We start from the raw sequence: 144179 nt of genomic DNA, 5'->3' as shown, positions 1-144179 counted from the left end.
TTGGGAATTTTTTATCAGAAAAAAACAGGATACCTGCTCATAACACAGAGCAACAGACACCTTGAGATGGTCATTGGTGGTATTGGCATACCCTGTTAGCTGGAATTACATTTTTTGGAATATGTGGCTTCTCTGCCCAAAGGTGCTTCTGTGCACAGATTTTGATACAGCAAAGGAACATACAATATCAGGCTCCGGTATACCTTTCTTTTTCATTCCTCCTCTTTCTCCTCTTCTTCTTGGTCTCAGGGTCAAGAAGAAAGGTGTCTTTGCACACTATTTTTTGTAGGTACACACAACCACACATCATGGCTCCACACAAGGGTCTTTTCCATATGAAGAGGTACCTTCAAGGTATGCTTACACAACCACCCAACACCCACCTCACATATGCCATCAATGTCATTTTCACTTAAAATTGCACCAATGACATTACAGCTGTGCTGTCTTCAGGTGTCTGTTGCTATTTGTCATCATACACTTCAGTCTCTTAAGAATGCCATTTCTAATTAGACAGAAGAATAGTTTTGATGGAGAAAGGATTTAATGTATTGTACTTTACAGTAAGTTTACAAGAATTTTTCTAAGGCATTTTTCTTCTCAGGTATTATTTTCAAAAGGACTTTGATTTTGATCAGTTTGCTTTATATACATAAATATTCAATGAATCCTTTATGTGCACACATTCACAAAACAATTTACACTGGGAGAATCTACACAAGCATTTACTACACATTAAATTTACTACTCAGTAATTTACTGCTCAGTAAGTGGGAATAGGGCCGGCATCTACAAGTGCAGGCAACCTGTAACTAAATTTAATGCCACATCAGAGCAGCCTTCCATGTGCCCCTGTGACCACTGGAGTGGAGCTCCTACCTCCAGTCACATGGCTGCCACCACTTGTCAGGTATGCTGAGGCTAGAAGAAGCTGCCAGCACTTGACGGCCATCTTAAATGGACATACCCAACCTCTGATCTTTGCCCAGCCCCTCCCTTGCACAGGAGCTGCATGCCTAGAAGAGGTGCAGCACATAACAGCTTCCTCTCTGCCCACCCTGCCTCCCCAAAACACCCCTGCCAGTGGCTCCTAGTGCTGCACTGCTCCAGCCAAATCCCTGCCAGCAATGACCAGCACACTGCACTGCTACTGGCCATGGTGCTGGCCCTGCTGGCCCCACCAGGGTGCCCTGCCCAGGCCCCAGGACAGCTACGCACCAGCCAGCCAGGCCCAGGGTGCCAGCTATGGGAGGCTCATTGCTGACCTCCTCCTCCTGCACTCCCTGCTCCAGCCCACCTGCCCCACTGCTCAGCCCCCTCGCAACCCCCTTCCCACCACCAGCACCACTCCAAGACACACACATAGGAGAAACTGTACAAATTTTATTAATACAACAACCCCTCCTACCCTCCTCCCTCTGCAGTCAACAAAACACAGCACCTTCTCTCCTTCACACCCTTACACACAGTGTCACTCCACCACCCTCCCCACCACCAACAATAAAAACTCCATTCTCTGAATTTCACACATATTTTCTGTGTCTGATCCTGTGCTGCAAGGGGCTGAGGGTAAGGGGCACCCAGGGTGGAGAGCCTGGTGGCAGGTGGCCAGCACCCCAGTCACAGACAGTTCCTCCATGGGTCCAGGGGCTGCAGCAAAGGCCGTGGATGCTTGTGACTGGCAAGCACTGCAGGACCTTCTCCAGGGTGCTGCTGGGGGCCTGCTGTGGGGTGGTAAGTGGAACCCAGGGGCCTTGAGAGGCTGGGGCAAGGGGCCAAGGGTGGGGAAGCATAGGCATAGACTCTGCTGGGCAGCCCTGGGAAGCCAGTTGCTGCTTCAGAAGCTCCCTGTGCCGCGGCTCCAGGGTTCCCAGTGTGGTCCAGTGGGCATGGCATGCCTGGAGCTCCTCCTCCCAGGCAGCCACTTGAGTGAGGTTCTCCACCTGTCATGCCTGCTTGTCTGCCACCCAGCCCTCCACTGAGACCACCAGCTGCTGGAGCAGGCTGGTCCCATCCTGGTTTTGCCACTGGTATAGCTGGCACCTCTGGATGGCTCCAGCAGCAGGTGGCAGTGAGCCTGCAGCAGTGGTCCTGTGGGCCCCTGTGGTCTCTCCCCCATGTCGATGTTGGCCCTGAAGATGCAAGAGACAGAAGGCTTTTGTGAGTTTTCAACATTTAAGAGAGAAGGTGCTCTGCTCCAGGGGCCCTACACTTCCTGGCTTCAGATTGGAGGTCAGCTACATGTGGGTACACAGGGACCATGGTAAGCTGGCTTGGCAGGCCTGTGCCCAGGTGGGTGCCACCTGAGCCCCTGCCTCTGCTTGCTCCCCAGGGGCTGGCTGGAGGCCGCTTGCTTCCCCTGCCTCCTTCCCAGCACAGGGCAGACCAGGATAGGCTGTTGGCAACACCTGTTGCCATGGCTCAGCTTCCCTGATCCCCCCCTCTACCCCTGAAAGCCCACAATGCTGTTGCATTGATGCCTATCCCCCAGCACCTAGGCTCAGGATGCATGGGGCTCTCAAACCACTGGGGTGAGGGGCTGCTCATACCCCTGCCCTCCTCACTGGGGACCTCTCCAGGGAGGCATCCCAGTGCCAGCCCCCTGTCAGGTCTCCACTGCACCCTGAGCATGCCCCTGCTGCATGGGATCCTGAGCTACAATAGTGTGGGGGGCAAGCCCAACCTGTACTGTAGTGGCTACCACTGCCTGGAAGGCTGTCTGTCACAGAAATACATGCTCATGCCCCCAGCTGCTGTGGAGGAGATCACCACAGGAATCAATGTCTTCCTTGGGACACAAGAGGCCTGTACCCGCCCAGCTATGGGAACATGGGCTGCGCAATAAAGGTCTGACCTGTGTTCTGCCTCTCTGAATTTGGTGTGGGGGGCGGGGGGAACCTGGGACCAGGGGAGGGTGGGCAGGCTGGGCAAGGAGCAGGGGCCAGGGCTGGGACTGGGGCTGGAACCAGGGCTGGGGCCAGGGGCAGAGGTGGGGATGGGGACCGGGGCTAGGATGGTTTACCTCTCAGTGTGAGACTTACCATGGTTCCAGGGCCAGTAAGACTCATGGCTCAGAGCAGGGCTCCTTGTGCCAGGTAGCATCTGGCTCCACCCAGTGTCCATGGCCTCTGGTGAGCTTGGAGCCAGTGCCTAGTCAGCCCCTGCCCCCAACACCCCCCCCAAGGAGGAGCCGGTGCTGCTGGCAGCTGGCAGTGGCATGGCCAGCCACTACTAGTGGGTGGCTGCAGGGTGGTGCTGAAGCCAAGGCACTTCCTCCCAGCAGGATCTGTAGCCCTGGTGGGATCACAGGGCTGAGCAAGGGGTGAAACAAACTACAGCCCTTTGCACACTCATCTGTGGCCAAGCAGCAGCTTTGGAGCAAGATAGACACAGCAAACACATCCTGGGGGCTGTCCAGGAGGGCATATGGAGCCTGCTGGAGTGCTGCAGCCACAAGCAGTTCCTGCTGGCTCTCTGGAGTATGTGCTCCAAGGCCCAAAGTGGCTTCAGGCTTTTATGCCCTGCAGCTAGGGGCTTACAGAAAGAGGGCCAGGCAGGAGCCGTGGGTCTACATTCTGTCTGCCCCCCTAGTGGCTGGGCAGACCCAGCCAGGAAGCTCCTGCATTACTGTGCAGTAACACATCTACACATGCATTACTGTGCAGTAACTAATTAGGCATAACTACCACCATGTCTTGAGCTGAACTGAATTCAATCAGTAGGAGTCACAGCATGATTAGTGGACTGTGTTCTACCAGGAACTTGGGCATTTTTCCAGCACCAGTCTGGATCACAACAGAACTTAGGTGGTTGTCACTAACCGTGATCACTTCTGAGCCTGAGTGAAGACACCTAGAATGTTTTGCCATGTCTAAAATAAACATGGTAAACAATTGAGCCATGCAGCTGGTCCTATAAAAGATATTACCAGTAATATTTTTTTGGTATTTAACATGGTTATGACTGATGGAGCAGGGCCAATCTGGATCAGATTTTAAAATGTATGTGTTTGTGGAACCAATCTTGATCTGGCCCTATAATCAGCTACATATGCCAATATTTTCAATAATAGCCTTGGAATGACAAGGTGCTCAAATACTGTCAAAATTACTACAGAGTGTTTTGGTATTACTTGAGTTTCATACAGTATTGAAGCTAGTCTCCTGGACAGCCAGCTATGTGGAGTCAAGAGGAAAATGGAAAGCTAGAATGAGTATTGCTCAATGAGACAAATATGGGCTGGATGATAGAGGAGCTATTTTGGTGCGCTGACAAGAGAAACTATTCTGGTTCGTGAGTTTTTTTCTGTACTTCCTATTTTTCCACCAAAGTCAATCAGTTTTTCTGCATTTGTATTATGCAATAGTGTACTTATTTCTGATAATTTTAATGAGTACACATTTGGACTCCTTTGTATGTCACATAATGAAGTACATAATGTCTTAGTAACATTATTTTTTCACCTGTCACACTGAACTACAAAGTGTAAGGCACCAAAACAAAATGGCATAGACTGCTGGTAGAGAAAAATAGTCTTTTATTTTTTTAAATTTCAAGTGTATTACAATACTGGGGAATTCTTATTTGCTATATTTGAATTTTAACAACATCTCCTACTGTAATTTATACACAAGTAGAAAACATGAACTTCATAAATATCAGATGATATTATAGTATTTCTATTATTGCTGACATTGAGTGGTCTTACCATGAAGTCCCTTTTACATAAAATATATGGTTAATAAAATTAATAGGGCATTACTTTGAGATCAACACTTTCTAAATCTTTACCTTTTGATCATGACAATAGAAAAATTGAGGATCCCCCTTAGATCCTAGTCATGGTCAGTAGAAAATGTCATATGGGTTTTAGTTTAATTTTTCCCCAAAAAGTATAAATTAATTTTGTTCTGAATCCAGGGCTTTTTGTTTCATTAGGATAAACCCAACTTTTATCATCTCCATGTTTCTCAGATGGTGTTAAACTCTTATACGTAAACAGGTGTGGAGAAGAAGAAACATGGGAAGAACTTACCAAGATCCAGCAGGAGCCGGTGAAGGAGAGAAGAATTCCCTGGGAGCCACAGTTCTGGAGCAGCTGCTACTTGAGGCTAGAGTGGCCCTGGAAAAAAGAAAAGAAAAGCAGAAACCCAGAAGTGCAAGGAGCTGCAGAGGGAGTTGCTGGGTCCCAAGACCTGAGAAAGAGGATGGGACAGCTGCAATAGCGACAAGCCAGTGGTCAACTGGCTGAGGAGCTCTGAAGAGCTCAATTAAGCTGGGTATAATGTCCCAGCCCTGGCCAGGATATAACTGTCTCCTGGCCCACTGCTCCCTGCCAGCCACTGGACTAACATCCAGGGTTTGCCTAGAGCTCCCCCTGGTAGAAGTAGGAGTCTATTGCAGGGCCCCAGGAAGTGGGAAAAGTTTTTTGCCACTCGCAGCAAATCTACTCCCACTTCCCTGCATGTGTACATGCCTGTCTGGCAGCATTTACTTGTGAGTAGTTTACTCATGAGTACACTGATCCCATATCAAATGCATGTGTAGATATGCCCAGACATAATTATTCCAACAACTGGATGCTGAAGCTGCTGAGAAATGCATTCATGTAACTCTTAGGATAATCAAGTCCAAAATTTATTCTATTGCAGAGGACATGGCTATCATAAACCATGGCCTACTAAAAATGTGTTGTTTGAATATTTCTTAAACAATTTGTTAACCATATGGGGTTATTCACCACACTTTTAGGGCCAAAGGAAGGGGGGGGGGGGCATTCCCTTGATTTTCATTGGGAACTGGATATCTAATTCTTTCCACCTTTAAGAAAATATCAGTTGTTACTTTTGGTAGGAAATACTTTCATATCTTGAAGACAATTTATAACAATATGACTTCTTAGTACATATGGAATGTACTTGCTGAAAAAGTAAGTGGAAACTGCGATGATGTGAATTACAGTTTAAAGATGATACTTCATTTTTTCAACTTACATAACTGGTTGATTATCCACACTTTATTTTAGCCTTGTTAGTTCCATGTAGAACAAGTTGTTCAATATCTGCAAGAATGGATTCCTGAACAATTCCACAGAGTCACTGATGGAATGTGTTTCTTAGCTCACTGTGGTTATCTTGCCTCTAAACTTTTAAATATTTAAAGAGATATTAATTCCAGCCATTCATGTCCTCTAGAGCATAATTCTGAAACTCACTTAAAATGCTAGCACAACTCTTCTACTTTGTTTTCCTTTTTTAGCAGTAAGTCCCAAAACTAGCATCATTGTTCCATAGAGGGAAATGAGTATTCTCTAGATCTGTGTTTCCCAAATTTGGTGTCACAAGTACAAGAAAAATTGAGCTATTTGGACTCGCGCAACAAATGGCATTCTGAGCTAGCTAAAAGTGAAAACTCTGAAACATCTTTTTAATTTTTACTGAAGATCAAAAGATAAAATAATAGCTTTAGGCATCTTATTCAGTAAGCCTAAGTACAAACTGGGTGTGTGTACATGATACACTTACTACGCCTAATAACACTGTGCAGTAACATACCAGACAAAAACTGTGCTAATACTCTACTGTGCAGTGTTATTAGGCTACTGCACAGTAAGCATCACAAAAAAACCAACATTCACTAGTACTACTGTGCAGTAATTGTAGTTACTATGCATTTAGTTAGTACTTTAGTAAGTACTAAACTAAATGTGCAGCAACTACTGCATATTAATGAATGTGTCAATGTGCCCACTATAACACAAATAATATCACTAGCTCTAGCCCATTAAGCTGCAAAGATAACACACAACAACATGCTGCCTATTACACTCCTTACCATTCTGTTGTGTATTGGGAGCATGATTGAAATGGTTATCTTGATTTGGAGTGGAATGTATGATCTTCTTGTGATAGGTTATACCAGTTTTGTATTTCTGGAACAAGAGAAAGCAAACTTAATGCTTGTGAAGATAAGTGTCATGATCTAGGACCATTAGAATCACCACTACCTACAACTAGATTTGAGTGCTGAAATCTATGAAGGCTTGGAAATCCATTCATTCTCACCCTGGGAACTAATAGGCTAGATGTTTATAGGAACTATATATGTCTAATTACTGGCATAAGATGGAATGTCTCTTTTCCAAATTACATTACATATTTGTTTTCAATGATGTCCAAGATACTTCTTGACCCTTGGACATTTGGGTGAATTTCTTAAACATACGTAAAATTTCATGGTAGTGTAATTCACCCACATAAGAGATTTTAGCATTTTTAGCTTTGTGGGAACTAGACCTACAGATTTTTGGCCGTATTTAGTTTGAGACTGAGGGGAAAGAAAGATTTGGAGGTGGGCATCTTGTTAAAATCGGTTCTTATCCAAACCAATTTGGATCAAATCAGACACAAATACGAATATTAAACACCCACACAGAACCCTTTGGTACTAACTATCTTCTCAGCCTCCCCACCCCAGTGGTATTTCCAAGGTCAGAGGGTAAGACAATAAAATACAGCTCTGCATACACTTTTGACTACAGAACACCACTTTATAATTCTGAATAACAGATTATTTCCATTGCAGGATATAAATGCTAAGCCCTTCCCTTCCCCCCAACCCTCTGGCATTCCAGCTGAGATAATCAGGAGAAAGGGACTTGGCATCCAATGCAAATGTGAAACAGGATGGTGCAAAGCTGCTTACCAAGCTGTTAGAAACAGGGGGAAAACAAGGATCTTCACCAGAGAAAGATGTTAATCTTATCTGCACTGATATAAAGGAAGAAAAAGGCAGATGTTAAGAGGATAATTTGGGGGATCTGGAAATCTGGCAGCTAGTTCAGAAATGGTAAATTAAATTAAGTACAGGACAATAACGACATCCTTCAAAACAGAACAGGACAGAGCACTCAAATAGAGAAAGCATCATTAGAATGTGGATACATTCACTCTGCAGGTGACTTTTCCTTTATGCTGAGGACTCTCTTGGTTAAAATTATCCATTGTATCCATTTCTCACTTCTGTTAAAAATCACCTGCAGCTCTGTAAAATTTTCAGTCTTGTGGAGATAATAGCAGGGAAAAAGAGCAGTTAGGAAACGATGAAGGGAAAGAGAATGAGCTCCCAGAGAATAAGATAGAATTGTTCTGTTACACAATATATTAGTTAAAAATGAATTAAATGGAGAAAACTAGAAGGTACCTTATTGCTGCAGTGTAGTAGAGTACTGTCAGCTGAACATTTTTGAGTTTTTTCAGCTTTAGACTTCCTACAATACCTATCAATGAAGCACAACTGGTGGTCAGAAGCAGAAGTGTAGTAGTCAACTTACCTAAGAGAAGTGGATGCATGGGGGAATCTATAGAAAGAAGATATAGTATTCAGGAAAATTGGGAATGTAAAAATAAACTATAAAGGCAAAGACAGTGTTACAAATGGGGAGGGTTTATACACTGGCAGTAATAAGATTCTCTTTTTCTCTCTCTTTTTAGACTGCAGCTATTTATCTGCTTAGGATAAGAAGAGAGCGAAAGAAAAGAGTCCTATGAATGCATGCATTGCACATGTTAAATAATTTACATTTAACTTTCCAGAGGTAACTGGAGTTGGCTTAAATGTTGGTTTTGTTTTTTTAAGGACAATAGCACAGCATAACATTTGTGGGCCAGATTCAGATCTGAGTTATTCAGATATATATCTCAGTCTTTTTAGACTCAAGGCACCAGCTCTTGGAAAATGCCAGCTCTTAGTTTTCACTCATTTTTTGACTGCAGGAAAATAATAGAGCAATTCTTCTGTTGCAAAGAACTCATAAGGACTGCAACAGGACAGAATGTTTATAATGCTATGAATTCCTATTTGAAATCTCAGTGTTTATCACACCTAATTGTGCTAACTCTGTATGGTACCCCATGGCACCCCTGAAAGGATTTCGAGACACCCATCATTATTAGAACTGGGCTAAAGTTCTCAGATAATTAAGTATGATGATATTTTTAATTGAAAAAATAATTTTATATGGTTCAAATATTGTTTATATTTTGTGGTTTAAGCAGTTGTAAAACTGGATTTTAAAAATATTTTTAATTAAAACAAAATAAAAAATAAATAAATAAGAGAAACCCTCAAAAATATGTACCAGTATTTTGAACATTTTGTTTACTATGTTATATAGGCAAGAATCTTTCATTTAATGGAGTGTTTCCACAACAATTTCATTCACACATCTTTATCAGATACCTTATATGATTCTGCATATGAGGATGCAGACAACATGAGTTACTGTACTACCCACCCTAAATGCTTAAAAGAAAAGTCAAATAAGGTTTACAAAATCACGCGTTCAAAAATCATGGAATTTTTAAAATAGTAGAATTTCGGTCTTTTTGCTTACCCTGTTTGTGTTGACTGTAAAGCATCACATTTTCAAACATTCTTTGGTAAAATATATAAAGCAGCAGAGATCTCATGTAATAATATTATTCTGGAAGATTTAAAGAGAAAAAATATTCTAAGACACATGATTTAACCATAATAATGTATAACACCGGCCATATATGGAGGTAGAGTAAAGAAGAAAATATATTATTGTAGTTTTCAGGGTGTTTCTGAGTGTGGTATCTATATATAAAACTACAATTACTTTGAACAGTAGATAACAAATGAAGAAACATTACTGACCAGGTCCTGATAGGGCACATCTACAAATGCAAATAAGCATGACAAAATTTAATGTGTATTGAGCAGTGATTTTTTGCAAGGGTCTACACCCTCAGGGACTTCGCACTAAAGTTAGTCCCAAGTCTCTCCAGTCCCTGTGGCTACTGGGGGGAGCTCTGGCCTCTGACCACATAGCTGCCAGCACTTGGGAGTAACTTTAATCCCAAATTGAAGCCAGAAGAGGAGGCCAGCCAGGAGCCCTACTGCTGGGCAGACCTAGCACAAAAGTTACTGCTGGGTCATGTCTACATGTGCGTCAATGCGCTTTAACTAATCATGCCTAAATTAATTCACGTAAAGGGTGTGCACATGTAGACCCATGCCTTTAATTCACTTAGGCTCATGTGCATTAAAGCATCTCATGTAGACACGCCCATAGGTTATACTAAGTTATACCACAGGTCTACATACCCCAATATTCTGTATTTCACAGTGGCACAAAGTGGATGCTCAGCAGGAGAGTTTATGCAGGGGCTAGCCAGACTGACATGTCCCATTCCCCCTTTCCCTTATAGCTGGGAACATTTAGAGGCCCAGGAAGTTTTAATTTGGAGGTCAGAGACATAGCTATCATGTTCAATATCCACTGATGGACATGTTCTGCCAGGATTTGCCTAATTCTCCTCTGAACCTGGTTAATTCTAGCATAGACTTTTTTGGTTTCTGAAGTTTCAGAAGAATGATGGATACCTATGCAATGCAATATCTAGGGGAGCTGTGGAATATATTAAGAAGTTTTGAAATATAATGTGCTATAGTTGATCTAATGTGCTGAATGCTACCACAGTCAACTTAGGGGAAGAATCCAGAGCGTATTTTCATTGTTTTATATGTTCATTGACTTTTTGGAGCACCATTTTTTGGAAGTAAAAAAATATACCTGTATTAGCTTACTTCACAAAAAATGTTTGCTTCTGTTCTGAATCCCACTGAAGTCTCACAATCAGTTGGAATTAAACTCAAACAAAAGCAAAATGTCAACAGGAATCTCAAAATATACTGAAAATCAAGTCACAAAAGAGAAAAAAAAACGACCACAATAACTTGGATTCCTATTACCACAGGAAATGCAGGTTTCCTTGCATTGGGTGAAGCACAGTTATGGATCCTGTTGCTACTTCTGTTGCTTTGTTTCTTTAGGTTGCTGGACAGAAAGAAGTTTTCTGACAAACATCTATTCTCATATCTGTGGCCAGAAACACGAATATAGATATATCATGGTCTACAAAAAACTTTTTTATCCTTAAATTGTCAAGGCTCAGAACAGTAATTAAAAAAGGCTGAAGTGGAATTGAATTAAGTTATGCAGTTTTCTGTAAAGAACGGAGTTTAGATCGGTAGCAAACAGAACGCACCTTGGTGTGGAGGCGGAGGCATGCAGGCTGCCTATCTTAGACTGCCTTCCACCATTTCTGAACCAGTCTACATGTGCCTAACTTCTGTTACAGATATAGACTGGTTTCCAATCACTCTTACCAGTAAAAGTGTAATGTCTGTACCTGACCTAAGTGAACAGATTTAGGCCCTGATCCTATGTTTATTTGCATGTTTAATTTTACTGTTGTGACTAGTCTCATTCAAGTCAAAGGGTTTTACTGAAGAAACAAAGATAAGCATTAAAGAGAATATTTTCAGGATTACAGTCTTATATAGGCAGCTATATGTTCTAATCTTTTTGTTTTATTTTTATACAGCATAATAGATACTCTATGCACAATATAATACACAATACAAAATATTGCAAATTAAGTATAGAAAGAGTATAAAATAAGCATCCTTTATATTTATTCTTTTAGTAAACCACAATTTTGACAAACTGATCCAATTTCCACCTTTTATAAGCCATTTGACCTCACAGGAGTCACACTCTCAATCCACAAAGGTTCAGTTTGGCACCAAGATTTCAAGTCAATAAAAATATTATTAATAGAGGCATTAAATATTATGACGCTTGTGTCATTTAACACCAGAAAAAGCAACCTTTTGAAGTTGCAGAGAATAGCATATATTTACCCAAATATGATTTATGTTGAAAATAAGCTAGATGGTGCTAGAGCATATTAATATCTTGCTATAAACTTACTGTTTCTGGACTGTTTGGACTATATCCTCTTGTTGATCTGACAGTCTTAGGATACACGAGACTGTTAAAGTGTAATCTGCATTTGAACTTGAGAAAATGACCATAACTGACCAAAAAATTGACAGAGCACTTTTGTCTTGGAAAATGCAGTTTACATGAAGTTGAAATGTTTGCAGGAACATATTCAGTTCACTAACATTTTTGACAAGAGAAAATTAAAATATTTTGCTTTGATTGTCTCATTTTATTTTGATAACAGCAATACAATTTATCTAATGATAACATATTATTTTACTATGTTAATATGGTCAAAATAGTATATTGCATATTAGTTTCATTATTATTTAAGGAAAACAAGTTGATGTTTTAATGAGATTCTTCTTTCAGAATTTCCATTCTCTTCTTACATGTTTTGGAAACAAATTTCAAAATGTCAGGATTTCCAAGAGAATATCAATTCTGTCATCATCTTACACAGTAGGTTTGTTCTGTTCATGTAGACATGCTCATAGTGCTGCCCATAGTGTTTTATGTAGTTACTTTCTTCTATTACCAAATAAAGTTCTACTGCTTTCCCTCCCATCTACAAGTGAAAAACCAACACACCTTAAGATAAGAAACTGCATTACATTCTTTTGTGTGTGTGTGTTTGTAGCCCTGACGTATGTCATGTGGCTTAAACTTGTATGAGCCTATACATGAGGAGGGTTTCAGGAGTGTCACTGAAGGCATAATTTGTGTAGGCTGTAGGTACCCTTACATAAGCAGATAGTATGTGGCTAAATGTCATCCTCCATTTTGGAGCATAGGGTGAGGTCTCCAGGAGCTGAAAAGAATGTAATACACTACAGCTTACAGCATACTCTTATTGTACTGTAATGACTAAAAAATATATTTTAATGTTTGGATACAACCACTCCACATGGGACCAGGAGTGGATAGATTTGAGAGGACCCAAGAGTAACATTCACAGTTCTATGGGAACATATGACCTACACATACATATCCAATAAGGACTGACAATAGAAAAGCACCAGGAGAATTATAGTTTAAAGACATTGTGGAGTCATTTTATACAAGATTCTTGTATATGACTAAAGGGATGCAGACACAGTAAATGGTGTTAGGAAAGTGGCCTCATTATTAACTGTAGCTGGTAAAGAGGCCCATAATAGCTTCTAGCTTTCCACATGGCAACCTTGCTGACTTTTTAGAGAAACCTAGCACAGTTCAAGCCTTATTGTACCCAGAAAAAAGTGGGGGAGAAGAAAACTACAAAAGATGCCTCTTCTACACAAAAATAAAAACTATAAAGAGGTTTTGAAGATCATGTTGCTATCCCAAATTTTTAGTATTTTAGAATTTCCATCGTTAGAAAATTACTGACAGTGGACTACAGCAATGAAAAAGGACAAGAGGGGTTATACAGAGATTGTAAGTGATTCTACAAAAAAGTCACACAAATCAACAAAGTGACGCATTAGTTAAGGGAAGGCTGTACATTTGAAGAAGCTTCAAGAACCATGAGACTGTCCCACACAGGCATAAGTAAGATGGGTCTGAGAGGAAAGTTGTTTGAGAAAAAACAAGAAGAGAAAGAAAGCCTATGGAAACCTTACAAGAGACAAAGAGCTCAGATAGTATGGAAGTGAGTCTATATATAGACAGTGTCTTACATTTAGATAAATGTAAAGTTTTAACCATAAATGCAATTGCTTTGACAAAAAAAGCAAGCAAATGCCAATTGTACACATAGAAAATAATTCATCAATATCTCCAGTAATAAATTATAAGTAAGTGTTAAACACCATAGATAGATGAGGACGAGATCACTGGGGACATCTACACGTGCACCTGACTAAGCAGTTGTTACTGCACAGTCCTGGAGGCTCCTGGGTCATTTCTGACCCTACGGTGCAGCAATGAGCTCCAGTGCAGTAGCATCGGTGTCACAGTTCATGCCTGCTGATGCTATGTCACCATAGCGACAAGCTAAGTCTCTGTAACTTGTTGTTACGGGGACATAGCATCTGGCAGACATTTGGCAGCAGGGGATTGGTGGCAGTATTAACTGCTTCAGCTCAGAGAATAGTTAACACTGCTACCACTCTCCCATGGCCACATTTATGGACCTGTGGGAACCTGACAAGCCAGTTGACATGTTTCTGTGGGTCAAATCTGACCTGTGGGCTACAGGCTGAGCACTACTGAACTAGAGAATAGAGTAGAATCATAGAAACATATAATAATAGTAAATTAGGGTTGGAAGGGACCTCAGGAAGTCATCTAGTCCAACCTCCTGCTCAAAGTAGGACCATCCCCAACCAGATCATTCCAGCCAGGGCTTTGTCAAGCTGAGCCTTAAAAACCTCCAAGGATGGAGATTCCACCACCTGTCTAGGTAACCTGTTCCAGTGCTTTACCACCCTCCCAATGAGAAAGTTTTTCCTATATCCAACTTAAACCTCCCTTGCTGCAACTTGAGATGATTGCTCCTTGTTCTGCCATCTTCCACCACTGAAACAGCCATCCTCTTTGCAATCACTCTTGAGGTATTTAAAGGCTGCTATCAAATCCCCTCTCACTTTTCTCTTCTCCAAACCAAATAAACCTGGTTCACTCAGCTTTTCCTCATAAGTCATGGGCTTCAGCCCCCTCACCATTTTTGTTGCTCTCTCCAACTTGTCCACATCCTTTCTATAGGGGGGGGGGGGCAAAAACTGAACAGGGTACTCCAGATGTGGCTCACCAGTGAAGAATAGAGCAGTATAATTGCTTCCCTATATCTGCTGGCAATGCTTTTACTAATGCATCCTAGTGTGCTGTTATCCTTCTTGGTAACAAGGGCACACTGCTGATTCATATCCAGGTTACTGTCCACTGTAACCTCCAGGTCCTTTTCTGAAGACCTGCTGCTTAGTAGGCAGTGCCCAGGCTGTAGGATTCTTCTGTGCTAAGTGTAGGACTTTGCAATTGTTCTTGCTCAACCTCCTGAGATTTTTTTGGCCCAATCCTCCAATCTGACTAGGTCACTCTGACCCTTAGCCCTACCATCCAGTGTATCTACTAAATCCCTCAGTTTGGTGCCATATGTGAATTCAATGAAGGTGCAATCCATCCCATCTTACAGATCTTTAAAGAAGATATTGAACAAAACTGGTCCTAGGACCAACCCCTGGGGCACTCCACTTGCTATCAGTTGCCAGCTAGACATTGAGCCATTGATTAATACCCATTGAGCCCAACAATCCAGCCACCTTTCTCTACATATTACATTCCATTCATCCAACCCATACTTCCTCAGATTGCTTACAAGAATGCTGTTGGAGAAGGTATCAAAAGCCTGCTAAAGTCAAGGTATATAATGTCCACTGCTTTCCTCACATTCACAGAGCCAGTAATCTTATCATAGAAGGTAATTGGGTTGGTCAGACATAACTTGCCCTTGGTGAATGCATGCTGATTGTTCCTAATCACCTTCTTTTCCTCCAAGTGCTTAGAACTGGATTCTTTGAGGACCTGATCCATGATTTTTCTGAGGACTGAGGTAAGGCTGACTGGTCTGTAGTTCCCTAAATCCTTCTCCTTCTCTTTCATGAAGATGAGCAGTATATTTGCCTTTTTCTAATTGTCCAGAACCTCCCCCAACCATAATGAGTTTTCAAAGATTATGGTCAGTGGCTCTGCAATCACATCAGCCAACTCCCTCAGCACTCTTGGGTGCATTGCATCCAGTCCCATGGATTTGTGTTCCATTTGTTCAGTTCCATGGATCATCTGTCACTAGGTTACCTCCCCCATTCAGTAAGGGGCCCACACTTTCTCTGACATTCCTCTTGTTGCTAGCATACTTGTAAAAACCTTTCTTGATACTCTTCATGTTCCTTGCTAGCTGCAACTCCAATTCCACTTTGGTCTTCCTGACTCCATCCCTGTATGCTTGAGGAATATTCTTATACTCCTCCCAAGTTGTTTGTCCGAGCTTCTACTTCTTATAAGCTTCCTTTTTGTGTTTAACTCACTGAAGAGTTCTCTGCTCAGCCAAGCTGGTTGCTTGTCACTGCCACAACCCAAAGTTGTGATTTTTGTTTTGTGTGTGCTTTGGCACCACTGAATTATTTCCTGCCAAATTGCAGCTTCTTTGCACGGTGGAGTTTTCCGCTGCAAAGGAGAACCCCGGGTGCAAAAGAAGTTCCCGCCATTCTGTAGCTTTCTTTGCAGGGTGCATTTCTTTGTTGCAGCACAGAGATGCACGTTGCAAGGAGTTCCCGCCATTCGTATTCAAATTTGTGCCCCACCATTGGCTACTTCTAAATTATTCACATGTGGCGGCTAGTGATTGGCTTGCTAGCCATATAAAAAGCTTGTGTGGTTTCCGCCCAAGTTGGAGGACTCCACGAACACCAGGAGGAGGAGACTTCACGCTGTGTGAAGATCTCTAAGCGCTGCGGATCCTCACGGACCCAACGCATTTCAAGAAGGCAACAGGGGTCTGATCAGCCTCTAGCCTCTCCCCGTCGCCGATAAATTCCTAGACGTATCCCATCCTGTATACTAAAGCCGGATCCCCAGAGCCTAGCAAACTTCATGTGAGTGAGTGTATTCAGAGCTCTTTACCGTATGTACTTTCTCCAGTTGGTCCGACGGGCTCGTGGTTTAGAGCCTCCAACCGGATGGGCTAGAAGAGTGTTCACGGGGAGGAACTCTAGTCCGTCTCTCTTCTTTTCTATCCGCAACTGTAACTCAAGCAAGTTTTCTGCCTGCACCGCGACCATCTTTTGGTGTAAGTAAACAATCTATCAATCAACCATTACGCCTCCGTAACTAATTCTAACTCGCATGCGCTAAACCGCCCCGCAGTTCTCTCCAGCCCCGTGTGGCCGGGCTGCTGGCCACAGCCCGTGTGCAATGAAGATGGGCCCAGCTCGCCCCCAGCTCGCATATGGCGATGGGAATGAGATCGGAATCGCCGCCGCACATGGCGACAAAGGTGGGATCGGGGCGCGGCCTGCACAGTCACATTTGCTATTCTTCCAAAACATTGGAATGGTTTGTTCCTGTGCCCCAGTAAAGTTTCGTTAAAATACAACCAGCTCTCCTGGACTCCTTTCCCCCTCAGACTGGCCTCCCAGCAGATCCTGCCCATCAGTTCCCTGAGGGAGTCAAAGTCTGATTTTATGAAGTCCAGGGTCCTTACTCTGCTGCTCTACCTTGCTTCCTTTTGTCAGGATCCTAAACTTAATCATTCCATGGCCACTGCTGCCCAACTTTCCATCCACTTCTACATCCCCCACTAATTCTTCCCTGTTTGTAAACAGTAGGTCAAAAAGATCACAGCCCTTAGTTGGTCTCAACACTTGCACCATGAAGTTGTCTCCAATGCTCTCCAAAGCGTCCTGGATTTTCTGTGCATTGCTGTAGCCCTCCCAGTAAATGTCAGGGTAATTGAAGTCCCTGACTACACTGAATCAACACCAGAGACTGAAAGGCTACCTCTGAACTACAATCTAAAAAAAATGATAAGCAGTTTGACATTAAACTCATGTCAGTACATGCTTGCTTCTCAAGCGGTAAGTGCTATGAGAAAAAGGAGGATCAAGATCATGAATATTTGCCCAGCTACTCTTTAAGTAAATACACACTTAAGGGCACATCTGCACATGTGATGTAATTAACTCTGGTGTTTATTACACTAGAGATTATTGCTCCCAGGTACATGTTTACACATGTATCCAGGTCCACAGCACATTGAGCTAGGCTGGAGCTGCCCCAGCTGGCAGAGGGTTCAGCAGGGTCAGCCTACCAGCCCTGGGCTGCTCCCCTCAGTGCTTTGGAGAGGCTGGCTGGAACATGAGAGAGCTTCAACACAGAGCTAGCCAGCAGGCAGCTCCTCCACTGAAGCACCCTCATGCCCCAGCCAGTTGGAGCAGTGTCTACACATGCGCTACTGTGGAATTTTTTACTCAGCAGCAAGATAGTATTTAAAAGTACTGTCCTTGTATAGAGTAAATTAGTTTATTCCAGGCTAATAGGGATGCACATGTAGGTGTGTAATGTTTACTGCTACATCATAGATGTCTCATGTAGACGCACCCAAGCATGCATGATTGGTGCCTCCTGACTCTGGCGGGGGGTACCAGTGGCCAATCACCAATGGGGGGAGTCCCCCAGTGGCTGATCGATGACTGGGGGGAGTACCCCAGTGGCCAAGCACTGGCACTTCTCAGGGGGGCACTAGCTGGCACTCTTCACTCCCTGGCCAGCAAGGGCCAATCTCGGGGGGGGGGCACGTGCCCCCTCATTCCCCACCCCACACACATTGCCTATGCACCCAAGGACCAGACAGTTGAAATCAGCAACCAAGACTTTCAGGAAAAGAGCTTTAAGAGGAGTTACAAATTCCTCAGACCAGCCAGAACTAGAACAAGACTTCCAGCATCCATATCTGACCAACTAGGGGTCACTCCTGAACAGAAACACAAATTAAAGGAAGTGCAGACTTCAAAGGAAATATTGTGATCAGAGGCTTTGTGAACACAAATTTATAAAAAATATAAAACAGGAAAGTTCCTTGGAACAGCTGCTAACACTCTCTAAGGCTGTAGGAGATAGCTGCAGATAGCAAGGGTCAAATATCATTTTGGAAAGCAGGATTCTTTTCTGCAGGGGGCAAAAGAGAGCTGCACTTGCAACAGGATCTTCTTGCTGTGATATAAAATATTTAAATAATGATAATAATTGTTAAATGCAACCTGGTCATGCTTTAATGAGAAGAAAAATTCAATTTGTTCTGCAAAACCTTTATTATTCATGATATTGTGCAAGATGGAAAGCAATCTGGTTTGACTCCCAAATCCCATCTTGAATTTTTCAGTCTATAAGTTGGTAAAGAACAGGGTTTTTTTTCTTATGAACTGAGCACATTTCATTTAAAATCACTGATTAACAATAGGAATAAAACCTGAGGATTACTTTGTATAAGTCTTCAAAGTAGAGCTGGACTTCACACTGCTGGAATGATCCTATTCCTTCTTCCAAATAATACTGCAATTGTCCTAAGAGAGTAATTCAAATACTATTCAGCATATATCAGCATGCTCAGAAGGCTTCATTATAAGCATATATAATTTAGGGAAGAATAGAAATTCCTAGATATACATGTAACGCATGTAAGTTTCAAAGAAAAATTGCAACTAGCAACTATTTTTTTCTCCTTCTACTTTTAATCCCTTTTAAAGTCCGCTGGTTAGGTCACTTGCCCAAGGAGCAGGAGACTGAGGATCTTAGCACCCAAAGTGGGTCTGCCCTCAACTACCACTTCCTATCAAGGAGTTTAAGACATCAAATCATGGACTAGACATTACCTAAAGCATCCTCACCCCTCCTCTTAAAGCTGCACCACTGAACAGTCACAAAGAAAGATAGGGGAAGGAGACACTAAGCTAGAGGGTGAGTGAATTAGTGTGGGTTAAGATTACCTTTGAAGGGAGAAGCGGTATGGTTTCTGACCTCCATTCCCCAGGTTTTATTGTCATTACTACCATTGTTTATATCCTATGGCTAATCCATGTTATATAATTCTATTTGCTGACCATATTAAGAAAGGATAATTTTTTAGAAAAAGTGGATTCATTATCAGATCTGCATTCCCCTGGCATTCTGGGAAAACAACACAGGTGCAAACACAGGCAGACAGACAGTTTTAAGGAGGTCTTGGTCTTGGTATAAGTGCCTCCACCTCATACACTTCCTTCATTATATAAAGGTTGGAACAAATGTTGGGTAAACTTGTAGAGAGACAGGCTTGCAAGGCTAGATTCCATATTTTTGCTCTTGTACACAAGGAATCACTGACCTAATTGTTTGAGTCTAGTCATACAATGTGACTGAAGTCATTACCATAAGAAATAGCACCCACTGTCAAGAGTAGAAAACTAACTAATAACATCTGAGCCATCCTAGTTAAACTGTTATTAAGAATTTATCATAAATTCCTCACTTAGCTGAGGACGGGGTTTTCATGATCAACTCCTCTCATTAACATATACCCAATCAGGTTGTAGACAAATGCATGCCGTTAATAACTGTGTATATTTTATTGTAACTTGGGGAAGTGGGAAATAATTAACCTGAGCTGTTGGAAGAACTGAACAAGAGTTTAGCGTTCCTAGAACTGGCCTATACCCATCCTTCCAAGTCTAAGGTTTTTTTCCTTTGGTTTTATTTTATTTTATTGGGGGGGGGGGGGGAGGAGGGGGCAGATTGCATTTCCATTTCCTGATCTGAATGCTAGCGAAACTTGTGTTTAGTTTTCCAGTAAAGTCATTCTCTTGAGATTAGATAAGTGAGCTCTTTTTTTATTCCAGGGTTCTGCCTGACAAAGTACTGTCCCCTTTTCCCAATTTGGAGATAGAGGGCTTTCCTTCAACGGTAAGTACTAAAATAGTATATAGGAATTGACTATTTAACATCACCCCAGAAGTTAGAAAGTTAAGGGCTGAGACACCAGAAAAAAGAACCCAGGTCCTATAGATCTTGAGATGGGCGACATAAGAGAGTAATTTTTGTTATTTTTGTGAGGATCAAGGAAGTTTCAGGAGAGGGCTATAAATTGATAGGGATTAACCTAATTTACAGTGCAAGTGCACTGCACAGTGACTCCTTTAATCTTGCTCTTTTCAGCACATGCCCCCTGACTCCACTGTTTGGCTGAGAAGTCCTGGTGGCCCTGCTGCTCACTCCTAATCTTCTGGGAGGCAAAAACTGTGGTATAAATTTGCTGTGGTTTTTACCTCCAGGCTGATTAGCAGCCAATAGTAGGGCTACCAGGATGGGGCAGCATGCAGGAAAAAGAGCAAGTTTAAAGCAGCTGCTGCACAATGGACTTCCACCGTGATTTAAGTAGGTCCCTACACATTGATTTAGCTATAGAGCCACAGTGATCATTGTAACTGAGGTTGGTTGCAGATGTGAAAAAAGAAAACAAAATGATGCTTTACTTTAAACTCTGAGTGGTCCTGTGCCAAGCCCAGAGCATGCCCAGAAGAGGCATTGCATTAGTTGGACCTGACTCACCCAACATCTGAATAGACTGAATTAGGTTTAGATAAAAGCACCAAAAAGCCCTACTGAAGCACCTGATCTATACAGATGCTGTGGAATTGGGTCCAATTAACTCACTGCTTCTTCTGGCATAGCATGTTTTTCATGTCTATCAGCACATGAATATCTGTTAACATCTTCACAATAGCCCTCCAAGAAAGGGAAAGAAACAATGTTTCTCTTACTATTGCCTTTTAAGGTGATTGGGGACCCTGGTTTTCTCAGCAAAAAAAAAAAAAAAAATCCCAAATTTTCGGATAAAAAAAGCAACCCAAAATCCACATTTTTCTGTGATCAAAGTGAAACACCACTATTTGGGTGGGGGGTTTTGAGGGGGGGAGGGGGGATTCAGCTATATATTTCATTTTGATCACAGAAAAATGTGGATTTGGGGTTACTTTTTAATCCAAAAATTGGGGATTTTTTTTAAGCAGAGAAAACCAGGATCCCTGGTGATGATGCAATAGTATCTTACTAGTTTTGAAGTGTGAGAACTCAGCAAATGCATGTAATAAGACTTGCCTGGCAGACCAGACAAGTGCTAGAGATGCAGACACAATTGCAAGTAGAAGAAGTGGGATTGCCAATGGTCACTGCAGGTTGTTGCATTCCTATTTTCTACATGAGGCATCAATGTGCTCTATTTCAAAATGGTGTTTGGCAACATTACAAATGAGCCATTACCTGGCAGTAACGGGAGAGCTGTTGTTTCCCAAATGTTAGGGTCTGCCTAATATTCTATTGTTGACTTGAAGATCTCTTTGTGTAGTTGACAGCTATGGGAATTGGTTCCTTCCTTTAGCTGAACTTAAGATACAAATTTGGATATTTACATGGACATTGGCCATGTGAAAGAGCTGTCCACACCATCACAGCTGAGCTTTTATAACTGAGCTCTCAACACTGAACATTTCACACTATTTAAGAATTGTGGTGCTGGGAGTCTTGTTCTGTCATTCAATTTTACAGACAGAGAGAAGACAGAACAAATTAAACTGACCAAGCCTTCCGGTGTCAGTTATATGTTTTCCATGTTCACAACCATACACAAGATTATGAGCATCATTGCCTAATAAGCATCAAACTCAGTGCTTATTTTTGCACCTTTATTGTTCCACAGGCAGTGTGATAGCATTCCAAATGCACAGCTGGCCTTGGCTACGGAGTGGGTTTTAATGTATTACAGCAGTGTAAATGCTGGATGACAATGGAGGTACTTGGCCCAACTCAAGCAATCTCTGTTCAAGTAATTTATGTGAGTAGCAAACACGAGGAGTTTTGTGTACAACCAGCAGCTAACATCAGTTGGGGTGATAAGTAAGTTGCAAAGGATATTTTGATTTTCACTTATCATGGAAAGAAAAGCAGCTCTGGTCTCTATTGGCTTTTTTAATTTAAGGTGATATATTTACTGATCTTTATTAAGGGTAGGTAATACAGCCAAACTAAAAACTAAATCTAGATTGATCAACTAGTTATTTCAATTTCAGGAGTTCAACTTCATTCAACTTTAGTCTCTCTCAGCCTCCAGAGGCTGGGCTTCACAGGCACTTTCTCTAGCATCTTTCCCAGAACTGTAAATGAATGTGCAGATGGACTGACAGCCCTTCTGATTGGGTTTGAAAAGGTAACCAAGTTTTTTTCTCCTTCCACACATAGTAATGTGAGAGGAAAAACAACCAAATTCTAAAGCTCTAGACATTTAGAATAGATGGCTCAGCTCTGCTATTAGTACAGTGACATGTTCATTGACTCAGAGTCTGCCCTGTTGTTTTTCTATTCAAAGCATGTTTGACAGAGCCCCCCAGAAGTCTAAATAATTTAAAATCAAAATCAGAGATTAAGCTGTGCAAAATTTCAACATTTAAAAGAAAAATTTAACTTTAAACATTTTAAAGATAAAGTGATGGAATGATTTATTTCTACCTTGAGCACTGAGATATGTCATCAGATCCTCAGGTAGTATAAGTGGAGCTTTGCCACACCAGCTAAAGATTTGACCTATATAACCCTGAGATACTTTAAAATTCATGTGTTCCTGTCCCTGTGAGGAGAGCTGTCATCACAACAAGACCCAGACAACACACTTTCTCTGAAAATAGAAAAGGTATCATTAACGGCTAATGACCAGGGATCCTGGTTTTCTCTGATTAAAAAAAAAATCCCCAATTTTTGGATTAAAAAAAAGTAACCCAAAATCCACATTTTCCCATGATTAACATGAAACACCACAATATGTTCGTGTTTCATGTTAATCACGGAAAAATGTGGATTTTGGGTTACTTTTTTAAAACTGAAAATTGGCGATTTTTTTTTAATCAGAGAAAACCAGGATTCCTGCTAATGCCATAAAACAGTTCCCATTTTCAGGGATTGCAAAATATCCACCAGGAAAGGAGTGATTAAAAGAACAATTCCCTTTAACAACAACATGAGTTTATTTAAGAACAGTGGCTCTTAAACATTTTTGGGTTGCAAACATTTAAGGTTCAGGTCCTACACCACTTATTTAGGTGTCTAAGGCCTCTGGCAGATACTTAATTGAAAGCATGATGGCAAAATTGGACAATTGGGGATCAGATCTCAATTGTGCCATACTACCAGTGCAAGAGGAGGCAAGATCCTGCGCTTCCCCTACACCAGGAAGTAACAAGCCAGGTGCCTGGTGTACCTGGCTTGGAGTGCCATTCAGTTGACTGGGTTTCCCAGCCTCAGGAGTGCATCAGAGTCCTTGGATCCATTACACATCAAAGCCTGGGAATGCTGGTCAGCTGACTGGCGTATCCAGCCTCTAGTGCATACTGCAGCTAAGGGCTCCATGAACTGCCAAGGCTAGGAACAATAATCAGCTGATTATTGTTCAATATAGTGTTCAATATAAGGTACAGTTAGAACCAGTCACAAAGTCTTTATTCATCTGTGTGTAATAACCCTGTGGCTGTTTTATCACACTATTCATTTCATTAACGTGTGGCCAGGTTACTTCTTAAGACTTGATTAACCGGTTAATCACATCTGCAATGTAATGTCTGCAAGTGGCCTAATTGAGGTTTACTCCCACCTTTTCCAAGTCCCTGAAAAACCACTGATTTCTCTACTTCTGTAACCAGTGTCATCTTAAACTTAACACTAATTAAAAATAAATAAATTTTGGAGAAGGCAGAACCACCCATCTTTGTCAATTTACATTTATTTGAGCAGAGTGAAATAGAATTGCACTTAGGTTCCAAAACCTAGCAAGATGATGGCTATGGGTGACCATGTACTGAACTGACCTAACACAAGTCACAAGAGTAGGTGTGGTTCCATCTGGAAGAGTGGAATGTGCTATGCTGCTTGGGGTTGTGAATGAGAACAAGATCGTGTTGTGAGGCCCAGATTGTAAGTTGTTCACCAATGGCATCTATGTCTGTGTAGCTCCAGTCTGTGTGGTGGCTGTTAAAGCCTCCAGTGTAGATGGCTGGATGAGGCAGAGTTGGTAGAACTTGTTGGGCCCAGTTAGGATGTGGAGCATGAGACAGCAAGTCAAATCCTCCAATTCTGTAGCTTCAGCAGATGAAAAGTCCATCTCTTGTAGACATACAATGTCAACAACATGTCAGTGAGCAAGAACACTGATTAGGTTTCACTTGGCAGCTGACAGACCCTCAACATTAAGTTGTAAGATTCTGAGTTCAGACATGAAAGCCATAGGATTGCATGACATCTGGGTGGTCAGTGGCTGTAACACTAGGATTCCTCAAAAAGTTCTCAGAATTTGGTTCACTAAAAGGATCACTAGTTTTCCTGGTATGGACCAGGGTCTGATGATTGGCATGACATAAACACTGATCCATTGCTAACTGCAGCAGTGTATGATACTAGTTGGCAAACCAGTCTGCTCATAAAAATAGCAAGAGCCCTACCTGCATGGATGTCTGACATTGTCAAACTGCTCCTTCACAATAGACAGTTTAGGGTGTGCATGGGTGAGAACACCAGTACACGGAGAAGACAGACCAATGGACTGCCTCAGGGATCTGTTCTTGCTAGGACCTTGTACAACCTTTAAAACAATGACCTGCCACAAACCCAGTCACAGAAATTCATCTATGCTGGTGACATCTGCTGTGGATTCCAGGCCCATATTTTCTCTGAGCTTGAACATACTCTGAACAGTGACGTCGCAAAGCTGGCTGAGTACTGAAAGATTGGTGTCTCCAGTGAAGCATCAGTAAGATCATTTCCAGAATTTTGTAACAACACAATGCCAATGCTGCCTGGGAGCTGAACATACCTGAATGGTCAGAGGCTGAGGCATGAAGTAGAACCCATCTACCTGGGTGTGACACTAGATGGAACACTGAGGTACCATGAACACTTGAGAAAGACAGCAATGAAAGTTGAGACATGCATGAACCTCCTTAACAAGCTGTCTGGGTCATCGTGGGGCTCAAGAGCCTCAACCATAAGGATGTAAGACACACCAAGCTCATTGATGTGCAGCTATATTCGATGATGTGCATTATCTCAGGAACTCTTCGACTGACCCCTCTACTATGGCTCCCAGGCCTGAACAACATTGTTTCCCCTCATATCCAAAGGAGAAGTTGCAACTAGCAAGCTACTGGAGATGACCTATGACAATCCAAGCCTGCTGCTGTATGACAATCTCTTAAACCCACCTGCTGCACATTTACCATCACGACACCCACTGTGATCCAAACTGCTGCACTAAGACTGCACACAAGAGACGCTCTGGTATGAGGAATGGAAGTCAATATTACCACCAAACAAGCTATTTATTGCAGATCCTACAGTCTGCCCATCTGGCTTTAACCTGTCGTGCCATTAGAGGGCCTTGTTGAATAGGTTCTAGACAGGACAAGGTCTGTGTGCATCCAACCTCCATCACTGAAGTCTTCATGACAATCCAGACTGTAGCTGTGGCAAAACACATACCCTGTCAGTGTCTGCCTGCTAACTAAGTTCAGTGGCAGACTACAAAAACTACACATGGCCACTGAGGACACTATCGCATGGCTCAGCCATTACACATACACTGACTGATTGACTTTGGTTCCTAATAGTAGAATAGGACCTGGCCCTTTAAGCTTTTAAGTTGTTATATTTAAATTCTTAAGTTTAACTTTGTTATACCACTGTATACCCATTGGATTCTGTGTTATGGATAATGAAGAAGTAACAGTTTAGCTCAAAACTTCACACCTTAACTTCTCCAATGAATTTAAAGATACTATAGAAATGTTCATTTTTTTCTTTGTATTCATTTTTCTCCCTTTACATTTCCTCCTTTTCTCCTGCTTTCCTGTTTCTTCCTTTTGATTACCTTTTTAAATTTTGTGCTATACACCCAAGGGTATCCAACCTCCAGACTATAACACATTGTCAGACACATAGGTGGCTATTGTCTAATTTTCTCCCCAGTATATAGATGCATAAGCTTTATAGGCAGAATGAACCATTATGATCACATAGTCTGACCTCCTGCACAACACCAGCTATCGGATTTCAGCCAGTGATTTCTCCATTTATCTCAATAACATCTCATTAAAAAAAAATATAGTTTTACTGTAATGGGTCCAAGTGATGAAAAATCAACCATATCCCTTACTAGTCTTTGCCATGGGTTATTTTACACACTTTAAAGCCACAGGATCTTATTCTTTCATTGTCTACTAGAGTAAAAGACCCTCTCCTATCATATCTTCTCCCTGTGTAGGTCCTAGATATCTTTCTTATCCAGCTCTCTTCTTCGGAAAGAATAATCTCTTCATGGACTCTCATTTATTCTGTATTATGTCTCCAAGGGGATGGCCAGATACTTGGAGATTTCTCCTTCCTTGTGGAAAAGGATTAGAGCAGTGGTGGGCAAAATACAGCCCACAGGCTGTATCTGGCCTGCCAATTGATGCTATCCAGCTTGCAGATAAGTTTTGGGAAGACCTGTATCACATTTGTGAGCATGTTCTTAAATGCTGGAAGCTTAATTAAGCAAACGAGGGCATTACTTCTCTCAGAAACCAGGCCAGGGAAAGGATTTTTATGGTTGCAGGTGACTCTAAGCAGGGTGAGAGTGTTGGACCACTGGCACCAGTCCTGGTCTATGGTTGTGCTTCCAGAGGGATCACCAGGGAGTCTTGCTCTACCTGGGATACACACTCACCTGCAATTACTCCACAGACACTAGACACTCATCAAACACCATTAATCTTATCCAGTCTCAGACTCACCAGACCTGAGCACCATCTGAGGCCATCCTAGTCAAATAGTTGTTAAGAATTTATCATAAATTCCTCACTTAGTTGAGGAGGGGCTCTTCATGATCAACCCCTCTCATTAACATATACTCAATCAGGTTGTAGACAGATGCATGCCATTAATACTGTAATTGTGTATATTTGATTGTAACTTGGGGAAATGGGAAATCATGAACCTGAGCTGGTGGAAGAACTGAACAAGAGCTCAGAGGTCCTGGGTCCAACCTGAGCAATTTCTACAGATGCAGGCCTTAAGCTCACAAGTCTCTCTCCTTAGAGACACAGCAAACTCTCATGAGGTATGCACCATTCCTCACACACACAGAGCAGAGTTCAAGCCCATTCTTAACCCTAAAAATTGCCCCATATTAACAATCCAATCACATGTCTAAGGCACCTGTCACTCAAGTGCTCATCCAATTGGCAAAACAAACTTATCACTTGTTACACTTCAGCCCAACTCTGCCTCAGGGAATAGTGGTCACTGCTTTTGGCACCAAATCTCTGTTGCTGGGTTTCTACTGCACATGCTAATGTAAGTATTTAGGGCAACCCCTCTTCAGAGGTGAAGAATTCACTGCAGAACCTTGACCTGCTGCGCATGGGCAGGACTCGAGCTTTTATCATTATATCATCACCTTCAGATTAGCTAGGCCAGGGAATGTGGCAGCACCGTGTGCTCTACAATGTTACTAAGTTTTATTATTTGATTAAGTACGGATCAACATGAAGGATGGAGAACACTTGCATTCTTGTGGACTTGAGGACTTGAGGGCAGCAGGGCCCAGTTCTTTGTCCTTGCCCACAAAAGGGCAGCAGTGCTCTGGGTGCAGTCTGCAGCAACTGTGTGCAGTGTCAGGGAGAGCAGGGCATGTACCCAGGGGCCTTTTGTGTGCAAACAAAGCCAGCAAAGCAACTTGGAAATGTCCCACAGGGAAATGAGCAACAACCCCTCCCTGAGCTCCTCCTAACACCAGGGGTTGTGTCCAAGCAGCAGGTGGGCATGAGCCACTCCTCCATGGAGTTGGTGCCAGCAGGATACTGTTGTGCATCACCTGCCTCTGGTTGTGCTGCTTGCCTTGTGCCCTTGAAAATTCACTGCTCTTGGGGAGCCCGCAGTGGACATGGTACACCCGGCACAGGCTGGCATCATCCAGCCTTGCTCTGCAGTGAAGTGCACAGTGCAGCCTGCACCAAATCAGTGACAGCATGACTGTAGTGGGGTCTATGGAGGCCATGTGCAGACCCAGTGCCAGATGCTACCTTGCACAAAGGCGGGAGTTATGTAGAAACTGTAGCAACATAATTGTCTGTAGTGGTTTGGCAACTATTTTTTTGGAAGTGTTTATGAAAATATGATATTTGGAAAATTGTGTGATACTTTGAGAATTTTTTTTCTGGAATTGAGTGTGGAAATATGGTGATGTTGTGCAGAAAACTTGATATGGCATTTATAGTATAAAGTTTATACTATAAATGTCATAACACATTTTAAGTATACTTGGTGTTAAACACCGTTACTTTTGTGTGTGTAGCCCACAATAGCTCACCAAAAGTCATTAAGCCTGAATAATTGCCCACCCATGGATTAGAGCCTGATAGTACACAACTGACCTCAGTGAGAGTTTTGTTATTTAATAGAGGAAGAATCAAACAGCGCATGCATTCCCTTCCCATAATGGGGCAGCCCTCATAGGACCATACAGAGGCAAGATTTAACAATATACCATATGCTCTTAAATACAACATGCCCTGGAACATACTATGTACCTTGTTTTTAAACGAAGGCAGAATGAAGGAAGAAAAAAGATTTTTCCAGAGCTATGTCTGCATAGAGGAGCAACAGTCTCTAATCTTTAGTTGATTTGCCCTCTCTTTCCTGCCTAACTAAACCTGAAACCCTAGCCATTGCTGAAGCCTGGCCTCCATAGGTGGATCTATGATTTTGAAAGGAGCTAGACTTTCCAAAGCTATGAAATAGGAGAGAGAAATGAGAGCAGCTATCAGAGAACAAAAATTGCCCTAAAAAAAAGATAGTTTGATTAGTTAAGCCTCAAGACCATTAAAAGGAAAGACAATTGTTAATACCTCTGGAGAAAGAACAATGAGCCATTAAGTCAATTGTCTCCTGCAGCTACCTGAATACTAAAGCAACAACTGCTGCACTGTGATGCAGGAATCAAAGCAGGGTGATTCTATCCCTGTCAAAAAATCATCTTCCCTGATTAATATACATACCCCAATTAGGGAGGCTGATTTTTTAAGACAAGGTGAGTGATGTGTATCAGAAAATAAGGTATCAAGTTAAAGCATTGGATTTGAGCATCATTATTAAGATTATGGCAATGATTCATTTATAAAAATTCCACTCACATGTAACTGAAGCAATTGGGATCGGAATCTGTTCCACCTACGAAGTGCCCAGGTGATCTCAGGTAGGATTCAATTCAGCCTTCTCAAGTCCCTGAAAAACATTAACCCACATATTTGTTTATTCTCATGAGGTTCAGATACTATCATTTTAGCCAAAGATTAGTAGGAGCATTCAGCTACCATCATCTTTGACTACCATCATTTTAGCCAAAGACTACGACACAAAAATGCATTGAGGAGGAAGAGGGGGATTTGAACATGTTTGGAGCACCTACATAAGATGCTTAACTGTGCATTAGCATAGTTTACTGCAAAGTAAGTATGTGCATTAACATGTGCATATGCTTACTAAGCCCTAATCCCTGGTAAATTTGCTGCCTGCAAGTGAAAGTAGCACATTTATTTGAGATTAGTAATGACGTAGTAATACCCCTGACTGAGTACAAAATCTGCTCCTGGTCAGCCATCCACCAGTGGGTGGGAGATCATTTCCTACCCCTGGGAGCTGCCTGCTGCTGGAGCAGGTACTGCCACAGAAGTCCAGGAAGGGACTATGCCCTCCTGCTCCAGCAGCAGAGAGCTTTAAGCCCCCTGGTCTGAGATTATGATTGGTGAGTGGGGGCTGAGAGATCCTTATCTCCTAGCCCCTGCTCCGCCATTGCGTTCAGGAAGTGGGGGACTGGGAGACTCTTATTTCACAACGCCAACTCCACAACCATAGGACCAGTTCTGGGATTCCCTTATCTCCCAGTGCTGGCTCCAGAACCATGGAGCCAGTGCTGGGAGATAAAGATCTCCCACCACCAGCCCCATGGTCACAGATCTGGTACTGGGAGCTCCCTGCTAGTGGGGGCAGGGGAGCCTCTTCCCTGCCCAGCTTCATGAGTGCAGAGCTGGTGGGGAACAGACTGGGGAGCTTGTTCACTTCCCTTATCCAGCTCCACACTCATGGAGATGGATGGGGAACAAGCCCCCTAGCCTTTTCTCACCCCCAGTTTTGGGGTTGTAGAGCTGAGCAGGGAACAAGCTGCACAGCCTCTGGTTGGTGTGCAGGATAGGGGCTGGGAACTGTCCTGGTCAGAGACAGGTCCCAGCCCCAAGCCCCACTCCAGATGTGGTGTCATCAGAGCCTAATAAAGGGCAAGAATAACTTCCCTCACTTTGCTGGCAATACTCCTATTAATGCAGCTGAGTATGCCATTAGCCTTTTTGGCAACAAGGGCACCCTGTTGGCTCATGTTTAGCTTATTGTCTTCTGTAACCCCCAGGTCCTTTTCTGAAGAACTGCTACTTAGCCAGTCAATCCTCAGCCTGTACCCATGTATGGGATCGTTCCTTCTTAAGTTCAGGACTTTGCACTTGTCCTTATTGAGCCTCATGAGATTTTTGTTTGTTTGGTCTAATCCTCCAATTTGTCGAGGTCTCTCTGACTCTTAGCCCTCCAACATATTTACTGTTTCCACAAGCTTGGTGTCATCTGCAAATGTGATGAGGGTGCACTCCATCCAATCTTCCAGGTCAGGTCATTGAAAAAGATATTGAACAAAACTGGTCCCGGGACTGATCTCTGGGGTACTCACCTTGGTTCTGGCTACCAACTAGACCAAAAGCCATTGATTATGACCTTCTGATCTTGATGACAGTTTTCTATTCACCTTACAGTTCATTTATCCAACATACACTTTAATAGTTTGCTTGTGTGGCTGTGTGGGGCTGAATAACAATATCTCTCTCCCTGGGGCTCGTCTGCCATGCCATGGAATGATGGAAAAATAAGAAGTTAATTCCCCAGTGAGAGAGGGTGTAGTAAATCACCCCAGAAGCGGGATAAAATAAAATTGGTTTATTAGCTAATTCCACACAGGTTGTGGAGGACCCTGGGTGTTCTCACAGCTCACAGTCTTCCTTTTGCCCTCCACCACCATGCGACCCACTCCCCTGAATGAGACAGTTCAACTCCAGGCTCACTCTCTTTCCTCTCTCTCACAGGTACCAGCAGATTCTTTCTCTGTGGGACCTTCTCTCAGCTGGAAGATTGGTCCAGTAAGTCTCTCCTATCTGTCTTTGCCTTGCCAGTCACTGTGGTTACCTTCACCTGGTCAGCCAGTTTTATCACCAATCTGTTCCAGCACTGGTCTTGCCACTCCTGGTTTTTCCCACTGAATCTCCTCATGCCATGCCCCAGGGGGCAAAGAAATACCCCCTGCTGTGGACTTCAATAGCTGCTGGCTCCTAATCAAGCAACATTCACCCCAGGTGCAATCCCTCTTCCTAACTGTGTCTACTAAGTATTTACCCTTGCCCTGTCCCAGACCCAACTCTCCCCTGCACTCACAATTTTGTAACACCAAAGGAACAGGGCTATCCTTGCCCTGTTACAGCTTGCAAGAATGTTGTGGAAGACAGTATCACAAGCCTTGCTAAAGTCAAGGTATTTGGCTGAGTCAGCTGGGTTGTTACATTGCTTCCCTAGAGGTGCACCTAAAATCTGAAGACTGGAATAACACTGTAGGTTTCTATGCCGTGTACATAAGGATAAATATGGATACTGTAGTCCCTTCCCAAGTCTATCCTCATTACAGCTTTGGCACCAGCCTTCCAGTATTTCACACTAGTTCAGAGACCCTTTTAGTGGGGAAAACAAATAGAAAAATTGCTCTGGCTATGCTTCTCCACAATATAGCCTCTGAGCTGGTCTCAAACTGTTCCATTGTGCTATGGGTAATTTTCATATTTATATAAAATTCAGACAATACTTGCAGAGAGGTGATCACAAGCAATCCATAGTATGAAACCTGCACAGAGGAACTATTTATTGACTAAAACTGTTATAATTTAGCGTTACTAAAACACAATATCTATATAGATATAATTTACAAACAGAAACATTTTTACAGAATTATTATTCACCATGCAGAATTTGACTAAGTCTATTATCTTACATAATGCAAATAATTTGGGGGGGTTGGGAGTGTGGGGGATCACTACATCTTCTTCTATAACTTTTTAATAAGAATAAGAACATACGATGGATCAATGACCATGTAGTCCAGAACCCTGCCTCTGATAGTAAACAGTAACAGATGTTTCAGAAAAAATGTGTAATGACTTTTAATGGACATTGTATATTAATATGTCCTAATCCTGTCAGTTAAGAGTTGAATCTTCAAACCTGGGTCCTGATGTTCTTTTTAACAAATGTATCCTTGCTAGAGTGACTTTGGATACCATACTTCATACATGCAAATGTCTAGTTCTTTTTTGAATCTGGCTTCAGTCTGTTTCTAAACAATTTTGACAATTGTATCCACAATACCATAGGTTGATTAGATACTTTGCTGGAAAAAAATAACCCAAAACACTTCCTTTGCCAGTGTGCCACAATTTATTTTGTTGGGTTATCTTTGTTTTTGAATTATGAGATGGATTTCTTTTTAAATTATGAATGTATAAAATGTTAAAAAATGTAAATCATGTTATATTAGGCTAGAGGATTGATATACATCACCCACAATTCCTTTTACATTAAAATAATTATAGCTCCATTATAACATGTTTTCTCTAAACATCTCAAAGTAAAGGAAAAAAGTATCACTAATTCCACTATACAGATGGAAACAAAGGCACAATGGTTTATTCAAGGACACATGGCAAACTAATGAAAAAAGTATGTGAAATCACTTGATGTCTAACTACATGAACACACCTGCAGCTGAGGGGTTAGATATCTAAATTATGCTCACACAATTGATTTGGGTCATACGGCTGCTAGTGCAAAATTTTGCTTTCAAAACTAGGACTAAAGGGTTTTTTGTTTGCTTGCTTTTGGGGCAGGGATGGGTTGGTTTTTAAATCCCTGGAAGAATATGTTTCCATTGGTTAATAGTAGTATTATGACAACATATAAATGTATTCTCATTGAAGCTTACATCCATAAGTATTTTATAAGTGATAAAAACTGAAAAAAGTCTGGAATAAGAAGACATACTTGAAGTCATTCTTGTTTGATGCAAGTCATGCTATATTTATTTATGCATTCCCTAGGGGGGTTTAAAAATGAAAATTTATCTGGGGATTTTTAACTTTCTGGTAAAAGTTCCCATAGGTTTAATTGTGGCAGATACAGCAGGTTGTCAGCCTAGGAAATGCAAAATCAAGTGAAACTTGACAGGTTTGACTCAAAGAGAAACCCAGGGGGTGAGAATCAACATGGAAGAAATGGCTCATGTGAACCCCTGAAAAATAATTCTGCTGAAATTGTCACAGATCTTAAATGTTTGGAGGCCCCTACAAGTCTCTGGGATAATCCTAGGTATCCCACTAACAGGAAAAGGTCCTCTATAGATGAGAAATTATAGTATTTTTCACCATCCCTAATTGTTCTAATGCAATGCTCACTTGGGAAAAGAGTTCAAATTAATCTTTTTTTTTTTTTTTTTTTTTTTTTTGCATTTTATAAAAAAAACCCCACTTCATCAAGTACATAACATGACATGCTCATCCTACCACTACTGTTTTGATGTTTTATTTAAGTTGTGTATTTTTAGGTATTTATGTAGCACAGTCTTTCAGTCTCTGTAGAATCCAGGCAATAAAGTATATAATCTACAAAAGCATATGATTTATAATGCACTTTTCCAAATATTTCATTTTGTATTATTTGTTCTGTGCTATAATATTTTCATTATTTTCACTTATGAAAACCACATATAATATTATAACATTTATGTAATTCATGTTATTGCCAAGGTTATTATTAATGTGGGATTACTTCCAGGGTAAGCATGTTATAGTCAGCTGTTGCCCAGAAGACTGGCCTAAGTAGACATGATGTATAAGCAAGTAAATGTGTCAAATTTCCTGCCTGCTGGACAAGGACAACAGAAGGGTGGTCAAAATAACATGAGATACAACAGCAGTGAGCTGCAATTTAGAGTGAATGGCAGCTACAAGAGTTAAAATGAGAGTGAGGACAGTAAAACAGCTGGCTTTTTGAAAGGGGAAAGAGAAAAAGCACTGAGCAAGGGAGCAGAAATTATATCTAGGACAAAGTAAGGGATAGAAGGATGGGAATGAAGTCAAGTGGCAGAACTGAGCGGTGAATCACTTCACTCAAAAAGGAAGGGAAATGGGCTTAGCTGATATCAACTGCACAATTACCACTTCGAAAGCACAAGATGAATTAAGAGTAAATCCACTATTGACCATACCTAAGACTCAAAATCAATTTGAATGTTAGTTCTATAACTAGAAGTTTGGTGCAGAGAGTCTGGGAGCTAGATCTGAAACGGGATTTAAGTGAGGTCTCTTCTGCCTCCCTGTTAAGTGCCTGGGAACTGCTGAGAAATAAATCCTACCAACTTGATCCCACTCCACGTACTCCCAATTATAGTAATTTGTTGTAGTAGATATCCTGATTTCTTAACCTAGCACCACTCTTGGAGCTTTCTCTCATGAAGCAGAAGAAATGTATAGGACTTGTTTTTTGCTGGCAGTCATGGGTGCAGCAGGAAGGTGGTCCTTAGAGGTTTAACTCTCTCTATGCCCTATATTGTCTGCTAAGCAACCAACTGGGAGCTCCAAAGACCTCTGACCAGTACACAGCTGGATTTTCTTTTGTGGGCCTTTTCCTGAGTCTTTCAAGCTACACTAAAGTAGTTCAAAGTCAGAGAAACCTTAGTTTTCCTGCTGAACTGAATTAATCTATGTTACAATTTTTATAGTTTTACAAACTGAAGTTTCCTGCTTCATAAATATGGAAGAATATCCACTTCCTTTAGTAGTTAGTACTGAGCACTTATTGTTCAGAGAAGGTTAGCAAAGAATCCTGGTTTGAAGTGGAAAAACCTACAACAAGATTTGCAAAGAGACCTAGGAGCCCCCTACCTTCAATATGTAGATTGCTTGGATCCCACTTGAGACATCTGACTCCAGACATCTTGGGCACATCCCAACAAGTGCTCTTTGTGCCACTGCTATTTGTTCCTGGGCACACCCCTGCATGTGTGCTTAATGTGCAATGAAGTGCCCCAGGTTAGGTAGGGGAGGCTGGCCCCAGCACCCTTACCTGGGATCTTGGGGTCATCCCGTGGCAGCAGTGGCACTGAACCAGCTGCTTGGAGTCCGGCTGGCAGTCAGAGCATAACTCTGGCTGACTAGTAAACCTGTGCAAATAGGGAACTATTCTATTCAGATTTGGTTTTGGCTGATTCAGATACCAGAGATTCAATTCAGAGATTTGAATCACTTTTCCAATTCTAATCGGCGGAATCAGCTTTGGAAGATTTGGAGCTGATTCAGAGAGACTCGGAGATTCGGCCACAGAGTATAATGGGGAATCAATGAAATATCTATAACTTTTTTTGTTGTTGAGCTGATTCAGATAAAACTTATACGAATGGTAGCTTCTGCTGAGGGCTTTATGTCTGCCAAGTTTCCAGGAGATAGGTGGAGGGGTTTCTGGGAAACTGCATCTCAAGCTGCTGACATGCAAAACTCATCCCACATATGTGTGCTAAGTCACAGCAGGCTGAAAACTGCAGAGATGGTAGCCCCTGCTGTGGTCACAAAGCATGCCAAATTTCAAGGAGATAGGTGCAGAGTTTTTTGGGAAATTGCACTTCAAACTGCTGACAAGGAAAACTCATGACATGGGTGATACTGTGTATGTGTTAAAGCACAGTGGGGTGAAAACTGCAGGCCTGCTATGAAGCCTGCCAGCTATCAAGGAAATAGGTACAGGGGGGTTCTGGGGCCCTGAACCTCTGGCTGCTAACAGGCAAAACTCATGATACGGGTGCTTGTGCAACTATATCTTCCTTGGGACATGGAAAGTGGGGCAAAAACTAGTGCAGGCCTGGCTGCTAGGCCCTGCCATGGTCATGAAGCCTGCCAGCTGTGTTTGTCTTAGGGCACAGGGGGGTGAAAAAAAAAATACTGTAGGCTTTGCTGCTAGGTCCTGCTGTGACCACAAAGCCTGCCAGCTGTCAAGGATATAGGTGAAGAGGGAGTCTGGATTCTGGAGCCCTGCATCTCTGGCCACAGGCAGGCAAAACTTGTGACATGGGTAGGTGACACTGTGTGTTTTCAGGTACACCCTTTCTGTTGCTGGGGCTTCTGCACAACATGGCAGTGTGCCCCAGTGAGGGCTGCTCCTTCCCTACAGCCTTGGTTCAGTCCACCACTGTAAAAGGCAGCAGGTCAAAATATCTTAGCTGGCTCAACACCAATCACACTAGTAGCATCAAAATTACCCAAACTGAACTGTCAGGCCCTTCTTTCCTCTCAAGTAGGAGCACCTAGTGTGTGTCTGTTAGGTGTGCCCTCGCTGTGCTACTCTGTGTGTGTGTGTGTGTATTTGTGTTCAGGTGCATCCTTCCTGGTGCTGGGGCCTCTGCACAACACCCCAGTGTGCCCTAGTAAGGACTCCTCCTCCCCTACAGCCCCATTCCATCCACCACTGTAAATGGTAGCAGGTAAAAATAACATAGGTGACTCAGCACCAGTAGCACCAGAGGCATATAAGGTAGCCAAACAGAACTGTCATAGAGCCTTTCTTTTTATAAAGGAATTGAAAGCAAGAAGTAAAGACATGTTGTGTTGGATATATGTTATTCATGGTGTGTGATGGTTTATCTTGTGTTTTTATGCTTATATGTTTATTATGAAAAAAACAAGAATAGTTAGAGAAATATCTCTTAGGAAGCTTTTGGGTTGAAAACCCCTTTGTCCGGCTGAGGAAGTACCTGCAGTTTGTGGGGTGGGGGGTGGGAAGGAAGGGGGATGTAGTAGCCCAGGTAAAAGTAGAGAGGTACCTGGGGAGTCAGATGTCTGGCAGGTTGCAGTGTGTCAGAATTCCAATGTCTATATTGAGTCCATGAGTTTCTGTACTTACTACCTCGGAGGCTGATGAAGTGCAGTTCATAGGCCCAGCTCTGAAAAGTGGTTTGTACATTCAAACAAGCACCTAACCTCATCACCAGAACTGAAGCCAACTTCCTACAGCTCAAAACACAAAACCTGCCAACTATCTCCAGTACCCCTACAAACTGCACACCAGAATATATCAAAGACAATAACACCCAACTACCTCTGGGGGCACATTCCTCACCAAACAAACACTCTGCCTCTAGTCTCTCAGGTCTGATCCTGAGAGGGAACAAATTACAAACCACTTTTCAGAGCCAGGCCTATGAGCTGCACTTCATCAGCCTCCTGGGTACAGAAACTCATGGACTCAATATAGATTCGACAGTGGAATTCTGACATACTGCAACCTGCCAGACATCTGACTCCCCAGGTACCTTTGCACTTTTACCTGTGCTGCTACATCCCCCTCCCCACCACCCCAGCTTGTCCCTCACCCCCTGATGCCTCCATTTCCATTTTCACTGACTGGCTTTCTTGCCTGCATTGCGTGCCAGGCCAGCCTCTGGCTTCTTTAGTATTCCTTTCATCCAGGGCCAGGAGACGCACCGACTGCACGTGCTTCCTCAGCCTGACAAAGGGTTTTTCAACACAAAAGCTGGCATCCCAGGCAGCTAAGCTGAGCTCAACAGGAGCCTAACAACTGCACTGTACCCAGCAAGCATCAGGTCTGTCAAAGACGTGACAGGTTTCGGCATTCTCCAGCCAGGACTCTGTGCGTGCATGCATTAGCTGCAGGTTATGGTGCCTCCTACCCGCCTTTCACCAGGGGATCATTGGTCCTGGCATTTACAGGGCCGCCGTGCCACCAGCAGTCCTGACAGGCCTCCCTACCCTGGAAGGTAGTGGTCATGCCCAGGACCTGGGGCCTCCTCCTTCCCCATAGCCCCAATCCCATACCTCCAAGTTCATCCTGGCAGGGGAGTGAGCTCAGCAGGGACATGTTCTTCCCCTGCTGGCTAGTGATGCAGTGAATGCCCACTCCAGCTGAGAGTGGGGCTGTGGCAGGGCACTGTGTGTGCCTGCCACTTTAAGGGCCTGGAGCTGGCAGCCACCAGGTGCCTGATGAGGGCAGCCATTTTGGAGTCAGGGGCTGTCTATATAAAGAGGGCAGTTCGGCTGATGGAGGCCAGGTAACTGAGATCATCTGGAGGTAAGGGAGGAGCTGTAGGGAATGGTAAGGAGGCTCCTGGTCCTGGGTATGACCTAAAACTGCACCCTGCTGGGAGTGGGTGGCCTGGTGGGGCTCTCAGTGGTGTGGGAGCCCCCAGGAAATGCCAGGCCAGTTACCACCCCAGTGAAAGGTGGGTAGGGGTGCCTTAACCCCTAGCCCCCATCACTGGGTGGGTAACCCCATTTGTGTGAAGGGCCCAGAGGGCAGACCCTGGGAGAGAGTGAGGGGCTAGAGACCTGACTCAAATGAGAGAGTACCCTTGACTGGCCCATGCTGGGGCCAGGACCAGGATGGTCAAAAGGGCCAGGGGCCCACTGTGAGGGATGCCCAAGAGCTGGGGGCCTGACTGGCCTGAAGGCAGGCCAGTGCTGGTAGCCAGAGGTCCTGGGGGGACCACACCTGAGAGAAGAAAATTGTTTTGGGGGGCTAGGTAGCCTGAATGAAGGTGGAGAGGCTGCCTGAATGGAGAGAACATGGAGGGGTCCTGTTAGGAGGATTCTGGGGCCCAGTGTGGGGGCTGGTGAGGATGTGAACATCAAGATGCCATCTGCAAGGCTTGGGCTGCAGTGTAGGGGAGGAAAGGAGCTGCAGAGAGCACCCCCTGGCATCAGGGCACCAACATGGGTAGCCTCCTACTTAATTGATTAATTAATTGATGTCAATTAACATCAAGGCATGGTGGGTAAGAAGGCAGGTGGTTGCCCCAAGAACAGGTGGGCGGGCCATGGAGACCGGCCCAAGTAGGCCTCCTGTTACAGGGGCATTAACTGTTTTTTTTTTTTAAAATGAAAAAAGGAAATTGGTGCAGACTGAGTGAGGAGGGTGGCAGTCAGTCTGTCTGGAGGTGGAGCTTGGGGAAACCCAGCAGCAGGAGGTTCATCTTCAAGAACACCAGCTGCTCCCCCAAACAAGGATCCAAGTAGGTGCAGTGGGGTGTCGCAACATCCCCAATGATGTTGAACACCCTCTAGCTTGGAACACTAATCGGTGGACAGGACAGGTGTTGCCAGGCAACTGTGGCCAGATCCTGCCACATCTGGCTGCAGCTTGCCCAGTAGGCCAAGGGGTCGCAGTCCAGTGGCTCCACATCCTGGTCAAGAAAGGTAGCCACCAAAGCCTCAGTGCTACCTGCCCAAGGATGGGGTCTGGTGTGTTTGGACCTCAGCATTAAATCCACGCCCTTGGCCCACATAGGCAGTGGCTGGTGTGGAAGAGACTGGCTGGTGCCAGTGGTGGTGCTGGGAGTGCTGGCATGGGAAAGTGGATCCCCCTCTTCCACATCCCCTTGCCTCTGCCCTTCAGCCTCCCTGACTTTCTTGACCAGCACCTGCATCCAGTGATTGAGGGTTTTGGTGCTGCCAGAGTACATGCTCCCTTTCACCCTTAGGTTGCACATGCCCGCCAGCATGCGGACCATACTGGACCACAAGGGATCCAGCTGTCTCCTGATGCCCTCTTTCAGAAGCCTCACCATTGCCTGCATGTCTGGTGACAGCAGCCTGCCCCAGCCAGGAACATTGATCCCCTGTAACTTCTCCATTTGGTTCTCAAGTTCCCTCATTATGGGCATCACCTGGCTGAGGAAGGCATCATCAGCACTATGGTTCTCAGTGGCCTTAAGGAAGGGCTGGAGGGCCACCAAGATCTGGGAAATGGTATCCAACTCAGCTCTGTTCAGGGGGATACTGATCCTGATCTCTCCAAGCAAGGCCATCTCATGGATGCCCTTCTGTTACTTCACCAGCCTTTTGAGCATCAGGTATGTGTAGTTCCACTGAGTCTCCACATCCTGCATGATTTTGTGCTGTGGGATGTTCAACTGGGCCTGTTTCTCCACTGCAGCATCAAGGGGGCAAGTTGCTGCAGGAAGTAGCCCATCACTTTTCTGCACTTTGAAATCAGTTAGCTTGTAGTAGTATCACCAGCAGTAGACAGGCACCATCACCGGCAGCCCTGTCCCCCTCCAAAGCATCCCTGACTATGAGGTGAAGCCTGTGCACCACACAGTGGATTCCAACAAATTTGGCATCATGGACAGCCTTGACCATATTGGCCCTGTTGTCAGTGACCATGAACCGACAGGTGAGCTCAGCCTGCCTAATGAGCTACCCCCACACCATGCGGTTCATGGCCACCATGATCTCCCTTGCTGTGTGGAACTCATCCAGGACCTTGGCTTGGAGGAAAGCCCACCGACAGCCTGACTGATCACACCAGTGCCCTGTGAGGGAGAGGTAGGCATCATTGCCACCCTGGCTGCTCCAGATGTCTGAGGTGAAGTGCAAGACTACCTGTGGCCCTGCCTTGTGCAGCTCCTCCCTCAAGTACTCCCTGCATGCCTCCTACAGGGAGGGCACTATCTTTCTGATAAAGGTGGTGCATGTGGGCACTTGGTAAGATGGGGCGACAAGTGCCATGAGCCACCTGCACCCTGATCACTCAACTATGGAGAAGGGCTGGCTATCCAGAGCAAGCATCTCCCCAATGGTCTGGGTGATCTCATTCACCTTTGCAGCTCATTCCCCTTTCTGTCCACCTTTTCTCCACTGTTCCAGGGTGGCCTGCCTCTGCTTTGGGGGGACAGGGTCTTTGGAGCGAGTGGGGAACTTCCCTTTGGGCATGCTAGAACTGGTTCTAGGCTGAGCAGGAAGCAGGGCAAGTGGATGCTGCCTCCTGAGATGCAGCAGCACTGCCGTGGTGGTGAAGTGTTTCACCTCTTTGCCCCAGCTGATCTGCCTTCAGCAGTGCTGGCAGATCGCCAACTGGGGTCATCAGCTCAAAATGCTCCCACACTATGCTACTCACTCGCTTCTGGGTTGAGGGTGGGAATGCTGCCTTAACCCCTTCCTCAGCAGGCTGAGGCACAACAGCAGAAGGAGCTGCCTCAGCTGAGCCACTAGACTGAGCCTCCACAACCTCAACCTCCTCTGAGGTGCTGCTTTCTGGAGAAGGAGACTTGGGTCTAGGAGAACTTTGAGGGGTGTGGAGCACAAACTCTGATTCCCCCTTGGTCCCCAGAATTGCTTGAGCCAGGGTGCTCAGGTCCCCTGGTTCCAGCTCCAGCTTCTCCTCTGGCAGTGAGAGGCTAAGACTGGGAGAAGACATTGGGGTAGAGGAGATGGTGATTCTGTTGCTGGTGCCTATTTCTGGAGTTAGGGGAGGTGGTGCAGGTGCAGGGATGTCAGGTACAGGTACTGCTGCCACCTCCTTGCTTCCACTGGCAGCAGAAGCCTCATGGCTGCTTGGGAAGAGGATATGTCTATGTTTGGGGGTGGGGAACTTGCAACTCTAGCTCTCCCCCTGCCCCCTCTCCTTCCCCTGCCAGAATACCTGGCACCTGCCTGTCCAGCACATTTTATATTAATCTTCCCTGCGCTGCAAAACGTGTGTGTCACTCCTTTTGTGCTGTGTGGTTTTTTTTTTGGTTTTTTTGTTTGTTTTTTGTTTATTCCACCGTGTTGCATGCGTGCACTAGGCTCTGCTTTGATTCTTTGATTCAGTAATAAATATAGAGAACTATGTAAAAAATGTGTGCTGTCTGGGATATCCTGGTGTCAAACAACTCCACCATTTAGCCACATGGCAAATGGGTGCACATGCAATGAGTGCAGTTTTTGGCACCTTAAATGGGTTTGGGGCACTGCAAACCTCATGTGCATGCTCACCAGGATGTGCCCCTTATGGCCAAAGTTAGGTGCCTTAGAGGAGAATCCAAACAATCTACATATTGAATGGGAACCTGCCTCAGGCAAGCATGCTCAGTAAGAAGCTAATAGGAAACACTGAAGGCATGACTGCATCTTAAACTCTGCTACTACTTAGAGCTTGGGTATCTTTTTTGAGTCTCCTGGGAAGTGCTTCTCTTCCCTTGGGACCCATGTCCAAGATCCTAGAATCTAAGAATTGGGAGACTTGGGTTCCAATGCTTGGTCCAAAGCCTGTTAATGTTAGACCAGTGTTTCTCAAGCTTTTTAGAGTTCAGGCACCCTTCGGTAGACTGCAGACAGCCCTTCATAACTCTTTGTGAACTGAACAGCTCCCCACTTCAAAAACTAATTTATTATAGCTTTTAACTCCTTGCAGAGGGAATGCTCAGTGAAGGATGGGAAGTAGCCAGGCAGAGAAGATCCTGGGTCTGCACTTACCTGCATATCTCCTCACATTTGGCTTTTTTCCATGCACCTGGGGCACCCATGAAAGGACCTGGAAGTACGTGCTGGCACCCTGGCTGAGAATGACTGACTGTGTTACACAATGAATCAGACAATGAGTATTTAATTAACAAAATGTTCAGAAGGACTCCAAGAGGGACTGCATTTTAAGATATTAAATTGATATTAAATCCCTTATATTCCTATTGAAAGCCCAAAGGGTTAAATATGTATAAAAAGAAATAAGGTATTATTTTAAGACTGTTCATGTTTGAACAAAGCTATTTTCTGTGTTGCTACTCTAACCCTGAAAAATTTCTTCAGTCAGTACTAATATATTACACTCTCCCCAGAAATAGTAGTTCTGGGCTATGTGCTCCTCAGAAGTACAATGAGCTACTCCCAGATGCACAATGCAGCTATCTCAAGGTACCCTTCTGGAAAGGTACCCACCTGAAAAGCTGTTTGTTTTTTTTTTTTTTGTTTTGTTTTTCTCTCCATTCTTCCAGTTGTTCTCTGCCCTGATAACTTGTCTTTCCTCCCAGTCCGTTCCCAGACAGCTGCCAGCATGCACCCATCCTTCTATCTGTCTCAGTGGGCATGTGTACATGTGCATTAATGTGTTATAATTATGGTGCATTAAGTTTAGTACTTATAATAACAGGTACTAACTTAATGTGTTGTGATTGGTTCTACTGCACAGTAGTGCCATCTCCTGTCTTTTATGTGATGCTAATGCACAGTAGACTAATTCTACTGTGCATTAGTGCATTAGCACATGCTTTTAGCATCTGGTATGCATCCACCCAGTGGTCATCCTTTCACATAAAAGCATCTTCTAAGAAGTTAGCAGTGTTCTGCTGAAACAACATCAGTTATGCCAATATTTTTCTAAACATTTTTCTGCACAGAAAACCATTTCTTTAAAGCCTTCCTAAGAAATCAATGTCCAAAAAATCATAAACCTAAAATTATCAGAAACCAGTAGTCTTGTCTAATGCACTTTAAGAAAAAGAATTTCAGATTTTCACTTACACTCTGCCACATATTCTTCTCCATGCTCATGACCTTTGTAAAATATCTACATGCTACATTATTACTTTCATATAATTTGTTAGATCATGAAAATGAAGACTTTCAGTATCTGTTTCAAGCTTGGCCTCAAGATGCAGCAAAGAACAGTTATGAAGTTGGAGTTAATAAAATGCATTTAGAAACTACTCCTTTAATATTGACTATGACTTTAGATTAATTTATCATAATGTAGTTACAATTAATGAAAATAAGTTAGATTGTTCTGTATTATTACTACCTTGTGTTAGATAAAGGAGCCTTATGAGAGTCAATTTAGCTTTGAGTGTCAGTTGATAGAATATAGATGGCCTGTGACAACTAAGAAAGATAACACTGGTCTTTGGCTGCCACAAATGGCAGTGTTGGAAACAAATACAATTGAGCATCAGCTGTATTGTACTAATGTCCTTTTTTCTGTCATGTGAAGGGTCTCATTTTCAGATTTAAATCTCCACGTAAGAAAGAAAGACTTTGACTTTTGACTTTTAAGAAGTGTTTATTCCAGGGAGGGTGACAAATGGAGGGCAGTAGAAGTCGTGTACGGGTTGGTCCAAGGAGCTGGGCCAGGCCTGCCCGTATACTCTAGACAAAACACCAAAACACAAAGAACAAAAGGAGTATTTACATATATACAGTTCTGCCAGTGGGGATGCCTAGGGGGGCCTCAGGACATCAGGGGTTGACCCCCGTGAACAAAGCCCAAGGTCTCAGATTGCTGGATGCGCCTCTGCACCTTGAGCAGCTGGTGGTATCACAGGGCAAGGAGCAGGAGTCCCGCCTCGACTCAGCACAGTGCCCCCTTGAGGGACCAGCATTCCTCAAAAGTGGATACCGTCCGCCAGAGGACCGCGTGCTCGAACTCAAGCGAGAGGTGGGCCCGCACCAGCAGGTGGAAGAGCTGCAGGGCATCATCCATCCCGGTCCCAGTGAGCTGGTTTCACTGTCTCTTCAGGGTGGCCATCTTGGCTTGGCCCAGTAGGAAGTTGTCCAGGCTGACTGCGGCCTGCTTGGCCGCTCAGTACGGGAAGGAGTAAATGTAGGTGTCCTAGAAGTCCTGGCCCAGCGCTCCGAGGGTGGCAAAGAGTGGCCGCAGCCAGGGGCAGTCAAGGAAGGCATGGAAAATGTCCTCGTCCAGCACCCCCGGGCAGAAGGGGCAGGCTGCCAAGGACACCGGGTCCAGGTGGTGCACAAAGGTGCCAGTGGCCAGGATGCCATGCACTAGTTGCCACTGGAGGTCGCCGGTCTTCTTGGCAGTGGGCGCCTTGTACAGTGTGCATCACACTGGGGTCCCGGGCCACACCAGGCGCTGCCACCACACAGTGTCAGGGCAGCTGGCCAGCACCTGGGTGTGCTGGGTGCGCGCCACCCACACGTACAGTCCCTTGCAGGGCAGTGTGCCAAAAGGGTAGCCCGTATTGCTGCTGGGGGTCACAGGGAGCTTAAGCAACGTGTTGGGCTGCTCAGCCAGCTCACTGGCCACTGCTGGCATGACTGGCAGTGGTGAGAAGGCATCACCCATTGCATCCGCGGTGGGGGGGCCTGGCTACCTGGAGGTAGCTTTCTAGGGCAGTCAGTGCTTCCGGCGGGAGGGTGGATCTAATGGCGCATAGAAGTTGGCCCATGATGCAGACAGAGCGCAGTGCCAGCTGGGCAGCCAGGGCTTTGGGTGACAGCCAGTCTGACTGAGCAGGGTCCAGGATGTGCCCCAGGTGGGTGATGTGCACCTTGATGAGAGCAGCCACGAGGCTGGCGGAGGCCAGGCTTGGCACGACATGCTGCAGGGCCGGGTTGTAGACCAGGGGCTCCTGAAGCAGTTGCAGGAAATACAGGTGCCTGGCCTGGGGACAGAGATGGAAGGCAGCCCACCAGGCCCACACCATGCTATGGTAGAAAGGGGGAAGGACCACCCCATTTAGGAAGGTGAGGTTCAGCATAAACAGCTCCCTGTCAAAGCCAAGGCCTCCCACTCACTGCAGGAACAGGCATACCAGCTGCCACCATGGAAGGTGGTCCTTGACATACAGGAGTCACTGGAGGGCTTGCAGGTGGTAGGCGGCCACCCTGCTGGCCAGGTTGATCAGGCCATGGCCTCCTTCACCGGTGGGCAGGTAAAGGGCAGCTCATGGGAGCCAGCGGCGTCCGTCCCAGAGGAAGTCCACTAGGAGCCACTGCAGTCTCTCAAGTAGCTCCAGTGGAGGGTCCAGAACTGCTCAGCGGTGCCACAGGGTCACCGCCACCAAGTTGTTGGTGATGAGGACCCAGCTGTGCTGGGGGGGAGTGGTCAAGTGCCAGCGTCAGTGCTGCAGGAGGGCCTCCACTCCCTCCGCCAGGTCCTCCCAGTTGTGGACTGCAAAGGCTGGCAGTCCCAGGAACACTCCCAGGGCTTTGAGGCCTTCCTGATGCCAGGCAAGCCCCCCTGGCAGGTCCAGAGGTGGTTTGCCAGCCCACATCTTAAGCAGAAGCGTGTCACTCTTGCCCCAGTTGATGCGGGCCGACACAGTGAGCTCATAGGTGCATTGGCAGTCCCCCAGGGCCCACACATCTTCCTGGATGCCCAGGAAGACTGTCACATAGTCTGTGTATGCTGTCAGCTGGATTAGGGGGCCGGTGGTTGGGCCCAGTGCTGGTGGCAGGGCTAGGCTGGTCAGGCAACGTCACAGAGCATGCAGAAGTGGTCCAATGGCCTGGGCATACAGCATGCCCGACAGGGGACAGCTCTGGCATATGCTGCGATGCACTGGGAATGGGAAGCACAGCACACCATTCACCTTGAGCAGGCTGGAGGCGTCGTGGAACAGGACCCGGAGTGCTGTCATGAAAAGTGGCCAAAAGCCTCAAGGGTGCCGAGCAGGTACCGGTGGTTGATGCAATCGAAGGCCTTCTCCTGGTCCAGGGAGACCAAGCCAACATCCAGGCCAAAAAGCTCCGCATCCATGAGCGGGGCACACAGTAGAAACACGTTGTCCTGGATGGTCCTGCCCAGGACACAGTAGCTCTGCTTGGGCCCAATGACGGAGGCCATGATGGTGCAGAGACAGTTCACCAGCACCTTGGCCAGGATCTTATAGTCAGCACACAGAAGGGAGATGGGCTGCCAGTTCTTAAGGCAGTCAAGGTCTCCCTTCTTGGGCAGCAAGGTAAGCACTGCCCAGCGGCAGCTGGTCGGCAGGGTCCCATCAGTTAGGTTCTCATGGAACACACAGAGGAGGCTGGGCCCAAGGAGGGGCAAGAAGGCTTTGTAAAGTTCCACAGGCAGTCTGTGAAGGCCTGGGGCCCTGACCGAGGCAAGCCGCCCCACAGGTGCCTTGAGCTCTGCCAGGGAAAGTTCGCATTCCAGGGCCTCGACCTGCGAAGCGCTGAGGCGTGGCAGGTCCTTATGCAGCTGCTGAGTGGCCTGCAGACAAATTGGGTCAGCTACAAACAGGTCCTGATAGAAGGCAATGCATGCCCCCAAACTTCACCTGGGTCCATTAGCAGCCGTCCCTCTGGGGTCTTGAGATGGTCCATGTCTTTGCCACAGCCAGCTGACTCTCCAGGCCAAAGAAGAAGCCAGTCAGGGCATTGGCCTCTGCCAGCTCCTGGCAGTGGGCAAGTACCCATGCACCGTGGACCACACCCTCTGCCAGCTCCTGCAGGCATTTCTTGTGGGACTGGAGGCTCTCGCGGAGTCTCGCATCATTGCCTGTGTGGAGCAGGGCTGCCTCAACTCCGCCATGTCCTCCTCCAACTCCTGGGTACGGCGGTGGATCTCACTTGCCACCAGCTGGGAATACTGCTGGCAGAATGCCCAAATCTGGATCTTCCCCATGTCCCACCACAGCCGCTAGGAGTAGTCTGCTCACGCAGCCTCCCAGCTCCTCCAGAGGTGGGCGAAGCAGTCCCTGAAGTGGGTGTCCTGCAGCAGGCTGATGATGAGGCACCAGTAAGGGGCCCATGTGCATGCTCTGCCAGGCAGGCTCAGTTCACAGCAGACTAGGGCATGGTCCAAGAGGTCTGATGGGATGATGCGGCTGCTGCGCAGTAATGGCAGATGGTGCTGGGAGATGTAGAGGTGGTCGAGGCGGGCCATGGTGATCCCACTGGCACTCATCTTTGCCCAGGTATATTGGTGTGCATCAGCATAGAAGACCCACCAGGCATTGACGAGATCTGCCACCTCCAGCACAGTCCACAGCTTGTGGGCTGAAGGCAGGGCTGGCTCCAGCCCCGTCCGGTCTAGCAGCACATTGACGGTGCAGTTGAAATCCCTGTCCATGAGGAGCAAGTCATCGTTCTCACTGGCATCATGCAGAAAGTTGCCCTCTCTCTCCCTTCGGTGGGTGCATAAATGCTGACGAGGAGCAAGCTTTGGTGTGCCAGGGTGACATGGACAGTCAGCAGCTGGCCAGGGATGACCTCTCATGCCACTGCTGAGTCATATTGCAGCTGTGGCGAGAGGAGGGTTGCCACTCCTGCTCTGAAGTTGGTGCCATGGCTTAGAAACAAGTGGCCTCTCCAGGCAGTGCGCCAGGCAGCTTGAATGTGTGTCTCCTGGAGGAAGGTAATCACCAGCCGCTTCTGCCGCAAACCCTCCAAGACGGCTGTCTGCTTCACCGGGTCCCTGCAGCCATTGGTGTTTAATGAGGCAATTGTGGTAACTCATGATCAGAATAGAGAGGAAGGGTAAGCAGGGTACAGTAGGGAGAAGAGGTGATAGAGCAGGGCAAAATCACAGAGACAGGGGAAGACATATCCTTGCCCTACCCTATTCCGTGGACCCGCCTCAGCCCCAAACCTCCCTCACCTGGGTCACCAGCTTCTCAAGTTGGAAGACATGTTGACATGTGCCCGGGTCCCAGTGCATGAGCCTCGCCGCATCACTAGTAGTGTGGACAAACTGCACGGGGTCCGGGCAGCATTGCTGGACATTCTCTGGCACATTCCTCTGGCCCTTGGTCAGCTCTAAGAGCTTGAGGAGGCCTCCATAGCTGGGGACCACCCAAGGAGGGTTCTCCAGCAGGAGCTAGATGTTGCCGACCGAGAACTGGCAGGGCTGTACTCTGGGAGGGGACCTACCAGTGAGACCAGTGAAAGTGCCCTCAATGGCCAGGCTCCCTAACAGGCCCCCCTCAGTATCTGGGTCAAAGACCATCTCTGGGAGATCAATCCCCATCCATTTTGGGGGACAAATGTAATCCCGCTCCCAGGGCCACTTGTGGCATTTGGAGGGCAGGCACTCCATCTCCTCATCAGCCTCGGTGGGCAGGTGAGGGGGAGGGAGGTGGCGGGACCCTCTGCTGTCTCCTGTGCCTGACACTGGGGAGGCAGGCACTCTCTCCTTGCCTTACTGCTCACAAGCCCCATGAGCTGGGATGGGAGTGAGGGTTTGCCAGACATCGCTGGGACACCCTCAGTCATGGCCTGAGGTGGTGGGGTTTTCAGGGGGGCAGGCAGGGTGGGGTCAGGTTCCCTGGCTACATTTTCCCCAGCACTGTCAGAGGTGGGCTCCAAAGGGGCAGGGGCTCCTTTAGAAGTTCCTTTTTTCCTCTTGCTCTTGGCTTTCTTGGGAGCAGGTGGCATCTCCTCCGAAGGGGGCAGGCCAGGCTGCTTGGGATTTGCCACCTCTGAGTCCACCACCTCGATTGAGGCAGGGGTGGAGGGAGATGGAGGGGAGGTCTCGGTTGTTCCACCTGATGGGGATACAGCGCCTAAGATGCTAGCCACCCCGGGTGGAACTGGGACAGGGAGGGACTGGGAGGATGTCCCAGCCCCTCCACCAGGTGAAAACCCCACACTGGGTGGGGTATCACCTGACAGTGGGGAGGCAGGCACTCTTTCCCTGCCCCCTCTGCCATCTCCTGCACCCAATGCCAGAGAGGCAGGCACTCTATCTCTGCCCCACCACTCACTATTCCCACAGGCTGGGATGGGGGCGAGGGGTTGTCAGACTCCTCCAGCTCCCCCCACACCACTGGGACATCTTCAGTCATGGCCTGAGGTGGTGGGGTCACCAGAGGGGCAGGCAGTGTGGGTTCAGGCTCCCTGGCTGCATTCTCCCTGGTACTGACAGAGGCGGGCCCCAAAGGGCCTAGGTTTCCTTTAGAAGTTCCCTTCTGCCTCTTGTTCTTCACTTTCTTCAGAGTAGGGGTAGGTGGTACCTCCCCGAAAGGAGGTGTGGTGGGCTTCTTGGGGCTCACCACTTCTGGGTCTGCCACCTCAACTGACGCAGGGGTGGAGGATGGCAGAGAGGGGGTCTTGGTTGTTCCACCCAATGGGGCCTCAGCACCAGAGGCACTAGCCACCCCAGATGGAACTGGAATAGGAGGGAACTGGAAGGAGATCCCAGCCCCTCCACCAGATGGGGCCCCTATACTGTGGGGGGCAGCCCAACCAGGTGAGTGAAGGGAGACTGAGAGGAGGCTATGGTCTCAGCACCCAGTGGGGCATCAGTGCCTGAGGTACCAGCCACCCTAGAGGGGACTGGAGCTGGAGGGGGCTGGGAGGAGTCCCCAGACCTTCCACTGGGTGGATCATCAACCCCAACAGGGGCAGGAGGAGCCTGGGAGAATAGCCCTCCCCCCAGGTGGCATGCTCACACCAGAGGCGTTGATCCCACCAGAATGAGCAGGGGCAGAGGGGGGCTGGGAGGAGCCCTCTGGCCCACCCTTTGATGAGGCTCCCACACCAGAGGTAGATGCATCATCTCCCTGTGTGGGTGCAGCAGTCAGTGTCCCAGCTGACTGCCCCAGCAGGCACTGGGCAGACAGGTGGGAGCTGCTGCTGCAGCGGTGGCATGTGGTCCCACCCTGGGAGAAGTAGACCACATATGGTCTCCCATCCACCACAAAGGTGGAGAGAGGTAGGGCGTTGGGGCCTCCCTTGAGAAGCATGAATGCCTGCCCCCAGAATGACAGGATGTACCTGAGCCTGGGGTCCCTGCTTCCCATGGTCAGCCTGTACCAGGGACTGGTGAGGATGTCATAGCACTCAAGCGCTTTGTTAAGGTCCTGGTCTGGCAGGTATAGGGGGGATGTTGGAGGCCACCACCTCACTTCCAGGGTCTCCAGGGGTGTAACCAAGTTGTGGACGCCCGAGACCACCAGCCCTGCCACACACACCTCCCTCACCAAGCTGAGGGAGCCCAGGTAGATGACAGGCACTGAGTTCACCCAGGAGGTGTACCAGACACTCCAGTGTTCCACCAGGTCTGCCAGAGCACTGGCACAGGCTTCCATCCTGATGTGGAGATGGGCATGCACCTGCAGGCCATGGCTGAACGGTAGGTCTGCAGAGACATCCCTGTTCCATGTGCCCTGGCTGCTGGCAGCCATCCTGGGAAGGGGAGGGTTAACTCTCCCACAGGAGGTGCTGCAAAGGAGAAAAAAAAAAGCCTCAGACTGAAGCTGGGGACTGGGAGGGGGCTAAAACAGCCTAAAAATCGGCCCTGGGGGCAGGGCACAACAGCCCTGTAGGGGCTGAAGGCAAGCCCTGAGGCAGGAGGAGGTGGCAGAGACCAAGGTAAGGGTCTCTGGAGGAAGGAGGCAGCAGAAATCAAAGGGAGAGCACAGGCAGGAGTGGGGGAGAGGCAGAGGCAAGTGAGGATGCCAGAGCAGAGGAGGAAAAGCTCAGAAAGCAGGGGAAAGGGGCAGATATGGGGTCCCCAAGCACAGGCTGGGGACAGGCAATGTTTAGGGTTGGGGAGAGGAACAGGGAAGGGCAGGGAGTGTGGGGGAAGGTGCAGAAGGGACCTGAGCTAAAGGAGCTCAGAAGGGATTCACCTGTCAGTGGACATCTTGAAAGAAAGAAAGAAAGAAAGAAAGAAAGAAAGAAAGACTTTGACTTTTAAGAGACCTTTATTCCCCGGAGGGTGATGACTCGGAGCCAGTCAAAAGCATGTACAAGGACGCCCAAAGCTCTGGGCCTCGTGGACAAGGCCTGGGCTCATGGCCTGCAAGGCCTGCCCGTACACGCTAGACAAAAAAAAACCAACCAACACAACGAACATAAGGACTATTTACAGTATTTACAGTTCTGCCAGCAGGGACACCCATGGAGGCCTCCGGGGTCGACCCGCACGAGCAAAAGTCCAGGGCCTCGGCCCGCTTGACGCGTCTCTGCGGCTTGAGCAGCCGGTGGCATCACAGAGCGAGGATCAGGCGTCCCGCCTCGACCCGGCACAGCACCCCCTCGAGGGCCCAGCGCTCCTCAAAGGCGGGCACCGTCCGCCGGAGGACAGCGTGCTCAAACTCGAGCGAGAGGCGGGCCCGCACCAGCAGGCGGAAGAGCTGCAGGGCGTCGACCATCCCGGTGCCGCTGAGCTGGTTTCGCCGGCTCTTCAGGGTGGCCATCTTGGCCTGGCCCAGCAGGAAGTTGGCCAGGCTGACCGTGGCCCGCTCGGCCGCCCGGTATGGAAAGGAGTGGACGTAGGCGTCTTCGGAGAGGTCTCGGCCCAGTGCCCGAAGCAGTGCGCCCAGGGCGGCAAAGAGAGGCTGCAGCCGGGGGCAGTCGAGGAAGGCGTGGAAAATGTCCTCGTCCAGCACCCCCGGGCAGAAGGGGCAGGCCGCCGAGGCCGCTGGGTCCAAGTGACGCACAAAGGTGCCGGTGGCCAGGATGCCGTGCACGAGCCGCCACTGCAGGTCGCCGGTCTTCTTGGCGATGGGCGCCTTATACAGCGTGCGCCACGCCGGGGTCCCGGGCCGCGCCAGGCGCCGCCGCCACGCGGTGTCCGGGCGGCCGGCCAGCACCTGGGCGTGCCGGGTGCGCACCACCCACATGTAGAGGCCCTTGCGGGGCAGGGTGCCAAAAGGGCAGCCCGTATTGCTGCTGGGGGGCACCGGGAGCCTGAGCAGCGTGTTGGGCCGCTCGGCCAGCTCGCCGGGTACCGCTGGGATGACGGGTAGCGGTGGGAAGGCGTCTTCTGCGGCGTCTGCGGTGGGGAGGGGCCGGCGAGTCTGGAGATGGGCTTCCAGGGCGGTCGCTGCCTCCGTCGGGAGCGCGGCCCTAACGGCCCGCAGAAGCCGCCCCGCGGTGCGGACGGAGCGCATGGCCAGCCGGGCAGCCAGGGCCTCGGGTGACAGCCAGTCCGACCGAGCGGGGTCCAGGAGGTGCTCCAGGCGGGTGGAGCGCGCCTCGACGAGAGCTGCCGTGAGGCTGGCGGAGGCCAGGCTCGGCACGACACGGTGCAGGGCCGGGTTGTGGACCAAGGGCTCTCGAAGGAGCTGCGGGAACCGCAGGTGCCTGGCCTGGGGACAGAGATGGAAGGCCGCCCGCCAGGCCCGCACCACGCTGCGGTAGAACGGGGGAAGGACCGCCCCGTTCAGGAAGGTGAGGTCCAGTTGAAACAGCTCCCGGTCAAAGCCGAGGCCCCCCACTCGCCGCAGGAATCGGCACGCCAGCTGTCGCCACGGGAGGTGGCCTTCGGTGTACAGGAGCCGCTGGAGGGCCTGCAGCCGATAGGCGGCCACCCTGCTGGCCAGATCGATCAGGCCCTGGCCCCCCTCGCCGGTGGGCAGGTAGAGGGCAGCTCGTGGGAGCCAGTGGCGTCCGTCCCACAGGAAATCGACCAGGAGCCGCTGCAGTCGCTCCAGTAGCTCCGGCGGAGGGTCCAGCACCGCGCAGCGGTGCCACAGGGTGGCCGCCGCCAGGTTATTGATGACGAGGACGCGCCCCCGGTAGGAAAGGCTGGGCAGGCGCCAGCGCCACCGCTGCAGGCGGGCCTCCACTCCCTCCTCGAGGCCGTCCCAGTTGCGCGCCATGAAGGTCATTGGCCCCAGGAACACGCCCAAGACCTTGAGGCCCTCGCGGCGCCAGGCGAGGCCCCCCGGCAAGTCCGGCGGAGGCCTGCCAGTCCATGCGCCAAGCAGCAGAGTGTCACTCTTGCCCCAGTTGATGCGGGCGGAGGAGGCGCGCTCGTAGGCCCGCTGGCAATCTGCCAGAGCCCGCACGTCTTCCCGGGTGGCGAGGAAGACGGTGACGTCGTCCGCATAGGCCGACAGCCGGAGACGAGGCCCAGCGGACGGGCCCGTGGCCGATGGCAGGGCCACCCCACTCAGGCGGCGGCGCAGCGCGTGTAATAGCGGCTCGATGGCCAGGGCGTAGAGCATGCCCGACAGCGGACAGCCCTGGCGAATGCCCCTGCGCGCGGGGAACGGAGCGCAAAGCACCCCGTTCACCTTGAGCAGGCTGGAAATGTCCCGGTACAAGACCCGGAGGGCCCCGGTGAAGAGGGGCCCAAAGCCAAAGGCCTCCAGCGTGCGGAAGAGGTAGGCGTGGCCCACGCGGTCAAAGGCCTTCTCCTGGTCGAGAGAGAGGAGGCCGACGTCGAGGCCAAAGAGCTCGCTAGCCGTGAGCAGGTCCCGCAGCAGGAACAGGTTGTCTTGTATGGTCCTGCCCGGCACGCAGTAGCTCTGCTCGGGCCCGGTGAGAGAGGCCATGACCGCGCGGAGGCGGGTGGCCAGCGCTTTGGCCAGAATCTTGTAGTCCGCGCACAGCAGGGAGACCGGCCGCCAGTTCTTCATGTAGCCCAGGTCTCCCTTCTTGGGCAGCAGGGTCAGCACCGCTCGGCGGCAGCTGATCGGCAAGACCTTGTCGGCGAGGCTCTCCTGGAAAACGCGCAGGAGGCTGGGGCCGAGGAGAGGCCAGAAGGTCTTGTAGAACTCGGCAGGCAGCCCGTCGAGGCCCGGGGCTTTGCCGGAGGCGAGGCCGGCCGTGGCGGCCGCCAGCTCTTCCAGGGACAAGTCCCGCTCCAGCTCGCCGGCCTCCAGGGCATCGAGACGCGGTAGGCCCTCGTGGAGTTCCCGCGTGGCCTCGGGGCACGACGGCTCGGCCGCGAACAGGTCGCGATAGAAGGCGACGGCACGTTCGCGGACTTCGCCCGGCTCTGTAATGACCCGGCCCTCAGGAGTCTTGACATGGTCCAAGACTTTGCTCGCTGCCCGCCGCCGCTCCAGGTCGAAAAAGAAGCGGGTCGGGGCGTCGGTTTCCACCAGCTCCTGGCAGCGGGCGCGGATCCTCGCGCCGCGGGCCGCGCTCTCCGCCAAGTCGCGCAGGCATTTCCTGCGGAGCCGGAGGCTCTCGCTCAGTGCCGCGTCGCTGCCGGCGGCCAGCAGAGCAGCCTCGAGCTCCGCCACGTCCTCCTCCAACTCCCGGACACGGCGGCGCGTCTCGTTCGCGGCCAGCTGGGTGTACTGCTGGCAGAAGGCTCGGGTCTGGACCTTGCCCACGTCCCACCACAGCTTCCAGGAGGAGTGGCTCGGTCTCGCAGCCTCCCACCTCCGCCAAAAGTGGGCAAAGCAGTCCCGGAAATCAGAGTCCTGGAGCAGACTAATGTTCAAACACCAATACGGTGCCCGTGCACAGGCTCTCCCCGGCAGGCTCAGTTCGCTGAAGGCCAGGCCATGATCTGATAGACCCGAGGGAGCGATGCGGCTGCTGCGCAGGAGTGGCAGGTGGTGCCTGGTGATATAAAGGCGGTCGAGGCGAGCCATGGTGAGACCGCCGGCGCTCGTCTTGGCCCAGGTGTACTGGCGCGCATCGGGATGCAGGGCTCGCCAGACGTCCACGAGGTCTGCCCCCTCCAGGGCAGCTTGCAGCTTGCGAGCGGAGGGCAGGTGGGGCTCAGGCCCTGTGCGGTCGAGGCGCGGGGCAGTGGTGCAATTGAAATCGCCCCCGAGGAGGAGCAGGTCATCATCCTCGCTAGCGTCGCGCAGGAGGGCAGCCAAGCTCTCAAAGAAAGCGACCCTCTCCTGGCCATCGGAGGGCGCGTAGATGTTGACGAGCAGCAGACGGTGTTGCGCGAGGGTGACGCGGACGGTCAGCAGGCGGCCGGGGACGACCTCCCGCGGCACCGCCGCGTCAAGCTGCAGCTGCGGCGATAAGAGTGTCGCGACCCCCGCGCGGAGGTTGGTGCCGTGGCTCAGGAACACCTGTCCTCGCCAGGCAGCCCGCCAGGCCGCCTGGTTGAACCTGTCAGAGTGGGTCTCTTGTAGGAAGGCGATGGCCAGCCTCTTCTGCCGCAGGAGCTCCAGGACGGCCTCGCGCTTCACCGCGTCTCGACAGCCGTTGACGTTGAAGGTGCCAATGGTTGTGGCTGCCATGGGGGTGGGGGTGGGAGAGGAGGAGCAAAGCAGAGTGCGGGTGGAAGAGCGAGCACCCAAGAGCAGAGCAAGGCAATACAGACAGGTCAGGGAAGGCCTACCGTGCCCTACTCTAGTCGAGGGACCCGCCCAGGCCCCACTCCACTCTCACCCTCTGGGCAAGCTTGTCCAGACGGTAGGCCATCTGACGTGTGCCCCGATCTTGCTTCATGAGCTTGACTGCCGCCCTGGCAGCCTTGACAAACACTTTGGGGTCCGCACACCACTGGGTGATGTGCCCCGCTACATTTTTCTGCCCCTTGGTTAGCTTCAGCAAGGACAGGAGTCCCCCATAGTCAGGAGAGACCCAGGGGGGCTCCGCCAGCTTGGGGTGGATGTTGCCTACGGAAGAGCGGCGAGGCCGCACCCCCGGCGGGAGCTCGCCCGCAACTGCAGCGTCGACCGCCTCGATGTCCAGGCACATCAGCCGCCTCTCGTCGTCCGAGTCGAGGACCGGCTCCGCGAGGACATTCCCTGTCTTCTTGGGGGGGGAGGGGCCATCCCGCTCACGACGTCTCTTGCGAGACTCTGAGAGCTGGATCTCCATCTCGCTAACGTCCCCATCTGCTCCGGTAGGCTGGGGCGTGACCAAAGGGGCAGCGGGCTCTCCCGCCACCCCCGGGGCCAGGCCACCGGAAGAGAGACATTCGCCACTATCCCTGCTGCCGCCTGACTCCGGGGGCTGGGGGACAGGCGAGGGGAGGGGGACCCCTGAAGGCCCCTCCCCCCCACCCGCTAAGTCTGCCTCGTCGGTGGCTACATCCGACGGGGCGGGTGGTGTGGCAGCCGGAACGGGGTCCGGCCCTGTAGTGGGGGGGTCCTCGGCACTGGCCGAGGAGGGGTCTGTCAGGGATGGGGTGTCCTGAGAGGCCCCCCTCATCTCCCTCTCTTTTTCGGGTGGTAGGGAGGATGCCCGAGCCCCATCATCCGATGAGGCTCCAGCACCGCAGTCCCCGGCCACCCCAGCCACTTCGGCCGGGGCAGGCAGGGGGCAAGGGGAGGCGTCCGCCTCTCCACCCGGTGGGGCTGCCGCACCGAGGGCAGGGGGCGCCACAGACGGGGGAGGGGGCGGTGGGGCCACGGTAGTAGCACCAGCCCCTCGGCTGGACGATGGCTTCCCGCTGGAGACCCCGGTCCCCTGAGATGGAATGGGGGGGGAAGGAGGTCGGGAGGAAGAGCTCCCAGCCTCCCTGGGCCTGCCGCGTGCCCCAGAGGTCGACGCGCCGTCTCTCGGCGCTGCCGCAGGCGGCGATGGTCCGGCCGCCTTGCTCCGAGGGCACTGCGCGGCCAGGTGGGAGGAGCCCCCGCACTTGAAGCACGTGGTCTCTCCCACAGACAGATAGATAATAAACCGCCGCCCCTCGAGCGTGAGGCTCAGGGAGCGAGGCAGCGACTGGGGGCCCTCCTTGAGGAGCATGAAGACCTGCCTCCGAAAGGACAGGACGTGCTTGCCCTGAGGGTTCTTGTTTCCCATCGGCAGGCGGCGAAAAGGACTCGCAGGAACCCCATAGGCCTCGAGTCCCCTGGCCAGCTCCCGATTGGAAACGTGCGGTGGGACGTTGGAAATCACCACCCTCACTGCCTGAGTCTCTAGGGGCGTGACAGGGTAGTGGATGCCCGCAATGTCCAGGCCCTCCGCACACACCCTGTCAACCAAGGCGGGCTTGCTCAAATAGATCATCGGGACCGTGTTCACGCGCCCCGCGTAGCGGATCGTACGCCATCCCAGGAGGGCACCAGAGCCTCCACGCAAGCCTCGAGCCCCACATGGAGAGGGGCATGAACCCTCAGGCCATGAGACAGTGGGAGGTCCCGAGAGACATCCTCATGCCAGCTGCCAGGCGTAGGAGCCGCCATTCCTCACCAGGACAGGGTTAAACTGCGAAGCGCAGCAAAAAAAAAAAAAAAGCCTCAGGCTGACACGGGGGACTGGGACTGGGAGGGGTCTGAAAACGCCCCAAAATCGGCCTGAGGGGGGGCAGAGCAACCCCGCAGGGGCTCAGGGCAAGCCCCAAGGCAGGGGCAGATGGCAGGGACCAAGGGAAGGGGCCCTGGGGGAGGGAGGCAGCAGAAATCAAAGGGACAACTCAGGTGGTGGAGGGGCAGAGGCAAACGAGGCTGCCAGAGCCCAGGGGAAAAAGGCTCAGAAAGTCGGGGGAAGGGGCAAGGAGGGGGTCCCCAGGGACAGGGTGGGGAGAGGCAAGGGTTTTTTTTGGGGGGGGGACAGGAAAAGGGGGGCAGGGAGTGCGAGGCAACGAGCTGAAAGCACCTGAGCTGGAGGAGCTTAGAAGGGCTTCAGCTGTCGGCGGCCATCTTGAAAGAAAGAAAGAAAGACTTTTTATAAATGTTTCTTAGGAGAAAAATGGGGTGGGGAGGGACAAGACAACAAAACAACAAGGGACAGCCCACACAGGGGCCCAGGTGGAGAAGAGAGAGCCTGAGGTGAGTCTGTAAGGTCTGCCCTCACAGTCTAAAACAAAAACATCCAATACTACATTACCACATGAATCTGCTAGGGCCCTTGCCAGTACCCTGGGTGGAGGGGAGATGGGCAATGTCATAGCACAAGGACCAAATGGCCATCTTCAATGCTGGAGAGAACCCCCGCAAATGGCCCAATGTGCCTGAAAGGTGGCACCATCCTCTGGAGGACCTCATGCTCAAGCTCCAGCGACAGATGCACCTGGACCAAAAAATGGAAGAGCCACATTATCTTCTCAGCCAGCCCTGGTGAGCTAGTTCCTGCAGCTCTTGAGGGTGGCCATCTTAGCCTGGCTGAGTAAGAAGTTGGCCAGGCAGATGACAACCCCATCAGCCATCTGGTACAGGAAGAAAAACAAGTAGGTGGCCTCTGAGAGGTCCAAGCCTAGTGCCTTAAGCAAACCACTAAGGGCAGCAAACAGCAGTGACAGCCAGTGGCATCTGAGGAAGGCATGGTGAAGATCCTCCTTCACTACCCCTGGACAAAAGGGGCATCAGTCCCTGACATCTTAATGGGGCACTCTCCTGGGCTGGAATCTCTCTCTTTCAGAACGGTTTTGTGGCTCCAAGAGGGCCATGCCTCTATTTTGACCTTATCAGTCTCAGGGAGCTGAGAGGCGATGGGTAGGCCATTGGACTCTCTCACCACTTCCCCCATTTCTGGGACATGCCTGAACACAACAGGGTCTTGGGGTGGGGGGGGAGGGGGGGATGCTGAGGAGGAGGGCGGAGAGGGGAGGATCCCACTCACTAACCATTGTTCCCCCCGAAGGGGTGGGAAGGTTTTGAGGAAATAACAAGGCCCACTCAGAAGCCTCTTCTGGTTCTCGGAGTTACATTCCTCACCAGAAAGAGCCAAAGCCTCTCCTGTGTATTGATGAAGTGGGGGTGGGGGGGTGGCTCCCAATGGAGCCACCTGTCCCTGACAAATTTGGGAGTGGTAGGATGGAAGGCTCATCCCTGCCATCTGATGGGGCTTCCACACCGGAGGCAGACAAACCACCAGCAGATGCCACCACAGGTGCCCAGATCGGCTTTACTACCACAGTGAAAGCATGGGATATCCCCAGTAGAGAGGTAAACCTCATACCACTGCCCATCAATCATGAAAGACAAGAAGCTGGGCAAACCTTGACTTTCCTTGTTAAGAAGCATGAGCTTCTGCCTTTTAAAGGACAGGACGTGCTGGAGCTCAGGAACCTTGCTGCCAAGTGGCAGTCTACGGACTGGCCCTGTAACCATACCATAAGGGCATAGGTGGTTAGTGAAATCATTGTCTGAGAGAAATGGGGGGATGTTAGAGGCTACCACCCTTACAGGTGGTGTGCCTAAGGGTGTTGCAATGCAAAAAACACCCCTGACAGACACACCTGCTGCTACAAGATCATGCACCAAAACAGGAGAGCTGAGGAAAATGATGGAGACTGAACTTACCTGGGCAGCGTAAAGGATAATTTTGCATCCAACTAATTCCCCCCACAGCAGTGGCACACTCCTCCACTCCTATGGAAGCAGGGGCATGAAGCCTGTGACCAAAACTGTGGTCTAAAGGGGCAGAAGCCCCAGCAGTGGGCCTTCAGCCATTCCAGTGAATAAAAGATTAACCCTACAAGGTACCTGAGGGGTGGGGGATGGGCAGCCCTCTGTCCCTCAGGTAACAAGCTAGAAAACAAACAAATAAACACCAGAGGAGAGGAGAAAGGTGAACAATATGTCAGGGAACAGAAGGGAGAAGAAGCAGCAATAGAGCAGCTTCAGTGAGTGGGTTGGAAAACAAAATAAACCCAGAAGAAGGAGGAAGGGAGACAAGGGGAGGGAAAGGGGAGCAGGTTACTGCAAGAGAAAGGGCTTTAAAAAAGTGAAAAAAGGGAGGAAAAAGTAATGAAAAGTGAGGGCCTATGATGGAAAAGGGGTCAGACTGTCTAAAGAAGGGAAAAGAAGCAAAATATGGAGAAAGGCTCACAACAGACACAGGATCCCAGAACTCAGAGGGAACACAACTGTCAGCAGACATTTTGAAAGAAAGAAAGCAAAAAAGTAAGCAAGAAGATAATGTTAGTGCATCAAGTCCCCAAAGTCAGGTCCTCCATAAAGAAAAACAAGTTTCATGCTGTGATAGGGAAGGGTGCCTTTGAACAATACAGGTTTCTGAGCAGCCAATGTATTTATTTATTTAAGGAAATCTATAGTCTTCAAAGCATTCTCTGCAGATGAGTGTGATATTTACCTTTCTTTAGATAGTTATTTTCTTGGAAGAAACAGTTTTAATTTCGAAGAGAGTAACAGTGTTCCTTTGTCATTTTTACATTGTCAACTATTTTGGGGGCACTCAGTAATCCTACAATAACCTTTCTGGTTTGAGGATAGTTTTATATACTATATATATTTATGTTGAAGATTGCTCCAAGTTATTTTGGAAGGACATGTTATTGTGATAACTGAGCAACTTTGTACTCCAAGGGTATTGGCAAAACTATCTTTTATTATAAAATGGGAGTAAATGTTGTTACTTGGGAGTCTTCATCACCTAGTACATTTGGACTACTTTGTCTTAATGATGCTATAGAAATATGTATTTTAGTTACATCACTCTTACTTGAATAAAATCAGTTTAAAGTTGTAGTTTCACCATGCTTGTATCATTGCAGAATCATGAAAACAATAGTTACAGTGTAAAGGTTTCCATTGGTACCCTTTAATATCAATACAATTGTTGTATCTGTATACACTCTAAGGCTGTGTCCCGATAAGCATGGATGTTTGGTTCCCTGAGGACAACTAGCAGCGGTGCACCTTGTGCCACTGCTAATTGTCCCCGGGAAACACCCATGCCACATGAGCTCTGGCATGCAGCAAGTTATCCTGAGTGGGGTAAGGGAAGGCTGTGGCCAGGAATGGGTTGGCCCTGGCAGCCTTATTTGGGTTCCTGGGGGGGCTTCTGCAGCTGCAGCAGTGGCATTCCTGCCACGAAGAGCCTGGCTGACAGCCTAAGTGAGATTCTGGCCAGCCAGACCCTGGTTTTGACTGGTGCATGCTGGCCCAGTGTGCACTGCTTCTTTTTTTTTTTTTTTTTTTTGTGAGGGTTTTTTTGACTCCCTGGATATTTGCCACTGACTTTTGTGGAAGTAGAGTTGATCTCTGATCCTGATTGTTTTTCAGCAGGTGTGGGCAATGAATTCCTGCAGAATAACTTAAAAAATAGGGATATTGGGTTATTATGTTAGCTATCTCTGAAATACTAAAGTTATAAGAATAGATTGTACTTGGATTTAGGTGGCAAGAAGTAAGGAGGGATGCATAAGCTGTACCAACCTTTAAAATCAAATTGATAACTTTCACCTTTGCCCAACATCCTAAGCACTACATGGCAGACAAATTAAAGGGAAAGAGCTCCTGACACATTTAGCCTTTTTCCACTTCCAGTGGATGAAAAAATCTAAATAGAAAAAATCCTTTCCTAGCAGTGTTTAATGATGCATACAAAATATTTACCTTCCATTTACTGAAAAACTACAGATACTATACCAACAATTTAGAAATACTAATTTGAGATATTCTAAAACTAATTATTTCTTTCCCCTCAGTATAGTGTAATTAAAACTAGTATGATTATCTACCTCAACTGGTATTACTTATTTCAATAATTTTTTTTTCAATTTTTTGCCTTCTCTAGTCCCCTGTACATGTTACATGTATTATGCAATTAACTGGTTAATTGCACAATTAATTTAGACTCACTAAACAGGTAAATTAACTATCATGCCATAAAAAAGATCTATCCAGCTATAAAGTTAGAGCTGGGAAATGTGTAATAACTTTATAGCTGGTTTCTAATTTGCACATATAGCAAGGTGCCCGCATGGCTAGGAGCCCCGTTAACTCCAGATACAAAGACGAAACATTCATTGCCACAGCTGCCAGTCCAATCAGCTGGGGGACTCAGCTGCAGAATCTTGCTACTTTCTCATGCAGGAGGATGCTGGGCTTGCCATAACTGCCAATAAACCATGATGTGATCTGATACTAGATCCCACAATCATGCTTCTATCATGTGGTACAATTGTGTGGACAGAGCATGAGATCCTATGACTCCTTAACCTGAACATCTAGAATGGTGCATGTGCACGTGCACACATTAAATTAGACTATATGTTCAATTTAAATGCAGATCTTACATGCTGGAGTATATTTTTTTCCATAGATATATCTATAGATATATAGATATATGGAAAAATATATATATGTTGAATTATCCTATAATGTAAATAATTTGAGAGGAGAAAACTGATGTTTGTTACAGGAAGAGAATAAACACTGTAAAGCAAAAATAAAGGATTTTTTTTTTTTAAGAATGTTGAATTCCCATCTCCCCTATGAATAAAAGCACTACTTTCCATCAGACAAGTAATTATATTGAAGAATACTTGGAATTAGCAAAAGAATAAGCATTGATTGTAAATCAAGAATGTTTCTTACAGAAGAAAAGCAGATACGTAGATGTACTAGTATTTTACTGCTTGGTAAATCAAGTCTTCTGAGGTAAAAAATGGACTTAAATCCAATGCCACACTTCTGGAAAATTGATGGAAACACTTGTGTTTATATGCCTCCATCTTTTTCTATGACCACTGCAATTTGGGCATGAGAAACTGAACCTCAGAAAACCCAGGAAATATTGATACAATCTTTGGATGTCCTTCTGGATGAAGATGATGTAGACACCTGATAAGGGAGAAGAAAAGTGTAATAAAACAGAAAATAGACCAGAGACATAACCAGGGTTGACCAAAGTGGAAACACAGTCATATATATACACAACAGGATTTTGTGAAAAGAAGAGAAAATAGGCTAAAAGGAAGGTAGTTAATTATTTTGTACCTGCTCCCTCTGTTAACCTCTCTGTGCTTCCCTGGTGATAATGGCTCTCTTTCCTTTCCAATGATTTTATTCTTTTACATAATTAGGTTTATCTCTTTTAACTATTCTTTACTTGGCCTGTAACTACTTCCGATAACTTTTTTTTTGCTTTACTGATTTGCTGTCCATTTCTCTTAAGTGATCACTTTCATTCATATAATGGACTAAAACAAAAGTTATTTTTCTAACTGGTATTTAGTTCAGGCTGTATCACTAGCCTCAAGCATCTATACATGAGCATAGAGGTTTTTTTGATATGCTGGAATTCAAGAGCATCAGAACAGACTTGATTAACTGAGTCCTCTGGAGCGTGGCAATTACCACCCTCCAGCAGCCTCCTGTATCTTGTGTATCAGCGTCCCTGAGCTTCAAAATGGTGGCAGGAGTGCTTGAACTAAAGCTCATCAACTCATCTTCAGACCCATCAAATGAGCTTTAGTTCAAGTGCTCCTGCCACCATTTTGAAGCACAGGGATGTTGATACATGACACATGGTGGTGCTTGGAGAGCTGCTGTAATTAAAGTGTTCCATCCCCATTCTCAGAGCACATGTAAAAGTGCCCCTCATGCTCAGGAAAAATCTACTTAACATTTTTAAAAAATTAAATTGAGAACAAAAATTGATAAGCTGTCTGGACACTAAGAACAAACAGTAAACCTTGATATTAGTCTTATGGTCAAGGCATATGCTCAAGAGGATGGCAGAGAAAGCACGTCAAAGACATTCTCAAGTCCAACTTGAAAAAATGTAAAATTGACATCAACTCATGGGAGACTGTCTCCCAGGATTGCCCCACAGTGGAGGAAGAGTCTTCTGCAAGGATCTTAGTACTTTGAAACTGTACAATGACAACAGGAAATGGAAAAGTGGGAGTGGCGGAAACAGCATTTTGTGGACTGAATAAAAAATCCAGAGCAATCTAACCTACCCTGCCCAGAAACATGTGCTCAAATTGCAACAAGAATATGTCAATCCTGGATCAGCCTCGTGAGTCATCTTCAGACCCATAGATAAAAAAATCATGGAAGACAATCATCCTTAAATACAAGGGATTGCTCCTGCTGATGAGGTTTATGACACATTATATTTTACATGACTCCTGGATTCTTTGCACACATGAAAGGTGAGAATGACCCTCCTTCCTTCAAAAGGCCCTGATTTTCCAGTAATCAGCTGCTTTTATTCTGTTAATTGTCTCCTACCCCTGGGAATTTCTCTCACTACTGTTCTTTACTATGCTGTGCCTGGTTTGTTCTGATCAGACATGATGAAGAATGTCTTGCATTTAAAAGCTAGTCTAATTCTATCCCTATAACACTGTTGGTCTAATAAAATATATCACCATAAGAAATACTTGCCTCACACAAAATCTATCTATATAAATTAAATCTCTTATTCTGGAGGTTCAGTCTCTTGGCCTACACCGGGGTGGGTAATTATTTTGGGTGGAGGGCTGCTTAACTAGTTTTTGGTGAGCTATCAGGGGCTGCATGGGTAGTTCCACCCCTTGACAGTTGCCCCACCCCCTGTTTGCCATCTTGGGGATGGAAGTCCCATCCTCTAATCCCTGACCTTTGCCACCAGAAGTCCTTCACCTGGAAATACTCCTTTTGGGAGGGGGGGGTTGCCATTTTGGAAACAAACAAACAAAAAAAAAAGCACACACTAAAAGTCAAACACCTACTATAACATATTTTAATTTTATTACAAAAAATATTTTTGTCATGATTTGTGTTTGCATAGTATATACAGAGGTCATTGAAAAATAACTCAAAAGCACATTCTTAGTTTTGTATATTGTGAGGGGAGTGTGCATGAGTGGTGTGTGCATAGTATGTGTGGTGTGTGTGGTATGTTTGGCATGTGTGTGGGGGGGTATGTGTGTGTGCTATAGGTGATGTGTGTGTGTATCGTGGATGTATATGGTGAGGTGTGGTAGGATGTGGGTGTGCGGGGTTGTGAGGGGTTGTGGCTGTGTGGCGGGGCACAGGTATGTTGGGGGAATGTGTATATGGGGAGTTGTGGGGACAGGGTGTGGATGTGAGGGAGGTTGCGGGGTGTGAGGATTCCCTCACACACACATCCCCATGGCACAGCATCAGTCAGGACACTCAGGGCGCAGGTGCCCAGTGGGTTGTGGCTCCGGCCAATTCTCCACATGGCAGTGAGGCGCACAGCCCCCATTCCTCCAACTCTCCTTGTTCCCTCCAGCCAGCTTTGAGCCACTGTCTTATAGGCTATGTGTAGGGGAGACACAGGGGGCCGCATACCCGCCCTGAGATTGGACGCAGCCTCCACACAGCTGCTTGTATTGCTGGCACTCCCTGCCACTCACGCACAGCCCTTGCACTAGCACAGCAGGGAGGGAATCCCCATGAGCTGGAGCCAGGTGCCTTCTCTGCTAGGGCTGCACAGCACCAGAGATAAGTCTCAGGAGCTGGAGTGAGCTGCTTTCCCTGCAGGGGCTGCGCTGCAGGGGATGGAAGCCCCAGGCAGGGAAGGCAGCTAGCTCCAGAGCTTGAAGTTTCTCTCTGGTGCTGCAAAGCCCCAGCAGGCTTCCCAGCAGCACGTGGGGCTTCCTTTCCTGTTGTGTGAGTGCAGGGGCTGCAGGTGAGTGGCAGGGAGTGCCAGTGATACAGGCAGCCGCACAGAGGCTGTGGCCAATCTCGGGTGTGGGGGGAGGTACGTGCCCCTCCTATGCGTCCCCCAAGAGACAGTGGCTCATAGCTGGCTGGAGAGAACAAGGGGAGTGAGGGGTTAGAAACAGGGCTTTCACTGCTTCTAGTCACTGAGAGCCTAGGGGCAGGGCCAGTCTGGCTCTTGTGCAGACTGAATGAGCTCTGTCCTAGGCTAGAGTGAAATGCTCCATGGGATGTCAGCAGAATGTGACCTACCATGATTCATGATGGGATGTGGCACAGATGTTTGTTGTGGCACTGTAACTTACAGTGCTGAAATCTGATACCACAACTATCCAAGGTTTTCTTAGTGTGGGATCTGCCATTTTTTCAGTGCTCTATGTGGCCTGATTGTCTGTCTGGTTACAGCTGTAGAGCACTTTCTGCACACCTCCGGTACAATAAATGTACGTGAACTTCATGTGTCAGTCAAGACTATAAGAAACTCTATATAGGCCAGTTGTGGAATTGCCTGCACAGAGCAGAACTTTGTTTCCTACCAGGAGAGACACATGGCTTTCTGTGCTTAACCATTCTGTTTTATTTTTTTTTTCCTTTTTCAAATGTAATTAAGGATGTTTTCATTGTCTATAGAGCAGTCTCGTCTTTTTTTTTTCTTTTTAATGCTAAATTATTGTCTTATTGATATCTTGCAAAATGAGCTGCACAAATTAATTATTATTGTTTAAGTTACTTTATTTCACCTTCAAATATCAGCTTCAAATATACTGCCTTTCCATTTCATTTAAGGTGACTTTGTTCCTCTGCTATACATTCTATATGCCTTTTTTTAGATGATAGGAGTTATATAAATGTAAAATATCATTTATTATATAGCTTTGACACACATTACATTCCATATAACAAAATCCTCTTTCTTACTGCATTTGAATAAGTGCTACTTTTGTTTGGCTCTATACAAAACTAAAAACAAAATATTTCCCTATTTGAATGCAAGCACATAATTTATACTTTATACATTCTGTTTTGCTCAGCTGACTCTCTTCTTTGTTGGTCATAAATCATGACTGTTTTTTATATATCTTGGTGTCAAGATATTAATGTGGCTATTTATATCAATATAAAACGTGCAGATATGTAATTAGAAACTGATTCTAATTACTATCTTGCTTACTAATAATAAACATAGTTACTTGATATAATTCAATCCAATATTTTCTACTAAATGTTTATATATTCCTGAATTAATACTTTTAATTATTATTTTATGAGTAAATCCCATGTGTGGTTTAAGTACAGCTTTTTTCTTTAGGTAAATTTGTTTTTAAACATAACAAATGGATTTTTAAAAAGTAATATCATTACAATATGTGAATGCAATGGAACTGACTACTTAAAAGCAATTATTTTAATTGTTATGTTGTGCCTATTTCAGTTATGAAATTTAGTCTCTAGAGAAAAATAAAGGGCAAATACAATTTGGCATGCATATAATTCCTTCTCAAGCCAACAGATGTGTAATTTAACTCAACATCTGCTTGGCTTTTACTTTTAGTGCTGGCTCATGTATATGAATTTATAATTTATATACATTTATAAAAGACCATGGACAGGATTCCACAGAAACTATGTATTTGATTCCAAGAAATCTTATAAGATCTGATTGTTTAATATAAACAAAAGATACTGTTGAACACATAAGCTGCATCCAGACATGAGTGAACATTTGGTTCCCTAGGGACATCTAGCAGCAGCAGCATACCTTGTGCCACTGCTAGTTGTACCCAGGAAACTCCTGTGCCATGCACACTGTGGCACACAGAAAGTTACCCCAGGTTGGGTAGGAGAGGGTGGGACCAGCATTGTGCTGGCCCCAGCAGCCTTGCCTAGGGTCCTGGGGTCCTCCTGGGACTGCAGCAGTAGTGATCCTGCCTTGCGGAGCCTGTCTAGCAGGATTGCACACTTCCAGCCAGCTAGGCTTTGGCTTTGGTGCCATTGCTCATGCCCCTATGACTATTTTCCATGTTTTTTTTGACCCCTGAATATCCAGAGTTCAAAAAAACCCTCCATGCTACTCCTTGCAGAGAATGCGTGGCATATGGTGCCACAGACATGTCCATGGTGCCACATACTGCACAGCTGCACTCATCTGGACCTGGCCATAGAGAGTATCCATTTGGATCTTGGATGAAGAGAATCAAATGTTTGATGATGATGTATTAATAGATGTGCATTATGATTTCATATAGTTTGTTTTAAAATGTCATATATAATATTCAAGTTTATCATTCCATGTGTAATATTTAAATTTATCAGAATGAGGAGAACAATTTATAATTCAAACATATGAAATCCACACGATTAATGAATATATAGAAGGCTATAAGCGCATGGTAGTAGCAGTTGAAGTAACATGTATGTATGTGCTGGCAGTTTATACTGTTTACATTAGTATTTCTTTAAAATAAGATATTATCTATTTGATATTGCTCCTAACATCATAAATGTTTATGCTCCACTATAAATGAATGGCCTGTGCCAACCAGAATACTTTCTGATTCAGTTTGCTTGCAGTCACATCTGCTAATACATTTTTCATTTGAAACTTGCCTGGGTTAGAGGGTTACATTCACAAGGGGATTTGTGTGCCTAACTGGCACTTTAGGTACCTACATCTAAATTTTGGACCATCAAAACTTCTGCCTAACCCTGATGTACCAGAAGTCCCTAGGCACCTAATTTCTGATGAGCAAAATCCTCTAAATGCTTAAATTTCTGCTGGATAAATCTAAACAGTCCCGAGCTGTTCAGTATAAATCTCACACCTAGTTTCACTGGAAGAAACTAGGTGTTCTCCTACATTTCAGACATGAAAGGCCCAACCCAGTAGGTATGATAAAATTATTCCTAAACCCACAAAAAAAACATACGGAGGACAACGTGTCCCTACTTTATATCCAGTAGTGATTAAAACAGATGACATGGGGGAGAGCTGGATTAAGATGGCCTCTGCCTAATTCAGAGCAACATCTTAAAGATGGTCTCCCATTGCTCTAGTGCTTTAGCCACTAGCCAAAAAGTATACTAGGTTGCTTTTTTTTTCCAGTCCTCTCTACCGAAGCTGTTTCACTTTGTGCACGCAACTACATATTTTGGGGGCTAGTGGGCTGCAATAATCAGTATGATTGTCATGAGCATGTAAGCAAAATATGGCAGCCAAACATGTGATAGGATACTTTATACCATCTTAGACCATTGATTCACCCTAAGAAGTAACTTGTCACCATCTCTAGCCCATATCTATTGAGTCAGAATACTGAAAAAGGAAAAATGTCTTGACCAGTAAGAATCAGTTGTCCTGATACCCTGAAACATGATATTTAATTAAAATGGTTTTCGTAATGCAGAATTGTGAATGATACAAGTGTTCTTAGAGTCCATAAAGGAAAGGGATGGTGATTCAGATCCAGATTCTAAAAATAGAAAAGATATCTGTTCCAATAATTTGGTCACCATTGCAAAAGAAATCATACCCTATGATGAGGATGAATTTCTCTAGGTTCAGCATATGCTCTGCATGGATAAATTCTCCTACCTACACACAACTATACACTTTCTTCAAGTATAAGCATTTCACCACAGTAATCAAGTCCATATCAGCTTTTCTTTGCTCTGAATAAGTCAAGCTTCTAAGCCTTCCATTGAAAGCTTATTTTCCAGTGTTTGGATAATTTTTTGGCCTATGTTGTGATTTCCCTACTTCAACATCCTTCTTGAACTGTGAATACCAGAATTGGAAAAAATGTTCTAGTAGATGTTTGTCAAAAACCACACTTGGAAGAGGTAAACACTGATAATTAGCATTTGACATGGAGTGATTACTCATCTCCATTCCAGATATGTTCTGAGTCACACAAACAGGGCCCTTTTAGAAAAGACAGTTGCATTTTAAAAGAAGGGGGCCATAAGAATAACACCTGGCTATTCAAAATATTGAGCAAAGAATATTGGATTTATTGGATTAGTGATTCTCATGTCTGAAAAGATGTAAATATACTTCTGGTCTTAATTAGATCAGGAAAAATGTGTGCTCTGGTAAATATTTGCACATTTGGGGGAGGAGATGCTAGGAAGTTATATTCATAGGGCACTTACATGCAGCAAGGCTGCTCTGACACTCTGTAAATCCAGTGCATTGGAACAGACTCAATTAGTTGAGTCTGCTGGAGTGTGGAAACTAACATGCTCCAGCAGCGTCCAGTGTCACATGTATCAGCATCCCTATGGATGGTGGGAGCAGTGTGGTGGGGTGCTTTAGTTCATGGCTTTAGTTTAAAATGGCGGTGGGGCACTTTAGTTCATAGCACCTTACCACTATTTTTTCAGTGCACAGACAGTGATACACGTGATACTTGGGGGCTTTTAAATAGTGCAGCTCACTAATTAAAGTGCCCCCTTGCCTCCCTATTTACAAGCACATCTATAAATGCCCATAGTGTTGCCCCCACATAAGAATCCAATAGATAACATATATCAATGATTAAATAAGAAACTATATTGTTTCTTGAGAGCATGACACAAAGAAGGGTGCTGGCCCTCAGTCAGGGGCTGAGTAAAGCAAGCTGACAGGAAAAATATCAGGGGACCCTGACAGAAAAGTCAGAAGCAGGGGCAGCTTTCTAGCCTTTTGAACTTCAAAGGAACTGCAGTCTTGAATTTAAGTCACATAGTAATAAAAGGTTCTTATTCTGATATTTTCTTTTATTATTATTATTATTGATCTATCTTATATCTATATCTTATATCATGAGGTTCAACAAGGACAAGTGCAAAGTCCTGCACTTAGGATGGAAAAAAAACCATGTAGCAGTACAGGCTGGGAGCTGACTGGCCACATCTGGAGTACTATGTTCAGTTTTGGGCCTCCCACTACAGAAAGGATATGGACAAAATGGAGAGAGTCCAGCGAAGGGCAACAAAATGGTTTGGGGTCTGGGGCATATGACTTATGAGGAAAGACTGAGGGGCTTATTTTGTCTAGAGGAGAGAAGACTGAGAGGGGACTTAATAGCAGTCTTCAGCTACCTGAAGTGGTGCTCAAAAGAGGATGGAGCTAGACTGTTGCTCCCTGTTCTGTCATCTGCCACCACTGAGAACAGTCTCAAGTTGCAGCAAGGGATGTTTAAGTTAGATACTAGGAAGAATTTTCTCACTAGAATGGTAATAACACACTGGAACAGGTTACCCAGAGAGGTGGTGAGAGCTCCAACCTTGGAGAATTTCAAAACCTGGCTAGACAAAGGTTTGGCAGGGATGATCTAAGTGGTCCTGCTTTGGCCAGGAGGTTGCAATAGTTGACCTCCTGAAGTGCCTTCCAACCCTAACTTTCTCAGCCTGTATCTCAGAATAGGGTTACTGATTTCTTATGCTTGTCCTTTTTATAATAAATCTTTTTGTTATCTTTTATAATCCACTTACTGTCAGTGATAACGGTGTTTCCAGAGCATTTGACCATATGGGAAAACCCTTTTAAAGACAGGGGAAATAATCAAGGGAAGTGATTATTCTCCTCTATTCAGCACTGTTGAAGTCACATCTGGAGTACTGTATCCAGTTTTGGGACCCCCACTACAGAAATGATATAGACAAATTGAAGAGAGTTCTGGAATGAAAATGTTTAGGGGGCTGGGGAACATGACTTCTCAGGAAGGGCTGAAGGAACTGGGCTTAGTCTGGAGAACAGAAGAATGAGTGGGGATTTAATAACAACCTTCAACTACCTGAAAGGTGGTTCCAGAGAGGATGGAGTTAGACTGTTCTCAGTGGTGGCAGATGACAGAACAAGGAGCAATGGTCTCAAGTTGTAGCAAAGGAAGTTTAGTTTAGATGTTAGGAAGAACGTTTTAATGAGGAGCGTAATAAAGTACTGGAACAGGTTACCCAGAGAGGTTGTGGAATCTCCATCTTTGAAGGTTTTTAAGACATAGCTAGTCAAAGTCTTTGCTGGGATGATACAGCTGGGGAAAGTCTTGCTTTGGGCAGGGTGTTGGATTGGATAACCTCCTGAGGTCCTTTCCAAACCTAATTTTCTTTGATTCTATCTTTTCTTAGGACGTGACTAGACAAGGGTATGCTTCTTTAAGCTGGGAAGACGGCATCTGCTAGGAACTGGCAAGACCTGGGAGAGCCCAGCATGACTGAGGAGCCACAGGCCAAGGTGCTGGCCGCTGGAATATCTCAGAGGGCTGTCAGGAGTCAAGCAGCAGGCAGCGGGGCAAGATTTGAGGCAGAAGGGTGTCACAACCCAAAGTTGTGATTTTTTGTTTGTGTGTGTGCTTCGGTACCGCTAAATTATTTCCCGCCAATTTGTTGCTTTCTTTGCACGGTAGAGTTCTCTGCTGCAAGAGAGAACTCTGGTGCAATGGGGGATTTCCCGCCAGATTACAGCTTCTTTGCTGGGTGCATCTCTTTTGCATCGTAGTGATACACGTTGTAAAGAAGTTCCCGCCATTTGTATTGGGATTTACGCCACATTATTGGCCCATTCCTAATGTAGGCACACGTGGCGGCTAGCGATTGGCTTGCTAGCCGTATAAAAGGCTTGGGTAGTTTCCGCCCAAGTCGGAGGAGGGAGGATGAGAGAGATTCTGTGTGAAGATCTCCAAGCGCTGCAGACCCTCGCGGACCTGACACGCCTCCTCTAAGCAGGCAATAGAGGCAATAGAACTGAGCCTACGGAGCTTTAGCTTCTAGCCTCTCCCCGTCGCCGAGTGCAATCCTAGACGTATCCCTTTCCTGTAACTTCGGACCCGCGGAGCCTAAGTAACTCGGGAAACTTTTCAAACCCAACCGAACCAGACCTGCGGAGCCTAGCAAACTCTGTGGGAGCAATCAATTTGTCGTGTTCCTCTAGTGAGGATCCAAGCGGGAGCTGTGCCTGGAAACCTGTCCGGCCTACACCAATACCATCTTTGGGTGTAAGTAAACAATCTTTTCAATCAACCATTATGCCTCCATAACTAATTCTAACTCACATGCGCTAAACCGCCCCCCGGTTCTCTCCAGCCCCATGTGCCTGGGCTGCTGGCCACAGCCCGTGTGCAACGAAATGGGTCCGGTTTGCCCCGGTTCGCCCCCGGCTCGCACATGGCGGTGAGAATAGGATCGGAATCACCGCTGTACATGGCAACGAAGGTGGGATCGGGGCCCGGCCCGCACAAAGGGGAACTCAGGAGTATGTGTCATGGGCACACCCAGTGGTGTCTGGGGTTTGGGTGTTCACATGCTCATACTAACACTCCTTACATGGATAAGATTACTTTTCTTATTCTACATCATGCTTCCATTTTTAATACTCCCAAGAATAATAAGGTCTTATAAACTCCAAATTCATTCTGCATTGTTTTATTCTAAAAATCAAGTATCAAAACAAATCTACTTTGAATCCTCTGAAAACAGTATCTATAGCATGTTGTAGTGAGCTACTGTCACAAAAAGAAGAAAGAGATTTATGAAAGAAATATTTGCAAATCAGAGAACTAGAAATGAGCAAGGTCAACTGTCAACTGTGAAGAGAACAGCTGGCAAGAAAGCCAGAAACTTATTGTCACAACTTTGTCATTTCGGTCTCTTATAGTAAATCCCTAGGGTTGGAGCCAGAAAAAGAAGAACTGAAACATCTAACTCCGACTTCAAGTACTTCAGTCCAAAATTGTGATACTCAAAAAGAGCTGTGATACTCAATTACTTCATAATCCTGAAGATGCCTAGAATTTCTAAGTGCCTCTTAGAGTTCTCCAGGTACCAAAACATCCCTTATGGACTTTTCTTGAGAATGCTGAGCATAAAAAAGCTCATATAATTCACAACTAATCATCATCCAGGTCCACAAACTAGGCATTCATCTGTCCACCTCACCTTCAAGGCTCCATATTGTTGGCAAGCTCAGACCACACCTAACAAATTGGGTTACACACACACACTGTTTATAAAGTCCTTGTGCAACTTTAAACTTTAATAACTTTGGATGTACACATGATAGAGTATACTGTAAACTGCAACTGAAAGCATAATTCATTAAGTTTTAGCACAATACAGCTCAGATTTCTCGACTTTAACATAACCACTATCTTCCACGATACATTGTTCAATCTAATTTTCCAGCTGGTAGAAAACATTTTCCATTTGCTGCTGAGTCATTTCATGAATTGCATTTGTGATCCTTATCCTATGCATGGCTTCCACTATGCTAAAATTTTAATCAATTATGCTTTCATCACTGTTTTCAGTTTGCTTCTTTCATGTGTATATCCAAAGTTACTAAAGTTTAAAGTTGCACAAGGACTTTATAAACAACGTGTACACACAAAATTTGGGAAACCTACCACCTCCCCTGGCACTCCATATCTAATATCTTAGGCTAGGAACAAGCATTCAATTCCAGGGAATCAAATTTCCTGGAAACTTGCAGAGCTGTAAAATATGGTGAGAAAGGGGATCATACAGATGTTCTATATTACAGGCTAGACAACAACAAAGTTGCCTCAAAGGTGAGCTTCCAGCCAAGTGACATAGGGAGCTGTTTCTTTGTTTTTGCCTACTTCCATGGCAGACAGGGTCTGCCATTAGCTTGGGGTAGCTACAGAGAAAAGGCAATCTCCTTCAGTCTCGGAGGAATACATGCTCCCTGCCCTTCCATGCCTCTCCCACCTCCCTCCCTGCTCCACTTCCCCGCCCTACCCCCCACTTCTGTGGAAGAATGGAATGAAATTTCAGATCTGACCAGTGTGCTGGGACCATGGCCATTCATAGAATAGTAAATGAGACTGTCATATACCTTGCATCTGCCTATGGGGTGGGGGAGGCATTATCTACACTCCTTCACTTTGCAGGGAAAGCAGGGCTGTGCTATCAGTCCCAGATGCTTCCCTGGGACACCAACCTGTCTGTGGCCTTGTTGCACATTGTACATTGAACTGCCCAAATGTTGATTGGTGTTAGTGCTAGCTCGAGTTTGAAGCAGTCACATCTTAAGGTCAAAAACCTTCTCTGACTGTCCCCTACCTGCACAGCTGTCACTTGCCACTGGAGAGCTGATGAGTAGGGGCCTGACTAGAAGCTATAACTGTTAATTGCCACTACAGGGCTGGTGAGCCAGGAAAAGTTTGCCGTAGGTGGGGGTGCATGACAAATGGGTTGAGGGGAAGGGGTTGGGAGCCTTAAGCTGGGAAGACAGTTAATGGGATGGGGTGAATAATGAAATGGGAGTTGGAAAGAAAATGAGGGTGGAGGAAGAATGATGAAATGAAAGAAGCCAGTCACTGAAGGATAAAATAAAAAGAAGTTTGTGGGTTTTTTTAAAGAAAGCAAGAGGAAGTCAATTAAAGATGGGATTGAGGTATGGGGGGGGGTGCTGGTCATGCTTTCTGAGATGGCTGGGAGGTGGAACTGTGAAGGAAGACATTTTTGGGGGAGCTACTGCCCCTGCCCCTGTTCTGGAAAGGAAGCCCTAGAGAATGAAGTTTCAATCTGGCCCCTATCATGTTCCCACCCCACATGCCATAGACCTAACTCCTGGACCCATCTGTGCCCTGCAACTTAGCCATCTGGCATGTGCTCTGCAGGCTGTTTGCATGGATCTACACCCCTGGGGATGGGAAGGTCACATCCCTTGAGCCAGGACTGGGAGTTGGCTTGGTGCCAGAACTGCCCCCTGGGCAGTAGATTTCAGGGGATGGGAAGTTTGTCTCCACAGGACCAGAGGGTGGTGAATGGGATGGGACACTGCATTCTGGGATTCTGGGAGACTGCAACTTAGGAGGCTCCTCTGTAGGGAGTGGCCACATATTAATGGCACATGAGCTGGTTAACATAGAGCAGAGATAAACCTGCCCTGGAATGGCATAATTTTAAGCTGCCTAAAGTGTGCTTAAAACTAATTTCAGGTAATAATGTAGGGAAGATCAAGGGGTTACAAACTCCAGGAGGTGCCTAAAATTAATGTGTAACAAGACCCTGTCACAATCACTCTTGTTTTACCCACGGGGGAGGGGGCATGAACACACAGTTTGTCCCATCCTGGGTAAACCTGGGACAGGTTAAGCCATGAGAGGAATGACCCCTGCCTCTTGCACAGAGCCAGTTTTCTTCCAAAAGAGCCAGAAGAGCCTGTTTTCTTGTGTAAAGCCCCCCTTTAACACCCATACACAATTTTTTTTGTACCAGGCAAAATGTGTTTTTTGTAGTACAATATTTTTGGGTTTTTTCACCCCCATTATGCCTGTCCATCACCTTAATGGTGGGGTTCCTTACCCCAGAAGTGGAGCCCCTGAGTTTAATGTCCTTGGCCTGAGACAATTCATGTCTCCCACCTTAAAGGAAATTAATTAATACTAGTTTACGATGGAGTGAATTATTCAATCAAAGACAACAAGTACGTAATCAAAACTATAAGATCCATGGAATTAGAGGGACAGAAGACAAGGCAAAATCATCATGTGGAAATTCTCTATGAGTGGTGAGTACTGAATTCATGTACCTCCCCCAGATATTTTGACCCAAAATTCATAAACAGTTAGTCGGATGACATATAAAAGCAATGTTAGGAAAAAGACTAGAACTCAGGACTCCCTCCAAGGAGAGTGACTACATCACTCAGCAAAAGTCACCCTCACTCTATCACTTGTTCTCTTTCTTTAGCTTCATTAATCATTTTTTTTTTCCTGCTGTGTCACAGATTCTAGTAGAAAGCTGGTTTGTACATGCACTCCTCCCAAATCCATGTCCTATTCCCTAGGCTAGTGGCTAAAGATGTGGCTTTGGAATTTCAACAGCTAAGGTGGCCATACGAACTACTTTCCTGCTTCCTGGGTAAATAGGGTTGTCACTATGCTATTTTTAAAAATGGGAAATCATTCCAATATCCTGTGATCCCATTAGGAGCTGAGCTGCCAAGCTGGGCAGGAGCTGCTGTTCAGCCCTCTGTGGTGCTTGTTCCCAGTGAAGAGGGTTGGTGTGGGGATGAAAGGACCACACCATGGGTGGGGCACCCAGATACACACACATGCATGTGCATACAGACATGCAGGCATGCATATGCATGTGTATGCACACACACACACAGAGTGAGACCCTGCATGGCTGGGAACCAGACCCTTGGACCTGGGCTGTCTGCTTGGGTGACAGCTTCTGCCCAGTCTATGGCAGAAGTGGTGCCTGCTCCCATTCCCATTCCAGATCCTGGCCACCCTTACTGTGAAAAATTTCTTCCTAATATCTAACCTAAATCCACTCTCAACTAGTTCACACCCATTATTCCTAGTCACTCCCTGGGGTGCCTTAGTAAACAGCGTGTCCCCTATTCCCCGTTGACCTTCCCTAATAAATTTATAGGCGGCCACAAGATCTCCCCTCAGCCATCTCTTGTGAAGAGATTCAGCTCTCTCAACCTCCCCCCGTAGGGTCTATCACGAAGGCCACTAATCATGTGAGTGGCCCTCTTCTGGACCCTCTCCAGATTCTCTGCGTCCCTCTTGAAGTGTGGCGCCCCAAACTGGACACAGTACTCCAACTGTGGCCTGACCAGTGCCGCATAGAGGGGGAGCATCACCTCCTTTGATCTATTAGTTATGCACCTGCTAATGCATGACAAGGTGTGATTGGCATTGTTGATGGCCTCGTTACACTGCCAGCTCATGTTCATCTTGGAGTCAAATATGACTCCAAGATCCCTCTCTGCCTCCGAGCTGCTGAGAAGGACACTCCCCAACCTATAGGTGTGCTGGGGATTCCTCCTTCCCAGGTGGAGTACCTTACATTTTTCTTTATTAAATTGTATCCTATTTCTCTCTGTCCATTGATCCAATCTATCCAGGTCAGCCTGAAAAAATCTCCCTGCCCTCCCTGCCCTCCGGTGTACTAACTTTGTCCCGTAACTTGGTATCATCAGCAAACTTGGAGAGGGTGCTCTCCATGCCCTCATCCAAATTGCTGATGAAGATATTAAATAATATCGGTCCAAGGACCAAACCCTGTGGGACCCCACTGCCCACCTCCCTCCAGGCTGAGAAGGAACCATCCACCACCACTCTCTGGGTGTGGTTCCCTAAGCCAGTTAGCCACCCACCTGACCTTGTAGGTGTCCACTCCACAGTCTGTTAGCTTTCCAATGAGGATAGGGTGCGGAACTGCGTCGAAGGCCTTCCTAAAGTCCAGGAAGATGATTTCAGCCTTGGCTCCCACGTCCAAGCAGTGTGTGACCTGGTCATAGAAGGCTACAAGGTTTGTCAGGCAGGATCTACAGGCAGGATCTACAGGCAGGATCTTCAGCAAGGCTTTTGACAAAGTTCCACATGCCCTTTTCTTAAACAATTTGGATAAATGTGGGCTGGACAAAACTACTATAATGTGGATAGACAACTGGTTGAATAGCTGCAAGCAAAGGGTAATTATATAAATGGATCTATGTTAGGATGACAGGTGGTTTTGAATGAGGTCCTACAGGGGTCTGGCCTGGGCCCAGTGCTGTTCAATGTGTTTATTAATTGTTAGGATGCCAGGACAGAAAACTTCTTGATCAAGTTAGCAGATGAAATGTAGCAGAAAAGATTGTAAACATGGAGGACAGGAGCACAATTCAGAAGGATCTCAAAATATTGGGTGACACCTGGATGGATAGCAGCACTGCAGAGAAGGATCAGGGAGTCTTGGTAGATCGTGGACTCAATAGGATTCTGCAGTGTCATGCAGCTCAACAAAAAGCAAATATGGTTTTGGGATGCACCAATAGAAGCATTAGGTGCAAGACATTAGAGATAACAGTGCCTCTCTACTCAGCACTGGTTAGGCCTTATCTAGGGTATTGTGTGCAGTTTTAGGCTCCACATTTTTAAAACAAGATGTGGAAAAGTTAGAGAAGGCCAGAGGCAGGCAGAAAAAGTGATAAAGACTTTGAAAGAAATAATTTTAGGAAAGTTTGAAGGAAAAGGCATGGTCAGCTTTCAGAAAAGGGATATGGTAGGAACATTCAAACACTTACATGGCTATCATAAAGAAAAGGAAAATTACCTTTTCTCTTTTGTGGTGGAGAGTGGGATCTGGACCAATGGCTTGAAGTTGAAGCAAGTTTAGTTTGAACATCTTCATTGTTCAAATCATGAGGATGTGTAATAAAGTGACTAGTGAGGTTGTGGACTTTCTATCATTAGAGGAGTTCAAGAAGATTGGACAACCGATCTAGTCAGATTTGATTTAAATGTAGCTATGCCTTTGATCAGTTATGGATATTTCCTATGCTTCTGGGATTTGCTAGTTGCCTCAAGGAACCAGGAGGTTTTTTTTTTACTCTTCTGCTGCTACGTATGTCAGGAGGGTTGGGGGTTTTTTTTAAGCCTTCCTCAGAGGCATTGGGTGTTGGCTACAGCCAAAGCTGGGGACTTTGACTGGGATGTGCTAGTGTTCCTGCTAGGAATTAAATCATGCAATTGAGGGTGTTACTTCTCCCAGAATTCAGTCCTGGATATTTAATGGTGGCAAGCAGGTCTCAGCAGGGTGTTCATATACAGTCCAGTGCTATCCCACTGCTAAAGTAATTAGTATAAAATGAACAGATTTGTTTGTTAAGTGAGAACCACAGGAATATATTATAATACTAACAAATAATAACAACAAAAATATTATATACAAGAAATATGTTACAATGGTGAGTGGAAACTTACAGAGAGAGAGAGAGAACAGAGAGACAGAACACAGACCCTCAATCTGTGTGCTTGCAATATATAGGGAAGCACAACCGCTGTGTTCACCGTTAAGGCTATCAAGACTTCCCACCTCCCTAGATTTCCTGCTTTCTGGGTACTCTTTCTCCGCTGTTAAGGGAAGGGTGATACTTTACCATTCACAGGATGCTGGCCAACTGGTACCGGTAGTGGTCTGTTGCTGGATTCCAAGTGGTTATTGGGAAGCCCTGCTCCACCCATATCACCAGGGATCCTGGTTTTTTATTATAAAAAAAATCTCCAATATTCAGATTTTAAAAAGTAACCCATTAAAATGAAATGCCACTATCTATCTATCTATTAGTGGTATTTCATTTTAATAACAGAAAAATGTGGATTTGGGGTTCCTTTTTTAATCCAAAAATTGGGGATTTTTTTAAATCAGAGAAAACCGGGATCCCTGATAATTAGACTGCTCTAGTGTTCATTAATATTTAGAAACAAGATAATGCAAACTAACATTTCATCTTCTAGAAAAGACTTTAACTCTTGACCATTTAATATTAAAGAACCCATCATATGTAATTTTATAAAGCAACACATATTTATAATACCCTTTTAAAATATATATGTGTATATATATATATATCCATTTCACTCTATCACTTCAGAAAGAAGGATCCTTAGATGCTGTGAACTGTTATAGCTCTACTGACCTCTGTGAAACTACAGCAATATAAACTAACTGCATGTTCCTTCTGTACTTAAAATGGGGACACTGCTGAATAAATTAGTTCTCACATATCAGACTAGCCTTTTAATTGTGACTACTATATATGCTCTGGGAGATAGCTGTGATTAGGTTTTATCTGCATTATAACAATAAAAAATTTAGAAAAAATGGAATTCTTCCACTGCATCATATGTACTAATGGCGATATTCCAGATAGGATCGCTTTTGTGAAAAATTGCCTCGATTCAATTATATTAGACTTTCAATTCCTGCATTGCTCCTCAGAAGTAATGGTATTTCATTTCTGAGTGAAGAAATTTCTGTGTAATGTGTACAGTTTGTAGGTCAATTTGAAAGGTGTGTAAAATAGTTCAGTATTGTTCTGCATGGAAATAATTTTTCATCTTCATAACACCACTCAAAAATGGCCCCTAAAATGAATCACCTCTGTGAAAAATTTTTAAGCAAGTTCAGCCCTGGTTGTATAAAACAAACAAACAAACAAACAAACAACACCCCAGTTATTTAAGACTATATGCCATGAAACATTGAGAGTAGGGACTGACTGGCTTTTAATGTGACTATCTGCTTGTGTGACAATATTTAACCACTGGGCTCCTTTGCATAACCAGTGCTGAACTCTAGTAGTTTCAGGCATGTTTCATGTTAGGCTGAGAGCACGCTGCAAGGGATGAACCTTTATTCTGGTAAAATAAAGCAAGATGTATGAGGAGTCAAGGACTTCTACTTTCCTACCACAGTTTTCTTCAGCTGGACAGTTTTTTCTGCAGTTGCTTTTTGATCATACTCAGGGAATATAATGCCTGTAGGGGTACAGTAAAACTAGACAAGACATGAAAAAGGTAGGTACAGTAGTTTCAAATAATGAAATACTTTTATAGAAAAAAAATGTATAACTCTATTGAGATAAACTGAATTTTTAAAAAGGAGGGGATTTTTATTTGACTAGTCAGAAGCTATAACTCATTCCTCATTAGAGCTGCAAGTGATTTTTTTGTAAATTGAACTCATTACTTTTAATGTAAGTTTTCAGTGTGACAGTGAAATAGTGTTCTTTTCAGCTAAATTGATTATAGTTTCATTAAGTTTTTAACCATATCAGGCCTAATTCAAAATCCACTGAAGTCAGTGAGAAGACTCCCACTGTTAATAATATATTTTGGATTATGCCCTGATTGAATTGCCTAAAACCACATGGTGGGTAAAGCAACAAAATAAGGAAAATACAACTTCACTCACTGCCCTTTTCTGTCCTCTGTAGTTATCTGGTTGCCATCATCATAGTGGCTGAGGTCTTCAGAATCCTTTATATATATATATATCTTCACAATAGTCTGTGCAGGTAGGGAAGTGGCACTATGATCCCCATTTTATAGATGAGCTGCTGAAGTAAAAAAAAAAAAGCTAAAGTTAGGTCTGGGATTTTCAAAAAATCCTAAAGCAGTCTGGCATCCAACCCTTGTTTGACTTTCAGCAAAACATGATTGAAACTCATTAGTTTTCTGATTATATAATTTTCAAAATAGCCAAGAAACAGATTGTGGTAGAGCTATGTTGTGGTAGAAACAAGAAAAAAAAATGAGAAAAGAAACACACTAGGGGCCTATCTTAAACTTTAGATATACATATCTCTGAAAATCTGACCTTATATTACAAATAGACTTAGGTGCCTAATTGCTATCCAACACTTATTTTACATGCTTAAACTGACAATCTAATGTTTGAAAACTCTTGGCAGTGTTGAGAACTGACCAGATGGCAAATGCAATTAGCGTCAAAGACAGGGGCAGCCTAGAGTAGTGAATGGGTTAGAAATTACTAAGAGAAGCTGGCTGTTTTTAAGTCACTGGGGCCAGACTATATTCACCCTAGCATTCTGAAGCAATTGGCTGAGAATTTTTCATAAATTAGATATATTCTTCGAGAACTCATAGAGGCTGTGCAAGGACAAATATAGTGGCCATCTTTCAGAAAGGCTGCAGTCATACTGCAGTCTGTCAGTCAGTCAGACTGCAATGTCAGGGAAAATTATGAAATGGGTCATTAAGGAGTATATTTCTAAGCAGCTGGAGGAAAACAAGATAAACAGCAATAAACAGCATAGGTTCATCAATATCAAGTCATAGCTGAACAACTTGTTAGCTTGTAATTGGTGGAAAAGGAAATCATGCTCTGTGGAAGGAAGGAGAGCAATGGATGTGAAATAACTTGACTTCAGAAATGGTTTTAACATAGTCTCCAACAACATTCTCATTAGTAACCTGAAAAAATATAGACTAAACTAGGGGTGCTCATGGTTTTGGTCCTGTGGGCCAGAAGAATAATGCAGGTCAGATTGACCCTGCATGGGCCCCCCATAGCTGGGGACCCTGCACCATCCCCTGGGGGACCCTGCACCAAAACTTTGTGCCTGATCTAGTGAGCAGGCCACAGCTTGCAGGACTCCCCACAGATCCATGGCACTGAGGAACATCTCACCTGCTGGCTGGGGATTGAGCACCCCAGGACTAGACAACATAAAATATATGTATAGTGGTTGGATCAGTATGCTTACTGGGTAGTGATCAATGTCTAGTTGGGAAGAGGTAGCAACTGGGGTTCTCCTTGGTTGTCCTGCATCTCATGGTATTGTTTAATGTCTTCATTTACATTTTGGAGAATGGACTTGAATGTACACTTACCAAAATTTGCACATGACAGTCAATTGGGTGGAGTTTCAGAAAATCTTTAGGGTAAGGCTAGGAGTTTGCATGATCTTGATAAACTAGAGAAATAGTCCAAAATAAATCAGATTAGATTGAACAAGGATAAGTGCAAAGTGCTACACTTTGGAAAGAACAATCTCCTTAATAAATACAAATTGGGGAATGACTGGCTAGGGTGCAGAACTTCAGAAAAGAAGCTAGGAAGTCACCATGAAACACAATCTGAATATAAGACAGTGTGCTTTTGCTGGAAAAAAAAAAGACAAATGGTATACTGGGTTTTATTAATAAAAGTGTCACATGAAAATCAAAGGAAGTGATTCTCTAGCTCTTTGGCGTGATTCCTGTGGGCTCCTCACTTCAAGAAAGATGTGGACAAATTAGAAACACTCCATCAAAGATGATAAAAATTAGAAGAGGTCTAGGAAACATGACTTGTAAGAGTAGGTTGAAAGAACTAGGATTATTTAGTTTGCAGAATAAGACTGAGATATAACAATTTTCAAATACTAAAGCGTAGCTATGTGGAGGATGGAGATAGCTCTGTAGCTATAGTGGACAGGACAATGAACAACAGTCTTAATTGTAGCAAGGAAAATTTAGGTTGGATATTAGGAACAGGTTGGATATTTTCTTACCATGAATGTGGCTAAGCATTGGAGCAAGCTATCCCAGGAAAATACGGAATCTCCATCCTTGTATGCTTTTAACCACAGGTTAGACAGACTGGGATGATTTAGTCAGGGATGATCCCACCTTATTTAGGAGTTTGGATAGATGATGTTCTGAAGATTCACTTATACACCTTTGTGATCCTAGTCTATACTCTAAAGCAAGTGAATCCCATGTATTTACTGGTTGATGGAGGAGGAGAGTGAAACACTTCTAAACAATAGCCTAGTGGTTAAGGGTTTTCTCCTGCCATCTGCTCATGGAATCTAAACTTAGAAAGGCACCAGTGAGGCAGCTTGGGGGTCATTCCCAGCAGCTATGCTCAAGCATGCTGTGCACTGAAGTCCTGAGAGTAACTTCTGAGGGACACTCTGAAATGTCCCAACAGGGTCCAGGCACTGCTGGGGGAGAAGGAGAGGCAGGTTATAGTTTGCACGGAGGACAGGTGGGGGCTGCCTACTAGGGCTGGGTGAAATAGCATTGTTCCATTTTCACATTTGTTTCACCATTTTGAAGGGACAGTATTTCATTTTGTCATTCTGTTTTGAATCACTGTCCCATTTCATTTTGTCAAAACTGTTTCGCTGTTTTGACAAGCTTCAACGTTTTGCCCATAGGCTATAATGGGGAAACATGAAAATTCCTAAAACATTACCATTTCTTGCCTGATTCAGCTGCAAATTGCAGGGATGCTAGCCCCTTATGAGGGCATGAAGTCTGCCAAGTTGCAAGGAGATAGGTGCAGAGTTTCTCAGAAACTTCACTTAAATGTCTTGAAAGCAAAATTTGCCAGCAGCAGCAGCCTTCTGTTATCCGGCACGCAGATCCAGGGGCTCGCACCCCTGGGAGGGCTGCAGGGTTATGCTGGACTCCTCCCAGGGGTGCAGACCCCTGGATCTGTGCCAGATGACAGAAGGCTGCCACTGCCACCTGGGACTGGCTCTCCATGGAGCTCAGCCCAGTGGCGGGAGGCAGAGCGCAGCTCCAACTCTACCTGCCTCCTGCTGCCAGGCTGTGCTCCAATTGGCTCCACCAGCCTGACAGAGTGCAGCCCAGCAGTGGGAGGCAGGAAGCAATAGCACTGCACTCCCCACCAGGCTGAGCTACATGGGGTGTGGAGCAGCGCAGAGCACAGCCCTGGCTCTCCCTTGCCTCCCACCACTGGGCTGCTTCGAAACTCAAAATGTTTTGAAACTTTTAAAATGTTTTGAGTGCCCTTATTTTGTTTCAAAGCTGTTTCGATGCTTTTTGTTTCATTTTGATTTTGCTGTTTCAAGTTCAAAACGCGTTGAAACAGCTTCGAAATGAAACACTTGGGGAAATTTTGCACAGCCTAAATGCCTACCACCCAAATACCTGTGCCCCTGATGCTGCTTTCCTGGCTGCAGCAGTAGGGAGAATGAACTTAGGACAGCCCTCCAAGATTCTATATATGGAAAATTATTTAAAAAAAAAATATTTTCTATACAAAAAAAACTGATTATGGGAGAAATCATCTTAAATATGGGTAAATATGGTATTTTAATTCCTAGCCATGGAAAAAGAGACTTGTAGATCAATTAACATTTGAACTTTTTGTTCTAAAACGAGTGTCAGTCATATCTTTCTACCCTTCATCTGATATGTAGCTTCTTTAAATGTTTTTTTTTTAAATAAACTCAACTCCAGCTTTTAATATTGTAATTAAAACATTGTTAATTCATATTTTGGATTGTGTTTCATAAGAGTATAATAACAGTAGAACAATATAAAAATGACACCAGAGTTATTAATTCAAAGATTATAGGTATGCATGCAAATATTTCCTTAAATGATATATTAAACATTGCGGTAGACAATAGCATCCTCACTGAGATAGCTTCCAGGATGCTTATAGCCTAAATCATTGAACCAAAAAATGTTACTTCAGCTGGCATTAGCATTCTATCAGCTGACATGCACTACTGAAGCAATGTCCATTTTATCACAACTATCTATCCAGTTGCAATTTTATTATGCTGTTATAAATCATAAAATCCATTCACATAAAAATTGTGTTAGTTTAATAATGTCTTAATAAAACATGTCCTTTTTACAATCAATTATTATTTTATAACAACAACACTGTATACCTCAAAGACATTTTGGTACTCTTGGCTTTTCTTTGCCCAGTGTGCCATTGTTTTATCTTCGTCATTCCTAGAGCCTAATTAGTCCTAGAAGAAGCATTCTGTTGATTGACTTGCAGTGCTGTACAAGGTCTCATTGGGTCTCTGCTGTGTTCAAAGGCATGCCTGTTTGGACTTCCTTCCAAGGTCAGGGCCTTCATCTGTGTGCACAGGCTGTTCTTGATGCTAAGTGCATATAAAGTCATCTAAAATATTTGATAAAAGGTGAAATTAGATTAAAGTATGTGGTAAAGGTTCTTTTATTATACTGAGGTTCAGAAGCTAGGAAATGAACCTTATGGAGAGTTCACTTGTGATCTTTTTTTTAATTCCACATTAATGGTTGTTGGCTTTTTCTTTTTTCATGGAATAAATTCCTTTTAGGAGCCTTCAAATGCTGGACACCCTGAAGGACTTTGAAGAGGAGAGGTAATTAAAGCAATTAATTGCTACTATACAATGCTTTCACAGACTGTAATTTAAAGTGCTAATGCTCCCCCCTTTTAACATTTCAAAATGTAAAGGGAGATAAGCCTAGGTCTTATGTTGCTGCTTTCCACAAATTAATTTACATTTTATCCAAATAGAAAGATTGCCTCGACACAAGAGGACAAATCTATTCATCCTCCTCCCTCTTTCACTCCCTTTCTTCTGGGTATTTATTTCTACTTTTGCTTTAATTAGTTATGCCAGCAGTTTTATTATGAATACCCACCAAACAGTCACACTGTGATAAATACCATGAAATTATTACATTATTTATGTGGATACTGTATTTTAATTATAATAAAACCACATAACTATATATGCAAAAATTATACTAGTCTACATACCTGGTTGTACACAGGCCATTCATTAAGTCCTATTTCTTTTTTTCTTGAGCTGTTTTAGCATTAAAAACAAAACAAACCCCCCCCCCCTTGAATTATGCTCCCAAAATGGCAGGTGAATGAGGCCCTGAATTTCCATTTGTGCATATCTGAATGCAGGATAGAGATTATAGCTCTCTCACATCCTGTGGGAACTATTATTATCAGTACTAAAAACAATAATCAGATTGCAAGTCACAGGATGCACATTAAAGCTTTCATTCTGATAAGACTTACACAGGTGCTTAAGAAGTGCCAGAGTTCAGTGGGAACATTCATGTGCATAAAGTTAATGTATATTGAATTTTTGCAGCATTAAGTGCTTACTAGAGAAACTGGTAAAAGACACAACATTTAGGTCCACATATCACTAAAAAAAAAGTGTATGAATCTAAATGTATATGTAAGCTCTATATTAGTTACCATCAGGGATCCTGGTTCTCTTTGATAAAAAAAAAGTAAAAATAAATCCCAGTTTTTTGAGTTAAAAAAAGTAACCCCAAATCCACATTTTTCCATGATTAAAATGAACCACCACTAATATATAGAGATATATGTAGTGGTGTTTTATTTTGATCACAGAAGAATGTGGATTTGGGGTTACTTTTGTTAACCCAAAAAATTGGAGATTTTTTTTTTTAAATCAGAGAAAACCAGGATCCCTGGTTACCAGTGGTGAAATCCTGGTCCTGGTGGCCCTATTCAAGCCAATAGCAACACTTCCAATGATTTCAGTGAATCAAGATTTGATCACTGGTTCTCAAAACTGTTGAATTGGTTCTCATATAGAAAATTGTGGCATTTCATTGTCAACATTATGCATGCAGGGAAATAATACAATTAAATAAAAACAAATGGCATCCAGTTTTCATGTTTTTTGAAATCATAAGCAGCTAACATTTTGTATTGATAGATTTTTCTACACTGAAAAAATGTTTAGACTTAAATTATTTGACAGGACCCTTAAAATTTATGAAAAACTCTTTTTCAGTAGATATGTTTATATACATGTCATGTGTTTAGGCAAGTGGTGCCCAACCTTCCAGTCCCTTAGGCCAGATGAGTGGTGTGGACTAGTCCACAGGTAGGGTCAGTCTGCAGGGCTGATTTAGCGTGAGGTCAGCATGCAGGTTTGGTCTGAAAGTGCAACCCTGCATACCAACCTGACCTTGCATGTCCAACATGGTCAGGGAGTAACCCCATGCATTGGCCCAACCACAGACCAATCCAATGCACAGGGTCATGTCATCCAGCCCAGAGGGCTCCTCACAGATCTGGATAGTTAGTGGTGAGGAATGACAGCAGCATTAATTGCCATGTGTAAGCACCGGGTTATAGGTGGTATAGCCTAGTGGTTAGGCTACTGGAGAAGGGAAGGAGCCAGGGGAAGAGTCCAAATCACAGGCCAAGTGAAGCATCAGGAATCAAAGACAAGTTACCAGATTCTAGGGGGAAATCCAGAGGCAGAATCCAAAGCACAGGCTGAGTTAGGATTCAGGAGTCAGAGAGCAAATTACTATAAGCAGAGCCAAGCAGGGTAAGAGGTTATGAAACCAGAGAACACAGGTCCCAGGGAGGCTTTTTTAATTACAAAAGTATCAAATGGTTTCTTTGTTCTTCTTTTTTAAATTTTATATGTTTTTCTTCACCCACCTTCAATCCCATCCTCTTTTATTCCCATTTCCTGATAACCCCTTCCCAGATTCATAGAAGATTCACAGACTCACAGAAGTTTAGGGCTGGAAAGGACCTAATGAGATCATTGGGTCCAGCCCCCCCTGCTCTGGGCAGCAAAAACTGGCAGAGTCAAATAACCACAGCAAGATGTCCATCCAGTCTCCTTTTGAAGATAAGAGAAACTTGTCTCCTTACCCTACCCTCAAAACTGTACCACAGAAATGAGTCAGCTGATAAGCCTGTTTTTGCCATGACCAGATTCCATCTCACAGCCTAACACTATAGGTATTACTCCTATTTGCTGCCCCAATCAACCTACTCATCCCACCTTTGACTCACTTTCACTCTGCCAGCAATGCAAGTCTAATCTACTATTCTGACAAGGAAATTGACTCTCTCATATTCTGGCCCCTGTAAATAGGGGAAACTCCCTCTCAAATTCTGTAAAGACACTTACTACTCTTTGTTCAGACTCAAACTTTTGTCATGATGCCAACAGAATAATGCCTACAGTTTAAGTTACATTTAAGAAAATAAATATTTTCCTGAGGGAGTGTGCCTCTTGGGTCTCATCATTTTCCTGGTACTTTTAGTAATCTGATTGGGAGATACACCCAACAGTTTTATATTCCCTTGAGAAATGTAAAGTAAGATGAACTAAAATGCTTTAACACTAAGCAGCTTTTTAGATTATAGCAACTGCATACATTCCTCCTCCCTCACTCATTCCCTGTAACAGTGGGCTTGATTTTCTGTTATTTTTCAAAATCAATTAAGCAAGTGCAAGAAAGAATTATAGAATCTTATAAACCTGGGGTTGGAAGGCACTTCAGGAGATCTAGTACAGTCCCATTCTCAAAGCAGGATCATCCCCACTAGATCAACTCGGCCACAATTTTGTCTACACATGTCTTTAAAACCTCTAAGGATGGATATTCCACAACCTCTCTGGTTAACTTGTTCCAGTATTTTGCTACCCTTTAGGCCTGTGTGAAGCAGCTAGCATTCGCTTCGGATTCGGACAATTTGAGGGACAATGATTCAATTCGGTGATTCAAATCACTGTCCCGATTCAATTTGGCCAAACCTGATAGGGAGATTTGGCAGCAGGCGAATCTCCAAATCTCTGAATCAGCCAAGCCAGACTCATCCCCCACCCCTCTCCCAGCCTGGCAATGGCTGCCCCACCTGCCCCAGTGCCTGGCACTCGTAACAAAAAAAAATGCCCTGGGTCACCGGGTGCTGCCAAGCAGGGGGTGATCCCTGCTGCCCCCCCACTGTGTGAGGGGCACTGCACAAGCCCCTTAACTCTCCCCCCTCATTCCTCCAGCCCTCCCCCATGGGTGTCCTGCATGGGCCAGCTCCAGCCCATTAAGAAAAAAAAAAAACGGGACTCACCACTTCTGCTGGCAGGTGGGGCGATCCCCACTGCCCCCCACTGCCCTGCACCACATGGGGGGCTCTGCATGAGCCCCTGAAGCCCTGAGGCTGCTGCAGGAGCAGTGAGTCTTGGGGCTTCTCTCAACTTTTTTTTTCTTGAAGGGCCAGAGCTGGCCTGGGTGGGGCACCACGGCAGGACTGGGGGAGCAAGGCGGGGTCGGGGAGCTCATGGCAGAGCCTCCCATGCAGCATGGGGCAGTGGGGGGGGCAGTGGGGATCACCCCCCACCCAGCCGCACCCAGTGAGCACTGGGGCTTTTCTTTAAAGTACCCGGAGCTGGGGCGCATGGGAGCAGCCAAGAGGGGGCTGGCGGGGGTCCCCCCATGGTCTCTTCCCCCCTCTCCCACCCCTACTACTTACCAGCTTGGAGTCTTTTCCAAAGATTCAGAGAGCTTTGAATTGATTCAGACCTTTAAAGTGGTCCTCTGATTTGATTCAGATTTGGAGATTCATCCACCAAATCAGGCCAAATCTCCTCCAAATCGAATCACCACCCAAAGTTTCACACAGCCCTACTACCGCCCTAGTGAGAGAGTTTTTTCCTAATATCTAACCTAAACTTTCCTTACTGCAACTTGAGATCATTGCTCCTTGTTCTGTCAACTGCTACCACTGAGGACAGTCTAGCTCCATTTTCTTTGGAACCACCTTTCGAGTAGCTGAAGGCTGTTATTAAATCCCCCTCAGTCTTCTCTTCTCCAGACTAAATAATACCAGTTCCCTCAACCTTTCTTCATAATCCATATGCTAATCACTTTAATTGCTAGACTCCCTCCAATTTGTCTGCATCATTTCTGTAGTGGGAACCTCAAAACTGGACACAGTACTCCAGATGTGGCCTCACCACAGCAGAATAGAGGGAAAAAATGCTTCCCTCAATGTGCTGGCAACACCCCTATTAATGCAGCCCAGTAGGCCACTAGCCTTATTCACAACCAGGACATATTGTTGGCTCCTATTTAGCTTATTGTCCACTGCAACTCCCAGGTCCTTTTTTGCAGAGCCAGTCAGTCCCCAGCCAGTACCAGTGCATGAGATTGTTTTGTCCTAAATCCAGGACTTTGCACTTGTCCTCATTGAACTTCATGAGATTTCTTTTGGTCCAGTTCTCCAATTTGTCCAGGTTTCTCTGAATCCTAGATCTATCCTTCAATTTGAATCCTGGCTTCACCCTGCTTGGTGTCATCTGCAAACTTACATCCCATCTTTCAGGTCATTGATAAAAATATTGAACAAAACGAACCTCAGGACCAACCCCTGGGGCATGCCACTTGATACCGGCTGCCAAACAAACTGGGGGCATCTACACACTATGCTTTACTATACATTAGACTAATCTAATTAGATTAGTAATACTGCACATTTCTAATCTAATGCACAGTAAAGCATCAGAATCTACACATACTCAGGACTTACTGTGCAGTAAATTAGACTAATGCACCATTTGCTAGTACCAACAAATACAGGTACTAGATTAACATCATATTATCTACTGCACAGTAGTGCACATGTAGGTTACTGACTGAGAACTAGTTGCTTCCAGTCATCCTAGGCATGCAGGGGACCATAGCAGGCTGGTGTGGGCAGGAGGATTGTCCATGGCTCTGGCATTGCTAAGCTCCTGGCTCCCCCCAGGATCTGGGAGCTGAGCAGTGATGGGATGGGGGAGCTCTCTGTCTCTGGTCCCAGCACTGCTCAGCTCCCAGCTCCATGCCCCCCCGCCCCCCCAAATGCATGGGCAGGGAGCAGGATCTGAGAGGGAATGGGCAGCAGCAGGGCTGTGGAAACAGATTGCTCCCCCTATCCCCTCAGCTCTGCCACTACCTGCATGGTGCACACTCCAGTCAGCTCTCACTCTGCATTCACACCTGGGAGCTCAACAGCACTGGGACCAAAGGGGAGACATAGTGGGGAGCAGTGCCAGGGACCAGGGGATATGAGAAGGGAGAACAGCACCAGGGACCAAGGGGAGATGCAGGGGGAGAAACAGAACTGGGGACTGGGGGGAGGCATGAGGGGGAAGCAGTGTTAGAGACTGGCGGGAGATGTGGTGGGGGAAATAGCATTGGGAACTGGGGGTAAAGTGGATGACGAAGGAGTGCTGGGGACCGGTGGGAGATGCAGGGGGGGAAGCAGGACCAGGACCAGGGAGGAGACATAGGAGGAGGGGAGCAGTGCCAGGGACCAGGGGGAGACATGAATGGGAAGCGGCACTGGGGACTAGGGGGAGACAGGAGAGGAAAGCAGCATTGAGGACTGGGAGCAGATGCAGAGGGCAAGCAGCACTGGGACTGGGAGGAGAGGCAGAAGGGGAAGCAGCAATGGGGATCAGAGTGCAACATGAGGAGGAAGCAGTGCTGGGGACGAAAGAGAGATGAGGCAGGGAAGCGGCACCAGGGACCAGGGGGAGATGTGAAGGAGAAGTAGTGCTGAGGACCAGTAGGGCTGGGGCCCAGCAGTGGAGAAGCAGAACCAGGATCCTGGGGGAGACACCAGGAGGAAGCAGCGCTGGGGACCTCTACTGCTTCCCCCTGCATTTCCCCGCCTCCCCCACCACCTTGGCCCTGCTTACCCTCACACGTGGGCACAGGGCATCACTCCAATCCAGCACTGCCAAACTGGGCTGTGATTCTGGGCTCTGCATGGCTGGGAGCTCTCCCCTGGCTCCCCAGAGTCCAGGGCTGACCCTTGTGCACCCTGCACCTGGGAGAGCCAGGAGCTACCCCTGGCTGCTGCATGGGAGCAGAGCGGGGAGGGGGGTAGTAGAAGCCCTGGACTGAACTGCTCCTGTTGGAAGAAAATTTGCTCTTGATAGGGGGACACATGTAGATGTGTGCCCAGAAGCATTTTAGTGAGCCTGAATTTTTTTTTGCAGAAAATTCAAACCCATTAATTGCATGTGTAAACATGCCTTCAGAATGTCATTGACTACTATCTCTGAGACCAATGATCCAGCCAGTTTTCTAACCACCTTAGAGTATTATCCAACCCATGCTTCCTTAGCTGACTTGTGAGAATGATGTGGGAAACTGTGTCAAAAGCCTTGCAAAGTCAAAGTCAGTCATATCCACTGGTCTCCCAACATTCACAGAGCCAGTCATCTCTCCACAGAAGTCAATCAGGTTAGTCAGGCATGACTTGCCCTTGGTGAATCCATGCTAAGTATTTAGAAATGGATTCATTGATGACCTGCTCCATAATTTTTTCCAGGGACTTAGGTGATGTAGACCAGTCTTTCATTCTCCAGATCTTCTTTCTTCCTTTTCTTCAGGATGGTCTCTATAGTTATCCTTTTCCAATTGTCTGGGGCATTTCCTGATTTCAATGAGTTTTCAAAGATAATGGCCAGGAGCTGTGCAATCACATCAGCCAGCATCCTCAGTAGCTTCAGGTGCATCCCTTTCAACCCCAGAGACTTGTGCACATCTAGTTTTTTTAAGTAGTTCCTAAACTGTTCTTTTGTTACTGTCACCTGCTCATCTCCTCTTCAAAATGTGCTACCAGCTGCAGTAGTCTGGAAGTTGGGCTTGCCTGTGAAGGTTGAGACAAAAAAGACATTGAGTACTTCAGTCTTTTCTGCATCATGTGTCAGTAGATTGCCTTCCCCATTCAGTAAGGGACCCACATTTTCCCTGATCTTTCTCTTGTTGCTTGCATACTTGTAAAAACCCTTCTTGATATCCTTTACCTCCCTAGCTGCAATTCCAATTGTGTTTAGCCTTCCTAATTTCATCCCTGCATGCCCAAGCAATACTCTTATACTCCTTTCTAGTTATTTATTCAAGTTTCCACTTCTTGTAAGCTTCCTCTTTGTGTTTTAGCTCATTGAAGAGTTCCCTGCTAATCAAAACTGGTCATCTGCCATACTTGCTAGTCCTCCTAAACATCAGGATGGTTCATTCCAGTGCCCTCAGTAACATTTCTTTAAAATACAACCAGCTCTCATGGACTCCACTCTCCCTCACAGATGCATGTCTAAAGGGTGCAGCTACACATGATTTAAGGTTCATTAAGGCTATGCATCTACATGTGTGTGACCTTAATGCACCTTAAAAATGGTGATTTTAAGCTATTCACTATTTTATTTATGTGTGAATAGCTAAAATGCCTTAACACACGTTTAGATGTGTTAAGGCACATTAACACTGTCTTTATTAACTGACTTGGGACTAACTTTAGTTCCAAGTTGGTCTGCACACCACGTTAATGTGCCTTAGCATGTGCACATGTAGACGTGCACCTAAATCACCTTAATGCAAATTAGATAAATGTGCATTAAATTTAGGTGTGTGTAAAAGCACATGTAGACAAGCCCTAAGAGGTGCATTCTAAGATGCGTGTGTTATTCTCAAAAGACGAAGGAGTTAAACTTATAAAATGATAACGCTTGTTTATTCATAAAGCCTTCTTAGCCTACTGATCTGCTGTTCCCTCCTGCAATCCCAGGAGCATATGTAACAACTTATATATAACCCTCTTAAAGGTATTTACACAACATGTGTCTAAGAGATATATTCCACTAGGTTCCAAAAGCAATCCTTTAACAAACAGCCAACAGGTGAACTAAGCCATTACTCCATTCCAATCAATCACAATATCCAGGTTAAAAATGAATCCAGTTTTTCTGTCTCATAGGTAGCTAAGGGATCAAGAGATCCTCCAAATTTGGAATAATTTTCTGATGGCCAGATCCCCCTGACTTCCATTGCCTTTTCTTTTATTCTACACACTTCCAAATAAGAGACACACCTGACCACATGGTTAAATCCTGACCATTGCTGCCAAGGTGAAAGCCGGAGATTTAACCCTGTCATAGCCACTACCAAGTTAACAGAGGTTTTGGCTGCTCAGCCAAAAGCTACTGCCAATTTTCCAGTAGGTGTGAAAAGCTTAAAACTGATGCTGCAGACTGCAACCTGCTCTTTTCTCCCCAGATGGGAAAGGAAGATAGTTCTGGCAGCCACTACAGCATCCCCTATGCTTCAGTTCTGGCACAGACAAAATTCCCCCGCTTAAGGCATACAGTCCAATTTTGGAGGGCTGATTTTTTTGGAAGATTGCATATGGCATGTGAATAAATACAGTAATTCTTTCATTGCCTTGCTTCAGCATTATGCATTGCAATACAGTGAAAAACATTACCTGCTTATGGACTGGGGTAGATCACTATAGATCCAATGATCACAGTGGAGCCTGCTGATTCAGATCCATTGGTGAGCAGCTTTTAATTGAATATATCAATCTACTTCTACTGATTCCTCTTATTCCCATATATGTCTACACCTTCTTGTATATTGTCTAACATTTAGAGAATAAGGTTTTCACTGTAGGATTCCCTACCCTACCACCTAGAATCCAGAACCCTGTGTTAGGTGCCTACTGTGTCTATACTGTTATAGGACACAGCTGGTATAGCACAGCTTTATCTCAGCAGGCCTCAAACTTCTCTTGAAACAAGAATGCTTGGGGTGCCCCCCCTTTCCCTTTTACATAATATACTAGTGATAATTACTCTTACACCAGGATTTCACATTTCCTGAAAAACTCCCTCATCAGATTGAGAGATCCAAACCCACAACTCCCCCCCTACCCCACCATGTAGGAGAGTCCCGGAATTACCAAGTTAATAAACTAGTCTGGGTGTATAACCCTCCTTTCCTGAATCTGTACCATTGTGCTTCAAAGTCAATGCAGGAATGCTGTATAGATAGGTACCTTCATTCAACTGTTTCCTTACCAGAGCACCTGTTCCCTCAAGTGTTTCACATCTGCTATTTTATGGTTTGGAAATATGCATTTTTCTACATTTGCTAAAAATGTTGCTATCTTACTTATCATTCACCTTACAAATATTTACAAATTTTAAATTTCCCCACATCTATTTGTTCATAGGGAAAGGAAATACATACCTTTAACCCAAATTTTAAGATGCTCTTTCTTAGACCTAGCACCAAAATGAGGAAGTGAATTCTGTTTGCCTCCTCCATTCACTTCATTCTAGGCTACACAAATTCTTTTTCTATAATAGGCATATTTTTCTTGGTCTAATCCTGTGAGTCTGAGCCCCTTTATGTTCTATCATATTCATTAGGAGCTCAGAACATTGCAGCCCTCATCTTTATAGCATCAGTCAAGGGACATCACATCATACATTTTTTAACAGAGTGCAATTGTTTCTTGTTAACTTGTCAGCAGCTAGCACTTCAGTCTCAGTCATCTTTTGCAAATTAATGGATGCAGCTTTAAAACATCACTGAGAATAATAGACAGTAATTTGTAAATATGTATTTAAATGGGCTAGCATACAGGTTAGACAAATCTGCCTTCTTTAGAATAACTACATTTTATTTTCACAATTCAACTAAAATGAATATTTTACTATTCAAAAGCTAGATATCTGGAGAAAATGTACATCTGCAATTTCACTAAGTGCAGTTAAAGTATCCTAAGGGGGAAAAACAATGATTTCTCTTGAAATCTGTAGCTTTGCATCAAATTTTCACAGAGAAATAATTGCAGAAAGCGCTTTGTTTGTCTGCAAAAAACTTTTATAGTTAGAGAAAGCAGTACATGTGTGCATCATGGCAGAAGAACTGAAGGTCAAAAGGTTAATTCCACTTGCTGCAGCATGTATTCTAGCACTGACTCCTGATCTGCAGAACTCTTGCTTAATAGGGACAGCTTCAAGAAAAAGAAAAACGGATTTCATTTCATGGGAATCCAAAAGCTTTACGATATACTCAAGAAAAAGAAAGCAACAATAAGTGGGAAAAATTGCTATATTTTATTCTTGGTTTTTTGTTGGTTTGTTTGGGGATACTTTTGCCTTTATATTTCTGGGTAGAAATAAAAAAGGCTTCAAACTATTATTTCAAAAGAAATTGAAAGAAAAAAAAACCATGATAGAGAAGGTGGACCCTTTTATATGTGATTTTCTTTCCAAAAGGATAAAAAAAATCCCTAACCAAAACCATTGACATGGGCAAAAAAGAAAAAGTCAAGCAGAATGTAGTTAAAAGGAAAATATACTAAAGGTCCAATGGAAGCTTTATTAATTAAAAAAAAGTTCACTATTTTATTATTAATACTATAATAATCTATTAATTTAGTTTCATTTCAAGGTTTTGGTGAAATTTTTCATAACAATATTAATGCAGTGGCCCCTAAAGGGCCACAAGTGATTGGTACACCATTGTGGCTTGCTCTTTTCATGTACAGATTGAGAAGCAGGCCCCATACTTAGAAGTGTATTATTTCATCAGATTACGCAATTAAAATTTTAGTTGTAGGAAGGATAACTGCTGGGCCCTTCTTATAGGGTACCAAATTAAAGGAAATAAAGAGAACAACATATACATTTGACCTATCCCCTCATCTAAACCTTAGTGAATACTTGATAAGCGACTGTTGTACATAAGGAAAGACAGCAGAATCAGGCCATTTTGGAAGGTTATGCTTATCCCTTTCAGCTTAGAGAGTCAAGGCTTTGCTTTATGGAAAGGCTGTAGGATTTATCGACACGGGAAAATGTTAATAAAAATTGCAATTACTTAAACAGGGTTTGGCAACATTTTCCAGCAGGGGGACAGGGATGTCCCAGCCTATGTTGACCTAGGGATGACCCAATCACTACCACTACTTCTTCTTGCTGCTCAGATGGGCACAGCACAAAGGGAGCTCCCCTCTGCCAGAACTGTGCCATAATCAGTTAACTGGCACAGGGAAAGCTCTGACATTGAATGCTGATGAAGCTGCAACTCTGCAGGCTGGATCCAAAAGGTTTATCATCAACTCTTTCAGCATCAACTACTCCTTCAGTCAGATGCCTAGTCCATCTTCAGGTAATCAGACTGAGGGGTCCTTTTCCTCTAGCTACTTTCTATATATGTTCAAGGGAATCCATGAATCTACCCCAATAAGCTACTATCTAACCTCTGAATGCCTAAAAGCTAAGCCCAAATAAGGCATAAGTACCAAAACCAGAACTCAGGCAGTTAAATCCAAAGAATAATCCAAAATGTTCCTGTTTCATAAGTGTTTAATTCCAGAGGTACCTAAACTTCCTCATCAAGTTCTTGTTTGACTTTCATGTTCTCTAGGTCCCATCACTTTTCCTTCTGTGTGTGGCGGGCTAGCCAGTAGTGATTTGGCCCAGGGGTTTTGAAAGGGTAACAAATGATTGGAGGGTTTGGGATTTCCTTTCCTCACCAATCAAGCCCCAGAGAGGAGGAAGGGCTTGCCCCTCCCCATGGCCCAGGTAGAGAAACCAGACCTGAATTAAGACTTACCCTCCATGTCCCCTGATTGGCCCCTCTGGCCACCTGGAGGGGGATAAAAGGGGCAGCGCAGCTGACTCAGGGAACGAGACCGGCAAGGGACGATGAAGAAGGAGTTTTGAAGAGATGACAAGAGCTGGGCCAGAGGGGCGGGAGCTGTTGCCCCAGAAGAGCCCCAGGGAGTGGAACCCACAGGCAGTGGTTGAGGTCTCAGCAGCACAGCACGTGGCCGGCAGGAGAGGTTCCCCGCCCGCTCCAGCGAGAGGCTGTGCAACACGGTGTGCGGCTGACCCAGGAGGCTCCCAGCTCAGCTTCTGGTTTCTCCATTAAGAGGCAGGGTGGCTTGACGTGAAGCATGGGACTGCCAGAAAGTCAAAAGCCTTAGCAGTCTAAAGCCATCTCACCACTGGAGTGGCAGGGTTTCTGCCTACTATATGGGAGATCTGAGTTTGAGTCCTTGCTGGGTTAAGTAGGGGTGAATGAAGTGACGGGGAAAAATCCTTGTCAGGATGGAAGGAATCATTTTTTTTCCCTCCTCCCCTCCCTCCCAGGTGCCTATATGCTACATCTTTCTGTTACTCTGCGTCTCATATTTTGTGCATCTCATATTTTGTCAACCAGGATCTTTTGTTGTGTCTGCTTGCGCCTCATATTTTGTCAAACCTTTCTTTGTTCAACTGAATGAATATGCCTGTGAATGTGAATGCCTAACCTTTATTGAATCCCTGTCCCCCTGGGGCGTATTGTAGTGGCTTCTATATACCCTGGTTTATATATGTTATGTTCCCACCACTGTTTCCCTCATTAAAAGGTGTATGGTTATGTCCCCATTGGTGATCTGTCTCTGCTCTATAGGGGAAAGAGGGTCCCTACACCTCCCACAGTGCTCATGCACCTGCTCTGATCCCTCCAGCTGGAGAGTGGATATGTCTTGGAGTTCAACCTGGGTTACATGTGTGTGCTTAGAACTGCCATTGTCTGAGCAGTTCAGCAGAATTCAGGATCTAGCAACTAAATGCTCTTCTGCTTAAGTCCCTTGAAGTACAATCCACAGACTGACAGGATCAGACCTCTGGAAAGTACAGCTACTGTTACTTGTTAATATGCTCATATTTTTAGGTAACCTTCTAATTAAACAGAACACCCAGGAAGTGAGGCAGATTCAGTTCCCTTCTCAGCCTGAGAATATGACCCAGAAGAGTGCCCAAGCTACCAGTCTTAATGTGCAAATCTGTGTAAATGTGTAAATCTGTCACCATCCTAAGGTACCTCACTTATTTCATTCAATATGGAAAGAATTTAAGCACCTAATCTGAATTCCAGATTTCACTCTGGTGGCTATGCAAATTAAGCACTTCAGCACTTATTTTTTTTTCTTTTTAAATCTAGGCTTACGTCCCTAAGCTTCCAACGATGGGCATGCACAATACCATCTGAATGCTGCTGCTGCCGCTCCACATTGACTGAATTCATTAGAGGTGTAGCCCAAACCCAAGCCACAGAGATCCTGCTGTGAATCATATCTAATGAGTTATCAGCTGGCTATCAGATACTCTAGAGTAGATGTAATGTACTGTGTGGTGGGTAGTCTGCCCTAGTGTTTAGGCTACCAGAGGAGGACCAAAGACTAGGACAGAGTCAGAGACTAAATTACCAAATGCAGATGGGCTAATTGCCTGGTTGGCCACTCCTGGAGACCAACTGGCTAAGCAGGTGCTCTGCAAAAAAGGACCTGGGGATCACAGTAAACAATAAACTAGATATGAGTCAGTCAGCAGTATGCCCTTGTTGCCAAGAAGGCTAACAACATACTCGTCTGCATTAGGAGAAGTGTTGCCAGCAGATCAAGGGAAGTAATTGTTCTGCTCCGTTTCGCACTGGTGAGGCCATATATGGAGTACTGTGTCTAGTTTTGGGCCACCCACTATAGAAAGGATGTGGACAAGTTGGAGAGATTCCAGCAGAGAGTAATGATAGTGGTTTGGGGGCTGGGGCACACGACTTATGAAGAGAGGCTGAGGGAACTGGGTTTAGTTAGTTTGGAGAAGATAAGACTGTGAGGAGATTTGATAGTAGCCTTTAGCTACCTGAAGGGTGGTTCCAGAGAAATGGAGCTCAACTGTTCTCAGTAGTGACATGGTAGAACAAGGAGCAATATTCTCATGTTGCAGTAAGGGAGGTTTAGGTTTGGAATTAGAAAAACTCTCTCAATGGGAGGTTGGGGAAACACTGGAACAAGTTACCTAGAGAGATGGTGGAATTTCCATCTTTAGAGATGGATTTTTAAATCCCAGCTTCACAAAACCCTGGCTGGAATGATCTGGTTGGAGATGGTCCTGCTTTGAGCAGGGGTTTTGACTAGACGACCTCCTGAGGTCCCTTCCAACACTAATTTTCTATGGTTCTATGATTCTATGGCAACCCTACCTGAACTACTGAATCCAGCTGGTCTCTGCCTGAGCCTCCTGACTGGCATCTGACTGGGAGATGAGCCTACCTATTTAGTTCCAAGTTTGGCAACAGTCAACCAAAGGTTTCTGTTGAAGCTCTGCTTTGGCGAGTCTCTGTAATCTAGTATTCCTGGTTTCCTGACCTTGTTTGCTCTGTTCCTGGACTTTGGTTTCTGGATCTTCCCTTGGATTTGGTGATTTAGCCTCTCACAGTATTTTGTCACTTGTTTCTACAAATGAGAAAATTAGACTTATCTGCTTTAGTCCAAGAGAGTTAAAATTAGTGGGAGGTATGTGTCTTGGTGCTTTATGAACATTAAATGACATAAATGACTAATCTTTTTTTCTCCTTCTGGTTATCTATGTCTCCAGATCTGGTCATCCCTCTGCCATTTATAGTCATCTAAGTGCCAGAAATGCCCCTTATTTTAACAGGTAGGAATTCACTTCATGAACAGCCAGCAAGGCCAGCCATACCTTGTCATGCATCCAATGGTGCATCTCAAGCTGGTCCAGAGAGGTGATACTCCCCCTCTATGTGACTTTGGTCAGGCCTCAGTTAGAGTACTGTGTCCAGTACTGGGTGCCGCACTTCAAAAGGGATGTGGCCAGCCTGGAAAGGGTTCAGAGGAGGGCCACCCACTTGGTGAGAGGGCAGCAGGACAGGCCCTATGAGGAGAGACTGAGGGACCTGAACCTGTTCAGCCTTAGCAAGAGGAGGCTGAGGGGGGACCTGGTGGCTGCCTACAAACTCATCAAGGGATATCAACAGCAAATAGGTAGAGCGCTTTTCTCCCCAGCACCACCTGGGGTGACAAGGAACAATGGTAAGAAGCTGATGGAGAATAGGTTTAGGTTAGAGACCAGAAGGCAATATTTTACAGTTAGGGTGGCCAAAATCTGGAACCAACTTCCCAGGGAAGTGGTCCTCGCCCCAACCTTGGGCAAATTCAAGAGGAGGTTGGATGATCACCTGTCTGGGATCTTGTGACCCCAGCATTCATTCCTGCCTGTGGCAGGGGGTCAGGATAGATGATCTGTACAGGTCCCTCCTGACCCTAGCTACTATGAAACTATGAACTATGAAACATGACCATATTGTTGTTTTGTGTATGCAGACTGGGCATAAGCACTGGCAACACAATGGAGGGAGGGTCATTTCTTAGCTTGTGCCCACTGTAGCTGAGCTACTAGGGCATTCACCCAGGAAGCCAGAGAACCTAAGTCTCTTACACTTCCTATCAAAACACTAACCACTCCCCTACAGGTCAAGCAATATGGCACTTCTTCTCCAGTGCTCCGTTTGAAGCTGAGCCACTGGTCCTTGCATTTAGTACAGGCAGCCCTGCTTAACACTGTTTTGCTTAGCGCTATTTTGCTATAATGCTCATTTTAAATTGATACCTGATTTCACTTAGTGCTCAGCAAGTTTCATTATAAGGCTCATGATTGCCTTTTAGAGTCATTAAAAACACTTGTGGTCACCACCTTGGATTATCAGATACTTTTGGTTTCACTTAATACTCGTTTCGCTTATCGTTCAGTTTTTCAGTAACTAGTTAAGAGCACTAAGTGGGGGTTGCTTGCATATTCATTGGAAGAAAATGGATGAAGGGCAGTGCCAGGAGGAGGACTTTGCCTCACTGGGAACAAGGAGCCCAGGGGCCCACCTTTCCATACCAGCAGCCGCTCACTGAGGCACACACCTTCTAGCTTGTGCTCTTCTTCCATGTCCATGTTGCTCCATTTTTGGCTGCCCAAGGGTCCATCTTCAAAAGGAGAACCTTTATATCAGTGGTTCTCAACCTTTTTAGACATGAGGCATCCCTTGTTAGACCTAGAGAACCCTTCAGAAAATGCCAGTTCTTAACTTTTACTCATATTTTACTATGGAAAAAGAACAATTCTTCTTTTGCAAATTACTCAGAAAGGCCTCAACAGGTCAAAATATTTTTTTATGCAATGTATTTCTATTTGAAATCTCTGGATTTATCTTGTAAATCATGTATATGCTTGCAAACCTGACTGTGCTAATATTGTGCGACACCCTTAAAAAAATCTCTTGGCACCCCAGGTTTCAATAATTCTCCAGGTGAGAATCAATGTATTTGATAATGCCTGAGCTGTGGTGGTTAGAGGGCTATGCTAAGAACACAGAGACATCCAGGTTCAAAACCCCTCTGGGTTAGGTGCCCTAGAACCAAGGCCTTCCACCTTCCCAGGTAAATAATGTAGTCATTCAGCTACTGGTAGGAGAGGACGGGGATCCTCTCTCTCAGCTCCCCAACTCTAATCCTGAATTTAATTCATCTTAATCATGGGTTTTGGATGACTATACTTTGGATCAGCTGTGCCTTAGGTAATCAGCTACTAGGGACAATGGAAGAAAGTCTCCCTCCCTCCTCCATCCCTGAATCTAAGTCCTGCTAGTCATGGGTTCCATTCAACCATATCTTCATGTGTTTAAAGACCACTGCATATCTATATTGCAACATCTCCCCCCAAAATCCTTATGATTGCTTTAGAACTGCTTGATGTAATGAGACCATGTGAGACCCCTGGACCTAGCTAGTCCCAGTCAAGAGACTAGGGCAAATCCTACCTTGAAAAAGCACCAAATGCAGCAAGCCCAGAGCAGCACTCTGGTCCTAACTGGGCTGAGTGAGACAATCAGGACAGCCAGTCCCCTGAAGTAAGAGGCAACAAGCCCCACCAACTCCAGCCCTGAAAAGCCAAGATCAAGACAAGTCTCTGGGCAAAAACAAATTTCTTGTTTGTGAACTTCTGTGCACTTGCTTGCTGGCTTTCTGGTTTTGATTCCTGGTCTGACACTAGCTCTGGATCCTGGTAAAATCCTTGGCATTTCCAAATTCAAGTTCTCTCCTCTTGATTCTGACTTGTCCTTTAGGTCTAGCATTTGGCTTCTGACCTTGGTCAGCTCTGGTTTATTGTGAATCTGGCTTTGGCTTCTGGACTTAGCCTGTCCCAACTTCAGTTTTGGCTTCCCAATCCAGTTCTGTTGTCAGATCTCTGGACCTTCAGCCCCCCAGGAACTGATCTGGATTCTGGACTGTACCCATGCCTTGGGTATCTAGCCACTAGACCAGATTACCTATGCCTTGGTGCATAACACTCAAATTGGCAATACTGCTATAAAGTAACTCTAACTCAAGACCAGCTTTCTTGCTACATGTTCAGTTTGTAGCAACTTGTTGACACTAATCAAGTTGTAGTTACAATAATATTCCAGTTTTTCCACTTTTGAGACATTTCTTGGCCATGGGAACGCAGTTGATAGCAAGAGTTTAACTTTTACACATTCAGAGGGAAGATCTACATGAGATGCTACTGCGCAGTAGCTTATTGCTAGTGCACAGTAGCGTTGACAGGCACTAACTGTGATGTGATGCAACTGTACCGTAGCATCTGAAAAAAAAAAAAGACAGGTGGAGACACTACTGTGCAGTAACACTAGTTATTGCACAGTCATTTAGTACTTGGTTATGCAGGTACTAAATGACTGTGGAGTAACAACTGTGCAGTGTGCCGCTCATGTGGATGTGGCCACTGTAAGCAAATTAACTGTAATTACTGGATGAACACATGATGAAAATCACATCTCTAATACAAATCAGAACTCAAAACCTCCTAAACTTCATTAATTTGCCTTTTTTTTTTTCAACAGACAGAGACGTAGCTTTCTTCGCCTTTTTTGATACATTGTGGGTCATGCAAATGTGTCTGCCATTATTGCATATAATGTAAAAGTCCAAGATGAAACTAAATTAAAAAATATACTTCACAAAATATTTGGCTAATTAAGTAGTTTATGGCTATCATAATTATGTATTTAAAAGAAAATGGAGAATATTTTTCCTCTGTTCCTGAAAATTTGTTCATGGAGGTGATCATCAGACTTAATTGGGAGGATGGATATGTCAAAATGTTGTCCAGAAAAATGGTTCTAGGAGGTCAGTTAAACTGTAATTAGCATTAATATCTGTCATAGATCAAGAAGCCTTTGGTCTTCTGCCCATACAAGATCAAAACCCTTTTTTGTCTGACTGCCACTAGAGCAATGAAATATCTGCTGAATGTGTGGATCACAGATGGGAAACATTCATTTCCCTTTTTAGTGTATGGTACTCAGTGCAAAGCAGTGTGAGGATTTGGAGTAATACCTCCTACAAATGAATATTTGTGTATTTATCCAGATCTCAGCGGGAAGGTGGATGACAGCACCTATTGTTTATTGTTCAGCTTTTATTTCATTATGCAGGGTAAAACTAGCATAAGTGTCAACTATTCCACCAAATTTTTAGTGTGTGATAACGCATGGAAAAAATTATTAAGAGCTGTGCTTAAATGTACAGAATAAATACAGATTACTGAAACAGTGACTGCCTCTCCCTTTTCAATCCTGAATTCCATTGATCTACAAAAACCTGCATGCTTTCTTCCATATCCCCAAGATGTGGAATACATCTGAGTTGTTACACGGGGTCCCTGCTGTCCCCTCATTCAAGTATCTCTATAAATACACTATGGAAAATTACATCTAAACTATTATTAGTCAAGTGGAGAGGCGGAGACAAGAACTTCTTTACTCTGTCATGCTGTGCACCAGTAACCAGTTATACCTTATTGAGAGGATCTAATGGGTAAATTACTAGATGAGGACAGGGACCAATAGAAGACTATAACTATGGGTGAGAATTATATCTTTACACTAATCTCAGAGACAGGAAATCTGATGAGGGTCTGCAGAATATCATGCTTTCATACGCAGTTGGAATTTGGGAAAGAAATAAAGAGGTCCAGAGAGCTTCCTGAGAAAAAATAAGAACACTGATAGAACTAGAATTAAATAGCACTCAAAGAAAATAGTCTAAGTGACTGAATGCAACAGGTAATTGAATTGAAACTCTTTTGAAAATAAGGAAGACAACCAGAAAAATGTTAGCAGTGTTTCCCTCTATAGTTAGAAGCAACAGGTGCTACTGAAAAAAAAGACAATCATTAGGTAGTCTAATGATGATAGCAAGGGTCTGCCATACTTGATGTATTTAATGGTTTTCAATTAGCTTAGGCAGAAAAGCTTAATAAATAAATAATAATAAATTACAAAAACCAAAGAGTACTGCACACTATAAATATGAAGCATTCAAAAAATATTTTTTTCAATTACCTGGAGGCTACAAAACAAAGTGAAACTAGAAAAGAGTGTGACTGATCCAAGACTGAAGAGCCAACATTATAATCTTGTAATTTTTAAGAAGTCAACTGAATCCCTGATTAAAGATCAAATTTTAACTGGATCATGGAATAAATAACTGAGAATCCAACGATTCAGAATTATTGGGAATCCCGGAATTAACACTTTGACATGGCAATTAAAATTTGCCAAGGAGCAGAAGTCACGCATCATTAAATCAACAGAAACACTACTTAGGCATTCTGTCACTTAGTGGAACGCACAGTTCCAAATTAGCCAGGTTCCCTATACAATAAAACGTGGGCAGTTAGGTACCTCAACATAAGATTCACAGAAATGTGAGTGGGGATCTGCTTATGCTCATCATTAGGAATTTCTGATATGCCATGCAGGATTAACTCCACCACCCACCCACCCACCCACCCACCTCAGCTAGTCAGGTGTTGAACTGAAGGGCCAGATAAAGAGCCCTATCTCTACTCAGGATTCTTAGTTGTAAACCTTCTTCTGGACTTAGGCATCTAAAGAGAGTTATATTTTTCTCATGCAGAACTGAGGAGATCATGATGACTTTATACTTGCAAGAAGATGCTTAGTGTGTTGGATGTTCATCTTGGATGTAGGAGGCATGGGTTCAAATCCTCCCTCTATCTGACTAGACCAGAAACTTTAATCTATGTCAGGCAGGACTTATAGCAATTAATGTTCTTCCATTGCCTCCACTTGTACCAGTGAGGTTTCTATCCAGGCAGGACCACTCACTATCAACACTTCCAACCAAGTCCAGGTTTGGCACTGTGGGGAATGCAGCTTGCAGGTTCCTTCCAGTGACAGCCAAGTCAGGGAGTGCCTGCTGTGCGAGTAATGCCTTCTGGTGGTGTCTCTCAGGGAACAGGCAAGAGAACTACAGGAGAAGGTGGCGAGGCCTGAAGCATCCTTCGTCATGAGGAGTAAATTTCATTGATTTAATGCTGGAGGAGACCTCTGTGACTGTGGAGGAAGAAATGCCAAAGGCAGTGAAGAGAGAAGATATGGACACCCAAGAGGGTGGAAGCTGGAGGCTTGTGACTTCTGGAAGCAAGCACAGATCTTCACCTCCACCTGCAGTGGTTTGTCTGGAGAAAGATAGCAACAGAGTGGGGAGGAAAATGTTTAATTGGTGGAGGAAGACAGGCAAGGCATCACCAAGTTGGGAAGAATCAAGATGACTGCCACCAAAAAGAAGCAAAAGGTGGCAGTGGTTGGAGGTTCCCTTCTGCAGAGAATGGAGAGAGCCATCTGCCAACATGGCCTATAATCTTGGGAGGTCTGCTGCTTGCCCAGAGCCTGCATCCAAAATGTCAGAGAGAGACTACTGAGGGTAATCTGGCCCTCTGACTATCTCAAGATGCTCATCCATGTGGACACCAACAATATTGCCAGGGGAGACCCTGAGCATATCAAAAGTGACTACAGGGCTCTAGGTGCATTCTCATTGATCCTTCTGCTGAAGGGAAAGCTCCCGGACAGGAACAGATGCATCCTGCAGATCAACACCTGACTGTGCAGATGGTGTCACCAGCAGGTCTTTAGCTTCTTTGACCATGGGATGTTTTTCCAAAAAGGATTTCTGGGAAAAGATGAGATCCAGCTGATGAAGAAAGGGAAGAGTGTCTTCACAGACAGGCTTACTACCCTAGTGAGGAGGGCTTTAAACTAGGTTCACTGGGGAATGGAAACCAAATCCCTGAGGTAAGTGTGACATTGGGAGACCTGGGGGAAGAGCAAGAAGGAGGGGGAAACAGTGGAGGTGCTCCCATACTTCCAGGGAAAAGTATAAGAACATTGCTCAGGCATGCAGGGATGAAGCCAGGAAGGCCAAAGTGCAATTGGAAATTCAGCTAGCATGGGATGGGAAGAGTAACAAGAAGGGTTTCTACAAATATGTCAGTAGCAGGAGGAGCATCTGGGAAAGTGTGGGTCCCTTACTGAATGGGAGAGGCAACCTAGTGACAGAGAATGCAGAAAAGGCTGAAGTGCTCAATGTCTTCTTCGCCTCAGTCTTCACAGGCAAGGTCAGGTCCCAGACTACTGTACCTGGAACCACAGTTTGGGGATGAGGTGAGCAGTCTTTAGTGCTAAAAGAACAGGTTATGGTCTACTTAGAAAAGTTGGACATGTACAAGTCCATGGGGCTGGATGGGATGCACCTGTGAGTGCTGAAGGAATTGATTTATGTAATTGCAGAGCCACTGGCCATAATCTTTGAAAACTCATGTTGATCAGTAGAGGTCCTGGATGATTGGAAAAGGGCAAACATAGTGCCCATATTTAAGAAAGGGGAAAAGAAGAATTCAGACCAGTCAGCCTCACCTCAGTCCCTGGAAAAAAATCATGGAGCAGATCCTCAAGGAATCCATTTCTAAGCACCTGGAGGAGAAAAGCACCTGGAGGTGATTAGCACCTGGAGGTGATTAGCAGGGATTCTGGTTTTCTCTGATTTCTCCACAGCTTTCCATGATTTAAATGAACCACCACTAATATATAGATTTGGAGTTACTTTTTAAAAATGAATATTGGGGATTTTTTTAAATCAGAGAAAATCAGGATCCCTGGTGATTAGGAAGAATCAGCATGCATTTACCAGCGGCAAACTGCCCAACCAACCTGATTGCCTTCTATGATGAGATGACTGGCTCTGTGGATGCAGGGAGACTAGTAGGTATGGTATACCTTGATTTTAGCAAGGTTTTTGATATGGTATCCCACAACATTCTGTCAGGAAAGCTAAGGAAGTAGGGGGTGGATGAATGGACTGTAAGATGGATAGAAAACTGGTTGGAGCATTGGGCTCAGATGGTAGTAATCAATGGCTCAATGTTTAGTTGGCAGCCAGTATCAAATGGAGTGCCCCAGGGGTTGGTCCCATGGCTGGTTTTGTTCAATGTCTTCATCAATGACCTGAAAGATGGCATAGAGTGCATCCTCAAGAAGTTTGCAAATGACACCAAGCTGGGGGGAGTAGTAGATATACTTGAGGGTAGGGCTAGGATTCAGAGTGACCTAGTCAAATTGAAGGATCGAGCCAAAAGGAATCTCATGAGGTTCAACAAGGACAAGTGCAAAGTCCTGCACTTAGGATAGAACAATCCCATGCACAAGTACAGGTTGGGGACAGACTGGCTGGGCATCAGCTTTGCAGAAAAGGACCTGGGGGTTACAGTGAATAATAAGCTGGATGTGAGCCAGCAGTGTGCTCTTGTTGCCAAGAAGGCTAACAGCATACTGGGCTGCATTTGTAGGAGTGTTGCCAGCCAGGCAAGGGAAGTGATTATTCCCCTCTATTCAGCACTAGTGAGGCCACATCTGGAGTACTGCGTTCAGTTTCAGGGCCTCCACTACAGAAAGGACATGGATAAATTGGAGGGAGTTGAATGGAGGGTAACAAAAATGGTTTGGGGGCTGGGGCGCCTAGCTTACAAGGAGAGGCTGAAAGAACTGGTCTTATTTACTTTAGAGAAAAGAAGACTGAGGGTGGATTTAATTGCAGTTGTTAACTACCTGAAGGGGGGCTTCAAAAGAGGATAGAACTAGCCTTTTCTCAGTGGTGGCAGATGAGAGAACAAGAACCAACAGTCTCAAGTTGCAGCAAGAGAAGTGTAAATTAGATATTAGGAGGAATATTCTCACTAGGAGGATATTAAAATACTGGAACAAGTTACCTAGAGAGATAGTGGAATCTCTATCCTTGAAGGTTTTCAAGACCTGACAGAACAAATCTATAGCTGGGCTAATCTAGTTGGGGCTGGTCCTGCTTTGAGCAGCAGGTTGGACTAGATGACCTCCTGAGGTCCCTTCCAAACCTAACTTTCTATGATTCTAATGATAAGACTGAGGCTTTGATAACTGAAAAAGATGGATTCCCACCATAAGAGAAAGGAACTAGGACTAGAATAGGAATTTAAATACTTAGATCAATGGTACTCTTGTCAAATATGCCACACATCGCTCAAAACCTATTTGTGAAAATGGTGGGAGCTAGCACCTGTTCTCTGTGAATTTGACAAGGAAGGTATACAAGTCGTCACTTCCCAATCTGTGGAATAAAGACGCAGTTGGTCAGCCAGAAGAAAAGAAAATGAAAGTGTTGAGGTGATCATATAGTTGGATGTTTGTCAGAGGCCAGCTGGGCACTGTGGGTATATTAATTTAGTTGCAGGCTGACTGAGTACTGCAACTATATTAGCCACTGGGATGTTTGGTTTGGGATCGAGGAGGTAAGGTTGGAAGGGAAGCAATATCAAGTTTCACTTATGACAGTAAAAATGAATTTTACTTATAACAGCAAAAGATATAGTTTGCACGTATAGCAGTTAATAAAAAGGTTAAGCTAATAAACAGATAACATAACAATAAAAGTTAAAAATTGGCAGTGATAATAAAAACAGACAGACAAATTAACAGAGTTCCTACTTGGTTAGCAACTTATCGATAGTCCCTCAGTGTCAGGTACATGTCCAGTTGATTCAGCAAAGTCAGGTGTCTCTGAACCATGCTGTCAGAGGGAGATACTGGGGAAAATCCCTCAGTCAGGATCTGGTCCTCACTCACACTGGGAGTAAGAGATCCGGGGGCATGGGACAGCAATTCTATTCCATCCTTCCTGCTGGTCACTTAATGTGCATGTTCTTTTATATTCTGTCTATGCTAATCTGTTGGCTTTAGAGCCATTCACAATCTTACCCTATAGCTGTTACCCTCTGGGGGTAAAAGGTGATAGAAATCATTATAATAGGTTACTGCCCAAGCTTGGGTTTACCCAATAAACAAATCACACCACATCACTTTGGGGCCTAAGATTAGCATGTTTCCACCCAAATTTAACCCACTAATGTTAATTATACCTTGTGGTTAGGTTCATTAATTTTACTAACTCTAAGCAAAACATTATTAGATTAGCTAAATTTGCAGTTTCACTTTAGTTCTCCTTTTTAAAAAGTTATGTTTGTCTCATGATCAGTGCAAACAGTTATATATATATATCATTACGGGTTATACTCCAGACAGGCTTGAAACCTTTACAGGAAACAGTTTCATAATGTGCCTTCTATCAGATACCTTCAAAAAGCAGATTTCTTTTTGCTAAAGTTGTTCATTAACCCTTTTGGTTCTAGTCATTACAGATGTTCTGTGATCAGAAAAAAAAGAAAGTAATAATAGGCTTGATGCAAGTTTCTCCAATGAGAAACTTCACAAGTTGAGGGAAATCTTGGGTATGTGGATATGGGCTTGTCCTCTGAAGACCTGGGAAGACTTCTTGCAGTGATAGAAGAAAGACCACAAAGACTAAAGACTAAATTAAGACCAAAGGCACAGTACCAAGGCAAGATATTGGTGTCAATCTGCAAAAGAACCTGACTGATGATCACAAGCTTTGGCAGAACACTATACAATTTGCTGGCCAAGAGTCAGGAAGAGTGGTAAAGAACAGGCAAAAGATAACTTGACCCCACATCTCCTGGCTTGTAAGTGACTGTGCCCTAACCAACAGGCTATATGGTATTGTTGGGTAGTGTTTTCTTAGTCTCTCCTGCTGATATTGTCCCACTTTGTTTGCACTTATAGGAGAGTGACTGTATAGCTTGGCAGAACTTGAGCTTCTCACAACCCTTGTTAGCATCTAACTACTGGCTACAGGAGGTAAGGTGGACACTACTGTATCTTTGGCACAGCTTCCTTCTTCTCATGCTGGTGTGGAATTCATTGTGCTCCAAGAATACTGGTATATTAAGCCATACAGGTCAGAGAGAGAGGGGAAAATTGATTTTGTGAATCCCACCAGAGCTTAGATGCAACCAAGCCTTAACATTTTTGTAAAACGTGGGTAGTTGTGCACCTGCCCAGCTGTGGAACTGTAGGTATTTAGGAGGCTTTTCGTGCCTACAAAGTTATCCAAGGTATAAAGTTATATGGAATACTGTATGTGTGGCTTCTATGTGTTGAATATAGGTATCTAAAAGCATTTAGACATGTGAGTCTTCTTTCGAATCTAGCCCCCAGAAATCAAATATGGAGTCAAGCAAGAATGTTACATGGAATTATACATACTGTAACAACCAGAACATTGCTTCAAATATGGGGAAAGGTTCAGGAAATGCTACAGATGATAAGATATTGCAATTTGCAGTGGATGTACAGCATAGATAAAGAGGGAGATGGCAGAACCATTAGCTCAAAGGAATTTTTCATAGTTACAGAAAAAAAGGACTTAAACTTTTAAAAATAACAATACTAATGCTGCCTTACAACTATAGAATTGATATTTCAAGGAATGCCACTACTCCAATATTCTAGCATATTGAACACTGCTAGAAAATTTATTTAAGAGGTTGATTTTAAGTTTTTGGAATTAGGTGTTACGTGTTAATAAATATTGGGAATTCTAGCTGTAAGTCACATAGCTTTGAAGCCAAAAAGGTGCAGGGAGCACAAATATAGGAGGATAGATAGTAAGGAAAACTTATAACTATAATAACTTCCAGTATTGGTGAGAGCAACCATATATTAAATCTGTACCTAATCCACCTAGGAATTTCAGGTGAAACAACTGAAATTTTGTATATTAAGGCAGAGAGTCAGAAAAAAAAACAAGAACTTGAAGTAGCTGTACAGGATGTGGAACTGGATATTACTGAACTAACAAAAATGTGGTGGAGTAGAAATCATGACTGGAACAAAGGTGACAAAGGTTACACATTGCTCAGAGAAGGTAGACCTAAGAAGATGAGAGTGGGAAATATGCATCAATACTACACTCAACTGTAAAGAAATGAGAGACAAGATAGATCAAACAGAATGGTTTGGTTTGGGTCACATTAGGAAAGGAGTATAAAAGAGAATTTAATCAGTAATTATGTAATATTTCTATTCATGACCATAAAATAAAAAGTATGTGCTTGTAAAATCTGCAAGTGATATAAATTTTAGTACAAGAGAAGATCAGAATACTTTTGAGAGACCTTGGGTCACATTTGGGGTGACCTTAAAAAATTGAATAATGGAAGCAAAAATAAATGTAAACATAAGTTGCAAGATGTTTTTCTTTTTAAACAAAGTGGTACCACTTTAGTTGGAAATGACAGAAAGAGGAAAAAAAATAGAGTGTATACGTTGTTCATAGGGTGACAGTGAGCCACAGAGGTGATCTAACCACGGGAAAATTAAAAGCAATGTGTTGGGTGAGGTTTTTTCCAGCAGAGATAAGTATGTATAAGGCACTGTATGAGGACTAGTGATTGCTCATGTGGAATACTATGTGTAATTTTGGTCACTCATGCTCAAGAAAAGTGAATGCAATGCAATTCATAAGTATAAGGATAATCAGATTAGTAGATATCCTATCCTGATAGAAGAAATTAAAATAACTTTAGCATAGGAAAATGAAGGCTGAAAGACATCTGATTGGTATTTATTTACATTTTGGGAATGAGGTGAACACCAGAGAGAAGATAACTAGTTAAACAAATGGACAATATAATGCATGAACACAAACATATACATTTGCAATGGATAAATAAAATTCAGAATTAGAAGTGTTTTAACCATCAGAGCAGTGAGGTTTGGTAATATTCTTCCCACAAGATTAGGAGCAAAAAAACTAACTAGACTTAAGGTGGAGCTTGATCAATTTATGCAGAGGATTATGTAATATGGTGTTTTTGTTTGCAAGGACTAAACTCAATGATGCAATGGATCCCTTTCAGTTCTACCTCAAATGTAATTTAAAAAATGTCTTCATAGCCTTAGTCCTCCATTTGTTACCTAACACCACAGAGCAAGTCCAGAATGGTGTACCAAATTGCCTTTAACCCACCTTTGTTCTCTCTCCATCCTATGCAGTCTGGGCACAATTCCAGTATACTGTCATAAATTTAGTAACCTGAAGGCTTCTGTAATTTATAGCAGTTTAAGAGGACTTCAAGCAATCTGTTATGGGCAGTAATAGGGCATGGCATAAGGATTTCCCAACCACACTGTTTCACCATGCTGGCTACTAAAGATAGATATTGAAACTGCTACATCATCCTTTTGTCAAAACTGATACATCTACATTAGATTGACCTTCTTGAGGCAAATCAAGCTTCTATCAGACCTGCTTTGTGCTGTCAACATAAAAGAAAGTATGACCATCATACATAAGATCCGTTTGTCAATTTTGAGAAATGCCTAAAACAAACTTAACATGCTAAATAAACTAATGAATAATAATAATAATAATAAAATAGCAAACAAACAGACAAACCCTGTATGTATGTACATTACGTTTGTACTTCTTGTAGCTTTGAATTCCACCATTTACTTTATGACAAGTAAAACTTCACATTAGATTTTTTGTACATCCGTATGCTGTAAAACAATGTGAACTGACAAGTTTTTAAGAGAATCCTGATGCTGTGAGTGGAACACATCAAGAAGTCTATAGCAAATAACTGTTTCATTTTGTCAGGAGCAATATTTTCTGAATTGTTGGTCCACATTTTTTGTTTAGTCTAGAGAAACCCCTAGGATATACTCCCAGAACACATTTCATGAATAATTCAAATCTACTAATTTTGGTTCTGAAATTAAATCCACAACATCAAGTATTCTCTCCTACACTCAGATATGTTTTTTTCCACTGTTGTTCATTATTACTGTAGTTGATTGAGCTACAAAAGGTTTATGTTCTAGTTTCTTTCAAAACATCTTTTAAATTCACACCTTTTAAAGAGGGTCCTGTAATCCTGCCTCCCACATGTACATAATCTTATGCATTCTCTTAATATGTAATCTGATTAGGTAGTCTATGAAGGTGCATCTACCCTGCCTTCCAACTGACTTCAGACTATCATAGATAATCATCTTTCCCATATACAGACCACCTAACCCCACACACAAACCATCCTGTCCATGAAATCCCCTCTACTTTAAATTATTTTTTAGGAAAAGAGATAGACAATCATATCCATTCTCTAACTTTTTCAAGGCAAGGCTAAAAAAAACTAGATAAATTAAGCTTCTTTCACTATTTGTGATCAAGCATGGGAGAAGAGGGGGGCAGAATATGGGCCCCTCAAAACAGGTTAATCAAACTAGAGAAATGAATGATAAGAATCAGATATTTAATTGATACAAGCCTTACTATTTATAACAAGTGTACATAAATTCCTGCCACCGCTCCTGAACACAGTACAAGCCAGCATCATTGGACTGTCTCCTTTCTCAGACATCTCTGTCTTGCAAACAAGTAGATATGTACCTACATCTCAATCTCCTAGCACTATCCTCATGACTGTTTTCATTTTCAAGAAGTAGGATTTGTTTGGTAACATCTTTTATTAGATCAGTTCTATGGGTGGGAGATGTATTAGCTTTTGCACATTTAGATGCCCATCTTCAGTTCCACAGAAAGTAACTTTGTGCTTGAAATCTTGTCTAGTAAAAGACCAACCAATCTCCTTGTATATTTTCTGGACCATAGTGGCTAGAACAATGCTCCCTCATTTTCTACAAGGTTTCTGTTGCTCTCTCACAAGTGGAGAGCAATCTCCTAGCCCTTGGGTCTGCAGTTAGGACCTACTTTAGCTCTAAAAACTTTGCTTGGAATTTCCTTGTATTCATTAGTAACCTGTTGTTGTTCCACTTATCACCATATAAAGGATCATTTAAGTGTTCTTTCCAATTTGAAACAAAGAACCTTAACACACCATTTAGCTGTAAGTAGGTCTGTGATAGATCTCAGGATAAAGATCTGCTTTATGGCATCCATTGACATCTTCTGGCATTACAGGGACATGTGAATGGAGCAAAATGGGCAAAAAGAACTTCAGGGCTAGGTAAAGATGGATGAAAATCTGAAGCCTGAATCTATTCAGTCTTTGCAGGTTAGTCTAACATGCACAGATTACATTGAACAGATGTGAATAGACATTTACCTTTGATTCTGGAAATGCGGTTCAAGGCAGAACCCCTGGGGTGGGGTGGGGTGTGGGGGGGTGCTAGAGCATGGCTCTACTGGCTGTGTCTTCACTTCCTCTTCCTGATACCCTGGAGGTCTCTGGGATTTGCAATCCAGAATTACAGCATCGGGACTCTGCAGGTTGCTCATCACTTCCTCTTCATGCTTCCAGGTGCCTCTGGGATCTGTAGTCCACAGTTGCAGCCATCAGATGCTCAGAGACTATGATTTAACTTGAATCGTGGAAGAGCCTAGGATAGAAGTTTCATAAACTGGTTTGACCCAAATCATATAAGTCTGATACTACATTCAACCAGGTTTATCTTAAACCAGTTTCAGCCATTATGAAACTGATTTATGTGCACTGGGTTTCTGTTCTGTTACAGATTTTAACCAGTTCCTGATCACTTAAACTGGTTTAGGTGTAACTTCTGTCCCTAGCCCAGAGGACTGGCGAGCAGGGACCTGACTAGGAGCTACAGCTGTGAGTTGTCAGTAGAGAGCTGGTAAGCCAGAACAAGCTTCTATCCCCGCTCTAGATAGGGCTGGATTGGAGGGATGGGTGGATGGGGACTAGGCAGTGAAATGGGAGGTGGCGAGGCAATGGGTGGGAATGGCAGCAACGGGGCTGGGTGGTGAAATGAAGAAAGTCAATCACTGAAGCCACTAAAGGATAAAATAAAAAGAAATAAAAAAGAAAAGAAATAGAATCACAGAAAATTAGAGTTGGAGGCGACCTCAGAATAACAGAAGAGGAATATAGTGACAAGAGATGGGGAAAAAGCAGATGAGCAAGTAAGAACCACATAATATCTTAATCTGCCATTGTTTTTAATATCTTTTTTTTTCTTGGAACAACTGCTAGAGGTTAATGGCCAAATTCATATTTTTGGGGGGACAGGTACTGTATATACATGTGTGTGTGTGTGTATATACATATACATATATATATATATATATATATACAACCTGCCTGATTCCCACTGGGGTATCTGAGAACCAGAATGATGTAGTGTGCATACTGTAGTGATGGACTACTTGTAAGTGTATCTATTCAAGTACTTGTAACTTATAATAATTATACACGGCCCTTAGGCTTCAATATGAGCGACTCAGTCTAATCTAAAAACTAAATTTAGTTCTATAGTGGGTAAATCCAGAAAATTGGGTTCCATAGCTTTGGGGAAGTTCCCCTGTGCTAAATACATTCTGAAATTGCTCTTATAAAGTGGAATCATATGTGCTAGTAACACAGCTGCATCATTCCACAGCTTTTCAGTTTGACAGCTCAAAATGATTATTTCAAATGGTGCAGACATTTATCATCTTTAAATCTGCAAACAATTTGACAATATTTAGATTTTTAATATTTTGATCATGGTTGTGATGATCGCTAATAATTTGTGATAAGGAATAGCTTTTAGAATTAGTTAATATTAATGTCTAACATTATATATATTCTATAGACCAAATCCTTAGATGCAGCTGAGGAATGATCAACAGGTCAGAAAAGGAGGCAAAAAGGTTCTGTACTAGAACCCTGTCTCAGGATGTCACTAAACTCCTGCTATTTTTTTCCAGTGTTGCTGGTTATTAGGGAGCTGAGGTTCACCAAGAGATTCCTGATAACTTCTTATTCTCCTGACTCCATCCTTATGTGAGCAACCAACAACTGAAATGACAGAGAAAATGCTAAGGAATTTATTTTATACCATCAGAGGTAGCAATTAGATGTTCTTCATATCATTATAAAAAGATATTTCATTACAAGGTGGTACACATTTTCTATAGGCTTACAAAACTCTTTGCACATGATGCCCTTTATGCCATAGAAATTTAGTTTCCATTAAAATTCATAAGTATTACATTGTCTTTATTCAGTTTTAATTAGTTCTGTACTACAGAAGTAATAGGTTAAATCAGCTGTTTTGGTAGGTGTGCCCAGAGAATAATCAGGTATTAGGAATTTGGAATCTAGGATAATTTTTACACATGCAAGTGCCACAGCACCAGGCACTTTGAAAATCTCCTGGTGCTGCAACACTTGCAGTTGTATAAGTGGTGAAATGCACTGCAGCATGAAGAAAATGGTGGCAGTGCACTTTTGAACTAAAATACCTCGGAGGTGCTTTAGGTGCACCACTACCATTTTCTCTGCACTGATGTCCATTTCACCGCTTATACAACCACAAGCGGTAGATCTTTGGCACATCCAAGAACTAAAAGGTATGTGTGCAAATGCCCTAGGTTGCTACAAATATGGGCTCCAGTCCAGCAAGGTATCCACAGGCATAACAACCAGAAACAGTCTCCTGGGCAGCATGGATTGGGCTGGCTTTGGCAGTGGAGCTCACTGGCTACTCTGCTTTCCCTTCTGACTGACTTCAGTCTAAACACAACAAATTACCTATATCATTGACTTCATGGGGATTTTCTTGGGTATCATGATAGATTGAAGCACATGTTCAAATACCCCCATTTGTGCACCATGCACCTGGCAATGCATTTGTTCTTGTATGTTGCTTTGTGCTCTAAGAGTCATTAGGGGCTTATTTGGATTTTGGTAGGATTTAGATCCGTAAGTCCTAAATGCAATTCAAATTGTCCTAGCACAAACACCTTTAAAGTATTATGCACCTAAATCCACTTGATACCTTTATTTCAGATTGTAAAGGTCCTTAGATGCTTGTGCATGAGCAAAAGTTACCTGAAGCACACACTTTAAGGGCTAAACCTTACAGTTCAGAGTTATTCAAGCTATTTCCAGACAGTATCAGGGAATTAAGTCCCAAACAGAGATCATGCTGTTAAGCAGACAAAATGACAGTTAACTCAAACTGAAAGCACTGGATTCTGTGCTGAACTGCTGCTGCCAGTAACCTTTTCCCCATTATCTTTTTGGGTACAGTATTTATTGAGTGAGTGGGAAACCTGGGTTTCAAGCCCACATCATTTTAAAGAACACAAAAGCCAGACCTCCCATTTCACAAGAGACAGCCATTAGGATATTGCTGGGACTATATACTCTCCACACCGCTTCTTGAAACTAGCCCATTAGAAAGACACTGGGGAAAGATTCTTGGGTCCAGGAGGTGAGAAAGGAGCCTTGTGTTCTACCCTGGAAAGTACTAGTTCTTGTCTATGCATTTTACATGCTGCCATCATTCGTTAAAAACAACAACAGCAAAAACCCACAGAAAAGTCTTGCACTAGGAACTGAAAGTTCAGGTTCCCATTCTCTCAGGTTACAGGGGGCTATGTCTCCCACATCCCACATCTGACAACTAGGCTGCTGGACAACTTATGGAAATAGTACCACCGGCATCACCACCATCACTTATTCTGAATCCCTTATCCTCAGAAACTCAGCCTGTGGTGATCTCAGAAGAAGAACTTGGTGTTGTAAGATGCCTATAAATAAAATGCATAATGGATAGCCTGAGGTTTCAGCACTTCCCAGTGCCTATGTTTGCATACTCCAGGCTTTCTGAATCAAGACTTGGCACACTGCTTCATTTTCTCCATACTGGGTGCATCTACACATGTGCCAGACTGCACATTTGTTACTGTGTAATGATTTAGTACTTCCTTAAGTAAGGACTAAATGACTGCTCAGCAATCAGTGTTACTGTGCGGTTCCAATGCTGCACAGGTTTTTTCCCATGCTACTACACAGTAGCAATGAGGTACTATACAGTAGCTTGTTACTACTGTGCAGTAGCATCGGCATCACAGTTCATGCCCGCTGATGCTACGTTGCCATAGCAATGAGCTACACTAATGTAGCTCATTGCTACGGCGACGTAACAACTTATGTGGACACACCCACAGAGTACCAACAGGAAATCTGAAACTCTTTTAGCATATTTGAAATCTCTGCACTCTCTCTCTCTCTCTGGGGATGCTAAAGGCCTATCTTGAACTTTCCTACAGGGTCCATTTGCCCATCTAAAGAATAGGCACCTTGCCGTAAGTGCTGGAGAATCTAGGTAATACATAATTTAATGCAGCATGCATATACACATTCAGTTAAAGAAGCAACTGAATGAATTATCTAAAACCAAGCTAAATTAGTTATGCAAGGAGAGAATGAAATTACTTTCGGTGTGAGAAAATTAAAATGCATGTCACAGTGTAATGTAACAATGATTTGTTAATTAATAAAACAAGAGAAAATATTGTAATTAAATTAAGACCTACCAAAAACAAAAAATGTATATTGGTTAATCTCATGTAACTGTAGATGATCAAAGGCTGACTATTCTGACGTGCTGTGATTTTGAAGAGGAGAATTCCATTGTCATCAGCAGAATCACTGAATAATGGGAATGATGCAGCACTTAAGTTAATTGCAGTTATTTGGAATTGGTGTCACCATCATTGTGGAACTCTGTCTTAAAGTATGCCTTCCCTGCAGGCTTGACATTTATTGTTTTCCAAACTCCTCTGTCATCCATACAGGCAACCTTTAAGTTCATGCTTAGGGCTGTAATGAATCCATGCCAGAATACTTGTCTGAGGATGGTAGGCAAAATGCATGCTAAACTATGAACTGTGTTCATAACCACTTTTTTGTAGTATTAAACATGAAAAAAACAGGTATCTGGGCTCATGATAATATAGTCCTCCCCTGCTATTCCCAGGATTTCCAGTACCTCTTTGTTTTGCCCGTCTATCTGCTCCCTTCTCTCTTGATTTTTTTGTACCTGAAATTCTGTCTTAATGTACATACATATTTGGCATTTAACCATTCCTTTCATAACTATGGACCTACTCAACTCATAATTTTGCAGAAATCAAGAAATTGGTTATTGTCCACAAAATCCATGGGGAAAAAAACCCTTACTAAAAATAAAATACTGGCTTGGCAGTGGACGCCAGTGGTCCTCATGGCCACTGTTGCCTGACTGTGCATCCTGCTGTGGGTGACAAGGCTGATGGCATGAAGGGGACCAGCCAAGATATCTGCTGCTCCCACCTCTTACCACTGATTGCCTGAGAGGGCTGCCTGTCACATGGTTCTGCTTATCTCCAATGATCAGTGGTGATGGGCAAGGCTGTATGACAGACAGCCCTCTCAGCCAAACAGTGGGAAGGGGCAGAGGCCACTGAGGCCCCTTGGCCAATCAGAGGCATGCAATAAGCCCATGAACCTGGTGGCTGGCCCTGTTATCTACCCACACAATTGGCTGCCTGTCTCCTTGATTTGGGTAGGTCTCTATTCATGAGGCCTACTCCAGGTTCTTCATAGGTCAGCCCATCTTTGTTCAGCAGAAAGATATCTACCATCCAACATGTTCATAGCTGGTCAAAGGACCACACCAAAGTTCTAGGTAACCTGTAGTGCAACAATAGGATAGGTCATGATTTTGAAAGGAAACTCCCCAAATACTCCATTTTCTGAGATCCTCCAAGACACAAGGCTGATCTTTAGATCAGAGGAATGGGGATAAGGACCCCCAGTGAAACTACCAAGGGAGACCATGATAAAGCAATGAGTAGGGTCCCAGGAACAACTTGTGGAGATGGAGCAGTTTGCACACTTGGAATCATATTTCTCTAAGTGAATTTTTTAATGACCAAGTCAGGGATAACCCACAGGGAAACCAATACACAGCCATCTCTTAGAAAAGACTTCATCATAACAGAGAAGGGATTTGGGGATTATGACTAGTAAAGATATTGTTCTCAAAGATATTGCATGGATTGGAGTGGGTTCATATTTGCCTGGGGGTAAAAGTCACAATGTTCACATTTCTCTGGCAACCTGTTCCATTCACTCTTCCCCACTATTGCAAGTGACTGAAAATGTATTTCCATATAAGGAAATAAATTTGACACAATCTTGTCCCATATGCAAGAAACCAATTCCCAGAGATGCTGTGGTATTAAAGAGCTTGGGATACATCCACAACAGCCACAGCACCAGACAAGTGTATCTGCAGAGTTAGTGTACACATGGTACCATAGAGTATGGCTTTATGTGTGCACATATGTACATGTATGTGTGTTCATGTGGTTTTGCAATGGAACCTATGGAGGCAAAAATGACTAACCAGTATCCATGTTCATGTAAGCCAGCAGTTGTATGCTACAATGTTAACATACCATTAGGTACTCAGATATATGCTTTATTATGAATGCTGAGAAAGCAGTGCAAGAATTAAGATACATGAATAAGAAATTATCTTTAAAAAACAATACACATGTTTGTACTTGAATCCAAAATGAGGGGCTTTTCCTCCCATGTGTAGTAGTAAAGAGCTAAAGCACAGTAATAAAGTGCTACTGCATAATAAGCATTACTAGGTAATTGTGCTGGTACACTACTGTTCAGTAACACCAGTTACTGTAAAGTCATCTAGTACTTGTTTATGCAAGTACTAAATGACTGTGCAGTAACAACTGCACAATGGGCATCTCATGTAGATGCACCCAGTGAGGTCTACTTTGGTCAGCTGGGTCTCTGTGTGATTTGTATATGACTGTGGTATTAATCCATTGTGATTATTATTATTAATGATTGTTTTTTTATTGTGGTATTAATCCAAACTTCAGCAAGGCCTACAGATACAACTAATCCCTAGCATGGGAATAAGACTCTGTACTACAATGCTTATACCATAGTTGAATGTATAAATCCTTATATACATAGTGAACATTATTTTTAGGAGAAGTATCTGATGGACTGCTTGCACAGCATGTCAATTTTATGAAAAAAAAACCTTTAATTTTCCCGATCCTGTCACCTACAACTTAACAAATAATTTATTCATAGAATTTTACTTCCTCTCTGTCTGTAAATTGCATGCAAAAATTGTGAAATTCTAAAATTCAACTACTTACAAACTTTCACAGGAAATAAATCTCAGTCTACAGATTGTTTACCATACATAGTCTAACAAAACTGATGAGTTACATTTATCACATGGTTTCTTTTTCCTCTGTGACCGGATAACTTATCATGACCAAAAAACAACCTCAATTTCAAATTGATTATAAAGGTACATCCACTTTTTGTGCTTCTTGTGCACCTAATTGGAGATGCTATGTTACAGTATTTCCATTACAAACATTATCAGCTAAAGAAAACACTAATGCTTTTCTTAAAGTCAGTGGAAGGAGTCTAACTGGTCTTAATTTATCTATGAAAACAGTGAACAAGGAAGGTATTGAAATTGAGAATAAAGAATAAAAGAAACAATAAAGGGGGGGGGCATAGACTGCTAATTAAAAAATGGTTCTTTAACTCAACTCTATATCCAACAGTGGATCTTGGGTTTTGAAAGCTGGGGGTGGAGTGGGGGGGGGGAGGGCGAGAGAGGGGGAGGAAGTGCTTCCCATCAGGATTGGGCTCTTGGCCTCCAGGGCCAGGACATGTCAGGTGCCATGAGTTTCCCACCTGGCTCTAAAGGGGGGAGGCAGTCCAGCTCTAGTAATATTGGGCCTTTGATATCTATGATTGGCAGGACTGGACAAGGCAATCAAAGGGAGTGTAACCATACCACCTTAAGCTCCTTCATGGATCTGCCCTTTGTATATCAATCCTTTAGCCACCCCACATTAACAATAAAAATATTTGAAAATTATCTTCAACATCAGAAAATGTTTTGTATTTGTTGTGCCTCTGGAAAACCCATGTAGACTTGAGCATCTAGTAATACAAAGACAGTGTTAATGTACCTTAACTAGAACCTTACATTTCTGGCTACCTTGTGTCCCTAGAGCAGCATAAAGTACAGGGAGTGTTTTACTGAATCTGGCCCATACATTCATTAGAGAGTAGGCTTTTTCTTTATACATTTTAGAATCATCCCAGAGAATTCTAAAACTGCAATTACATTCCCTATTCTTTTATGCATGACTTTGAAAATTGCATGCTGTTATTTACTAATGTATTTTATAGGGCTGTTCCATTAAAGCATCTGCAATAGGTATGCAGGACTGAATCCTATTTTAACGCCACATGCCTAAGTGGTACTTAACATAGCTTCATAACAATAATTTTTTGCACTTCTGCATAGTTTGGATTTCTCCTAGCTGTGCAGTTATAGTGCAGCCTACTGAAGATGGCTGCATGTGTGCCTGGGGGAAGAACTGTCCAGACATATCTGTAATACTTCGTAAATCCTAGAGCTTTAGTTACAGAAAAGTTTTGAGTAAGGGGTGTTTGTTACCGAAAGGAGGATGACCCTCCTAACTTTTGGCCTACATGCCAAGTTGTTAGGATACTTGGCCAGGAGGAACCCTAGGCTCTAGCCCTCCCCCCCCCCCCAGGGGTTTAATCCTGAACCTCCTGCTTCCCAGCAATGTACTCTAGTCCAGCATTTCTCAACCTGTGGGTCACAACCCAAAAGTGGGTCACAAGAACACAGTAAAGGGTTACAGGAAGATCCCAGGGAATCACAGTTTTCCCATGCAGGCTGCAATGCTGACAGCCTGCATGGAGCTCACACACAGCTGGGGCTGTGGTGAACATGCAGCATTTGAAAGCAGCCCAAGGAGCCAGAGATGGAGGGAGGGGCTGGATGCAGCAGCCAGAGGAGGGGAGAGAGGGTGAGAGAGAGAAACTGTGTGGGTCAGGGCCAGGGGGTTGCTGGCTGCAGCAAGCTGATAATTATGCTAATGGGTCCTAGTGTGAAAAAGGTTGAGAACCATTGCTATAATCAATAGGCCATGGATTCAGCATTAACAGGCCTCCTCTCTAGATGTCCTCTTAAAGCTGGCTCATTGGCAGCCAGGAAGAAAACATGGGAGCAGGAAAAAGCAAGCACAACAAGAGGCAGGGTTACTCAGTGAGATGGATGCTATTTCACAATGGAGGGGCTCAAAGTTATGGAAATGAATAGGGCCCAGGCTAGTCCAGGACTGTTTATCTATTGAGTAGTAATGTTCACACCACTGACCAGCAGATAGTGCTTAGGGATCATTAAAGAACAATGAACCCTTAAATAGAACGTGAAATATGAACACAGACCACTCAAGTGTCCTAAAATCAGAGTCTAACTTTATTAGTAGAAAAAGTATTATCTTAGCAGTTTCTATATTCAGAGAGAGAAAAACACTTAGTACAATGATCTCACCCAATCCCAGATGTTACTTTGCTTCACAGAAAAGACAGCCACTCAGTTCCTGAAGCAAAGGGTGTATTGTTGGCTGGGCCGATCCAGACAGGTGTTGAAAGCTGGATTTGTGATGAAAATCATGATGATAACGACAACACACTTAACTTTCTCGCTCCCCGCTTTTATGCTTTTCTTTAACTTGACTCCTTTGATGACTCCTTGCTTTCAGATTGGTCTTTCTGCAGTTAGCATATTGCCCATAATTTATCCTCTCAGCGTATTCCTTTGTTCAACCCATTACAAGCACAACTTTTAATTTGGCCTTTTTCCAGGGTCTTACTTTAAGGATTGTCCATTGGTCTGCTTTATCACCTTTCATTAACATATCCAACCATTTCATCCCTCTGATTCAGCTGGTTAGTGCCAAGTTCAGTTAATTTCAGCTAGTAACAAAACTATTTCTATGTTGTGTTAGAAAAACTTCTCAGTGATAGAAAAGGGAAAGAAACATCATGCGAGCAAACTCAAGGCCAAAAGCTGCTTGCAAGAAACAAGGCTAGCTGGTATTGCAAACACCAGCAAAATGAAAAGTTCAGATAACAATGAGGGTATACAGAACGTTAGACTGAATATAAAAGAAAACTTTAAACAATACTATAATTCATCACTCTATAAACAGGTGCAACTTTAAAGCATATAATACGACAAACTACCCTAACAGTAAATATAAGGTGCAATGCCAGCTTCAAGAGCAGGACTTGAAAGCACTTTGAGCATTGTCTTGGTCATGCTTTGGTAGTTGGAGAACTTTAATAAGAAGTACAAGATACAGGCTTAAACTTACTCTAGAGTCTTTTGCTCTCTGGGCAAGCTGCCTAAGCAACTGGGTAAAAGATGAGGGACCACCACCATTGTGCTTTCTGTACGTGTGGAGGTAGGGGTGATTCTATTCCACCATGGGTACAAATAATGGAATCTGGACAGTGCCAACTTTCATTCCACAAATACATAAGTATCACCTATACATGGGAAGGTAAAATAAGATTTAATTTGTAATACAGATACTAACAAGAGAGAATTTGTTCAGATCTTTTAACAGTGAAACAACCTGAAACCAACAGTGGCCATCCTAAAATCCAGGAGAGAGAATAGTAGAGGGGAAAAATGATGACACGAGAACAAATTACTAGAAACTGGCCATGAATAAATTTTTGCCTGGAAATTAGAATATTTCTAGCTACTGGACAATGGAGGTTGGAACAGCTTTCAGTTGGAATAATGAGAGCAAGTAATATAACTAGTTTTAAAATGAAGGATGGTAAGTTAATAGATGATCCAGCGGTCTGTCATAGCAAGGGACTAAACTCAGTCATCCACAGAGCCCCTTTCTAGTCCCAGATCCATCTAAGACTTGTTGGTTGTTTTGTTTTTGTTTTTTTTAATTATGATTTTCATGGTTATATTTCCATTTTATTTCTGCACCACTTACCTTTACAGAGTTATAGGTCAAAATAGGATCTGATTAACAATACTGACATGATCAGCTATGTAGAAGGGATTAAATATTTTAATATATTGTCAAAATGTCTTATGAAACATTTTGACAAAAATGCAAAATGCTAATCCAACGTGACCTTCCTTTTGACAGGCTTAAGAAATAACTGAAACCTGATTTGATGGAATACTTTGTGTCCACCTCTGATCAGTGCACAATTAAAGTGTCCCCCTGCTGCCTTTATTCAGGATTTATAAAAGCTCATTACACTCTACGTGTTTTCCATGTCAATCAACATTTTTCTGGAATTACTAAAAAACAGTTAATTTGCTCTGAGATTTCCAACCATTCAGAATGCATAAGGGAGTTGAAGCTCAAAGGCCACTGACAGACATTCATTTAACGGCACAATGGGATATGATCCCTGATCTGAACAATTGCTCCTCATGTCTTGTCACACTCTCATGGAAGGAGATGCAATTGTGGTATTGGGGATTAGATCCAAATTGCACCTTTAAGTGAATGTCTGTCAGTGGCCTGTGAGTTTCATGGCCTATTGCTGGATCATGATCCTGGGCTCCTTCTGCCCCAGCAAATATACCTGTTACCAGGAGCACCAGTCTTGATCAGTGCTCAGTGCTCAGATCAGTGCTCCCAACCTTGGGAGCCCACCAGAATCTTGAAGGGCTCCACCTGTGCCCTTCAGGACTTCCTTCCAACTGTGGGAGTGCACCAGATGCCTTCAAGGCTCCAGCACGCTCTGAGAACTGGGAGCATCAAGCAGCTGACTGGTGGTTCCAAAGCTGAGAATTCATGGGAGCCCTTCAAGATGCAGACTGACAATCAGCAGACAGGCACTCTTGGTACTCCCAGCCCTGGGATTGCACTGGCCACACATTTAATTTAAGGTCTGATGGTGTTACACAAGTTGCCAATTGCTCAAATCACGAGTGAGACCTTATAAAGGGGGATAAGGCAAAATGCTGCGTTTATTGATTACATGTATTAGACATAGAGGTTTGGACATGACATTCATAAAAACACACATATACACGAAACAACCATTCCATCCATGCATGTACATTAGATATAGTTACGAGAAATAAATAGTTGCTCAATATCAGCATGGGGTAGCCAACCCCAGCTTATTGAGTAGATGATGATGTTAGAAGATAGCAGCTGGAGAAAGATCTTGGAGATAGCAGCTTGGAGACAGCAGCTTGGAGCTCCAGCATCTTGGAGCGGTGTGAACAGACGCATCTGTGCTCTGACAAAACAGCAGTACAGCAAGAGACTCACCCAACTTGGCATTTTGAAAATCTTCTTTTATAGGGATCGGCATGCTTTGTTTCAGAGCTTTGGGGGTTTTCCATACCCAGCTTCTGTTGTTGCAGTCGTTTCTCATTCGTCCTCTTCTTATCTCAGCCCTAGAGTGTCCTTGCTGCCCATTTGGCAGGATGTGTGGTTCTCTCCTCCTTGTTATCTCCAGTTCCATCTTGGCCTCAAAGGGATTCTTCAGCCATCCATTAATTAGTTTACTGATTGGTAACTTACTTTTGGCACCCTGTTGCTTACATAAACAGTTAGATCTTCTCCCATCTCTATGCCTTTCTCTAACCATTCACCCTTTTACACACATTTGTACATAAAGTCTATGCAAGGTTCATTCACTTACGTCAAGCAGAAGGATACAAAATGGAGTTTTCAAGTTGCTTACAGGACAAGACTAACATGGTTACATTTCACAATTATTACACTCTGTGTTAACATCAGCTACATTAGTTCAGTTTCTGCCCCAATGGGAATTAGCTGCAAACCTATCGCACACAATATGTGCAACAAATTTGTGGCTTATTCCTTCTTTTATTCCACCATTAATTGCATTAACATGTGGTCGGGTTCCACTTAGGACATGAGTAACTGGTCAATTATGTGTTAACAGTAACATCTGCCAGGGGCTGCAAAATATTTGCTACTGCTTAGTTTGGAACTCCAGTAGAGACAACAGAATCACAAAGAATATTGTTATTCTCTATGGGTAAAGCTTCTTTGGGTAAATCTGATATCTTTTATTAAACCAACTCAAATAGTTGGAAAATTTTTCTTAGCAAGCTTTCAGGTTTAAATATCCTTCGTCAGGCTAAGGAAGTGTCTGCAGTTATTCTCTATGGTTTTTGACCATCTCTAGTTTCAAACTGAGAATATTTTGTATAAAGTTTTATTATTTATAATTTGCCTATTTAATGTCAGCCAGGCAATATTATTGCTACCCACTTGCTTTCTATTTTCTGCCTTTTTTCTTTATTGCTACCACTGTCCTATACAAGTAAGGCTGCTGTGTTTGCCACAGAGGACTGAAATGTTCATTATAATACTTTGGCTTTACTGCAGCTGCTCTGCAAAGATAAATCTGCTTTAGTGGTACATTTCTGCATGCTTGATTTTTTGTTTGCACTTATATCCTCTTGACCTCCCATGTAGCTGCTATTCTATTTAATGTTTGTTCCTTTTCTTATACATATATATTGTTTCCATTTCCACTCATTTTTTTATGATCTTCAGTCCCTCTCCCCTGTAATCTGTAAGCTTCCTTCCCCAATATGTTCTCTAATTTCTCTTCCCTTCAGCTAAACTATTTTATATTTCTCCAAGCCCAGAATTCTCCTACACCAAGATGTCATCTCTAACTGCAGTTTGTATTTTCAACATACACTTACAAACATAACATTTTTTTTATTATTTTACAGACATGCTGACAGCGTCAGGTTTGTTCCTCTTCCTAATGTTAGACTATTGATTTTACTTATTTGCTGTAAGATTTGTTGTTAGTCTTAGAAAAAGAAGTGTACAGCAGAGGAATACGACTCAGTATTAATCTTTGGCAACATGGTATAAGTCAGCTCCAGTCCCCTTTCCCTTTTTTCAGGGTAACATACAAAGGCAATGAAAGCTTGATCTAAAACTATGTTCATGAGCTTATTAAATATCTCATAAGAATAAAAGTAATAAATTCACTGGGGGCCTTTTTCCAGTAATTCCAGTGCCTACAGTTAAGCACTCACATGCAAAAGGCCTGATTTCAAAATTCCTGAGCTGGCATACCCATTCATGAACTACTAATAGATACATTTCAAACAAGGCTGTGTGATAATACCATGACATTAAGATCTTTCAAGGACTATTTGCTTTGAATCTATTATTTTCATTGAATTTTTTAGATAATAGTCCCAGAAGGATCACTTGCTCTTCATGAACTCCTGAGGCAACTCAGCTGGCTGTGATTATCAGGATTTGAATATAGGATACTGTTGTGTATTAAAGGGGTGTCAAACTCATCCCCGCTTGTGGGCCAGATTTTGATAAGGCAGCAGTAACAGTATAGATAGGATATATATGTATACATCTTGGTGTAGGAGACCTCTGAGCTTTTAAAAATATAAAATAGTTTAGCTAAAAGGAAAATAAATGAGAGAACAAGTACTGGTGAAAGAAGTGGCACAGAATACAGGGAAGACCTGTGCCTTTAAGAAGACTTAAAGCTCATCTATATGTATGTATTTTTTTTCCTCCACAACAATGTTCATCTTTCAATATATAACAACATCGGGTTTTACAAGGTACATAGTATTTACTATTTATGGAGATCACATTTAAAAAATGTAGTATTTTGAAAGTATAGTAGTGTAATATTCTATGCTGGGTCTGGTATTCTTTAATATCTTTATTAATTGCTTAAATTATGGGACTGAGTTCATGCTTAGCATATTTGCAAATGACACTTAGTTAGGTGGAGTTGCAGATACTCTGAATAATGGGGACAGGATTTATAATGCCCTAGGTAACTTAGAGAAATGGTCTAAAATCAATCAAATTAAATTCAATAGGAATCAATACAGCATCCTACACTTGGGACATAATAACTGTATGCACAAATACAGGTAATAACTGGCTAGGCTGCAGTAGTTCCGAAAGTGACCTATAGTGGACCAGATGAATGAGAGTGGTGAAAAAGGTGTGTTGTGTTGTATGTGATATTGCACCACACCATCTGCACCCACCTTTTCAAAATCCCTGATTCACCCTTGAGCTACTATCTTAAGCACAGGTAAACAGCACATATGGAACAATACAGTTTTATTAGGTAAGCCACAGAATTCAGTAGTATGAGGCAACTATCACAGAATGGTTTTGGTTGGGGACATAGTCACAGAAGAAACTTCTACAGTAATTCTGCAGGGCTTGGCTTTGGCTGCCTAAATTGTGGCAGAGACCATTTCACCATTTTCAGACAATCAGAATTAAGAGAAAGCATACGTGGTTCAAAAGATATTTTGCCCCAGTGCAGCTCAAAGCCTCACCTGCTATCACTCATTTATGCAAATAATAAGTGTCTGTGTGCATTCATCTAGTTTAACAACAATTATTTGAGGGTATAGTTTGCACAGGTATTTTGGTAGTGGCTTCAGAGTCAAGTCATTGTTAGGTATAAGAAGTATTTAGGCTATCAGTACAATATTAGGGTACAGAGAGGCCCTGAAGTCTGCACACTGAAGTGATTTGCATACATATGTGCACATGCACACATATGCACATGTACACAGACATGCACGCAGAGGTTAGACTGAAGCCCTCTTGAAAGTCTGACCCTTTGTGAAGTGTTGTGTATTATGTTGCCTGCTAGTAACTAACTACTCTTAATTATGTTTTATGAGTAGAGTAATAAAATTACAGCTTTTCATTATCTTGCCGTGTGTCTCATGGTCAAAACTGATTTCTGTATTTAGATTCCTTTAGGTTTCTTCTTTGTTTGAGAAGGGAAATCTGCGGGTTTCTGCTAGCTCCTGGACCCCAAACCCGTGTCCCAAGTGCAAAAGTAACATTGGCTCCTCAACAAATTAAACTTCATCATCTTGTACATCTCACCATGCCTATAAAACTTTTAATGCTGAAAATGAATTAACATAACTTGTTCCTTTCCAATCCTGACCTGGCAAATATCAATTTCTAAGGCACTCTGAGCAGTTTGTGGGTTGCCTTGAGTTAGTAACTGTTAGCAGATTATTTATGTGATTAATTTTACATATGTGCCTACTTAGGAATTTTCTCTGGCCAGACATGATTTTACCTATTTTATTTGAAATTGTTCCCTGAAAAATGTAGGTGAGGCGTTTTTGCTCACAAGAATCACAGCTGTTCATAAGCAGGTTCATTTTTCAATATTTCAAATGTGAAAATCATGAGCTATTGCTAATATAGGAGTACACCACATTAAATAGTTTCCTTTCTCCACTCAGGCAATCAAGTCTTAGAATTACATTTCTAAGGTATATGTTGAGATGTATGTTAGATGTTCACAAAAGTTTTGGAAATTATGTTTGCTTAAAACATGATTTTTTAAAATCTTTTTAGTAAACTTCTTAACTAGAATATTTAGGATAATAAAATAAAGGAAAATGAATATGAGCAATTTGAACTACTTCTAGTTTCAGAAAATATGGTCAGAACTTTTGAGCTTTTCATCCTGATTTAATCTTAAGGCAATTTGCAGCTCTTTCAGAGGGATTTTTAGGGAAGGGGGGTATTTCTGCATGATAGTCATCAAGATTTTGTGGACCCAATCCCTAGCTGGTGTAAATCAGTACATGTAGATTTACCTCAGTGGAATTACATTGGTTTACACCAGTTAAGCACTTGCCTGGGGTCTTAAACGGATGATTTGAAAACTCTGATCAAAATGGTTCATTAATTTGTTTTTATCTGTATGTGGTTGAATCTCTACTAATTCTCCCATCCCCTAAAAGTAAAATCAATTTCATTACTCAGAGAAGGGATTACATTTGCTAGAGAAGAAAATAAAAGCATTTAACATAGCATATCCGTTACTTTAACTACCTAAAAGCAGAAAAATGGGAAACATTTACCAAAAGCATAGAAATTTAAATAAACTACTAGACACATAAGATTGTGGGGTAAATCTCAGGCCCACTGAAGTGAGAGAGAGTTTAGCTGCTGATTTAAATGAGACAGGGTATTTCACCCTATTAAAAATATCCTTTCAAGCCTGGATTTTCTTTTTCTCAGTAAATTTTTAATTTTGTTCTGTTTGTGAAAATAATAACTGTTCATTATGATTCAAAATGATCAGTAGTCAGAGCATTAGTGCAAGGGTTAAATACCACTTAAATCCTACTTAATTCCGACTAATCTCCTGCCATAAACAGGGAAATAGGTTTATATAGTCTACTGCATCATTTTCATACATGATCCATCAATACATTTTATAACAGGGGTACTAAAGAGGACCTGTCCTGTGGAAACATATGATCCAGACCCTGAGTCAATGGACCAACCTGATCACTGGCCCTAGTCCTATGAGCTGCATAGACACCCAGCTGGCTTGGCCCTTTAAGCTAGATTTGAGGCCATGCTGAAGTCAGCTCACAGGACTGGTCCAGCAGGGCACTGTAGGCAGCATGTGACTCATGAGCAGGGATCCTGGTTTTCTCTGATAAAAAAAATAATCCCCAATTTTTGGATTTAAAAAAATAACCCAAAATTCACATTTTCTTGTGATTAAAACCAAAACCAGAAATCCCAAGGGCTCTGCAGCAGGTCACTGTGACCTGGCCGTCACAGCAGAGTCCTTTATATTAAGGAACAGTGTCCTGCCTCATACTGTGGACACTGGACATGAGTGTCCTCTCATGTTTTGGAACAGTGTGGTACATCTTCAATTTCCCAGCCTGTGTATGCCTGCTTGCCTGTTGGCCTCAGGCATGGTGTCTGCTGGTTCCAGACACAGTGGGCCTTGAAGGAAACTTCGTCACAAACAAGTTTTTTGAAACCAGTTAACCCTCATCGTTCCCCTGGACCATTGTTCTAATGCATATCTGCAAGCCAATTCCCAAAAGCAAACCTCTAAATACCATCTTCTAGCCATCACACGTGGCAAAATGGGCTGGTATGAGGCCCCATGCCATTCCCACATGCCCTGTGCACAGTGAGCCCTAAGGTTGGCACATGCTACATGCTGTATGCAACAGGATAGCTGGACCCAGAGCCACAGGTGCTGCACAGGGGTCAATACTAGTCTGGCCTGCAGACTGGCCCAGTGACCCTCATCCAGTCCAAGGGGCCAGATGAGTTTGACACCCCTATTCTACATAGTTTTGCTTTTACCCCTTTGAAACTTACAGGAAATCTTTCTGTTGAGCATAGATGCACCAAACTCATTGAATAAAAAACCCCTACATAATATATAAACAAATTAGCATCATACTTTGAATGAAGAACCAGAATAGAATCTCTACCTCAGTGAGTCCCGTCACAGAGATGCTTGCAGAGGGTGAATACTATTTTCTAATTTAAACACAGCATACCATAGAAACCAGAGGTTTTCTTGAAGGAAAAGCACATTGGCAAGGGTTACAGAGTCTAGCCAGAAATCTGACAGGAGCATTCATTGCTCACAGTCTGCAAACTGAGAACTTATTTTGGTTAACTACATTTCACAGGATTTGACCTTGCCTCTAGGTAGCTAATTTTTTACATTTACATTTGCTACCCTGTCTGTTCTTAATGACCAATTTCAGTAGTGCTCGTGGTCCCGTTTCTTCTTATCTTGTTTATAGTTTCCGTTTTTTCTTAAAAAAAAAATGTGATCATATAGCAGTTCTTGGTGAATTAGTTGAAAAATTTTATTCACAGCTGGTTCTCTCTTACTGCTGCCATTTATTGTCATCCTAAATATTTCAAATGTGTTTTTTTTAGTCTTTGGATATCAAAGGGAAGGAATTTTTGAGAGGTTGTGAGTTTTATCTACAAATATTTTTTAACAGGATACTAGGCATCCATTATCTATTCACAGGGCAATATTGAAATGATGCTCCTTTTTTCAGCTGTAACATAAATATTGTAATTTATAACATAATAACAATATTTATTATAATTTATTAAAATAGCATGGTTATATCATAATATAATGTATTACATATTAAGGCCAAATTTTCAAAAAAGTTTAATAAGCTGTTTCTTTTCAGGTACCTCAGTGACTGGATTTATAAGAGAATTCATGTCCAATTTGCATGCCCATATAGGAGCCCAAGTCTTGTAACATGTGGCCCCACTGAATGCCTTCATGACTTTTGGAAGTGTAGCCCTTTGCTAGGTAAAATAAAGAAATGAATCTCCTCTGAATATATTACTTCTGCTTTTTTTACTACATAAGGTCTGTTTACCTATATTACAATAAGTTTCAGATCAAGTCTGAGCATATTGATTGTTGTATGCTGGAAGCTGTAATGTGAAATGAGCAGGGAGTGTAATATTCTGAACCTCTCCTAGTCACTTTTTTCCTCAGCATCCTCTCTCTGCCACAGTATGAGGCAGGACACTGGACTTGATGGACCTATATAGCCTGACCCATGAAAAGACAGTTCTTATTTTTGTTCTTATTCAGTTTGGGCAAGGGACAGATTAGTAAAGGTATTCGGGCATCTAATTCCCACATAATCAATAAGAATTAGATGTATAAAATCTGCTTCAAAATATAACATCCAGGAATTTTGAAAAAATAAACTGCAAAGATATGAAGGATTTTTATTGGAACATCTGTTGCATCTCAGGGGTATAATTGTGACACATGCCACATGTCACCTTCAGTGACAATGTCCCACTAGCACTGAAAATTAAGAGAACTGGAAGACAGCCATATGTCAGAGAAAAGAAAACAGATAGTCTTGAGGACTAGTGAACAAATGCTCTAATTTTATCTAGTTTATAGGACAGTTTGTGCACAGTTTGTACAGGTTGTTAAGCAATCTGTGTATTAGCTTTGTTCTTCAAATATGGCAGCATGAGCTATTGGGGTGGGTAGGTGGGTGACACTGCCAATCTTGTAGGAATTATTGTAAGTGGGGAAAAATAATAAGAATTATTCTTTAAATTAAATTTAAGGAGGGGTACATTTTTCATAATTTTAAATAGCATAAAGGAATATTTTATTTGATTTTACATTCTGGCTCCTTCCTTGCAGCTCACTCCCTCTCAGGGGCTGCCTACCCCTTCCGGCACACCCACCCACAAACAGGGCTTCCCTCTGCAGATATCTGACTCTGTTGGCTCGAGCCTTCCCAGGTCTTGCTCTGATCACAATTTCAATATGCCAATAAGCAGCATGCATCGTGCACTGCATGCATACCCTCCTGTATGGTAGGGCTTATGCACCCTCTGCAAAGTTTTGCCGCCCCTTTTTTTTTGTTTGTTTTTTTTGCAGAGCTCTTAAGCACAGAGTGCCTACTCGGCTTGCAGCCAGGTGAGTTTTGCAGCTGTTACATATGTAATGGTATAGATTATATATATAATGACATAGGATGTGACATAAACCCAATCATGTCAATGGGCAAACTAGGCTTTATTCTGTAGGAATAGCTTTAAAATATAACTAAATGAAAAGGTCCCTGTTAATCTGACTTGAGGAAAACACCTTCCCGATCCCAAATCAGATGTAAATCTGGCAATCGGTGTAACTATAAGCATGCAAGCAAGATGCAACAGCTGATTAACAGAGAAAATTGTACATAGTGCATTTACCTCTCCCTTCTAGTGTTCTTCTTTCGATTGTGGCAATCTTTGAGGCTTCAGAGAAAAATGGAGAAAATTCAGAAATCAAATCATGTATGCATTAAGGGAAAAATCTCTTCTTGACAAAAACAGGTTATGAGATCAAGTCTGTAAGTATGAGGTTTTATCATAATTATTATAATAATGGTTGAAGTTCTGAATTAAGATAATGTTGAAGACAATTCAAGTAACTCTCTCTCAGGACCCATGAAGAACATGGATAAATTCAGGGATTCAATCTACAGTTCCAAGGCTAAAAGAAACCCTCACAAGCTTCCCTAACAACAATTTCTCCTAAATGCTGGATCACAGTATATGTCTAGAAAGATATTCAGTCTCACTTTAAAAACTCCAAGGAAGAGCGAATCCAACATCAACGTAGGTACATCATTCTAGTGCTTAATCAGATTTACTTCTAGGGAATTGTGAGTTCATTTGCCTAATAACAATTACAAGCCTCTTGATTTTGTTATGCTCTTGTCAGAAAGCTTAAACATCCTTGCATTATGAAACTTTTTCACTATATATAAGTACTTATGGAAAGTAATAAAGTCACCTTTCAGCTGTCTCTCTGACAAGCACAATAAGTTTAGTTCCATTAGCCTCACATTTATGTTTTCTAACTTCTGGATTATTTACATGGATTTCCCTTGAACTTTCTTTAATATTTTCTTTTTGAATCATAAGTACTAGTGTTAGATACGCCTTTTTTTCAAAATTTTGAGTGTTCAACCTTAATGAAATCCTTTGAAAAACATGTATTTGTATGTAACATAATGCAGCTTTGTGTAGAGCACTGAAATTCAGGATAATATGTAACATTCTTCTGTAAAACATTCGGGAGGAGATGGGGTAATTTTCTATTATGGGCACTTATATGTAAGTGCCTTAAAGCCTATCTATTAAACAGATCTAACCCAAGGCCCATTTAAGTCAATAAAAAATGTTCCTCAGCTTCAGTAGACTTCTAAACAAGCTGTAAGCAGTTGTTTAGTTTGTTTTCTTTAAGAAGAAGAAACCTAGAAGGGTTTCTTGATGCATTCATCTCTTGGCATCCTGTAAGATGCATATTTATTATTAGGCAAGCTATTGAATCAACCTGGGTCATCCACATGCTTAATGGTAAACTTGTGCATGAATATTTGCAGGAACAAGATGTGAATGGATATTTCCACAGATTACCCGACTTCAAGGCTACCAAGGACTGTTCTGATAACCTGGTCTGACCTCATGGATAACTCAGCGCATAGAGTTTCACCTATGTTCTGGTTCAGCTAAGCTAAGGCATATTTTTTTCTGTCACATTAACGTATCTGTTTCTTTTTAAGTTTGAAAGTCAAGTTCCCTTATGATATAAAAACAAAATGTACCTTTTGGGAAATATATTTTGATTGCAGTAACATGGTGCCATCATAGTATGATACTTACAAAAAAATCTCAATTTTTATGTTTAGAGAATAGACATTTTGTAATTGGGGAATATTTTTTTAATAGGGATGCAAAACAAATAGTTTAAAAAAAAAAAGTATTACTTTACCTGAAGCATATTTTCTGGTATTAAAGATAAATGCACTTGATTATATTTTTCATATAACAATACCATTTTATGCAATATTTGCTGAAAAGTTGTTGTTTAAATATTGTTAGAGTACAGTTTTTAGAAAGAAATGCTTCTAGAACATTTCACTAAAAAAAAGCTTGCTCAAAATCTTAAAAGGCACCCACTAGCTATCTTTTTTTACAGGTGAATGGTCCATTATGGTTACTTCCATTTGTACAGTCAAATTGTGTCCAGAACTTCAAGCACTCATTTATTCATCTCCCTTCTGGACACAAGTCTTGCTTATTTTGATGCAACTAGTAAGAAGTGATTTGACAAGACCATAGTTTATTGTGTTACAAGTGAAACTAAGTCATTAGTTAGACAGTTTGTGATGTGTAAAAATAACACCTCAGCAATACCATCTGGATCCTCTTAATTAAATATAACCTTCATCTAACTTGGTTTATTTTCCACAGTCAATAGTCCTGCAGTTCTGAGCAGGTAACTTTCAATTCTTAATATATTAAGTTTTATTATTCCTACTTTGTAGAAATATTTATAATATTAAAGTTCTCTATTATTTTCTTTCATTTCATTATTTATTTTTAACTATGTCTGACAGTTCAAGTCAAACTTTGCAAAATTTAAAGAGCAACTAACCCAAAACATTTTTGAGGGGAGGGTATATGTGGTAAATAGCTCTGGCCCAAATGTACTATGTGGAGAGAAATCCAAAAGGGTAGGAAAGGCCAGGAAAATAATGATGATGATAATAACAGGTGAAATTCCCTCATCTGTATTTTCTTACAAAGCTCAAATAAAAAACCTTTTTACATGAAACTATACAAACAAATGGGAGGATGGAATCCACTAGCCACAACCCATGGGGAATTTTTTGCTTGGCTTTCTGTAGTCACTTCTTCAGTTAATAGGTTACAAAATAAACTGCTGCATACAACCATGCCAGACAGAATGCACTTTAGCTTATCTGATCACTAAGGTGAGGTATTTCCAAGCCTACCTAATGCTTAGATTGGAGATTATGTAAGAGTCTTGGTACCATAGGCAAAAACCAGAGAGGTGTGGTCTAAAACTATATGAATATGAGACAAAAAACCCCAAATGAATGAAATGGCATAATTTATCCCTATTAATCAACTACTGAAATGATGGATGGGAATCAAAGCAAAATGAAACAGCAGCTACTGCTTCTCCATTCTTCTACCTAGCAAATTGAGCTATATAAATGTAGATTAGCTTAGGGTCTGGTACAATACTATGACCATTTCTCTTTCAGTGTCAAACCTTCATGTTCAAATTTCTCAGTATGCTTAGTATAAATAAGCATTTTAAATTGTATTGATGACATTTCATTGGAAAAAACTTTAGTGTTTGTGTGTGAGAGAGAGCATTGGACACTTCAGCAAAACCAAACTAGTTCATAGAGACTGTTTGTCAAACCCAAGCAGCATTTAAATCCACCCTGATTTCCTTCCTATTTGACTAACTGGTCCTCAGAAGCCTTTTCACAGATTGTCTGGGTGTTCCAACTCCCAGATTCTCAGAAACTTAGACTCTTAGGGCTGCCAAGGTGCATAGCTCTAAGATAGCTCACAAATCATAGGAATCTCAGCAAGGCTACAGGCTTCCTCAGTCTGCCTGGCAACAGATGGCAGCAGGGAAGAGGATATCCCTGATTGCCTGACTCATACTACTACTATGTCACGGGGGCCATGGTAGTCTAGGTCTGTAGTTCAAACAAAGCCAATCAGACTGCCCCAGGTCTGGGGCTGCATTTCTCTTTTATGAAGAATGCATAAATGTTGTGATCTTTTATTATGAAGTTGCACAAAATTTTATTTCAAAATAATGAGAGAGCTGATGGAGCAGAATAAAAAAGAACATCAACTATGAAGGAAAGTTAGGAAGTCAGTAATAACATTTTCCATAACTAATCGTGTTTTTAAGTTTCATGTTCCTACATTCTATCCTCCTATTTACAGTCCAAATACCTCCTACCTGAAGAAATAAACAGGGTGGATGCAATTCTATGAATATTAAGTGGTAGAGTTTATGAAACATCTATGTATTTTTTTAATTAAGTTGGCTACTTGCTAACTTTTTTACTTAATTATAGGTCATATGCACCCTGCAGTCATACTTTGTAATGTGTTTTGCACTAAGTTTCTTTTGGAGTACATTTTTAGTTATATTTGGTGTGTACCTTTGGAGTGTGAACTCTTTCACTAACCCAGTTATACCTCTGAGATAACTTAAAAAGGAAAAGGAAAAAGGAAAAAAAAAAGACCTTATCAAATACCCCACAAGAATTATTAAAAGATGCAGGAAACACAGACTGCATACGCACATTCATATAACCTGAGATAATTATCTCGGGGTTTTTTTCCTGGTAGAAAAGCTTAGAGGTGCATCGATATATTGGTTGCATATTAGATCGGCACAGATAGAAGGGCAATTTACATTATCAGCTATCTGATTTTTTTGGCTGGTGTAGCTGATAATGTTTGACAATAAATATAATAATTATGCCTCTTGGCTGGGGCTCCCAGATGCTGCATGCATTCATGCAGCTGCATGTGTGCATGTGGTCAGGAATTAAACTAGGCAGCAAGGAGAGCTTCCTGCAAGTAAGTCTGTGGAGGGGAAGGAGCATGGGGAGCAGATCAAGGTCTCTACAGTGAGGGAGGGAGCAGGGCAAGAGGACGGGCTAGGGCTAGGGGTGCTGTCCAGACAGGGAAGTGAATGGTAGCAGGCCAGAGTGCCCCAAGCCCACAGTGGGAAGCCCACATCTGCCCTCATCCCACTCAGCTCTGCTTTAGTTAAAAGCATCCCCATGTTCAAAATTGGTTGTGGTGGCACTTGAACTAAAGCTCATTCGACAAGCTTTAGTTCAAGCATCCCTGCCACCATTTTTAAGCACCCTAGGACACTGATTCCCTGGATGAGCTGTCTGTAGCTCTGTCCTGCTCCCCACCCCAGCCCCAGGTCCCATTCACTGCCCTGGTTGGGCAGCATTCCCAGCCCCTGCACCTGCCCCACTCCCCTTTGCACCATTGGGTCCTCAATCTGCACCTCTATGCTCCTTCCCCTCCACCTGCCTCTAGGGAGCTACTCTCTACACTGCCCGGCTGCATTCCTGTAAAGCAGTTATCAGATTGGTATCATCATATATGGCTGTTTAATAATTGACTATTGATATAAGCCAAGAAAATCTTTATTGGTACATCCCTAGAACAAATTACTTTGAGATTCCTGAACATACATTTGAGTTCTGAGCTCTTGGAGAGCAGACATCTTGCAGTGCTGATTCTGTACAGCCATGGGGCCCCTGTGCATATATCTTGGCATGCTCTTCAGGTTCCCTCAGTCTGCCTGCTGACAGATAGCAGCAGCATACAGGGCATTCCTGATTGGCTGACCTACATTGCTCAGAGTCAGGTTGTGCCTCCCTGAAGCATAGTGTGGAACAGTGAAATGGGCATATTTTGCTCCCTGTTCAGATGAGTAGTAGAGTCCAGCTTGAGCAACACACTTATCTCTGAGTGGGGTTGGGATGAAGAACAAAGCACCCTACAATGCTGCAGGACTGTGCTGTGGCTTCTTTAAGAAGGGTAAGATGGACAGATATTTGCTTTTCTAGGGAAAACTCTCCTGGGAGTGATTTAACTGTGATTGCAGTCAGGTTATTTTCCTCCTGGAGCAGCCATTTCTGCTCTAGGAGATAAATCCTGATAATCTATATTCATGTGGTTTGTCCTGGGAAAAGCAGTGACTCTCCCAGGAAAAAAAAAAACGCTGTACATGGCCGCAATTCCCAGCATTGTTGTTTATGTGAGTCAGAATGATCTTGTCTTTTACAGAATCCTTGATTCCTTTTTCCATGCTAAAACCTAGACTAATAACCATAATACACTATAGAAAAAGGAGCTTTTGACAGAAGTAGTCTATTAATATTTTTCTGTATCATCTCATGCTGTTCGTAGACCGTGCTATGGTGAAACTCTGAGATACAGTATGAAAGAGAGATATTAAAAACAAGAATAAAAAGTATTTTCTGTTTCAATTTTAGTATTATTAGGAAATACAGGATTGGTACCAACCAATCAAAAAAGAATTGTCATTCACATTACTGCCTTTAAAAATCTGTCATTCAGGAAAATGTATCACATTTTAAGAATGTTGCATTGAGACAATAGTTTCTGTTATTAAAACGAGGCATCCCATGGTTTTGCAATATGGATATCCAGATAGCTCCATTAAAACTGGGACTACCATGTCAATGTTGAGATGGGTTAGAAAACCTAAGCCTTTTCTACATTTTTTACCCCAAGTATTTTCTGACCAAGTTATAGTTCACTGTGATAGTCTGTGAAACCCTATTTAAATCAAGTAGTGAAACATGTTGACATTCTACTTGGTGCGCAGTAAAGTGTATTGAATAAAATATGACCTTTGAGTACCAAATGAGTTCATCTGTGCAGTCTGCAGGTGTACAGCATGATTTGAAGAGTCCCAAATGTGACATACATTTATTTATTTACTTAAAATGTTTTCCAGTGAGATTAATATATTCAAACCTTATAAATTTTCCAGAAACTATACTGTGTTAGCTTCTACAGCTACCTACAAATACAATCCTTTTCAGTGTGAAAAGACCTAAGAGTAAATGAAAATACGATTTCACCAATAGGAAAAAGAATCTACAGGTAATTTTGGCAGATTAAAACAGCCTTAATATAAAGGAGGCCTGTAAACTTTAGTATTTAAGAACTAGTATACAAAATAAGCAACACCACCAAACTTGCTTCTTCTGCCCTAGAATTTTTATAGGTAATGCAATTAAAGAAAACTGTAAATAAAGAAAACATACTTAAACGGATACAGACAGGACACTTAAAAATATTTTGTTAGAGAGCCACATACCTGAATATGAAGTTTGTCTGAGTGTCACTCCTACCAAATGTCACCCTCAATCAACTCCTCTATGAGTGGGTCTAGTCAGATTGAAAAATATGTTGCAGACATTTTATCCACATAATATTTGCCATTTGCTACAGGTGTTAGTATGATTTAGCAAAGTTCCCTCAATGATGCATTAGACATACATTTTTAAGAATTCAAAATGTTTGATTTCTCCTAGTACCTATCCTTAGCTTCCATAAAGCAGAATGAAAGACCTCCATCATCATCTTTCTTTGTGGGTCACTGTCGCAGGGCACCAAGATGTGCCTGCTTCTTTAGGGGCAAAAGCAGCCTAGCCAGGGGCTTTGTAGGGTAGGCAGTGTACCACAGCTGCGGGTTGACTGAGGAACAGGCTAATGAAGTAATTAGCTGTCACTTACATATGGTCAGCTGACCTGAAGGATGCAGAGTCCTGGGCACATATAAGCCCAAGGCTGGGCCTGGCAGGAGTTAGTTCTTTGGCAACTGCCAGGGGAAGGAGATCCTGCACAGGAAAGTTACCCAGGGATGTTTGGTGGTCCATCCTGTTGCCAGAGCTCATAAGCAGGGATACTTGGACTTATCTTGCCCAACTCTGTCATAACTCTATTGAAGAGTTGGACAAATGGGAGATGCAACTCCATTTCCTGTGTGTATGTATGTGTATATATGAATATATATTTATGAAATACATCTATTTTATTCCTAATCATTATTCAAGAACAGTGGAAGTAAACTGCTCAATTTAGCTGATAAAAAGTTATGTTCAGATAAGGTAAAAATCAGTAACTATAAAACTGGCTTCTTTCTAGACCCCCTAATCTCCCATTATCACTTTCCTGCAAACAGTTGTTTTAATGGGTATTTCCTATTTCCATATTAATATGGCATCCTAAGCATAATCTATAAGTATCATTGCACCAACATGTATATTTTATCACTAGCTACTTAAAAATCCTTAGACATTAGCTGTTATATTAGGTAATTGTTTCTTGTTGACTAGGAATGTAACTTTATTGCCCCCAGATGTTAAAGCTATTGCCTGGATTTTGTGCCACTCTAATCTCTAAAGGCCCGATTCTACAAAATATTTAAGGATATGTTTATTTCTAACCAGATTCAGAGACGTTTTCTATACCTGGAGGATTTATTTAAACTATTACCTAACTGCAGCAGTCATTCCAGCAATGCACAGAGTTGCTCTATTGTGGCTGTCAATAAGCACCAAAATATTCAGGGGAAAATAATACTCTGGGTTTGCACATTGTATGCTTTCTGGCCTACCAAAGAACTCTGACAGAGTCTATACTTCAAATCTGTTCCCTTCCTCCATGCTAAAGGAAAGGAGCGGTAAGATTAGGATAGCTGCAGGCTGCACAAAACTGGAAACAACCCACTACTTCACAGTGATTAGATCAAAGTAGGGCTGTACAGAGCTTTGGTAGCCAATTCAATTCGGCGGAGATTCGGTCTGATTCAGGGACTGAATTTCTGAATCTGAATTGAATCAAGAGACCAATTAAAAGCTCTGAATCAATTTGAAGCATCTGAATTGATGCATAAAAGATTCAGTGATTTGGCCA

General features: G+C 43.9%; 1 long non-coding RNA gene across 3 annotated transcripts; it reads right to left on the bottom strand.

Annotated features, from left to right (window-relative positions):
- Positions 1–61510: 61510 nt before the first annotated feature.
- On the bottom strand, positions 61511–125419 carry LOC109283468 (uncharacterized). 3 transcript variants are annotated; one of them, XR_009460031.1, is made up of 7 exons: positions 124994–125419; positions 115888–116161; positions 92965–93524; positions 85972–86213; positions 83165–83247; positions 78139–81867; positions 61511–63179 (listed from the first exon to the last, which is right to left on the bottom strand). It is a non-coding gene; the product is annotated as an uncharacterized LOC109283468 (long non-coding RNA). The 3 variants fall into 3 exon arrangements; XR_009460039.1 differs by lacking the exon at positions 115888–116161; XR_009460044.1 differs by lacking the exons at positions 92965–93524; positions 115888–116161 and having other exon boundaries at positions 124994–125418.
- Between the last annotated feature and the right edge of the window lie 18760 nt (positions 125420–144179).

This window comes from Alligator mississippiensis, chromosome 1 (assembly GCF_030867095.1).
Source record: "Alligator mississippiensis isolate rAllMis1 chromosome 1, rAllMis1, whole genome shotgun sequence".
NCBI classification, from domain to species: domain Eukaryota; kingdom Metazoa; phylum Chordata; order Crocodylia; family Alligatoridae; genus Alligator; species Alligator mississippiensis.
Note: the sequence above shows the minus strand (reverse complement) of the source record. Positions and strands in the feature narration are given on the sequence as shown.